Source organism: Grampus griseus (assembly GCF_964374135.1).
Source record: "Grampus griseus genome assembly, chromosome: 15".
In the NCBI taxonomy this organism is placed as follows: domain Eukaryota; kingdom Metazoa; phylum Chordata; class Mammalia; order Artiodactyla; family Delphinidae; genus Grampus; species Grampus griseus.
Window position 1 is genome coordinate 3,827,119 of NC_139009.1, and position 144,179 is coordinate 3,971,297.

Consider the following 144,179-nt stretch of genomic DNA (forward strand, 5'->3'; position numbering starts at 1 on the left):
ATATATAAACTGAATCACTTTGCTGTACACTTTAAACTAACACAACATTGTACATCAGCTATCCTTCAATTTAAAAATAAAAGAATGAGGCAGTTTGGGGAGGTGACAGAATGAAGTGAAGTTGGTACAAGACACAGTTTAACTGATGGTATAAGGATTGAGACATAAAGCTAGGTAAAGTTGTGCTGAATATTTTGTGTGCACTGCTCAATCTAAAACCCTTGCATGGCATCTGACTCAAAGTGGGCGCTCAGTAAGCATTTCTGAATGGACCAGCGAGTCATGGATAGAACTAAGTAATTCTAGGCTGTGGTTCTCATGGAGCATACACGGCCGAGACTTGGTGCCCACGGTGGTGATGGCACAAAAGCTTCAAAGAGGAGCATCAGGTTAAACTAATGGGTAAAAAAGATAATTATTTTTCTTTGTTCTCTTAAGCATAGTTGCTGCCCACTGCCATTTTCCAAAATAATACATATTAAGAGATTTAGAATAAAACCAGATCACCAAAGCAGAAGGCAGCTTGTCCCCTACATGCCTCCCTGTTCTCCACTAGGCTTTATCTAGCTGGTCACCAAGCCCTAGGTCTCTGCCTCTCTGACAGCTCTCCCAGCTCATCCACTGCTCTCTCCCGATGGGTATACATCCTCCAATCCTCTGTCCATGTTGCTGACAGAAATCCTCAATCTTAAATTCAAACATGAATGTGCCCCCCCTCTGCTTCAACCTCCTCAGAGTGGAGTAACTTTTTCTCTATGTGTTTTTCTCTAGAAATAGAAGAAAGGCAAATCGACACTGGGAATAAAGACATTTCCTTGACTCCCTTGCAGCTGGGTATGTTCAATTGAGCACATTTTTGCAACTAAGATAAAAGAAAAGCGCTGAAGACAGCTTCTGAAACACCCCCAACACCGCAGAGAATTTCTGTGGACCCCTGGCCCTTTTCTTCCTTATACCTTCCTCTTTCTTTCTGGCTGGTGGAGAGATCTCAGGATTTGGAGCCAGGAATTTAACTACCCTTATTGTTCTCCTATTTCAAGATTTTCTTCATGAGGCACAAAGACATAATGAGCCCAGACCAGGTACCACAAGAGGGTTGATGTGGCCACAATGCAATCTGTCTTGTGTGTGTTTGAGAGGGCTTGGGGAGTGTGGGGCCTGGAAACGGTGCAGCCAATACAAGCAAAGCTAGAGTCCTTTATTGAAGAGACAGTAGGAAGTTTGCATTTTTAATACATTGGTATTAGAAAATAATCTAAACATCTAAAAATCTAGATAACACCAATAATTGTGTTATTATAACGCATCATAAACAGACTGTGTTGGAAAAGACAAAGGCCACTTCTACATAATTAACAACTCGTAAACTAACGTCTCTTTTGCTATTAGATCAAATTCTTAGAGAGGGCACTTGGGACAATGGGGTATAAAGCAGTGTATTTTTCCTGATTCCTAACATGGCTTTTTGGACTGTGTCATGAAAAGAACCATGGGTTAAGATTCACAAAATCAAGATCTACTTGCAGTACATCCTAATTAGCTATAATTTGGGAGGAGTCACTGGACACTTCTGCACCTCTGTAAGTCTGGGAAAAGAATATGGTGGGAGCCTTCTTCCCCAGATTGCCACAGGAGACCGAAGGTTTCATGCACGAGTGAAATCTGAGCGTACCCATGCACTATAATGTTTGTTTTTATTATTTTAGAGACAAAAACAAACGGCTAAGATATTCAAAGATTTTCTAGTTAAATAAGAAAAAAATGTCATTTCGGATATCAGTTAAAAACCATTCAGAATGTACATATCAGTCCCAGGAAATATACTGAATGAGTTCCCTGCATGCATGCGTTGTTTGAAAGCTCTCTGTCTGATCACAAGTTACAGGGGTAATTCAGCAAATCTTTTCTGCTTTCTTCTAAGAAATCTAATAAAACCAGTTCTAGGAAAAGCCTATATGGTTAGAAGCTACCAGAGAAGAATATATATTCAGAATACTACCTCCAGGTCCAAATAAATAGATTTTCTTATTATCACTACAATCTGATCTTCAATGTATAAAATGTGGATAAAATAATAAAAGTAAGTGAAAAAGAAAAAAGTAGAGCTAAAACAAAATTTCTCAAATAAATAATCCAGATGGTCTGAAATACCTTAGTGAAGTTTTTTCGAATAGTAATGAAAAAAGGGTTTAGATGTTTACACAGTTCAGCCTCTTGCTCTGCTTCCCCAGGGGATGAAACCCCCTCTCCTCTGGGTTGTCCTTAGCCTCCTGCATATGTATTGACATGAAATTGCCTACAGAGGGGTCTCAGCTTGTGCGAAAATTTGCAAAGGACTAAGGTGAATAAGAATTGCTCAGTGCTAAACTAGATTTCCTCCCCGGTGAAGTTCACATTTAAATTGTGTTCTGACCAGCTGCGCGAGTAAAATGAAAGCTCAAACCAAAATAAAACAACACTCTTGGTTTCCATCTCTTCTACCATCTCTCATTCAGCAATATTCATTGAGTGCCTGCTGTGTACAAGGACTGATTTGGAAATGAACAGGACTGAGAGCTTCACTTCCCCTTTTTTTTTGTATCTGAAAGTCAAGAGGTATATTTCAATTAATATAAGATGTAAACAGTGAGGTTCCTTAAATGCATTGCCCCATTCATGAGAGAGATTAAGCTCAAATATATTTTTAGGGAGTGGATGGCAGGGAATCTGAAAAGGCAATGAAGAAAGGCAGCTGTTAAGTTGTATCAGGACTAAAATGTATGATTTGAACTTTGGAGGTTTGGGAATTAGTAAATAAAATGGCTTCAGTAAAGGCAGCAAAAAGAAGGGTGTGTGTATGTTGGGATATCAGTAAAGTGAGGTTACATGAGGAGTATATGGGACATATGTAAAGGGACATAGAAACAGTTGGAAACCTCAGCTGGACCAATGATTTTATCCATATTCTGTGGGTGATATAAAACCAAGGAATGTTTGTAAATAGAGAAGTGACATTAAAAGGACAAAAGAAGGGGTTGGACATGCATATTGATTGGGGACCTGCTGTTTCAGCCACTCTTATAGGCACTTAGTCTTACTGCAGATAACCGTGCAATAAATAACCCACCTCAGAGATGGTGAGTCACATTTTCAAAGTCATTTGGTTGACTCCTGTCATTGGCAGAGTTGGGATTGGAACTGATTTCTTTCTGGCACCAATGCTCTCTCCCTCTCTCTCTCTTCGTCTCTCTTCCTCTCTCTTTCTCTCTCTCTCTCTCTCTCATACCATGTCATGAATTATATATAATAATCTGATAATACTTTAAAATATGAACAGAAAATATGATCCTTAACATGCTTGCAAGAGAAGCATAACTTAAAAGCAGAAGTTCTGGCAGTAAGATTTTAATGTCTTATTCATATGAAATGATGACAAAATAATAACTGATATGTATTGAGCAGTGAATACAAGCCAGTGACTTACATGCATCCCTTCTTTAAGAGTTATGTAAAGGTTTCTACTGGTGGGGAAAAAGTTATGCCAAAAGAAGACGCAGTCTAGGCAGAGGCATGGTGACGTGAAGATAAGGCAGACGCAGTTTAGGAACTATTGCCCCACTGATATTGTGGAAGTGTAATTTGAGAGCAAAGCTTCCAGAGTGGCTGGGCTAATGGTGACGGCTTTTCACGGTGCTGAGCAGCCTTGTCTTAAACGGAGGCCCTGGTAATGCTCGGTCGAGCTGAACAGAAGCTTGCTGACGATCAGTAGTTATATTCGGTAACATATTTCAAGAAGGAAGTCTCAAGACTAATTAAAAAATTAATCAGCACTCTGACCAACACAAAGGGCCAAAGCACTGCTAAGCTCAGCTATAAGCCACTTTATGGTTTTATTCCTAGGGGACTAATTAATACTTTGTGAAGAAAGGAACAGAGAAATGACCATGTGTCTCTTTGGAATAGGTAGTAGATCAAGTTCTCTGTCTAGAGCAAAGCTCCTAAGTTGTGACATCCTTTTGTTGACTAAAATTATAGATATTTGTGCTGTGTAAAGGCATATGCCAGAGAGTCTAGAAATATTTCCCATTAATCAGGGTAAGTAATGACAGCTGCTGTGACAAACTGACCTTCAAATTTCAGTGACTTTACAAAACAACCTGCATATTGACGCATCCAGCTCACCAGGCAGCATCAGAGTCCAACAGAGTCAGTGCAGGGGTCCAAGTTTAGGGCGCCCTGCTGGTCACTTCTTGCTCTGTGCTATGGACACAGCCCTTACATGGTCCCAGCTGCCATTGCGGTCACTCTGCTATGTGCCCATTGCCTGTTCTGGGGTAGAAGATGATGAAGTCTGGCTAATGTCCTCTGGCCAAGGTGCTTTGTTGACCTGGCTGTTCAGTGCCTCTTCTGCTGGGGATCCATGTGAGACTCAGAACTCTCTAGGATTCTCACCAGCCTTACTGTCCATCACCAGTCTTCACCCCTTGTGATCTCCTGGTCTCCCATCCATACTCTGATCTTTAACAAAGGGACGGATTACTGTAACTTAGTTGTTTCTGAGACTGAGTGCTTTTATCTCAAAGTAATTTTAAAATATCATTTAATATTTTGGGGGTTTATAAATCATTGGATTTTCCAAACTGAAAGGCTTTTATTTCTGTACTTTCTTTATTCCCTTTCATTCCTGACTGTGAACTGGTTGTTTCTCTCGTAAGTTTATCTGTTTCTTGCTGCACTTTGCTAAATTCAGCCAATGGTCAAGAATGAAATCAAGATGTTGATTCCTTTCAAAAACTTTTTCTAGAGGCTTAAGGTCTAAAAAGTGAAGTTACAAAAGGGAGGAAGATATTTTCAATACACACAAAAAAATTAACATAGAGTCATACAAATATTCCTGCAAACCATAGAGAAAAACATAAAATTCAAGAGAACAATGGGAAGATATGAACAGGTATTCTACAGAAGAGGAAACACAAATAGCAAATAGACACAGAGAGAGATGACCAGAACTCTTATAGGTCAAAAATATACAATTTAACACCACCATGAACAATAATTTTGCATCTGTTCTACTGAAAAAAAATTAGAAAATAAAAATATTTGAACAAGAATATTTAAAACAAGACTCCATGACTGCAAAAATGGAAACAATACAGAAGTGTATCAAAAGAAAATAGATAAATAAACTATAACATATGTTACAGCACTCAAAACAAATGAATAGCAATGACATACAATGATATGATGAACCTTAGCGATATCATTTTAAGTGAGCAAAGTTCATCCTAAAAGATTATATGCAGCATAAAATAAAACATATTTTGTAAAGTTAAAACAACTAAGATAGACATATATAATAAAGCTCTATGTAAGACGGCACACAAAATGATGAGGGATGTGGATGCCTTGAGGGTTGCCTCCCATGTGTTACCAAGGTGATGGGATGGAGAAAACTAAATGGCAAAATGTAAGTTATATTCAAGGTCCTGGCTGTTCTCTTTAATGGTAGGTTCATGAGTACTTATCAAAAGATCCTAAATGGGTAATTTGCTAAATAAATGATTGTGAACCATATGTGGACTAATGTGTTTTTCATGAACCTAGAGGATTAATCCGTAATCCAGTTATGTGCACTTGACATTCAGAAACTGAGAGGAAGGAAGGAGGGAAGGGGAGGGGAAAGGAAGGAGAAAAGCAAGGGAGGAAGGAAGAAAGAAAGCAAGGGAGGAAGGGAGGTAGGAAGGAAGGACACTTTTTTGGTAAACCAAGCAGAAAAATTAAGCTTCCTAAAAGTGATGAAATTAGCCTTGTTTCATGCTTTTCAGCACCGGTAGTCAATGCCAGAAATCTGGCAGTAGAGGAATATCTACTAATTTCTTAGGGAAAAGAAAGTGTGAGCCAAGAATATTGCATGCCCAGTTATTTTTTTTTTTAACTGTAAAAAAGGAAACAGGAAGACATCTTTAAACAGAAGAAAAAAAAAAAAAGAAATGTAACCCCATATGTTCTTTTGGAAAAAAGGTTTACTTAATGAAATAACTAATACCTCAATTGATGTACAGAGAAGAAATGATAAAAAGAAACTGTGCTGTACTCAGTGCAGGAAAACAATAGAACTCTTTGTATGAAATTCTGAGGGGAAGAGCACATGACCCAGCACTTCTATTCCTGCCTAAGATGTCATTCAGGTACAAAGGCACCATGTGGATTAGAGAATCATTTGCTCTTAATGACAATGAAACCCAATCAAACAAGAAATCAACAAAGAAATTGTTGGAATGAAGATATTTTAGGGAAAAAAAAGAGTCAATTTGATTATGAATCGATTAAATGAAGAACTTTAGCTACACAACAATTTTGGGTATAGAATTGAATATATTTCTAATAAAATGCAAGTGAAAAATAATTTTAGGAACCAGGAAGTGAGGAAAGAGAAATGTAAGAGCACTATTTTCTTCATTTAGTGTATTGTACAGTAAACCAACATTGTGTAAAAATGAAACAAATATTTAAATTGAAGTGTAACTGTGGCAACAGCTGATTGTTTTACAGAATCACATTAGTACCTTTAGAATCTTTTTCAGGAATCAAATGTAGTTATATATTTTTAAGATTTTATTTTTAGAGAAGTTTTAGGTTTACAAGAAAATTGACAGGGAGGTACAGAGATTTCCCATATACCCCCTGTCGCAACACACACCTAGTCCCTCCAACCAAAGTCACTTATCAGAATGGTACATTTTTTACCAAGGATGAACCTCCATTAGCACACTATAATCACCCTAAAACCATAGTTTACATTAATGTTCACTCCTGATACTCTACGGGATTGGAGAAACATATAGCCATATAACCCATCATTATACTATCATACGAAGTATTTTTTATTGTCCTAAAACCTCTCTGTGCTCTGCCTATTCATCTTCCCCACTCTCACTCCTGGCAACTACTGATCCTTTTATTGTCTTCATGCTTTTGCCTTTTCCAGAATATCATATGGTTGGAACCTTACAGGTTGGCTTCTTTCACTCAGTTACATGCATCTAAGTTTCCTCTATGTCTTTTCATGGCTCGATAGCTCATTTCTTTTTAGCTCTGAATAATATTCTGTTGTCTGCATCTACTACAGTTTATCTATTTGTTCACCTACTGAGGAAATCTTGGTTGCTTTCAAGTTTTGGCAATTATGAATAAAGCTAATATAAACATCCTTGCACAGGTTTTTGTGTGGACGTAAATTTTCAGCTGCTTTGGGTAAATACCAAGAAGTTTGATTACTGGATTGTATTGTAAGAATATATTTAGTTCTGTAAAAAAAATATATACCAAACTGTCTATCAAAGTGTCTGTACCACTTTGCACTCCCACCAGCAATGAATGAGAGTTCCTGTTGCTCCACATCCTCACCAGCTTTTGGTGGTGTCAGTGTTCTGGATTCTGACCATTCTAATATGTGTGTAATGGTATCTAACGTTTTTGGTTTTGTTTTTGTTTTTAAATTTGCATTTCCCTAATGACATATAACATGGAGCATCTTTTCATATGCATATTTCCCATTTGTATATCTTCTTTGGTGAGGTGTCCATTAAGGTCTTTGGCCAAATTTGTAATCAAATAATTTGTTTTAATATTTTTGAATTTCAAGGGTTCTTTATATATTTTGGATAACATTCCTCTCTCAGATGTGTTTTTACAAATATTTTTTTCCCAGTCTGTGTCTTGTCTTCTAATTCTCTTGATATTGTCTTTCTCAGAGCACAGCATTTAATTTTAATGAAGTTCAGCTTATCAATTATTTCTTTTATGAGTTGTGCCTTTGGTATTACAGCTAAAAAGTCATTGCCATACCCAAGGTCATCTGGGTTTTCTCCTGTGTTATCTTCTAGTTTTACAGTGTTTTTAAAATTTATATTTAGGTCTATGATCATTTTGAGGTAATTTTTTTATGAAATTAAATTTTTTATCCTGTTAAAGTAAAACTAATTTTCAAAAATTTCATAAAATAACACAACGTGATCTCATTTTTATTAAATGGTTTGTCCCTATATTTTTGCTTATCCATCTCCCTGTCTGTTGATCTAACCTCATATATATATATAAATTTACATAAATGAGCAGCAGTTGTAAACTCACTGTCCAAATTTACCTACAGATATACACTGTTTGGTTCACACAGGGTTCTGCTGTCATTTTAACTCAAATCTCAATTCATTTAGCCAGGGTCTGCCATTTCTGTTTCTTTTCAGCCACCTCATCCCTACTTGCCTTTCACCTAGTTAATGCAGTATTTATTTCACCTTACTGGCCCTTGAAGTAATATGATTCTCTAACCACTGCATGGACAGTGTACAAAGAATGTTCTTATAATCTGAATAAAGAGATATGGTATATTTCTATGGTCTTTTATTCTTTTTACAGTTTTTATGTCTGTAGTGTTGGAAATTTGTATAATGTATTGGTACAATTTATCTTAAAACTATAAAGTCAATGTAAATATATTCAATGCATGCAATCAGTTAGAGACAAATGCTTATAATGCTTTTATTTTACATGGTGACTTACATGCAAAATGACTGATAATAGTGTGTAGATTGATGACAGTTTTGATGCCATGTTATCTTAAGCAGATTCTGTAACCAATATGTCAGATGTCAATATTTATAAGGTAAGCACAGTGACATGTGTACCTAATTATATCTTAAAAAACATTAGGAAAAAGGCAGTGATGTACATGAGGTGCTTTGAATAACTTGGAAGAAAAAAATGATATATAAACTCAAGACGGCATTTGAAAGGATGATAATTTGCTATGGGATTTTTTTCACCAATGGATCTCAGCCCCACTTAAATACACTGTCTGGAAATCATTCAATAAATTCCCAGAAATGTGTAGATCCATCTAGATCAGCATACTTGAGCAGATTCTACAAATCAAAGCAAACCTTTGTCATGAGACTTAATCTCAAAACGAAATGACTATTGTTAAGAATTCTCTAACCTTCCTTTAGCCATCACCTGCATGCTAACATTCAAGCTTGAGAGTGGTCTTTCACAGTTGATCTGCAGCACAGATTTTACCTTCTTTTTCTGCATCCCCAAGCTCCTCCTACCCAGCCTCCAGAAACTTTTGTTGGAGGCACAGAAAACTACTCTCTCCTGAGGGAACCATGAACCTCCACATCCTGATTCTGTGCATGCTATTCTCTCTGCTAGAATAAATTGACCTCTTCCCTGTTTTTCCTACACCTGTAATTTCATGCTCAGCCTTCAATGCCCGACTCTTGTGCCATCTCTGCCAAGAATCCTTTCTGTACACTCAGAGATGACTAAACACACACTTTTGTGTTTCAACAGTGGATTGTTCAGACCCCTCCTGGTGTTCATATCACTGTGAAACTACGGGCTGGGCTTAGGTATTCTCTCTGCTTCCTGTCAAATCTATTAACTCTTGATACCATTGACAGTGAACATGGATCTTATGCACATGCTGGGTTGAGAGGAATTGAATTACAGTGAAATAAAAGCCAAGTTTATAATTTCATGTAATAAACTTTAGGTAGGTGTTCCAAGAATTACAGTCCAAATTATCCTAGTAGTGAGGTGTCAGTACCCAGGCAAGCACATCTACTGGAGAGTTGGCTGAGGTTTGATTTCATCCTTCGATTCTATTTTTCAGATGGGATATTGCTTTATTGGGTCACTCCTGTGTAAGGAGTGATTTAGTTAAAATAATATATTTTAAGAGATCACCTAGCTCTATGTTTTACTTTGTATTTGCTTTATGTTTGAACTGCATTGTAAAAGCCTCAACGCCTCTAGAACATAAGCTTTGCATAACAGAAATTGTCTTTTGATCATTATAATGGTCTTACATTATATAAAAGCAAGTGCTAGCATTTTTCTTCTCTGGTGCTCTTTTGGAGCTGTTAATATTCTCAGTATCAAAAACATGTGTCCTGAGCCCTGTTGCCTGCATGCTAATATTTTTATTGTAAAACTGTAAAGTAGACAGGACAGGTATTGTCTGTTTTATAAGTAGGTAAAGTATAGGAAGAGTTAACTGATTTTTGAAAGCCTGACATATTTCTATGACACCATAAAAAAGACCTGTTGACTAGAATCAGGATTCTGTGATTCAGCATGTAGATTTACGCTAAACATGGAGTCTGATTTGGGGCTGTTAGAGGAGGCTCTTTGCATTCTTAACCCTCAACTACCTCATCAGCAAAATAAGAATATATATATATATATATATATATATATATATGTATATATATAAATACTGCTTTCTAATACTATCTTCTTATCACTCTGGTTCTTTGACTACAGAGAACTGCCCTGGGGCAGGAAGAGTCTTCAATAATTATTTCAGCATGGAGTACAGTACTGACTCCAGAGCTCCTTTCCTGGGTTGGGATTGTGTCACTTCTTAGTTCTGAGAACCAGGTAAGTTTTGTGTTAATTACTTTGCAAGAAAAGTCACTTCTGTGTCAAAATCACTCTGTCTCCATTCAACCAAAAAGCATAGAAATGCTTGTTGGAGATGCGATGTGAAATTCTGCTCATTGATGAAGTGAAAAATGGACAGCCTGAGTGGACAGAGGGTCGATGGGTAGTATTTCTAGGTAAGTAAAATTTTTGTGAATCTCTCCATAAAAGAATTTTTAAGGTCCATATGGGCCATGAAAACCTGGTATGCTATAAAATTATTTTTCTTGAATAATGACTGTACTGATGTGGTCTTATGAAAGATATGTTTGTGAGGTTAGAGGTGAGCTTCTGCTGGTCCAGATAGAATGTCCCATCCCCAGGTATCTGGGGCCCTGAGAGTCTGAGGATCAGGGCAAAGCAATATCTGAAAGTAAAATCTAGTATTAGAGCTCTGGGTAAGTGCCACACACACAAAGGGGACCGAGGAAAACTAAGGTCATCTTTTCAGAAGCACGAGTAAGGAGCTTAAGGAGCTGAGAAGATAAAGTGAGTCAGAAATAGGTGAGAGTTGAAGCAGGGTCTTACTTGCCTACAGCATCTCTTGCCCCGACCCTTCCTAGTTCCATCTCGTGGGCTACTCCAAGGGCTAGAAGCAGGGTAGCCACTGCTGAGGACAGTCCCAAGCCATGGATCTCACAGGTAGTCCATTCTGAACCTGCGTTGCTCAGAGAGTTTCACATTTGCCACTAATGCAATACAAAGGGAAAGTTGCAAACTAAACAGTATTATCAATAGTGACAGAAAGCTTTTAGCCTGACTCCCTTATGCAATGATGGATATTGTTTACCATATTTTACTTGTTGCTTTTAAACTTTCCTTGTCAGAATGAATCATGGTTAAGGGGAAGGGGACTAGATTATAGACAACATGATTTGTCTAATTGAGATTGCCCCTCATCAAGAGGCAGGAGCAAAAGTAAGCAGAAGGAACAGACAAGCTTGTCCGGGGATGAAAATCATTCTCTCTGCCAGAATCTGTCATGGGTGCACCTGGACCTATAAGAAAGAACGCAATCTGTCATGTGGACGATTTTCTTCCTGCACTAAGGGAGTGGTGTTTCAGTTTGACTCTTGCTATCTGGTGGCTCGATAATGAAGATTGATTTACTTATCTCTTAGCTACATAAATTAGTGTACAGGAAAAAAAATATCTTGCAGCTGCCCAGAACCTGTCTTTAAAGATGCCTTATTTAGTCTCCTGTTACGGGCAATGAAGTGTGTGGAAATGCATAGAAGGGTGATTGCCACGTGCCTGCTGTCCCCTCTCATCCTGACTCCCAAAGAATTCTAGTGCACTGGACATTCAGTAGACACATGTGAACTTTTCACAGTGATTTGTATGTTCATGTTATTTCTTCCTCGTTTTGGTTCTGGCTAGATCTGATTTGCTTAATATTCTTGGGAGGAACAAAATAATTCAAGAAACCTTAAGTAACAACAATCAACATTTTGATAAATACAGAACTTACTAATTATTAAGCTGAAATCAAGACTCATTCTTTAAAACAAAGCAATACAAAACATAGACATTTAGCTCTTCAAAATGAACAGAATTAATGATGTATCCATAAGAGGGTGAGAGGTTATTAAAGATAATTATTAAAAGTGTTAGTGGTAAATGTGAAATGGTCCAGGTGCTGGGACTTCTCTGTGAAACAGACTTAAAACTTCATAGACCATATTGCTGTGTTATTTACAGTATTCTGTTGCATGGCTCTGATATCAAAGTATATCCCAAAGACCCAAGAACCAGGAAACCTGGGTTCTAACGCATCATTAACAAAGGCTGTGTAACCACAGTCCTGACAGGTAATACTCCCAAAGTTCATCCAAATAATGTCCCTCATCAGTACCAAGAGGAAATGGACCAGAAGTCCTCCAAGACCATGACTGCCTGATTATCACTGCCCAGTCAGGCTCACATCTCTATGACTTGGGCTAGTTAACATCGTTAATCTTCACTTAACTCAACATTGACCTAAAAGTACACCCTTAAATCATAGGGTGTTGTGGAAAGTAAATTGAACAATAACACAGATAAAATATTTAGTGTTGTGCTTGGTTCATTGTGACTATTGATAATGTGAGCTATTATGACTGCTCTTTTTATTCATGAGTAATCATGATGTAAGATGGATTGTAAGTACATTTTACTGAGAAGCAAAAGAACACAAGAGGCAAAAAGATACTTTTCGAATCCAAGCTATGGGAAGGAATTAGGAAAGAACTGTGATTACATACAGAAATGAAGAATGACTAAGAAAATAGGAAGTGGGACGGCATTCATGTGGGTCAAAAAATGAGTAGAAAATGGAAGGAAGGGAATAAGTGCCATGTGCAGAAAACTGAGTCTGTTTAGTTGTCCTGTAGGGCATGAGAATGGCAGAAGGAGAACTGGCTGTAAGGGTAGAGTTGGGTCTAGATGTGGGTGTAAAGACAAGTCATGATCGCTGCTAATTCCATTATTTCTGGCTTGAGTGACAGGAAGGATGATGAGGTTCATTGGGTGAAATTCTTAATTTCTTGCTCCACACATTTCCAGGAAGAGGGATGCCCACCAAAGTGAACTTCCTGGCCTCTTTGCTACTCATTACTCATTCTTCCCTGTAGAGAAAAGTGAGTTAATCTGAACTGGTTGGTTGTGACAGGTTTGGATCCACTTTTCTTAATTGGATAACGTCACTCTATTAAAAAATTTATTGCTGTGGAGTTTGGACTCTTTTCTTCCATTTCCTTCTGAAATAGTGAGAAACAGTCTCCCTCCATATGTGTGTCTTCTCAGACCCAAGTCTTTCCACTGAGTTTGTTCAGCTGGCAATTCTGAGATCTGGATTTGACGCCATGGAGGGGTGTCAGGCAGGGAATGCTGGCAAGTCCATTTGGTCATATGTTAACCAAATCTTTCCACCTCTAGATTTTATCTGTAATAAATCCCCCAACTGTCTGATTCCTGGGTCTATCCTTCATTTGGTTCCAAACTAGGCTGTGCATTGCGGATGCTAAACCCTAATGATGCCATATAGAATCTGGGAAAGATTGAGGACAATGGGGGCAGTGTCACTTGTGTATCCTGAACTACCCAGTAGACTTCCAATTGATCAACTCCTTTTACTCTCACACCTATTACCCATGGAAAAACCTGAGACTCTGAGTTGAAGTCAGTCACAGACTTTGTAGGCAGTAGCACAAAATTTGAGTCTAGAGATTTCTGAGCTAAACGAAGCACATTCTTTTCTGCTATGTCTCACTGCTGATTTTCAATTAAACATATTAAGGTTAATATTTCTTTAGTTTTCTTCTAATTGTGTGTGTGTGTGTGTGTGTGTATCTCACATTCCTGGTTGGATTTAAACCTACTCAACATGACAAAAAGGAACAATAATACCTACTCCTTTCCTTGAAAAGCATATAGTTGTTCATATTGTTGAAACTTTACAAATATGTCGTCTGGATTATATTTACAGATTGTAAGTGATTACATATCTTTTAGGGATTTCATGAAATCATGCTTCAAGGGCCCCAGCATTAGAAAGTGTCAGAAATGAAAGTGAAGGCCAAACTAGAAATTCCAGAATTGAATTTGTGCCAGGAACGTGAAAGGTCTTACTTAGATCACTCAGCTTCTTTGCAACCTCAACTTCCTAAAAGCCACCCATCATGGGAAGATGTCTAGGAGATCAAAACTCTGTCAGATGCAGTAAATGTTGAGGAAAAAGAACCAGCATTAACGTTTAACAACAATGTTGATTCCTTAAGAGTCTAACTTGTTTTGAAAATTCCTTTTATTGCAAGTTAGAATTTTTCTTTCTTCAGATGATCTCCAAACCCATATTGGAGATAAGTATAATAAGTATGAATCATGAGTACCTTTATTAGTTACTGTGATGGATGGGTGAGATTTACTGACTAATTATATATTAAGTCAAACAGTTCTATTCCTCCTTGAGATCATCTTCCCAGGGTTTGCAGACTGTTTTTCTGTGTGTTTCCTAGACAAAGTCCAGTAGCCCAGCTCTACATTTTAAGTTTATGTTAAGCTTATACAATGTATTCTCTAGTTTGCTGTTCATGCACTAGCTTGAGCCCCATTCCATTTCTTGCTGGGATCTGTACAGGTGCATAAATTTTGCTATGTCAGTGCCCTCAAAATACAATTCCAGGTACCATCTCAGTAGCTCTAAATTCTATTTGTTCATCACACTGTCTGAATGTATATTAGCATATTTTGTTCCCTCCTTTTTATTAGCAAGTGTAAATGCTCCTATTACATGTGTTTACCACCACTGTTTATTACTATTATTTGGTTATCCTGAAAGCTTCCAATTTACTTCCTGTTTCTTACATTATTGTATATCACAGTATCACAGTAAGGAATGCAGGGTTCGTTATATATTTCATTGAATTCTCCCAGTAACCATGCTCAGGCTTGGAAACTTATCTTTGTGAGCAGGGCTACTGATCTGATGGTGCCTTTTCCCAGCAGACAGGCTCATCTTAAGTTTAGCTGACAAGAAACCATGGGTACACATCAGAGTGTCATACTCCCTGGTTGGGTTATATGCAACTACTATCACAAAAGCAGTAACAAAACAGTACTACCTTCCAACAAAGGGTGAATGCTAAAATGCAGAAAATAATTTTAAGTACAGAGAATGTACTTTGCTTCCAGCCCAGGTCACTTCTGTTCCAACATTTCTTTTTCCACTGAGGTGAAGCCATGCACCAGGGAAAGGCCATGTGAGGTGCTAACCAGAAGGCAGCTGCCTGCAAGCCAGGGAAAGAGTCCTCATCAGAACCTGAACCAGCAGAAGCCTTGATCTTGGACTTCTAGCCTGAAGAACGGTGAGAAAATAATTTTCTGTTGTTTAAGTCACCCAGTCTATGGTACTTTGTCTAGGCAGCCTTAGCAGGATAATACTATGGGAGTTCTTGTCCAAGTGGAGGTTCTACAGCATGTGATTGGCAAGGCAGGGAGTAAGGATCAAAGAGCAGGATGCTTACAACAGACAGTTTGTAGGTGGTATAGTTATTATTTGTAAAACTATAACATGGAATTAAGTGGATGAGTTGGGGCAGGAAGAAAATATTCTATTATAGTGAGGCATTTAAGGAACTAGGATATCAAAACGTGGAGACATCACTTGTGCAGACGATGAAGAGAATCAGGTTATGCCAGGATTGTGTAGGAAATGGCATACTTAATGGTCACTTTCCACTTTCCTTGTATGGAGAATGACCTGGAGATCAGGAAATAGTTATGAAAAAAAGTCAAGGGTTGGTGTACAGTATGCCCAAGTCTTTTTTTTTTTTTTTAACATTTTTTTTTAAATTGAAGTGTAGTTGGTTTACAATGCTGTGGCAATCTTTGCTGTATGACAAAGTGCCTCATTTATGCACATATATGTATTCTTTTTTACTATTCTTTTCCATTATGGCTTATCACAGGATTCATGAATATTTCTTTTTAAAAGCAAGAGAGTAACTCAGTACAATGTGAGAAAGGGAGATTTGCTTCTGATAAATGCTTGATGTTAGAAAACCAACACCAGGGCAAGACTTCACAGAAAGTGGGCTTCTTAAAGGACAGACAGGGATCAGTTGGCGTAAAGAAGTGAAGAAAGCTCTCCATGAATAGTGTAATGATGCAGGGGGATTTTCTGGTTTTCAGTTAGATGCTGTAGTTTCCAAAGACTTACTAGCAAGCAAAGGCAGTGTGGCTTGACCTAAGGCAGGGAACAACAGAAAAATAATGAAAGGATGGAAGGATGGTGTGATGGGGAATGAAAGCAGAGATGGCTGTCATTTAACCTCAATGGATTTAACCTCCAGTCATTTTAAGTATTTTTATATAATCAAGGTCTGTTAACTACTGTATCACATTTTGTACCAAAACCTCAGTGGTTTCATACAACTAAGGTCTAGTTTTCATTTCAGTACAGTCTAATGATGAGTATATTTTGGTGTTTGTCATCCACCTGTGACCTACCTGGTTATTTCAACACAAGCTTTAGCTGTGTTGAAGGAGGGGGAGCAGCAGGGCTAAAATTGGGGAGATGGTGAAGGAGATTGAAATGTGTTCTCAGTGCTCTCTCTGAAAACCAATATTTGGAAAAAAAAATAGAACAACTCATATGTATCATTAGAAGATCAAGATAATGAAAATAAGTCTTAGGACTGGGGAATGGCTTGAATCAGTGGACGACAGAGTGAGCTGAAGTTGGGAGGACGCTAGCCTTTTTCATTTGCATCATTAAGTTCATGATCAACCCCTATGCTGATACCATGATTTTTATGAAAAGGATGAGTATTAAGGGGCTATAAATTTATTCAATTGCTGGTGTCTTAAGTTTGATGTGTCTGTGTGATGTCCAAGTAGAGCTTTTTTGGGGGTAGCTGGAGATTTATTAAACAGGGAAATTATCTGTCCTAGAGTCAGTATTGAAGGCACTTTAACATATAGACTGTCATCAAAGTAATGGTGTGGATGTAATTATTCAGAAAAAATGAAAAAAAAAAAAAAAGAAAAGAAAAGACGAAACCTAGAACAGTAAGATACAAAATACATGGCTACTTTTCCAAAAAAGATATGCAGATGGCTAAGAGGTACCTGGAAAGACACTCAACATCACTCATCACTAGGGAGATGCAAATGAAAACTACAGTGAACTATCACCTCAGGCCTGTTCTAATGGTTTTCAAAAAGACAAGAAAAAAAGTGTGGTGACAAGGATGTAGAGAAAAAAAGAATTCTTATGCACTCTTGGTAGGAAGGTAAATTTGTACAACCACTATAGAAAGCAGTATGGAGATTACTCGAAAAATAAAAAATTAAACCACCATATGATTCATCAATACCACTCCTGGATATATATCCAAAGGAAATAAAGTCACTATATTGAAGAGATATCTACACTTCAATGTGCATTGCAGCATTATTTACAATAGCCAAGACATGGAAACAACCTAAGTGTCCATCAACAGATGAATGAATAAAGAAAATGTTTACACACACACACACACAAGGATATTATTCATTCACAAAAAGGAAAGAAATCCTGTCTTTGTGATAACATGGATAGACTTTGTGGACATTATGATAAATAAAATAAGTCAGACATAGAAAGACAAATACAATATATTTTCACATGCAGCCAAGAGGAGCCTAAGAAGACGTGTTGTTTAAATGTAATATAATAACCTGCTTAGGAATTTGGATCAGAGGAAAAAAAATAAGATATTAGTAACTAAGGAATCTGAGTAAGTATGGACTTTGGTTAATAATATTGGTTCAATATTGGTTCATTAATTGTAACAATAGTACCACACTAATGTAGGATGTTGATAACAGGAGAAACTGGGTGTGGGGTATATGAGAACTCTCTGAGTTATTTTTGCCATTTTTTGTGAATGTAAAATTATTTTAAAAAATAAGTTTTACTTTAAAATTATTATAAAAGAAAAGAACTGTTGAGTATAATTGAGATAGGAAATTTACACAGATGTTACCTTGGTCACTGATTAAAATGCTCTCCTCACCTAAAAAAAAATAAAGAACTTTTTCCCATGGAATATTCATAATAGTAATCAGCATCTTCCCTGAGAACTCCAGCAGATGTGTCTTACTGGGAAGCATCTGAGGCCTTCTGAAGCCTGCAGAAATTCTCATATATATTGATGGCAAAGAGAATTAAAATGAACAGAGTATAAAGTAACAGACATGTCAGGATGGATTTGACCAGACTCCAACTTCTGGAAGACATTCCAACTGACAGCCTGCTGTACTGTACAAGGTTTTCCACAATTTCTCCTTCTTCTGAAAAGTGATAGGACAGCAGCAAGCATAAACAAAAGCGATCTGACCTGCTACTGCATAGGAGTCCTCATTCCATTTCTTTACCACACTTGTGTCTTAGGTCGAAGAGCCTTCCTGACCTTCTTCCTCTCTCTCTCTCTCCTTAATGTTACTGAGCCCTGCACCACACAAAAGCAGGTAGCATGGGTCAGGTGATTGTTATCCACTGAGACCAAGAATACCAGAAACCACACAACTAGACTACAGAATTACAGATGCAAGTCTAAAGTTAGGTATCCCTAACGATCTCACTTTTCCTCTCCAGTGTAAGACTGCCCAGAATGGTCTGGCAAACACAAACCTCCACTGGTCTGACTAATACTTTCCAAGGATAACTCTTCATTTCCAGGAAAATCATTTAATAAAGATTAGTCTTAAAATCCTGAAAAGTCCCAATACGGTACGGACAGAACAAATTTTCAAAACAGTTTTGAAATTGAATTTCTGTTACTAAATTAACCTGAATATTGAACATTTGTGTGTTATCCAACTTCACACTCAAATTCACAGCATTTTCATATATCAATGCATGGGATCCTCACCACTGGGCCAAGAAGATATGACCAGGCTTTGCATGGTCCTCCCTACATCACGTCCTGGGTACCAGAGATCCTGGAATTTCTTGCCTGTCTGGCTCTGAGTCTCCATAGGCCCTGGATGTGTGCAGGATTCTCTTTTCTGGCTTCACAGACACATTGTGCTGTCATTTTGCAGGTCTGGGTCTGGGGAGTAGTTAAGGGGGAGGAGGTGTGCATGGCACAGACCTGAGCACTGATGCATCCTCACCAAGGTGCTGAACGGCTCAGCATAAGGGAGGGACCCAGGGCTGGGAAGAGAAGACCTGCAGCCTCTATTTGAACTCTCAGGGGAAGTCATATTTTCATCCAAGATCCAATTTTCAATTTGAGTAAAATATAAAGGAAAATCCCACATAGAGGTTGATGATTTGGATTTAGCTGATGATCGGGCACATGTTCCAGAAGGCCAAGGCCGTTGCTGAGGCCATTGATGAAGTCAGGTCCTGTGACATACAGAATGCATGTGGGCGGCTCTAGGAGTCCAGACTCTCTGGACGTCTCACATGGATCATGGTAACTGATGAAATGGGTGAGACATGACTGCAGGAGTCCAAACTCTACTCCCTGTTGGCATCCTGCTTTTTACAGTTGGTTTTGCTCTTGGTTGAAAAAAGCAATGTGGTATAAACAGATTAATATGAACTTTAAAGTCAAATGAGTTTATATCTGTACTCTGACACTTTATCAGCTGAGTGACTTTAAACAAGAAATGTATCCTCTAGGTGTCTCAACTCTCTCACTGTCTTATAGGAATATTACAGAGTCACACAAAGGTGGTAGATGTCAGAAAAGGAATACCAGCAATTTACATGGAAGCAACGTAAACGTCCATTGACAGATGAATGGATAAAGAAGATGTGGTATATGTATATATATATTCCACTGTGTAGACATATATATATATATATATGCACACAATGGAATACACACACACACACACACACACACACAATGGAATGTTACTCAGCCATAAAAAAGAATTAAATAATGCCATTTGCAGCAACATAGGTAAACCTAGAGATGATCATACTAAGTGATGTAAGTCAGACAGAGAAAGACAAATATATCACTTATATGTGGAATCTAAAAAAATGATACAACTGAACTTATTTACAAAATAGAAACAGACTCACAGACATAGAAAACAAAATTATGGTTACCAAAGGGGAAAGAGGGGAGGGATAAATTAGGAGTTTGTGATTAACATATACACACTACTATATATAAAACAATAAACAATAAGGACCAACTATATAACACAGGGAACTATATTCAATACATTATAATAACCTATAATGGAAAAGAATCCGAAAAAGAATAAATATATATGTATGTACAACTGAATCACTTTGTTGTACTCCTGAAACTAACACAACATTGTAAATCAACTATACTTCAACTAAAAAAAAATTCATCTATGAGAAAAAAAGAAATACATGCAATCTAGTCTGGGTTCTATCAAAAGCTTTGTGATTTTGGAAAGTTACTTAACCTCTGTGAGTCTCAGTTTCCATGGTTATGAAACAGAATGCTAATAGTAATATCACCCATCTCATAGCATCACTGTAAGAGTTAAATACGTGTGTTCAACAAAGGCCTCTCAAAATGATTAGCCTATGGCAGACATTCAATAAACATTATTGACCCAACCCTGACTCTCCATCATGGATCTTAGACTACATCTGTCTCTTTCTTTTTATACACTTAACACAGATCCAATCTTCCTTTTCTTTCTGGTTTTGCCCAATTTATGCCATCCCCCAAATAAAACATTTCCCCTTCCCTATGGTTTCTACTAAATTTTATTTGTACTGTTATGCATCTTTCCTTTTGGGTACTAAATTCTTTACATGATTGTAATGGGTTTACTTAATCTGAAATGAACAAATATATCAATTTAACAGCCAACAGTTAAACTGTATTTTTTATTATTTTAGTATTTTCTGTGAGCCGTATCACTTTTTCTTCAAAAAAAAAAAAAAAAGAAGAAAAGAATTGATGGCCTTTCCCCTGTACTTTTACTTAAAAAAATGTTCTTACTTCGTCATAATAGTTAAAGGAAAAAGCTTCTTAATATCACTGTGAATTATTTAACTGAAGAATTACCATCAGAGGCACAGTAGGAAAAATTGTCCATAAACCTCACAAAGACGTGAGTCCACCTACCATTCAACTCACGTGGTCATTGATTTTAATGAGGTCAGAGAGTGAACGGAGGGGGAGTAAGAACATTTCCACGATTCCCACCATCAGGGAAGGCAGGGGATTTTTACTCACGTCCCTAATCCATACCAGAGGCTCAGTCAATATCAGAGGACCCTTCATCCTCATTAACTGACTCAAAGAAAAGTCTCTCTGCTTCCAGTTTGCACAACAAAACAGTGAGGGCTACCAAGTGGAGTGGATTTTCCAATGCTTAACTTCTTGGATTAAGGACACTGAGAAGTGCAATTAAGAACAGCTGGCCTTGGAAGCTGCCCTCTCCCTTAAGAGCATTGCCCTGCAGATGACCGCCCTGATTGGTTGGGGTCTAGTTTATGGCTTTAGAATCGATGGATTACAGTAGGGCTGCTAGGCACTTAGGCTGTATACAGGGCAAGGGGGCAGTGGGGGGCAGGGAAGGGTCTCTGGGAAGCAGCGAGGAGAACTTGACTTTCATCCCTGCTCTAACATGAGGAGATATCCCCACTGTCACAAGCACGTCACATAGCCAGTGCATCTGTTTCTTTATTTGTAAAATTTAAGGTCACAACTCCTATCCTACTCATCCTACAGAATTGTTGTGAGAATAAATAAACAGGAAACAAACAAATGCTTTTCAAACTGTAAAGTGCTGTGCAGTAAGGGGAAGTAGGATGATTTACAGAGGACTGAGGGTGACAGAGATGATCCCAGGTCAGGAGCCCAACAACGCAGCAGGTTTCACCCTAGCCCCACCCTAATCCTTGTAACAGCATCCTCCATCTTGGCCTCAGGTCTGTGGGTACCTCCATCCAGGAGTATTCTCTCACCTACCGCATCTGCAGGAAGAAACCAGGCTCTGTGTAGGGAGGAGAAAACCTAACATCTGTAGGTTGTCCAAGGGGGGCTAGACAATCTCGCATAGTGATTTAATTCCCACAACTACTTTTGGCATTGCTCTTATCATCATCCCCATCATCATCATCATCATCATCAATTCATATTTAGGGCTGAAAATATAAAAAGCTACAAAAGGTCAAGTACCTTGACACCAGATGACCAATTCATGGAGGAGCCATGATTCAAAACTAGATTCACAACTAGATCCATCTAAATACAATTCATGCTCTTTTTGTTGTCCCACTATCAGTGGAGTGTGAGATCTGACAACAAATAAAGCCCTGAAATTATAAGAACTAAGTCAATTTTTTCATTAGCAGAATTAGCATCAATGCAATGTTACTCAGATAAGCTATGCTTCAGTTGACTAGATATTTTATGCAGTGGGATAGATAAAGCACCAGAACACTATTCAGAGAGGGTCCTATTTCTGGAGTACATCTTCCTAAGAAAGTTAGTTAACCTCTCTGGACCTCAGTCTCCTGATCTGTGAAAAAGACAAAAAAACAAAATCAAACAAACAAAAAACCAACCAACAAACAAAAAAAAACCTGTAAACATTCTTGGAGGCTTACCATGTAGCAGAAACATAGAACTCTTCTGGGCACTTTCTATATACAGCCTGTCTAATCCTCCCAAGGATGTCATATGTAACCATGTTACATAGACAACAGGAAGGTACAGAAGGTGCAATAATCTTTCCAGGGTCACAAATTAGTGTATGGTGATGATGTAGCTTTCAAATCAAATGATATATAAGGTCTCTGTAGCTCTAAAATTATACATATCTAATTTTTGTCCAGAAGAAAATTAAAAGTTAAAAAATTATAAGTTTATGATACACATCTAGAAATGTTTCCTTTCTTCCAGGGATTTCTAGAAAATTGGTGGAAGCATAAAGTATCATTTACTCATATATATAGCTTCAAATGACTTTTCTCAAGAATTCACATTTGAGCAAATGTGTGTGTATGGTGAAGATAGCATCCTGCTAGTAGAAAGATAAATTGAAAAAAAAGTTTACTAGGAATTGTTCACAATATAATGTTATGTGTAAAAAGCACAGCACAAAAGTTGTATGTTCAGCATGATCTAAATCATAATGAAATCTATATAAATATGAGTAGAGGAGGGGAAAAGAAAGGACTAGAGGTAATTATACCAAAGTGTTCACAGTAGTTTTTCTTCTGAAAACTGAGATTATAGAATTAAAAATTTTCTGTGTATATTTTTTAGCCTCCAAACTTTCTGTTGCATATTTTTACAATAAGAAAACAAGCTTATTTTCAAATAAGAGTAAAGTATGTCTACTAATGATATAATTATTTTAATATTTATTAGACTAGGAAGAGCTCAGGAACCTTAACAGCATTTTAAGTACTTGAACAGTGTTTTGTATTTGTGTCTTTAATAGACTGAAGGCTCAGCCCTGACAGTACCCACTGCAGGGGAAGCTACCAGCAGTGTCAGAAGTTCAGGGAACATGATTAATATCTGTGTCAATAAATGTGGCCATTAGGTGGCTTCCTTTATTTTATTACTTTCTGCTCCAATTCTGGCTTTTTTCCCACTGGGGATTACCCTGGATAAAAGACCTTGATTCTTGTTTTCCAAGTATTTGTGTGAACATTCTGTGAACTTGACCTGTCTGGCCACCCTGAGCTTGCCATGGGAACCCGGGCAGAAAGGCTCCGTGGGGATCTGCCTGGCTCAGGGCTGGGCTTGGGAAGGACAAGGACAGAGGGAAGGACAGACAGCCCAGGGCAGTGAATCAGGGAGGGAACCTCAGTCCCTGACCCGCTGACCCATTCCCAGGGGGAAGGAAGTTGTTGATGGGCGTTGCCTTGGCAAGGAATCTCTTTCAACATCTTTGTGTTTTTGACCCCATGCGTCACAAACACCACCCTGCTTGTTTTGAATAGTCATAGAAATGGCCAACAGCTTCATTTTCCACCATTTGTTACTTTTATATACACACACACACATATCCATCTCAACAACTTAGATGCTATTTCAAGAAAAACAGCCACAGTATCTTAAGATGTAGACACACGGCTCCTGTGTACACACGGCTCTGTGTCTGGAACATGACCAATTTAAATAAATAACATTTCTTTGAGGCTAGTGACAGAGAAAGAGGAAAAATGCAAACCCAAAGACATTCAGAGAATTCTTACCATAGCCTTATGGTTTCTTTGTAGTAGTAAAAATCCAAGGATAAAAAGAGGATAAAGCATTCTGTCTGGCTGAAGGATTCTGTCTCATTTTCAATATGTTTAATGGACCATTCAGGTAATAGCCTGAAAGATGTCACTGCAACTGAGCATGTGATGAGAGAAAGGGCCTTGGCCTTTCCCCGCCATTGCTGTTAGAGCCGAAATCTACCACTGCTGGGCATGATTACTGGCCTTCTCAACCATGGAGCGGCCTGATCCAGTGCGACTCAGAAGTCCCATTAAATACACATAGCATAAACCCTCTGCCCTCTGTAATAAGGGAATTCCTGAAAAAGAAGTAGTATTAGGAGTCCCTCTAATATGGAAAGTTATTAGTATAATGTATGCAGCAGGGAGAAAAAACATTAAATTTGAGTATGTCAAAAATAGCAAAGCAGGGCTTCCCTGGTGGCGCAGTGGTTGAGAGTCCGCCTGCCGATGCAGGGGACACGGGTTCGTGCCCCGGCCCGGGAAGATCCCACATGCCGCGGAGTGGCTGGGCCCGTGAGCCATGGCCACTGAGCCTGCGCATCCGGAGCCTGTGCTCCTTAACAGGAGAGGCCACAACAGTGAGAGGCCCGCGTACCAAAAAAAAAAAAAAAGCAAAGCATAAGTAGAACAAATTCTATATTCAGGATCTGGTAACATATTATCCAATTTGTGTGTGCGTGTGCGTGTGTGCATGTGTGTGCATGTGTATGTGTGTGTGTTAGTTAATTTTTATTGGCTGATTCATTTTGTTGTGCAGTGGAGGCTAACACAACCTTGTAAAGCAGCCATACTCTAGATTATCCAGTTTTGTATGAACACTGACCACATTCTTCTGCAGAAGTCCCTTTTGTGTTTGTGTTTCTGTGTTGCATTTGAAAATACTAAGACCTATGGATAATGTATGTCAGCTTCATATCTGTATTGATTTTTTATTCTTTCTGAATTGAATGTGAATATAAATAAAACCTTGACCTTCATATTAAGAGCTCTACCAAAAGCTTCCTTTGTTTGCCAAGGATATCACTAGTTTCCCTCATATGAAGCTCCAGCATGAGTGGAACATAAAAAAAACCCCACCACTTTCTGTTAGAAATTCAGAAAACCCTTTCCTTTTTCTTTCTTTAAATATAAACTCTATCTAACTTCTGTCAAAAGCAAAGAAAAGCCCAGTAGGTACCTGAGCTATGGCAATATTTCCCCAGCTGAAAAATGAATGTACATTCATAAGCATTATGCCCGGTGACAGGATGGGGAGGGGGAGGGGAAGGGGGAGTGGCTGGATGAAAAATCAGAACCTCATTCTGATCACATCAATAGCAAGACCAGAATCCTGACACTGACCTTTTGTATTTTATTATTGATTTGTGTTTTTTGCATAAGAGCATCAAATTGGATACAACTAGGTAATAAAATCAGCTTGATAGGCTGAAAGAAAGAGAGAGAGAGAGAAGAAAAAGGAGAGAAAGGGAAGAAGAGGCTGAAAAGTCAGGTTCTGAAAGCAGAGAACTGTGAAAATGGTTACGGGGGTATTTTATAGACTCTCACTAGTACAAACACACAAACTGTACACTCCGTTGACCAGGCTTAAAGAGAATTAGAGCTGGATGTTAAAACTATCTTCATTGTTTTAGGGGAAAAAAAACTTTCAGTTTTTAAGTTTTCAGGAAAGTCTATATTACATTCAAAATTTAAAACAAAGCCTGAGAAGTCCTATAATCTAGGGCTGATGAAAATGTTATCTGAAGCCAGGCAGCTCTGTTAAATCCTGGATTTGTACTTTTAGCTGAGCAAATATTTGTAAGACTCTTAATGGTGCCTCAGGTTTCTCATCAGAAAATGGACTAATAGTTCTGCTTAAATGACTCAGTACAGGGGATGCATTGAGAATAGTGTCTGACTCAAAGTTGGTACTCAGTAAATATTAGCTGTTACTACCTAGTTATCAAGAAAAATTCAGAAGTTCAGTGAAACCTCACTGGATCACTGAGAAAATGGAAGACATTATGGATAAGTGGGAATTCTAATTTATATCAGACTATGATTATATATATATATATATTTTTTTTAAATGTTCATGTACACTTCATAACCTAGATTGACAAATAGTGTTTTACCAAATGAAGCTAATTTAAGGAATATTTAAAAACAGTGGATTTACATCCATTGAAATTTCTAAAAATTCTTCAAAATGATTTTTCAAGTAATTATTTCTTAGCTTTCAATTCAGTGTTAAAGTTGCTTGAGATGCATTGAGAATAGTTTAAACAGCTAGTGTAAACATGGTCTCCAGTTCCAAATGACTGGATACTTCATAAATTCACATTTTTTCCAACTTAGTTTCTGGTTAAATGATGTGAAATTCTAGCTGAGGGCTATAGGCAGTAGGTAAGAGCTGATAGCTGGAAAAGGAGAGCAGTCTCAGGAGACAGGAAATTGTGCTCAGGTTCATACTAACGGCTTAAGAAGACAATCTGGAGTTTAGATATTTGATTTCCAAAGCAGATTTTTTCCTTCCCCTCCTTCTTTCCTGCCCTCTCTTTCTCCTTCTCTCCTTGTCTCTCTCCACTCTCTCTAAAATATAAATTAGCTGTATGTGCTTTGGAGTAACTAGGGAAAGGAGAAAAGGCTTCACGGTAGTGGAGGCGGTCTCTGACCTGGGCTTATAATATAGCACGATTATTTTCCTAATTTAAGAGAAATCCTATTATAAGGGGCACTGTTTTGGAGGGCCACTAAGGAATAAAACTTCACTCCAGCTAAATTCTAATGTATTATCAACTTTAAAACATTCCAAATTTGGAACTTTTAGAATATAAACATTGAATGCTGAAACAAAGAGAAAAATTTAAGAAGGATCTTAAAATTTTTGCCTTTGGACTTGCACTTTTGGCCAAGATGGAACACCAGGAATCAGAGTTACTCTCTCTTACAAAATAAACAACCTCAGTGTTTTCTCATCAGTAATATGGAAGAATTGGATAATTTTAGGTGAAGCATAAGGCTCACCTGTGGCTTAACACAGAATTCACTTTGAGTTGATACCAGATCTCAGGTTTAATCATTGCTCAGCATTTCCTGGTTCTTCAGTGGCAGACTCTGGATTCCAATTGCAGTGTTAAATATTTGATTTAAGTAGTCATGTTTTTTTTAATACAAATTTGTTTAAGTATAATTATACTTAAGGCATTCAAACTGATGGGTTTTGCTATTTGAATACACTGAAAATATCTCAAAAATATCTCAATCAAGATACTGAATACTTCCATCATACCCAAAATATTTATTTTGCCTCTTTGCAACCCAAATCTTCATCTAACCCCACCTTCAGGGAACCACTGTATCTATTCTCTGTCACTGTGGATTAGCTTGCATTTTCCTAGAATATCAAATAAGTGGTATCACTTTTTTCTGGCTTGGGTTAATTTCATGCAGCATAATGATTTTAAGATTTATCCTTGTTCATAGATGTATCATTAGTTCATTTTTTTCCTGAATAGTTTTATATATATATATATATATATATATATATATATATATATATATATAGTCTAAACAAAGCTGCTTTGCACATCTGTGTAGAGTCTTTGTGGAGACATATGTTCTCAATTATTTTGGGGAGTGGCTAGAATATACTAAGCATTATGTTTAACTCTTTAAGAAACTTTTAAACTCTTTTCTTAACTGGTTATAGAAGTTTTCAGGTCATATTTTTTGTTCTCAAGAGTTTAGTTTTCAGTATAACTGAAATATAATGCATGAATTCAATGTAAAGTAATTTCTATGCAGATAATCTATATTTCAATCCAGCTTATTTTAATAACTTCTTTTGACTCAGATGTCCTACAATATCACTATAATTTATGTAGATGTGTATTTTATTTGGTTCTTTTGGAGTATGGTGGGTTTCTTAACTCTGAGGATTGGTGTCTTTCATCATTCTTAAAATAATCAGCTATTCTCTCAATAATTATTTGCTTTCTTTTATTCTAGATATTATCTCTCTCTAGTACTCTGACTAGATCTAATTTAGGTTTTCCTATACTCATATTAATGTCATTTGATCTGATTTTTTTTTTTTTTTGCTTTGATTCCCAATTCAGCATTTTCCATAATTTCTTTTGATCTGTAATTTCTTTAAATCTATTTTCCCATTTACTAATTCTCTTTTCTGCTGGATCTAATTTATGTTTAAACTTTCCATTGCATATCTAATGCCCATTATTACATAGTATATTTTCAGATTCTATTTGATTTTTTTTTGAAATCTTTTGAGTAATTCCTGATAATTTCTTATTCTTTTATTAATTTTTCAAACATTATTTTACATTGTCAACCAAATTATATATACTTATTTTATATAATAATATGATTCTGTTATCTATTTTTGTAGCCCTAATTGTGTTATTTTCTTTACTTCTGTTCCTCTCTTTGTGCATATATTTAGAGATTCTTGATTAAGAGTTCATGTTGTGTGAAATTTTATCTGTGAGAAGTCTTTGAACTGTCTTGTGTGTGTTTCCTGGGAGAGGGCTTTTGTTTGCTTTGTAAGGTGACTAGGGGCTCCACATCTCACTTTTTTTTTTTACATTTCCTATTAGTGTCCATCAAAAACTATAGCAGTAGGTCATCTGAGAAGGTCAGAAATCTCTGGGGCAAATGTCAGATCCAGGACTGGCTAACTATCCAGATTAAAGTTTTCTTGGCATTTCTGCATCCCCCTCCCAATTACTTGACTTTCCAGCCAACATGACCATGTGTAAAATATAAATATAAATTATTTTCTGGCAGCGCTTCTATGACCATATAATCAATTATGTTGCTAAGAGAAGAAAATCCTTATTTATTATGTCAAAAATATTGAATATCAGTTTATGGGTCACTCTAGACTACAGTAAGGTATGAATATGAGCATTCTAGTGTTTTGGGCCTCTTGGTAACACCTTCTAGACAAGGTAAGAGAGATCATCTGGCCACTGGAAACTAAAGTAAGGGAATACATACTTATGCACATATACTATGGCTTATCCTAAGTTATTTCTCTTCAGTAGAGCCATTTAAGAGAAAGAGTATGAAAGAGATTACAGGTAGTCATATTGTAAACAGGTTGTTAAATATGAATGAATGTTCATGTCCCCTAAATTCATTGGTTGAAGCCCTAACCCCCACTGTGTGATGGTATTTGGATGTGTAGCCTTGGGAGGTACTTGGGGTTAGATAAAGTCATGGAAGAGAGGCCCTCAGGAGGGGATTATTGGCCTTATAAGAAGAGGAAGAGACACCAGAACTTCCTCTCTGTCCTCCATGTGAGGACACAGAGAGAAGGTGGCCATCAGAAGGGCAGGAGGAAGGTCCTCAGACTAGAACCCAATCATGCTAGCACTTCCAATTGCAGTCTGTTAAGACAGTGTAACATAAATGGGACATATCTGGGACATCTTTAATTATAGGGCCATAATCATGTAGAGGTAGTGATCAACTGGAATGTAAAATTGGCACACAATTAGGCCATAAATATTGTGGCCACTGACTGTCCAACTGTAAGTATTTTATTTCACTTTTACTAAGTCACTGCAGTTATCATTTATTTTATCAGGTTGCTGGGGAGCTTATATTCAGTTCAAACTTACTAGTATTCCTATAGCATTTCAGAACTGTTTGCTCTTAGATGATTATTGTCTCATTTTCACAGAGCAGAAAGATAAGTGTCGTTGAAAATAAACATGTAAAAAAAAAAATAAGTCATGGATTTGTAGTCAGACTTACCTAGTTTTGAAACCCTATTTTAATCACCAGGTGAGTGATCTAGAAAAATATTTTTTACCTTCTATAACTTTGTTCAATTTTATAATGAGCATAATAATATTGATATTTTCAGTTAATGTTAGTGTAAATGCCAAACACAGCACCAAACACAATCTGAGATACTGACAAGAATGAGATACTGACAAGAATTAGCTCCTATGTTAGTTAATCTTTGCTGCAATAATTTATGATAACAAACAAGCACTAAACCTAGTGGGTTGACACAGTACACATTTGTTTAGCTTAGGAGTCTTTGGATCAGAGATGTAGTCTGGGCTAAGCTGGGAGGTTTCCCTGGTCTTGGCTAGGCTCAACCATGTGTCTGGAAGTCAGCTGAGTGTTGGCTAAACTAGGATAGCTTTGGCCAGGAGATTCTGTTCCAGAAGTCTCTCATCTCCAGCTGGTAAACCCAAGCTTGTTCCACAAGAACAAACTCGTAGAAAGGCAAAGACCTAAAGGCCCAAATGTCAAGCTGGCACAGTCACTTCCACTGTGTTCTCTTGGCCAAAGGCTCATCACACAACCACCAAGAATCAAGGGGTTGGAAAAGAGGCCCACCTCTTTAGAGAGAAGAACCACAAAGCCCAGAGTAAGGAAAAAGGGAAGGCTGACAGATTGAGGCCATCAGTGCAATGGATCTACCTCCCTTCCCCTTTCTCTGGGCTTCCTGTGACTTAGACTTGAAAATACCTTTCCCCTTAATTATTCAGATATATCAGCCATTTTGATTTGTCCATTGAATCAGCTTTCTACAAATATGCATGTACTGTAGGAAAATAGTTTATTTTAAAATAACATTCTTAGAATTAAAGCTTTCCAATGATCTGTATATGGTAGAGAGCAGAGAAGAAAATGCAAGCACCAGAATTTACAAAGCCTCTAAATTGTATATTCTTATTTATTTATTTATTACTTAAGACATTCCAGGTATTTTCTTCAGTCTTTGATATTCTACTGACTTCTTCTGATGCTCCTTTATCAGCAAGATGTGTCATGACTCCCAGGCATAGTGTAATGATGGTGACTACAAATGCCTATCCAATCAAGCTGGGTTTTGTCTGTCATTGTCTCTCTGCTTCTCCCTCTTTAGGCCCTTCCCTGGTCTAATGGAAGCTCCCACACCCCAGACTGAAGCAGGGTCTTTATAAGCCTCACTTCAAAGTAATCTTCTTTAAAAATATATGATATTATTTTCTTGCCTTCTTTAGCTCATAAACATTCCCCAGACCTAAGTTCACAAGTCCCAATTCGACTTTCATCTCCTCCCCATTGGTATGACCTCTGCATTTTTTTCCCACTCACCCAACCCTGCTCTCTACCCAGACAGACTATCTTCAGTTAGAACTTAGTGTATGTGAGGGTTTGTACTGCACAGATCATGGTATTTTCCTCTTTCCTTTGTCTACACCCTCACCTACTTTTACTCGCCCACAAGTTTATATATATTCATTCCTGGACTCAATCTTTTTCCTTCTTTCCTATTTGCCATCAACTTACTTCATCTCTAGGACATTTGCCTTGAAGAACAGTAGAAAACAGAGTGAAGGTGTTTTGGGTGACCTTGAATGACAGATTCTGGTCTCATAGTCTTTCTATTCCTAGAGACGTTTGTTTATTCTTAGATAGTAGGGCCATAGCGAATCTTCAATCAACAAAGAAATAAAATCCATTCTTATTCCTGCTCCATTGAAGAAAGTGATTTACTAGCTCTTTCTTTTCCTCCTTAACTGCCATAATGATATTGTCATATTCTTTACTAACCTAACATCCTGGCCATGTTTTATGGACACATGATTGATCATTTGCCTCTATTTTTTTTTTTTTTTACACTGGAGGAGCACCTAAATTAGTTAAGGACGGTCTGGTATAGCTTTACTGAGATATAATTAATATACCATACAATTTACCCATTTAAAGTGTACAATTTGTTTTTAGTATATTAACAGATATGTGCAACCATCACCAGTCAATTTTAAGACATCTTCATCACCTCAAAACTAAACCCTATATCTTTTTTTTAATCACTTCCCTATCCTCCCATCCACTCAACTCAGCTTGAAGAAAAACACTCATCTAGTTATTCTCTCCATAGATTTCAAAGGGAGTTAGGATCGAAGACCATTTACAAGGGAAAAATACTGTATAAAATATCTTGGAAATTCCCTAGAATTTTCCCATAAATATAGTACAAATAGCCATATTTATATGCCAAGTTGGAGAACAGCATAGCATTTCTCAATAAATCCAACATAGCCAGATTTGTCTCCGAGATTGGAAAAGACAGCTGTTTCTTCAAATCACCATTAAAGGAACTAGTTGGCTTGTGTTTAAGGATCATGGTCTTAAAAATAAATGATGTGATATGGTAGAAACTCAACTTGGAAAGATACTTATTTGCTGAGGGGCACATAGACATTGAGATTAACTGGGAAGAAGAGATTCAGGTCTCCTGCTGCATGCTCCCTTCAAGGTATCATATGCTCCTCTCTCTCTCTCTCCCCCTTTCTCTCCTCTTCTCTGTTTCTTCCTCTTTTCTTCTCCCCCCTCACCCAACAGGAGAAAAACAGCTTAGCTTAATTGCATATACAATATGGTTCCATAAAAATGGATTCCTCTAAGAACAGTCTTGAATCCAAGCCAAGCAAACCAGACCCTTTCTCACGACCTTTCTAAATTGAAGAAAGTGGGATGAGAGAAGCAGCTTCTCACTGGCAACAAAGCTTTCAGATGTGAGGTTTGTGATCTGTGAACATTCATCTTCCCAACCAGGTGATAAAGCTATTCCACAGAACAAGCGTAACTTGGAAAGAGAAATAGAGATGAGAGATGGGGAAAAGGATCCTGGTGACATTGGAGCTCTAATGTCATTTAGCCCTGAGCCTACTCCGTGCATTACTCTTCCCTCTGTTGGGTTATGTGAGCCAATATAGTCCTTCTGTTTTCCTGGATCTCAAGTTGGGTTTCTGAACCTTGTAACTCACCCCAAAGTCTTTACTAATAAAACTGTGATTTATATATTGTTAATACCTCCTTGTTAAGCAGATGGAAAACATTGTCAAGGTATAATGAGATTTTTCTCAAGGTCTGGGATTCAATGTCACAATTCAAGGTCACATCTTAAAGACAAATCCAACATTAGTTCAATTGCAATGGATTGTTTCATGCTAAAAACATTTCTTAATATTCTATAGAGTGGGCTAAATATATATGTTATGTTTGGGGTTTTAATCCAGAGAGAAAGGTACTATGGGCATAAAAATGAATATGACCTAATTTTTGCCCTCAAAGAGCTTAGAGTTAAGTAGGAATAATATACATGCAAACATAATTTATAAAGCAACATGAATGAAATATTTCACATAACAAAAAATACATCTGCTACTAGCAGATAATATTTTTTTTCAAAATTTATTTCCTTTACCTTGTACTGAAAAACAAGGTTTTTTTTTTGTCTTCTAGATATGTAATTATATTATAATTTCAAATATAATTTTACAAACTACATCTCTTTCCCCCTACTCTGTCTCTTACCAGGATTCCTGTGTTCTCCAAGGTCAATGTATTTCTTGTGCCTTGGCTAGCTGAGGAATCTCTTCTGGTTAATACCCACATTTGATAGACCAGTGTTTAACTTCTGCTTTTCCCATTTACTAGCACAATGTCCTTGGACAAGATAGTTCCTCTTGGAATCTTATTTTTTTTTTAAAAAATAAGAAAACAGGGATACTGAGATAATATTACTCAGCACATGGAATTGTTGAGGACTAACTGTGATACTGTATGGGCATCCCAAATCTTCTAAAGTTTCAGAGTTCTAGAGCATCCCAAATCTTCTAGAGTTTCAGAGTTACTCTCATAGTTAATAATTGAAACATAGTGGCCTGAGAGCCTAATCCATGAATCACAAAAATCAAGTAATTTATTTAGCATTGTCTTATTTCTTCACCTTCTGTATGTGCTCTGTTATTTGACTTTTCTTCCCTCAGTAGGCCCTCGGGTACGTTTGTAGACACGAAGTGCACTGCTAGTAGGCTTCCCTCTCCCATCTTTGTGTGGGAGAAGCATAGCAATTCATCCTTCCCCAGAGGGTGACAGTGTACTCAGGTCCACCAACCCGATACTGCTTCCAACCCCTGCCCCTGCCTACATCTGCCACAGACACACAACAAAGAGAAAAGATGCTCTGTTGGCTTGAAATAACAGTTTTCTTCCTCTGCTCCATTCTCTCTGTGGTAAACCACCTATAATAGTCTCCTAGAGAAGAACTTCCACATTATCTCCTGGGGTTGGGGGGTGAAAAGACAAAGCACTTTTACTTGGGAGTTTCAGAAAATTTGTCAGCCTGTGTTCAAGAAGCAGTGATTCACGCAAGGTATTATTGTCAACTGTGATCCTTGGGTCATTGACTTCCATTCTTCCCATTAAGACAGAAACCTTCCTTACAGTAGAATACACATTATTTTTTTTACTGTAATTCTTTTTTTTTCCCTGACAAATGAATTAGATAGCCATACAAAAATGTAGTGGAAGTCTGACCTTAGTTATACTTCAGTTAAAGTGTTTGTGTTTCCAAGTAAGCCTGGAATGTTTTAATTGCCAAAAATATTGCAAACCCCCACATGCAGCTAGGAAAATGCATATTCTACTGTGTCAAGGAACTGTGGGAACATCAGCTGACATATGTTCTATCAAGGAAATGCAAAAGGGAGAAGAAATCAAAATTAATATAATTTTTAATTTACAAACTTGTAAAAGAAGACCTCATAAACAAAAAAGGATATAATTCTGAAACCACAGGTTTCCCATGACCTATGGCTGAGGGAAAATCAGAAAGAGGAAATGTGAAAGGTATGACATACAGAGAATGGGCCTTATATAGGGCTGGGTATTACTAATACCAGAAAGTGTCTTTTCCTTAGAGAGGGAACTGGTTATATCTATAAATTGTAGAAACAAGTCTAGTGCAATCTAATTTAAGCTACATACGCTGTTTAATTATGAAAACTGAATAGAAAGAGATATTTTCTTGAAAGTTCCTCCTACAGCAGCATTCTATCTCCTAACTTTCCTTTCTTCTTTCCACATGTGTACCTACTATGAGGGTCTCTTCCCTGAAAAAAATTCACAGTCCAGGGAAGGGTGGCAGACTGAAAAATTAAGTATCTATGTGGTATAAATATTACCGAAAATTACCCTGGATTATTGAAAATCCACTTGGTGTGAGGGTGGAGATGAGAAAAATCCTCTTAAAGAGGTAATGATATTTGAGCTAGTATCAAAAGTGTGTAAGAGTTAGGTAGACTAGAGCTCATAGAAGTTGTCCAAAAAGAGAGAGGGTGTTTGTAAAGTGTCAATAGGTGAGAAAGCATGTACTGGGGATCCTGTGTTTATCAATGCTGCTGAAAAGAAAGTGTCATGGGGAGATGGTGAGAACTGAGACAGCAGAAGGAGGCAAGGCTGCATCATGAAGACTTGTCAGTTCTATGCATCTCATTTAAAGTTCTGCAGTTAACAGCAGGAGGAGCCAAGTCTTGGCAATTCATGGAAAAATCAAATTGTTTGGAAGGATAGGTGTGGGGTAAACTAAGAACTGAATGAAAAAGTGAATAGCAGAGAAGTTTGTGATTCCAGGAATCCAGATGGAAGGAATTGATAGAAAATAACCATTTTCTATTCAAGGTCTGGCTGAGAAGTTCTTACTGGCTAGTTGGTTCTCATGCCCTGTTCTGAACCCAGCACAGTGTATATTGGGGAAAGATTGATCTACACTGTGGAAAAGATCATCAATGACCCCTCTGTGCTCTCACTGTCAGGGCCCCGGCTTTGACCTCGGGTCAGGGAACTAAGATCCCACAAGCTGCATGGTGCAGCCTTAAAAAAAAAAAATTCAACTATGAGGTCCTCAGTGTCCAATGTGGGGTGCTGCTTTCAGAAGATCCACAAGTTAGCACATTGGGGCTCCAGAGGAAGACTTTGGAATGGCTATTTCCATTTCTCTATTTTCAAATAAAGAAGACAGTATGCTTTACAGATAATGACGGTGTGAATTGATTTGGTATCCTTACTCCATTCCATGTCAGATGACCATACATCATGCGCTACAGGGGAGTACCTGGACAGAGGTGTGAGGATACCTGCTGTGGGCTATAGGCATTAGAGTAGCCCTTGCACTTAGCTGTTCAACATCAGCACATTTGGATTCACTGACTTCTGTTTATTTGTTTATGGATTTACAGATGATATTGTCCAATTTCATCTGAACTTTCTTACAAAAAGGACAATTATTGTAGAAAATCACTGGAGAGAAATAGTAGATTTAGGATTACAGTAATGATGCAAGCACAAGTGAATGGCAAGAAAATGGCAGAGCTGTGACCTTTGCTTTCACTGGGAACCCTTCATAAGCCCTGTTACAAAGGATACCAATGACTGCCAGCTACATGTTGCCAGTAGATACCCTCGTGAAAGCAAATATACTCTCTTCCTTCAAACTAAGATGACATTTTAATGATGAATGCAGGAGTAGCTGGCTTTTTTAAAAAGAGTTCACTGCTATTTGCTAAGAACATTATATAAACAGGTGTTCAGAAATATTTCCATCATTATGTGATTCCATTGCCAAAAAAAAAAGTAATTCACCTGTTTAAACAAGAAAAAAACCTCATTCATGCATTTTTAAAAACCTTGGAAATGTAAGTTTTACTTTTTATAAAAAATTAAAGAGTTTCAGTGGGATTTTAACCCATCTGTTAATAATATTTAAAAAAATGCAATACCTTCCAATTAGTTAGGAGAACAACTGATTGACATTATAAAGTCATAAAAATTGCGGGACAAATTTTAACTTCATTGGAATATGGGCTTTAACGTTAAGTATCATAATTTAATAAGCGCAAAAATGGATCTTCCTGCATATCACTGTGAAGTCTTTTTCAGCCATGATTGTCATTAAAAAGCAGTGGAATAAATTGATCTTAGATCCACACACTCAAATTGTTGGCACACTAAGTGTTGAACCAAGTTTTCAAATTTAATAGACCATATTTAATTACATTTCTCACATGAAGGGGTTGTACTATTAAGTAATTAATTTTGATTGCTATTTATTTTATTTTTACCTCAACTTTTTAATTCCTATTTAGCATATTTTTAGTATATATGTGGCTATCAGTAAATTAGTACTAAAAATAAAAGTACCTATATTATTTATCAGTGCTCAAAACTATTTTGTAGGAAGGGATGTGGCAAAAAACAACGTCTGAAGACCCTTACCTAGAACATGGTTTACCAGGTGTTTGTCAGCAAGTAACTGTCAAAGCTCCAATACTGCATGACTGTTTTAAGTATTGTCTGTGGCTGCTTTTTTTTTTGTTTTTTAATTTTTATTGCAGTATAGTTGATTTACAATGTTGTGTTAGTTTCAGGTGTGCAGCAAAGTGAGACAGTTTTATATATATATATACATATATATATATATATATATATATACATACACACACACACACACTCTTTTTTAGATTCTCTTCCCATACAGGCTATTACAGAGTATTGAGTACTCTGTGCTATATAGTAGGTCCTTGTTAGTTAACTACTTTATATATATTAGTATATAGCATATATATTATATAGCATATTAGTGTGTATATGCTTTCAAAGGCATACTTGCCTAGTTGGGACAAAGACCTTATGTCTTGAGAAGTTGAAATTATTCACTATTTGGACCTTTATGTAATGTTTCCTATCCACAGATTTAAACAGTTGATAATAAACATAGTCAATGTATTTGTTTTCCTGATGTACCTGTATAAGGGTCTTGGGGGAAAATAGTTTTATTTCTAGAGTAACAGTTCAGGAGTATGCCCCCATGTTTTCAAGGGACAGAAACATATATTTAAGAAACAAAAGGCAGTTCTGTGTTTTCTCTCCTCGAATTTCCTTTCCCCATATAATTTTCAGCCCAATATAATATCCCTGTACGAGACTGCATATGGCTGTCCTTTATTACACAGGGCTAACATTTCTGGTGTTTACTTGAGCAGAGCTTATGCAATGAACTATTTTTTGAAAAGATTAATTTCACCAAGTATGCAAATCTCCTTCAACTACTACAAAACCCAAGCATCTCCAGGGAACTGACCACTGGTGTTGAGCTGATCCACTCTGTTATTTAAACAGCAACACTGCTGCCCAGAAGTAAAGAAGGTCCATGAGAAACGGGTATCTTAACGGACAACCTGACAGAATGAAGAACAACAAGAAGGTTCATGGACATTTGGAAACATCGAATTACTGAGTGATTATATTTATTTGGAGATTTTTAGGTGGACAGATGTGGATTTCCTGGTGGAACCTGTACAAAGATCAAGAAAAATAGATTAAGAAACATTCTTGCTAATCCAGTTCAGATTGTGTGGGTAAACTTCTGACTTCTGTACATTTCATGTCCACTCTTTAATCATCACATAAGTTCTGTCCTCTTCAGGTCAGTTAGTTCGTTATTTCCTCACACTTGGCTCAGGTGAGTGACCACAATCAAGGGTCTCCTACTGACTGGTGCTAAAACCCAGTCATCTAGACTCTGTCCATCCATCCCTGCATCCATGGGTCTGATGTTCACACATCTCAAGCCTATTCCCAAGGAAGAAATAATCACTCACCACAGAGCCATCGTTACAAATGTACATCTTTTCTTTTACTGTGACCCTACCAAATACCTCGATATATAAAGATCCAATAATAATGTCACTGTTTTGTTTTCTATTAATTAGCTTACGTTTCATAAACAATTGTCTTTCTCAATAAGGTCAGAAGACTCTACTTTAGGTTCAAATTGAAAGTATGAAAAGAAAAGAGAAAACCAGTATTTCTGAGTCTATTTTCTGCACCTGTTGTTACACTCTTTTCATGAATGTGCATTTGACATTCATAAGCTCATTTAGCCTTTACACTGCATTGTGAAGAAAGAAGGCAGGGCTTTCTCCACTTTACTCAAGACCAGAGCAAGACACAGAGAGGGAAAGTGTTTACCTGAAATCACCAACTAAAAATGACAAAGGTGGGATTCAAACCCAACCTGTGTATTTCCAAAACCATCCTCTTAACTAGCTTCCTTTCTACGTTCTAACATGTGTTTCAACACATTAAGATTTCGGTTTTTAGTTTCATCCAATTACCAGTTAATCTGAAGATTTATCTTTCCCCAATATTTCAGCAAGGGTTTTTCCAGAAACTACCATCTTATTTGTTCCTCATGTCTTTCTCCCTTCCACTCCCCTCCCTTCTTTTTCTAAAAAGAAATTTTAAAAAGAATATAGATATACATAGATATACATATATATGTATGTATAACCAAATCACTTTGCTGTATATCAAATCAACTATACTTCAATTGTAAAAAAAAAAAAAAAAGACAGGATACTGTGGTTGGAAGCATAAAAAATAAAAATGCAATTAACATTATACAAAAAGGAAATCTCAGTTCATTTGTTAATTCAGGTATTTTTGGTGTGTCTACTCTGTACCTCTGGATTCATCCACTCCCTATACCTTGTGGATATGAACTCTTACACCTCCATGGGCTTCACTAACTCCCACTCCCAGCTGTTGTTACATCATCCCCTTGGGATCTCCTAGTGAGAAGGGGGTTTAACTCTACCAGAGCTATAAACACAACAGTTAGCCCTCTTGCTGAGTCTGTTTGGAACCAAGTGCTCATGTCTGGATTTTGGTTTTCTGGCCCACATCCTGATAGCTGCCCTGTCCTCCCAAGACTCTTCATGCCTGTGGTCTGTGCAGTGGACTGCAGGGTCCTCTACCTCCTTGCAACCCCCTCCCTCGTGCTCAGAGTTGGCCTCTCCCACTGTAGCTTGGGTCTTCCCACCTGCCTTTTCTCTTAGCTGTCCGATAGTCTGGTTCATCTTCCTGCAGGATGGCCAGGATGCTGAACAAGTATTGGAACTGTATCATAATCTTTGCATGATGTTCTTCACTTTAACAGTAGATTTTGTTACATTAGCTATAGTTGAGTTTAACGCACACCCATCAACTCACAAGTAACTCTGCCCCACTATAGGGACCATTCATGTCTAATGCTAAGTGCCAGCTTCTAAGGTAAAGTGGTTTTGCTCAATCGACCTCCATGTACCTGGCTTTTTCCAAGACTCAGCACTGTAGGAACACATACAATAATGAGACAAAGTTCTTCACCCCTTGGCCTTTTGAATTTGAGAAGTTTTATGGATTGAATTGTGTCCCTCCTAAAATTCGTATGTTGAAGTCTTAGCCCCCCATGCGTCACAAGGTGACCTTATTTGGAAATAAGATCATTATAGATATTACTAGTTAAGATAATGTCATCAGGGTGGGCCTAGTCCAATATGACTGTGTCCTTACAAAAAAGGTGAATTTGGACACAGACACACACACACACACACAGAATGCCATGTGAACATGGAGGCAGAGATTGAGGTGATGCTTCTGAAAGCCAAGGAACACCAAAGATTGCCAGTAATTCACCAGAAGCTAGGAGAGAGGCTCGGAGTAGAGTCTCCCTCACAGCCACAGAAGGAGCCAATTGTGATGGCACTTTGATCTTGGACTCTGAGGCTCCAGAACTTTGAGACAATCAATTGCAGTTGTTCTAAGACACCCAGTTTGTGGTACTTTATCACAGCAGCACTAGCCAACCAACATAGCAGGTGAGATGTTCACCCATGTTACAGGTGTAAGACCAGGGAACATTGTGGGCAAATGCAAGCAGTGGTCGAGCATAAAAAATGCATCTAGATTGAATATGAGTCATCCGCTTAACAGTCACTTGCTCTTCAGGAAATCATGTATCTTTTCTGAACTTCAGCTTTTCCAGCAGAAACAAAGTTGGTATTAAGTACTTTTCTCATGGGTTGTTGTGAAAGGAGTGCACACAACATACAGGTAAGTATTCATTATTCACTAAATTAAAGTTTTTAAATATCAAGTAAAGTAATGACAAAATTAAATGCGGTCAGAGAAAGCGGGAATTTCTGTATGATAGAAAGTGCACTTCTGAAAATATTGCGTGATTATGATTTGTATTTAAAAAGAGATTTCTAATGGTGTGGAGTTTTAATTTGTTTTGAAAGGAGAACGTTAATAAAGTAACACATCCTTGTGTAGCTCTTCTGTTTTTCTAAATTATCACTTATTTTTGGTATGAGTGTCACAATTACTTTATTTTAAATATCTGCTCTTCAACTACATTAATCCCAACTATCTTTCCATTGAGTCTTCTGTGATTTGGAGGAGATAAGTAAGAAGTAATATCTGAGATAAGTGTATGCAAAAAATAAGTTTAACACCAATTTATCTGAATAATCTAGCCCAGATCTATCATTTGATACTTTAAACTAAGTTTTATTCCCTGGGTTTACCAGAACCTTCAGCAAAAGAGTTATGGGTTATTGGCAAATCTTACCTTTATTCTGCATCTCTGTCTCATTCACAATCCATCAGAAGCCAGCCCCTCTGCATACTGTCCCCACCCTTCTCTCCAGCCTCAAGACCACATGTATTCTCCACAGTCTTCTAATCAACTTGCATTGACTGAAAAAGCAGATGGGTTAACTAATGCCTTTGTCTTTAGCTGTATTTTTTTCCCTCGGTCTGGAATCTGTCCCTCTGTGTCTTATCGGTCTGGTAAATTCTTACTTATACTTCAAAGCCAACATCTATTGTTACATCCCTTATGAAAATTTTCTTCTTTCATCCATTCTCTCTTATTTGTTCTTCCTCAGAGTTACATTCTCATAATGTGCTCATTTTCCATCCTGAATATGGACCAACTGGGAAGTGCTATGTCTTGTCAGACTGCAAGCAACTGGAGGTTTGGGGCCGGAGGTCACCCATGCATCTCCAGGTTCTAGAGCAATATCTGATGCTCTGGAAGATGCTAAAACTTATCTTCAGGACAAAGGAAAGAAAAGCAGAAAACCTATTAACCAGAATGTTTGAAAATCTACTAATACCTTGCAAGAAGAATTGACAGTTTTATTGGTGTTCTGTGGACCAAGCGCTGCTCCAATTACTTTATGAGGATGAACACCTTGAGCTCACAGTCACCAGATGCAGTAGGCGATATTTCTAGCATCCTCAACTTGCAGACAGGGAAGCTGAGACACAAAGAGGTTAAAGAGTTTGCTCAAGGTCACCCATCCAGGAAGTGGGAGGGGCAGGATTTAATCCAAAGGCTCTGTTTCTAGCCTTGGTGAGCTTAACCACTGAGCCATGGAGCCTCTCAAAGGTGAGGGGTCTGAGTCGAGAAACAGGGCATACGCTGATGACAAGCGAAGCTAACGAGGTTCCCCTGCCTCACCTCCCCTCTCTGCGTGCCCCAGTCCTGCTACCAGCAGCCCCAGCACCCCTCCTCTGAGAAGTCCGCTGTGGTTTCATCTGTCAGAATGAGTTAGTATCCTTTTCTCCACGAGCACAGGACCTGACTGTCCATGTCTACTTCAGCTTTTACCTGGTATCACAGTGCTTTGTTTATATGGACAATTTCTTCGGCATACTGTTCAATTTCCTGATGACAGAACTTACTTGCTGTAAGTTTGATTAGTATAAACTATAGCTAGCAGTTCGTCTTGCCCCTGGTGCCTGTTTGACAAATATTCGTTGAAAAGATGGGTGAATGATCCCACTGTAATAAGAAGGCATTTAAAATACTTTAGGGTAAAAACAATTGCAGTGATTCAGAGTGTTTAGCAAATAAATGCAGTGGAAAGCCATTATAACATGGAATAATAAAACACAGGTTAGCTTACTAAAGGGCAAATTATGTTCCCAAAAGGTAACCACATAAAACAAATCCACAAGGCAATGGAGTAAGTCTAATACCTCTTCCAAATACCAGAATCAGAAAGGTCAGCCTGCACATTTGCAATGAATCCAATCCGTTATGCTGTCAAACAGGCTATAAGGCAAAAAGAAATTTACTATTCACTTTGAAATTTCCCCCATAAATAAAGCATATGACTCTAGTCTTATTGTTGGGATGTGTGATTTACTTGTGTGTGTATGTAGGTTTTTAAAAATGAGGAAACTACATATGGGTACGTGTGTATACACATACTATATGTACATATGAGTTATGTATGTACTGTAGAAGGAGACTTAAACGAGAGTGCCAGTGTGATGGTCTAACTCTAAAACTATAAATTTCTAAGTCTGACTTTCTATCCCTCTTTTCAAGGAGGTTGCCGTGGGAGCTGACCCTTCCTCCGTGCACACGGAGTCAGATGAACCATTTATTTCTGCAGATGCTCAGAGCAGCACTGCTTCACAAATCGGCCCATGTTTAACTTCTTTCCTTCTTCAGAGAATGTGAAAAAACAGTGATTGTGTCCATTTTTGTTAATTACTTCCTTTTCTCACATAATATCATACATGACCAACATCATGTCCCAAATGGTAAGAGAAGGTGTGATTCTCTAAGAGACATACTGATTCTCCTTATTAAACTGTGATTCCGCAATGTTTTCCTCTGGTTATAGCATTGGTGCCTCCTTTCAAATGCCATCATCACACACTCTGGGGTGATCTGCCAGTAAAGTATGGATTTTAAAAGCCTCAAGATTTTAAAAAGTTTTTCAGGCAACTTTGAGTGCAGGCAGAAAACTCATTTTTAGACTTCAGTCAGAGGACATCGGCACTCTGAAAGTCAGAAACCTTCTTTTATGCCAGGGTTTCTTCCTGTGATTAAAAACATGACAACCTAGATAGGTCGATTTGTGTCATATTGTAGAGCACAGGGAGCTATATTAGGTATCCTGTGATAAACCATAATGGAAAAGAGTCTGAAAAAGAATGTATATATGTATAACTGAATCACTTTGCTGTGCAGAAGAAATTAACACAGCATCGTAAATCAACTCGACTTCAATAAACCTTTAAAAAAGAGGACAAAAAAAACCATGACGACCTAGTAGAAGTTAACAATGACTGACTCCCCCAGGGCAAGACCTCAGGCTCTGGCTCTTTTGCCCATAAAAAAACACATGGTAAACACTTAAAAATGGCATGGAGAGGTTAAAGTTATGTTATTTACCTGAAATTTGGAAAACATGGTTTCGAATGAAAAATAACAAATATAAACCCAAAATGAAATGCTTGAAAGGTTATTTCTTCATTAAAAAACCTTTGGTTGGCTGCTGTGCTCACTCTTCACTCAGGGCCAGACATCTCCAGTGATTTCACGTTTGCAAACAAAGATGCAGTCTGTGGAACATCCTGAGTGACATCCACAGACCTGGGAGCATCTCCTTCCAGCATCACGTGTCTTTCCCCTGGGGCCCCCAGAAGTCTTGTCTTCTATGGGACACCCTGCTCCTTTCTCATCACACCCTTGTTTCCTGTCTGGGGAAATCCCATCGGCACTGAATTTCATCAGCCACTGACCCTGAGGTGTGAAAGTAAGTCGCCTTGGCACTTGTCTTGTGAAGGTATTATTCTAGCGACACGTTTTTCTTTTACTGGAGCCAAGCCAGGCCTGGAGGAGAGACTGCAGATTAGAGGAGAGAAGCTATCACACGAACGGCTGAGTGTATCTGGTAGCTGAGACGCAGAGGAAGATCCACAGCCAGAATAGTCAGCTGTTTACTGGCTTCGGGAGACGGCTGTGTGAAGACGGTCCTGCGTGGCTCTCCATATCTTGTGAAGTAGCCTGAGTTGGTCTGCCAGGACAGGAGCAGGCAGGACAGCCTGGAGCTTGAGGGGCTGAGGGGCCAGGTCACATTGGAACCTCAACCATGCACAAGCAGAGAGAGAAAGAGAGATGACAGCTCGGAAGAGGGGCTCTAAGGGGAACCACACAACCTGCTGAGCTCAGCGATGGCACATTCGTAGAGGAGCCAGAGGCTCTGGCCAGGAATTTGAAAGCAAAACAGAAAATAAGTCAACTGGCAACCAGAGCAAGAGGTTTTGCTTTCCTCCTCATGATGACTTCAGACATAGTGACCTTTCTTCCAAACCATCTATCTTGTGGAAAATTGGATGCCGATAACTGAATTGATACAGGCTCTTTGAATAAGGAGGTCATCCATCTCTCCAGTCTGGGGGCTCTGCCAACTGCAGACACACGTGCGTGGTGAAACGTAGCATGACATTTTCTCCCTGGCATACTTTCTCATTTTTTAAATATTTTGCTTCATCCATTCATTCAACAAATACCTAATTGATACCTATTGCTAATGTATTGGTAAGGGGCTCAGGATTTCCTCTTTTGGTGCTGAACTCTTTTGTCTATGCCATTTTTTAAGAATGTAATCCCTTAGTCTCAGATATTAACATACACTTTCAAAACCTGAGAATTAAATTAAAATGCAGATTCTGGGTTTCAGAATGGTCCAACATGACCTCTGAGACTATGTATTTCTAATAAGCTTCTAGGAGATGTCTAAGTTATTCACTTCTGTACCTCACTTAAGTAGCAAAGTTGAAAAGTTGATAGCTGGTGCTTCTCATACTTGGGCCAAGTAACAATTACTCAGAGAGATTTTTTTTAAATGCTGGGGCCCCCACAGAGCCCAGCTCCACACATTCTGTTTCAGTTGGTAAGAAAAGAGACTAGGTATTTGTATTTTTTAAAAAGTCTCCCAGGTGATTCACATGGGACCCAAGTTTAAAAAGCCCTGCTCAGGACTGTCCCCCTAAATTTGTCAACTCCAGTAGTGTTCAGATTAAAAAAGGGCTGATGTGCCTGCTTACATGAAGCCATTTGACCCCAGACAGAGAAGAGGCAGTTACAACGTAGGAACAGGGACTTTTAGTGGCCTAACTTTAAAGAACTCCTAAGTTATCTATTCCTGCAGGATGCCAGCCTCTGAACTCTCGGCCAGTGGAGCTAAAAGCCACGGTCATAGACGGTTTAGCCCCGAGGAAAGAGCCCTCTTACTGTTTCTCCTGGATATCTTGAGGTTATAGTATGCTCTCTTGTCCACTCAATTCCTGTTGGTCTGTTAAGATCTGACAACAGAACTGCTGTTTCTCTGGATGTGAAAAACCCAGATTCTCCGAAATAATGCCTCCCCTCTCTCGCTCTGCTAAAATCTGCACTAAATCTTCTCAGAAAGGGGAAGAATTTACTACTGTTTCCCTCTTTGAACTAGAGTTCTTCCATTTTCTTCTCATACTAAGTCAGATGAGGACCAAAAAGATGTATTAAAAACAGTGATTTTGGGCTTCCCTGGTGGTGCAGTGGTTGAGAGTCCGCCTGCCGATGCAGGGAACACGGGTTCGTGCCCCGGTCCGGGAAGATCCCACATGCCATGGAGCGGCTGGGCCCGTGAGCCATGGCCACTGAGCCTGCGCGTCTGGAGCCTGTGCTCTGCAATGGGAGAGGCCACAACAGTGAGAGATCTGCGTACCACACACACATACAAAAAATAAGAGTCTAAATAAAGAGACTAAAGAGTCAAGATTTAATTAAAACAAAGTAATACTTTAAAAAAAAAAACACGGTGCTTTTGTTTTATTCATACCTGGTGAGTATATTCATATCTCTGAGTTAAAAACCCATACGTTTAGAGAAATGGGCACACATAATTGTTTCTACATTTTGAGCTAGAATACCAGTCTTCAAGGACCCAAGGACACTAGAAATAGGACAAGAGAGACAAGCACTCTGCCTCATGGAACTCATGGTCTAATATTTATTTGTGAGTCAAAAAGCACAAAATGTCAATTCATTCATTTATTCAATAAGTATTTACTAAGTTTTCCTGAGGGCAAGAACTACAGTTTCCACAGGTTTTATATCAGCAAATGAGGCTTTGCATAAAATAGGCATAGACATGCCGTTGTAGTTCATCCAATATTTGTTGTTATTTCTTGAAAAGGTGTATGTGGATGTTAACATTGCCCCAGAGTCCTAACTTCTATGATAACTGTCTATGATAAGACTTTTCAGATCTTTCTCCAGTGACTTCATGGAGTAAGGCTGCCTTTGCGTCCACACATTCCTAAGTGTTCCCCACGATGTCCGGCACAGAGCAGGGTCTACAGTAGGTGCTCTCAAAGGTTATGAATTAATTTCACATCTTAAAGACACAAGCACAACACAGACAGGCCCCCTAAATACCATCATACTGACCAGCCCGCCAGTATAATGGATCCCAGTAGGAAAAACAAATTAAGCATCTCAAGGCTTCGGTTTTCCTCCTCCCTCTTTTCTTTGGATTTCTCTCTCTCTCTCTCTCTCTCTCTGTTATCCTTTCTCATCCCATGTCCAATGTCTCTCTTTTTCCCCTTCTATTTCCCTCTGGGCTATTGATCTCCATTTCAAACTCTTTGATCTAATCTTGAATAGAAAGGCTTTTAACCTCATAGGTCACCTTAAGAGAAAATTCTGACATTGTTATGTAAATATGTTTTATTTTTTCTGTCATCTTATACTATTTTAAGCATTTGCTTTAGCAAGTGGTTATAGTATATATTAGCATCTCAGGAGTCTAGGCTTGTCTTTACTTGTCTCCTCCATAAAATACAGAGAGTCTGCTTGCCTGCATAAAAAACCTCAAGAACAAGAGGAAGAAAAGGAAGCTAACATTGATAGAAAGCTCACTTCTCACTTCTATACCCTGTTGGGCAGATTCACTGAAGAATTACAGATCTGAGGGGTAGAGGAGATTTTTCACCTGGCAGCATTGTGCTGATTGTCATTCTACTTTTTAGTGCATCGTTTCTCTCTGTGGAAAGAGAGATTCTCCATTGTTCCATTAGAGAGATTGAAAGTCAAACTTACCACTCTTAAAGACATGCTGAGCATTCAAGAGATGAGATAAAACTAAACCCACATACATATTGTAAAACTAACACAAAAGTAAACATGGAACTCTCATTTTATTATTACTATTGTGATTAAAAGATGGATGGTAGCAGAATTCTTGAAATAGGAGTTATATAATATAAAATAATTATTTCACATTGTTCTATTAAGAGCAATAATTAAAAACTAAGCATGGAAGAAAAAAATGATGGGAAGAGTAATTATTCTCTTGACAATACACTAATAGAATGTAACTTTTACAGCTTTCAGTTGGTTTTCCTTTAACAAAGCAAAATCTGTGATATACTTTTGAGAAAATCTATATCTTTCTAGAATGTTTTGATTTTTCCCAAGCTTTGGTTTTTCCCCAAGGTTTACCACACTTAATTCAATATATGTTTTTTTAGACAATTGTGCTTAGTATTCTAATGCTAAATTCATAGTTATGAAAGTTCTCTTTTCATGCTTACAAATCATTAATGTACATAATATTTAATTCAACTATATGATTATGATAGTACTGAAAACAATTACAACAAACAAATATGATTTTTGATCAGCATACACTTCAGATGGACAGTGCATATATGTGAGTCCAGTAGAAACAGTCTACTGGCCACCAATGCTTAATTGGTTATGGGTGTAGTACAATGTGTTTATGTTGGGAATGGTGAACAGTGGTTTGGGAAGAGAAAGCAATGCTTAATTGATATGTCAAAAGTGAAAGGAGAACTATTTAAACTCAACAATAAGAAAACAACTTGATTTAAAAATGGGCTATAAACTCTAACAGACACCTCACCAAAGAAAATATACACAAGGCAAATAAATGTATGAAATGATACTACACATCATGCATCATCAGAAAAATGTGAATGAAAACAAGTTACCATTACACACCTATTAGAATGACCAAAATCTTGAATACTGACAATACCAAATACTTGCAAAGATGGGGAGTCATAAAGCCATGGAAAGACATACAGGAACTTTAAATTCATCTTACTAAGTGAATGAAGCCAATCAGGCTACGAACTGTATGATTCCAAGTTTATAATATTCTTAAAAATATTCTGAAAAAGGCCAAGCTATGGAGACAATAAAAAGATAAGTCACTGCCAGGGGTCAGAGGGATGGATATGAATAGGACTTTAACGGCAATTAAAATATTCTGTATGACACTATATTGGTGAATACATGCCACTACACATTTTTCCAAACCCTAAGAATATATAACATCAAGAGTAAACCCCCATATAGACTTTGAGAGAATATGATGTGCTGATGTATGTTCATCAGTTGTAACAAATGTACCATCTGGTAGGGGAGAGCTGTGTGTGTGGCAGGGTGAGAGCAGTTTTAATGAACCTAAAACTGCTCTAGTAGGAAAAAAAAAAAAAAGTGTCCAAAATATTGCTGTGCATACAAAGAAACCTGAAAGAAAATATCCAAAATCCAAAGAGTGGTAGGATTATGCAGAAAAAAAAAGTGAGATAGGTATATTCAAATTTACGATGGTTTTTCTGTGAATTTCATTTTCTTTTTCCTTAGTATTCTCTTAGCTCACTTCCATTTAACTGATGTAAGATGAACCACTGATCACCATTCCCAATACAAACAAGCTAGCTGATGTGTCTGCCAATACAAGAGGGTATAAATTATTTTATTAATAAGGTTGATTTAATACAAATATACCACCATCTGCAGCATAAGGTAGTATCTGTTATTTTTGTTTCAAATATTTATGGAACATTTTTCTAATTGTCCTACATTAGCCAAATTCTATAAATTTCAGAAATTAGAAAGTGCACTGGTCACATTCCTGAACTGTGATGCAATAAAATACATATAAATGCAAACACAATTTTTTAAATGACTGCAAAATCGTGGATGAACCTAAATATTATCATACTAAGTGAAGTTAAGTTACAGAGAAAGACAAATATATGATATTACTTATATGTGGAATCTAAAAATTAGTAAAAATGAACTAATTTAGAAACAGAAACAGACTCACAGACATAGAAAACAAACCTATGGTCACCAAAGAGGAAATGGGGGAAGGGATAAATTAGGAGTATGGAATTAACAGATGCACACTACCATATTTTAATAACTTTATTTTGTTTTTCTTTCATTTTTTTTCTCCCTTTTCTTCTGAGTCGTGTGTCTGACAGGGTCTTTGTGCTCCAGCCGAGTGTCAGACCTGAGCCTCTGAGGTGGGAGAGCGGAGGTCAGGACATTAGACCACCAAAGACCTCCCAGCCCCATGTAATATCAAATAGTGAGAGCTCTCCCAGAGATCTCCATTTCAATGCTAAGACGCAGCTCCACTCAACAACAAGCAAGCTCCAGTGCAGGACACCCCAGGTCAAACAACTAGCAAGAGAGGAACACAACCACACCCATTAGCAGAGAGGCTGCCTAAAATCATAATAACATCACAGAGACCCCAAAACACACCACCAGATGTGGTCCTGCCCACCAGAAAGACAAGATCCAGCCTCATCCACCAGAAGACAGGCACCAGTCCCCTCCACCAGGAAGCCTACACAAACCACTGAACCAACCTTACCCACTGGGGACAGACACCAAAAGCAACAGAAACTGTGAACCTGCAGCCTGAGAAAAGGAGACCCCAAACACAGTAAGTTAAGTAAAATGAGAAGACAGAGAAATACATAGCAGATGAAGGGGAAAGGTAAAAACCAACCAGAACAAAAAAATGAAGAGGAAATAGGCATTCTACCTGAAAAAGAATTCAGAGTAATGATAGTAAAGTTGATCCAAAATCTTGGAAATAGAATGGAGAAAATACAAGAAACGTTTAACAAGGACCTAGAAGAACTAAAGAGCAAATAAACAATGATTAACAGCACAGTAAATGAAATTAAAAATTCTCTACAAGGAATCAATAGCAGAATAACTGAGGCAGAAGAACGGATAAGTGACCTAGAAGACAAAATAGTGGAAATAACTACCACAGAGCAGAATAAAGAAAGAAGAATGAAAAGAATTGAGGACAGTCTCAGAGACTTCTGGGACAACATTAAACACAACAACATCTGAATTATAGGAGTCTCAGAAGAAGAAGAGTAAAGAAAGGGACTGAGAAAATATTTGAAGAGATTATAGTTGAAAACTTCCCTAATATGGGAAAGGAAATAGTCAATCAAGTCCAGGAAATGCAGAGAGTCCCATACAGGATAAATCCAAGGAGAAACAAAAAGACACATATTGATCAAACTATCAAAAATTAAATACAAAGAAAAAATATTAAAAGCAGCAAGGGAAAAGCAACAAATAACATACAAGGGAATCCCTATGATGTTAACAGCTGATCTTTCAGCAGGAACTCTACAAGCCCGAAGGGAGAGGCAGGACATATTTAAAGTGATGAAAGGGAAAAACGAACAACCAAGATTACTCTACCCAGCAAGGATCTTATTCAGATTCGACAGAGAAATTAAAATCTTTACAGACAAGAAGAAGCTAAGAGAATTCAGCACCACCAAACCAGCTTTACAACAAATGCTAAAGGAACTTTTCTCTAGGCAGGAAGCACAAAAGAAGGAAAAGATCTACAATAGCAAATGCAAAGCAATTAAGAAAATGGTAATAGGAACATACATATCAAAAATACCATAAATGTAAATGGATTAAATGCTCTGACCAAAAGACATAGACTGGCTGAATGGATAAAAAAACAAGACCTGTATATATGCTGTCTACAAGAGACCCACTTCAGACCTAGAGATACAGACTGAAAGTGAGGGAATGGAAAAAGATATTCCATGCAAATGGAAATCAAAAGAAAGCTGGAGTAGCAATACTCATATCAGACAAACTAGACTTTAAAATAAAGACTAATACAAGCGACAAATAGGACACTATATAATGATCAAGGGATTAATCCAAGAAGAATACATAACAATTGTAAATATTTATGCACACAACATAGGAGCATAAATAAGGCAATATACAAGGCAAATACTAACAGCCATAAAAGGGGAAATCAACAGTAACACAATAATACTGGGGGACTTTAACACCCCAGTTTCACCAATGGACAGATCATCCAAAATGAAAATAAATAAGGAAACACAAGCTTTAAATGATACATTAAACAAGAAGAACTTAATTGATATTTATAGGACATTCCATCCAAAAACAACAGAATACTTTTTCTTCTCAAGTGCTCATGGAACATTCTCTAAGATAGATCATATCTTGGGTAACAAATCAAGCCTTGGCAAATTTAAGAAAATTGAAATCATATCAAGTAAATTTTCCGACCACGACACTATGAGAATAGATATCAATTACAGGAAAAATACTGTAAAAAATACAAACACTTGGAGTCTAAACAATACACTACTAAATAACCAAGAGATCACTGAAGAAATCAAAGAGGAAATTAAAAAAAAATACCTAGAAACAAATGACAATGAAAACACAATGGCCCAAAACCTATGAGATGCAACAAAAGCAGTTCTAACAGGGAAGTTCACAGCAATCCTACCTTAAGAAACAAGAAAAATCTCAAATAAACATACTAAACTTACACCTAAAGCAATTAGAGAAAGAACAACAACAACAACAGAAAAAAACCAAAGTTAGCAGTAGGAAAGAAATCATAAAAATCAGATCAGATATAAATGAAAAAGAAATGAAGGACACAATGGAAAAGATCAATAAAACTAAAAGCTGGTTCTTTGAGAAGATAAACAAAATCAATAAAGCATTAACCAGACTCATCAATGAAAAAATGAAGAAGATTTAAATCAACAGAATTAGAAATGAAAAGGAACAGTAACAACTTACACTGCAGAAATACAAAGTATCATGAGAGATTACTAAAAGCAACTATATGTCAATAAAATGGACAACCTGGAAGAAATGGACAAATTCTTAGAAAAGCACAACCTTCCAAGAATGAATCAGGAAGAAATAGAAAATATAAGCAGACCAATCAGAGCAATCAGAAGCACTGAAATTGAGAATGTAATTAAAAATCTTCCAACAAACAAAAGAACAAGACCAGATAACTTCACAGGTGAATTCAATCAAACATTTAGAGAAGAGCAAATACCTATCCTTCTCTAACTCTTCCAAAATATAGCAGAGGGAGACACACCCCCAAACTCATTCTATGAGGCTGCCATCACCCTGATACCAAAATCAGACAAAGATGTCATAAAAAAAAGAATACTACAGACCAATATCAAGGGTGCACATAGATGCAAAAATCCTCAAAAAATACTAGCAAACAGAATCCAGCAGCACATTAAAAGGATCATACACCATTATCAAGAGGGGTTTATCTCAGGAATGCAAGGATTCTTCAATATATGCAGTTCAATCAATGTGATAAACCGTATTAACAAACTGAAGGATAAAATCCATATGATCATCTCAATAGATGCAGAGAAAGCTTTCGACAAAATTCAACACCCATTTATGATAAAAAAAATCCAGAAAGTAGGCATAGAGAGAACTTACCTCAACATAATAAAGGCCATATATGACAAACCCACAGCCAACATTGTTCTCAATGGTGAAAAACTGAAACCATTTCCTCTGAGATTAGGAACAAGAAAAAGTTGCCCACTCTCACAACTTTTATTCAACATAGTTTTAGCCACAGCAATCAGAGACAAAAAAGAAATAAAAGGAATCCAAATTAGAAAAGAAGTAAAACTGTCACTGTTTGTAGATGACATGATACTATACATAGAGAATCCTAACAATGCTACCAGAAAGCTACTAATCAGTGAATTTATTAAAGTATTGGGATACAAAATTAATGCACAGAAATAAATCTCTTGCATTCCTATACACTAATGATGAAAAATCTGAAAGAGAAATTAAGGAAACACTCCCATTTACCATTGCAACAAAAATGATAAAATAGGTAGGAATAAACTCACCTAAGGAGACAAAATACTTGTATGCAGAAAACTATAAGACACTGATGAAAGAGATTAAAGTTGATACAAAAGATGGAGAGATACACCATGTTCTTGGATTGGAAGAATCAACATTGTGAAAATGACTATACTACCTAAAGCAATCTACAGATTCAGTGCAATCCTTATCAAACTACTACCGGCATTTTTCACAGAATTAGAAAAAAAAATTCACAATTTGTATGGAAACACAAAAGACCCCAAATAGCCAAAGCAATCTTGAGAAAGAGAAACAGAGCTGGAGGAATCAGGCTCCTTGACTTCAGACTATACTACAAAGCTACATTAATCAAAACAGTATGGTACTGGCACAAAAACAGAAATATACATCCATGGAACAGGATAGAAAGCCCAGAGATAAACCCATGCACATATGTTGACTTTATTTTTGATAAAGGAGGCAAGAATATACAATGGAGAAAAGACAGCCTCTTCAATAAGTGATGCTGGGAAAATTGGACAGCTACATGTAAAAGAATGAAATTAGAACACTCCCTAACACCATACACAAAAATAAACTCAAAATTGATTAAAGACCTAAATGTAAGGCCAGACAGTATAAAACTCTTAGAGGAAAACATAAGTAGAACACTCTATGACATAAATCACAGCAAGATCCTTTTTGACCTACCTCCTAGCGAAACGGAAATAAAAACAAAAATAAACAAATAGGATCTAATGGAACTTAAAAGCTTTTGCACAGAAAAGGAAACCATAAGCAAGACGAAAAGACAACCCTCCAAATGGGAGAAAATATTTGCAAATGAAGCAACTGACAAAAGATTAATCTCCAAAATACAAGCAGCTCATAAAGCTCATGGGCAGAAGACTAAATAGACATTTCTCCAAAGAAGATATACAGATTGCCAACAAACACATGAAAGTATGCTCAACATCAGTAATTATTAGAGAAATGCAAATCAAAACTACAATGAGGTATCACCTCATAACTGTCAGAATGGCCATCATCAAAAAATCTACAAGCAATAAATTTTGGAGAGGGTGTTGAGAAAAGGGAACCCTCTTGTACTCTTGGTGGGAATGTAAACTGATACAGCCACTGTGGAGAACAGTATGGAGGTTCCTTAAGAAACTTAAAATAGAACTACCATATGACCCAGCAATCCCACTACTGAGCATGCACCCTGAGAAAACCATAATTCAAAAAGAGTCATGTACCACAATGTTCATTGCAGCACTATTTGCTATAACCAGGACATGGAAGAAACCTAGGTGTCCATTGACAGATGAATGGGTAAAGAAGATGTGGCACGCATATACAATGGAGTATTACTCAGCCATAAAATGAAACAAAATTGAATTACTTGTAGTGAGGTGGATGGACCTAGGGTCTGTCATACAGAGTGAAGTAAGTCAGAAAGAGAAAAACAAATACCATATGTTAACACATATATATTCAATCTGAGAAAAAAAAAATGGCTCTGAAGAACCTAGGGGCAGGAGAGGAACAAAGATGCAGATGTAGAGAATGGACTTGAGGACACGGGGTGGGGAAAGGGTAAGCTGGGAAGAAGTGAGAGAGTGGCATGGACATATATACGCTACCAAATGTAAAATAGATAGCTAGTGGGAAGCAGCCACATAGCACAGGGAGATCAGCTCGGTGCTTTGTGTTCACCTAGAGCAGTGGGATAGGGAGGGTGGAAGGGAGATGCAAGAGGGAGGGGATATGGGGATATATGTATACATATAGCTGATTCACTTTGTTATACAGCAGAAACTAACACAACAATATAAAGCAATTATACTCCAATATAGATGTTAAAAAAATATGCAAACAAGAATTGAGCTGGGAGATGGGCCCACTTGAATTCTAGTCTCTACACGGGCAATATTTCACTGTAGCCTTGATTCACTTCTCATTGTGTAAAACGATTTCTAAAGTCTGTTATGGCAAAGGTAGACACGATTAGGGTTGCCTTTAACCTATGTACATACAAAAGTGTGTCAATTATTTTTCAGGTCCATTAAGTGAGGAATATCTGGTTTTGAGAATGGTTATTCCTCACAGTAAAAGCACAGAGCCTGGCATACCACACTTTTGATAAGAGAAGTTGGATAACAATTTGGTTGAACTGAAAGGCTGCAGGGAGCTGCTCTCTCCATGTTTGGCCTGAAAGCAGTTAGCAAACTGGAAGGAGGCTGACTTCATCTCATTTCCTTTCTTCTGCCACCTAACCTTCTCTAAGCAGACAATTTAAAATACCATAAAACACTCTTGCAAACTCCATCTCACCATGTCAAACTTGTTTCCAGAATCCAAGGTGACTTCTGGAGGTTCCCACATCTGCACCTTCTCCTGCAGACCCAGAGCCATTCCTTCAAACAACCTCCTCAAATGATTCTAGGTGTGCAACGAGGACAGAGTGGATACATGATTCTTATGACATCTCAGAGTCCAGGATGAAAGCTAACATGCAGCAAATATGAATTCGCCCTACACTTCCAGGTATATGCAAATGCACTTCATTATTCTTTAACTTATGGTAGGTTCTATTTTGAACCCCTGGTCAGAGGTGGAGGCAGACACAGAGTGCAGCCCTGCCGGGAGCTCACAGTCTATATGCAAGCCCTGCGGGGTCCTTGGGGGAGACCTCCCAGCCCCGTGTCTTCTCTCCTTGAAGGCATCTGCTGAGATGTCCAGCCTCCAGGGCTCCTCACATCCCACCGGAAGCTGCACTGAGATGTCCCAAATTCCAGTCCGCCCGCCATGTCAAATCCAAGGCTCCCTTCACTCTGTGGTAAGCTGGAGGCTCAGAATTCACTCTGCTGCTTTCAAGTCACTCTAGGGCATGCGGATCTTTTCAAGGATCTCCTATTGCCTCTGCCTACCTCAAATGTCTGGGGAGGGTGTCTGGCATGAATATTTTATAAAAGTTCCTCCCCACCATAACTGCCCTGGTGAATCTAATGGCAAACAGGGTTAAGAGCCACTGCCCAGGACTTGAGTGTACCCACTGCCTCTGTGGGTGATGACATCCCAAGGACACAAGTTCCTTCTCATCTACAAAACTTCTGAGTTCAGCTGAAGCCCATTCTCCTTCTCACTGTCTGAGAGTCAATCTACCCTCTGCTAAATCTCTATCTCCAAATGCCCACCTTCACACAGCCAGGTGTGGCCAAGTTCTCTGGTACATTTATATAACCTCACTGACTCTCAGTTTCTTCATCTATGACCTGGGGACAAGAATCAGAACCCAGAATGTTTATATAGGTGTGAAATAAAAAGAAGAAAGTTTCTGTCTCATAACTGACTATTGATAAATGGTAAATATTTGTCAAGCACCTCCGGTGTGCTAAGCGTTGTTCTAGGCATTGGAGATAAAGGAAAGCAAAGTCTTTGTTCTCACAAAGTTTACCTTTTAATTATGGAAGGTAGACAAGTGAATACATATGTAAAATATGTAAGTCTTAGGGAATAATTTGTGCTAGGAAGAGAAGCTCAGCTTGGCACATCCACGTCATAGGGGCAGGCAAACAATTCATTTGGCTCTACTTTGGGCTCCATGAATCACAGTAGTAACTCATGGACACTCTTCTCATCAAAATCCTCCAAAATGATTCGTATCTCAGAATTTAGTCCAAAATCCTTACTGGCAACACAATGCTCTTTTCAACTCACCAGAGGCTCTTTCTGTCATTCTCCAAGTGGACATACTCTCTGTCTCTAAATCCATGTAGTAGTTTATCCACACCTCGTCAGTGTCACTTTCATTGTGTGCCTTTGTAATATTATAAAAGACTCCTATAGTTTCTCTCCTTCTATAGAACTAGATAACTTTGAGATTTTTCTGTTTCATAAGAGAATATTACGTTTTTGACATTATTTTGTTTTATTTGGCATCCTAGAAACTGCGTTAACACATGATTTTTTAAATAACAGGTGCTCAATTAAAGCATGTTCAGCATAAAAGAAACATTAACAAAAGCCAGATATAAATACGCATTTCAAAGATGTGTTTGTTGTTACCTGGAATTTTTGCATCACAGGAGCGTTTTTGTAACATTTTTCAGCTTTAGCAATTGCTCTTCAAGCCTTTGGAACTGATGACATGTAGAGAAGCTGAATTATGCTGCTTGGCTTCTCTAACAGAAAAAAATATTAAGAGAACTGCTGGGATTTGCCGCACTTGAGCTATTATGATTCCAGCTAAGGTAATGAGAGAAGAGGATGTGGCAGGAGCAGAAATGTGTTTTGATATTTATTTAATTTCAGCCTAGCATATTTACACCAATTAGAGCTGTGCTTTGCAGACAGATGTTCAAATCAGCTGGGAACACAGGAGGCAAATAAAAGATTCCTAGAATTCCCTGTGGTTTTAGCTGGAGTGACAGAGTCCTTGGCATGGACAGGTTTTATGTGCAGGTATGGAAGCCCCCTTTGCCATCGCTCTTGAATTTCAGGATGGAATCTGAGCTACTTGTCCTAGCACTCTTTGGATTCCAGATTTCTCACTGTTGTTTTCATTTTGTTTAGTCTCATTCCAAAGCTGGCCCTGCTCCCTATCTCTACCCTGAACCCAGTCTGTATTACTGCTCAGCCCAAGATTCTCCTCTCCTTTGACCCACTGGATGCCCTGTCCTCGTGAAAATGGACACCAGCGTCAATGTGATATGGAGTCCAGGCCATGTGGAAATCTTGGTTCTCTTACTTTCGAAGTTGGGAACTTAGTGTAATTATTTTATAATTTTCCTAACCTCAGTTAACTCATCTGTATAATGGGAATAGTTGATCTTATTATAGGCGTGTGTGCAGATTGAATGAAACAATGTACATAAAGTGTCTAGCACAGAATAAGTGATCAAGTGTGTGACTCCTGGTTCTTAGCCATAACCATCCCAGTTAACACACCGCAGCTGGAAACTACTAGTAATCCAATGTCTGCTGGAAACTACTAGTAATCCAGTGTCTGTTCCATTGCCCTCAGTAACCTTTTGCTTTCTGTTAAGACACTAGGGCATACACAGATGTTGCTGTGTGCTCTAATCTTTCTGCATATTTATCATCTATCTATCTATGTTATCATTTAATTTATTTAAGGAAATATCAGGACTTCCCTGGCGGTCCAGTGGTTAGGACGTCACATTTCCACTGCAGGGGGCACAGGTTTGATCCCTGGTCAGGAAACTAAGATCCCGCATGCCGCGTGGCAGGGTCAAGTACACACACACACACACACACACACACCCCACACACAAGCACACAAATAAAGCCACTTCTTTCCTGGCTCAATATATATTCTCTTTCCATAAACTGTGTACCTCTCCCACCAGGTTTAAAGCCCCTGTGGTTTAGTGATGAATGGTCACCTACATGACAGATTTCTTGCTGAGGCCACCTGGATGGTCATGAAACTCCACCTCCAGACTAAAGCAAGGGTCCCCATTCCTGGCTGACACCAGCAGGGGTGCCCATTATGGTTCATAACTGGAGCCAGAGGCAAAGCTGAGCCTCAGTTCCGGGTGTGAGGAGTCCAGCTGTTGTTTCCAGTCCACATGAGGTGGTCTTTTGTGAGTTGTCACATCTTCTGTATTCCTTTGTTTTTGGATTTCATCGTTTGTTTTTTCTTTCCTTTTAACGCTTCTTTGTTTGAAGCATTTTCTTTGGCTATTTTTTTCAGATCTGTTTCCTATCTAAGAAGTTGATGTTTCATTGTCTTTGGAGGATCTTCTTCTCTAGGAAGTTGAATAAACACCAGCGTAAGGACCACAGGAAAAATCTCATTAAGCCAACAAAATCGTCACAGTTAAGACACGGCCCAGCTTCAGGCTCCAAGGCCAGGCCTCCACAAAATGTTATTTCATTATATTTACAACTAGCACATTACTTATTTACACAACTGATTTTTCTCTCTGCTTTCTGATTCCAGTTACCTCCTTTTTAGCATCATATATTGTACGTTTATTCTTAATGTCTAGTAAAATATAAACTTTTATTGATTCGGTCAAAGGAGAAAGAAAATAAATATCTGTTGGCTACTTAATGTATTTCAGGCAATGAGATTAATGCTGTATTTATCTCTATAAAGTCTTCTAGTAGAAGTATTATGCTCATTTTTATACTAAGGAAACCAAATTTTAGAAAGTCTAAACAATTTCTCCAGAATCCAGTAGAAACACTGAGATTCAAACTCAATTTTCATTTCTTTTTTAATTTAATTTTAATTTTTTTTACTGAAGTATAGCTTTTTTTTTGGTCTTTTTTTTTTTTTGTTTTTTTTTTTTTTGCGGTATGCAGGCCTCTCACTGTTGTGATCTCTCCCGTTGTGGAACACAGGCTCCAGACACGCAGGCTCAGTGGCCATGGCTCACGGGCCTAGCTGTTCTGCGTCATGTGGGATCTTCCCAGACTGAGGCATGAACCCGTGTCCCCTGCATCGGCAGGCGGACTCTCAACCACTGTGCCACCAGGGAAGCCCTGAAGTATAGTTGATTTACAGTGTTATGTTAGTTTCAGCAAAGTGCTTCAGTTTACATGTATAAGGCTCAACTTTCTTGATTAAAATACATGTTCTTGATTCATCACTTCTTGTATTTTTAACGTTTTTATTATATTTGGAACTTTTTATGATAGTGTAATTAGATTCCAATTTCAAGATTTAATTCCTTTAACATATTTGTTTTTTATGGAAAGAGTAGTAGAAATTAAGGTACATTTTTAAAAAAGAAAACATTCTTAAATAATGATGTGCAAATTTTTCCAAGGCAAATTTTTTGTAATAATCATGAGATTCTAAAGATGATGCTAAATATGTTTTTGTGTCAGATAGATATAAGTTTAATTCTTGGCTATATTATACTATCTTTGAGGCCTTGGGCAAATTATTTAATTTTTTAAGCCCTCAAATTCCTCATTTGCATATGGGGTAATAATAGATATAGTCTTGCCTGGGCTTTCCTGGAAAGCAGAACTGAGACAAGGTTGATCTAGATGGTTAATTCTGAGGAGTGATTTCAGGGAAAAGGAATGAAGCAGTGAGAAGAGTGAAAGCATTTCTTGGTGGTTCCTGCCCCCATTGCTCAATGGTCTATGTGCTGTTAACTCCCTCACATTTCCCGGCTGTGCATGCATGGGTACGGGCATCTCAGGAGCTCAGGGAGCTAGGAAAGCAAGAGGCAGTGCAGCTGAGACTAAGGGTTGTCATGTCACACCTGCGCAAAAGTGGTTACTGCAGCATCAGCTAGGTGAAAAGTGGAGCTGAGAGACCTGGATGGGTCACCAACGATATACTAGTTCTACTCCTTTGCTCCTGCCTTCCATTAAGTCCAGTCTGACAGAGAGCCTTCAAAGTGGTGGACAACTTGAGAGGGTTAATATAACAAGACACAGTCTGTGTTCTTGTTCCTACAATTGACCTGTCATCTCTGATAAGGATGAATCACTTCCTCTGTAGGATGAATGAAGTCTGATGAAATTAACCTCCCACCAAGTGTTTTCCTGGTCTTCATGAAGTGTCATGTTGAGGCTTCAGAGTTGGTCACTGCAGTGGGCAGTTTGGGCTTTCAGCACTGACAATAGTTAGATTAGCCTTGGTGAGAAGAAGTTTGTGTTACTGGGTCAACACAAAGCTTCCATCTTTGCCACCATGACCACTCCATTTACAGACCCTTTGGAGAAGCACTAGGTGGGCCAAGGTAAGAAACAATGTGTTGTAAATACTGCTTGTGACTTCTCTGTAGACACTCTGCAGACACTATTAATGTAATAATTACTACACTTTTAATATCAAAATGTAAAGCACAAATAGTTTGCACACATTGTACACATTCCCATAGATCCACCCACCTCCTTCAGTTTCCTTGTCTTCCTTTGCTCAACCATCCAAGCCATTCTTGCTTGGTCAGGAGTCCATTTGGACCACATGATTTTCTTCTCCTATATGACAAAGCAATATACTGTTCAGAGTGCTGCCTATAAAGATTTCCTTTTACTACCGCTTTCAAGTCCAACACGAATGGGGTTATTTTGTGGCAGCAGTCCATTTTCAGATGATTCATTTGTAAACTGGACCCAATTTTTCTTTATCAGCAAGTAGGTTAAGGAAGAGGCATCTGTTCAGAAAGGTGACTGGAGAGGTGTAATAGAAGTAGTTAGGCATCCTGTCCATGTAATTATCTCATGTCCTCTAGATTTGCTCAGACCCAATCCCGTATGTGCCACTTCCATTGTATGATGAATTAACATTCTGCTGGCCTAGCAGATCCAATAATAACCTTCTCATGTAGAACAGCTGTGGTCAAGTTAGCATGAGTCATCAGTATAGTATAATATAGCCCACCATCTGGACAGTTTTCCCCTGGATCGTCTCTTAACTGGTTGTTTCTTATGATTTAGGTCTCAGTCTAAATACCATCTACTTGGAGAGGCATTCTCCACCTGCTTTAGAAGTAGACAGTCTTCACCATTCATCTTTTGGTCCCTCTCTTGCATTACCCTGATTTACTCTTCTCATCTTCACTCTCTGAAATAATTAAGTTTACTTGTTTGTCTCCTGTCTATCTTTTGCACCTAAATTTACGCTTTATAACATCATGGGCCTTACTTCTTTTGTTTATATCATACATGCTGCATCTAGAGCTGTGTCTCAGCAGTTGGTAGATGCTCAAAATATTTTAATTCATAAATATATATTTTTAAACATCTAATATTTTACGACACTGTGCTTCTTAGTGTGACGTGTGTGCGTGTGTGTGTAACCGTGCCCCATTTTGGTGATCCTCAGCAAAGCTGCAGAAGAGACCATCCACCACCAGGAATCAGATCCTCACCACTGTTGTTGAATCTCCTTAAAGATGAGGTTTGGTTCTGCAAAGGTCTGATTTTTAATTGAGGCATTGATCAGAAAAACATCATCCTGGGTGTTTTGATTCATAAGTTGACTCAAAATAATATAAGCATAGCATATTAATTGTAGAAAAATCCATTTCATTCTTATCAACAAAGAATTGAACACATATCTTTTTAAAAAGATACTGTTGTCAAAAAATGAGGATTATCCAAGGTCAGCAAATATTAATTGGATTAATGTAAATTTATAATTTCACTATAAAATGATTTTAAAATGAATCTATTACAGCTATACATACTAATATAGATGACTCAAAATATTCACATTGAGAGAAGAATGTATGTTGATGAAGATCACATACAGTCTGATTTTATTTCTAAAATTTGATCAGGGATTGTTTCATTTATATGCATTCACAGTAGGGATCTACACATACAATGTGGAAATACTAAAGAAATCATAAAATACAGATTCTTAGTTACTTCTGATAAGAAGGAAGATACAATTGGAAAGGGGTGTACTGGAGGCTTCAGAGGTAAATGTAATATTTTAAATACAATAAATTTAAGGTTTGGATACAGATAATTGGCTTTATTATTATTTTAAAGCCATTTATCAACATGCACATATATAAGCAAATGGTATATATGTGTATATATGTTTATATACAGTTACTCTTTTACGTATGATACATTCATGGTAAAATTAAAATTACTAATGAAGATGCCAATGAATTCCATTCATAGGTCAATGTCGACTTTACCCCCAAGGCCAAGATTTATTCTCCGCAGTGACAGAGTATAGCCAGCACTGGATGCTCTTGGCATCTTCAGTTTTGCATTTGGGAGGGAAGTGCAAGTGTACCTGGGCAATCTCCCCAGAAAGACTAGAACTTATACAGATGCGAAAGAGTTGAGTTTTGTACAGAAACTGCATAACATCATGGGCCTTACTTCAAATGAAAACTGTTCTCAACCAGTTTTCAACCATCAAATTAAAACTGTCCTCAACCAGTTTTCCATAAGTCGTAATCTATTCTTATAGATATTTTCATATTCAACCAGATTCAACTGCATGCCAAGACAACACTCAGCTTGTATGGGTGTAATTTCCTACACATACTCAAAATAAAAAAACCAACAAGTGAAAAATACATCCCTACATACATATATGATGTCTTTAATGTTTGGGCCCCAGCTAAGCTCTCTCATTCTAGAAATGGGAGAGGTGGTGACCATGGATGAAACAGAGGTGTATGTTATAAATGCCATGGTGGTTTGACAGAGGCCATGGCAGGGCTGTGAAGAGTCTTAACAAACAGGTGTGAACAAAGCTCTATGGGGATCTTTAAGGACCCACTTGACTCTAGTAGAGGACTGGGGTAGGGGAATTGAACGTTGCCCCTGATGATTTGGCAGGAAAGGCGAGAAGATGTGAGACAGAGAAAACCACCTCAGTACAGACTCTAAAGTGCCGCCTGATTTGGCTGGGAAACAGCAGTGGTAGCACATTTCTCCATGTCCTGCAAGGAGAGGTGCCCTTTCCACTCTAGTTTCCTCCTGACCCTCAGAACCATCTGGCTTTCTGACGTAATGCTGAGTGGAGAGGAAAACCTGGTTGCCAGGTCCAGCATGCAGGAATGGATTTGGCCTCCTCTTTCCTCAATAAATGGCATGCCAGGCAGTCATCTAATTTCCTTCTTTTAACATTCCATTTATACAACATCTTTCAAAGCAATTACAAATAAATCTCTGCTAAAAAGAGGTTTCCTCTTCTTTTAACATCAATCCGACCCAAACCAAGAATGATTTTTAGAGACCTCGCTGTTGTTTATGAGATTGTTGGAGAAAGGCCTAAAACAACGCGGTGCTTGGCTGTGTCCAAACCAAGAGTTCTCCATCACCCTTCTCCAGCCGTTACCAGGGCTGTGGTCATTCCTTTCAGTGTCAGAAATGCACACTCAGCATGATGTCTAGAAATTACAATGTAGCCTCTCCCCCCTTATTCATTCCAGAAGCATTAGTATTAATTTTTATTGATTTTCAAAAATACATAGCAAAGCAAAAAGCCATTTCAAAGAACTTTAACTGTGGGAAAGCTTTTACTAGGTCATAACCTCGTTAATTTATGTTCAATTCTAATTCTTCCTTACTTAACACAGCCTTACGCTGGTGACCCAAGATTTTTGGCCTGTCTTTATGGTCTGCTTGTGAGTTACTCCCCATGAGTAAGCCGACGCACTAGGAAGGAAGGCACTGGTTAACCCTTCAGTCTACTGAAGACTTAAGCCATTGTCTCATACAAGACCTTACAAAGTGAAGGGCGTGAGTGCCAACAAGTCTCCATTCCCTTGTATCCCAGTGTCAGTGTCCCAGAGCTGTCCACATGAATGTCAATGTTCAGAAGAAAATCACTGAGCCTCCATCCAGCCAATGGACCACAGCAGTGAACACCTGATTTTTAGATAGGGTGCAGCTTATTGTTTCTTTCCCAACTTAAATTCTCTCTGTGTTTTTTTTTTGCTTTCTAATCTAAAAGGACTACTTAGACATCCAATTTGCAAATATTTATGGGGTATATTTCTCATTAAAAAGTTTATAGGGCTTCCCTGGTGGCACAGTGGTTGAGAGTCCGCCTGCCGATGTAGGGGACACGGGCTCATGCCCCGGTCCGGGAGGATCCCACATGTCGCCGAGCGGCTGGGCCTGTGAGCCATGGCTGCTGAGCCTGCGCGTCTGGAGCCTGTGCTCCGCAACAGGAGAGGCCACAACAGTGAGAGGCCCGCGTACCGCAAAAAAAAAAAAAAAAAAAAAAAAGTTTATAAATAAACGCTAGAGAGGGTGTAGAGAAAAAGGAACCCTCTTACACCATTGGAGGGAATATAAATTGGTGCAGCTACTGTGTAGAACACTATGGAGGTTCCTTAAAAAACTAAACACTGAACTACCATATGATCCTTCAATCCCACTCCTACACATATACCTGGAGAAAACTCTAATTCAAAAATATACATGCACCCCAGTGTTCATTGCAGCACTATTTAAAATAGCCACAACATGGAAGCAACCTAAATGCCCATCAATAGAGGAATGGATAAAGTTGTGGTGTATATATACAATAGAATATTACAGTCATAAAAAGAATAAAATAATGCCATTTGAAGCAACATGGATGGAACTAGAGATTATCATGTTAGCTGATGTAAGTCAGACAGAGAAAGACATATATCAAATGATATCAGTTATATGTAGAACCTAAAAAATGATACAAGTAAACTTATTTACAAAATAGAAACAGACTCACAGGCACACAAAACAAACATGGTTACCAAAGAGGATAGCAGGGGCGAGGGGAGAGATCAATTAGGAATTTGGGATTAGCCTATACACTCTACTATATATAAAATAGATAAACAAGGACCTGCTGTATAGCACATGGAACTATATTCAATATCTGTAATAACCTATAATGGAAAAGATACTGAAAAAGAATATATATATACACACACACATACATATAACTGAATCACTTTGCTGTACACCTGAATCTAACACAACACTGTAAATTTACTATTCTTCAATTAAAAAAAATGGTTACAAAAACATCTTAAAGGACTCCTTAGACTTCCAAATTACAAACAGTCATGGGGTACCTACTCAGGGCTCAGGACCAAGGATGTCAGACAGCTTACATGTTGCTTGCCCTTGGGTAGCTCACAACACTCTTGGGGCCGGTAAGTAAATGATGTGACTCATTGTAAAAAGGATGTGATGAAGTATTAGGGAGCTTAGGAGAGGGACCTGGAAGACTTCCTGAAAGAGGAGACACAAGCTGAGTCTTGAGTTATAAGTAAAAGTTTGGCCAGTTAAAGAGGGTGGGATAGAGCATCCAGTCAAAGTGAACACTTTGTCCAAAGCAGCTACAAGATATATTTGGTTGGTGAAAGAGGTAGTGTGTGTGTGTGTGTGTGTGTGTGTGTGTGTATGTGTGTGTCTGTGGAGAGGGGTGGGGAGGAAGCTAAAGACGTGGGTAAGAGCTAGTTGGTGAGGGACCAAACCAAGGAGGTACGGAGGGACCCTAAGCGGGAGAGTGGCCAGTCTGACAAAGCTCCTTTTATTCCACTTCTTAGCACACATTTTCTTCTGAGGCTCAAGGCTTGATCTGCATTTGTAAGACTGCATTTCAATTCAGGCATAGAGACTTTCTAAGGCCAACAGATACATTAACCCCCTAATCAATGAATTTGCTCCTTTCTCTGTGATTATTTTTTCTGCCTTATCTCCACTCAGGTACAGAAGAAAAGTCAGTGCTATAACACCAACATTTAAAAGCATACAACAGAACTTCTAAAAGTATTAAAGTATTTATTTAGGAGATATTTAAGTCTGCCAGCTAAGTAACAACATTTATGTGGAAATTCCAAGTGTGTCCTAAGACACTGGAAAGAGTTTCAAGAAATCAGTCTTGAATAAAGGACATATCTCTGCTTCTTTACCAGTATTCTGTTCTTTCGAAGTCCAAAAGAAGAAGGCACCCTAATGAAATAACTAACATTAACATATTAAGTTCCAAATGCAAAATTGCAAAGGCACAAATAAAAATTGAATAAGATGTTAATATTTGGCTTTTTTGTTTGTTTTCTTTGTTTTATGAGACAACAGTCTGACAGTCTTGTCTCTTCCAGAAATTTTCTTTCCGCTACCTGCTTAATTGTAAGTGTGATTTGCAACATACACATACATACTCAAGAGAATTTTAGAGAGAGAAGAGACATACATTAAAACTTATCTCTCTAAGGAATGAGGGATGTAATACATAGCATGGTAACTATAGTTGACAATACTGTACTGTATTCTTGAAAGTTGCTAAGGTAGTAGATTTTAAACTTTCTTACCACAGACACACACAGACACACACACACAATGGTAACTATGTGAGTTGACAGATGTGTTAATTATCCTTACTGTGGTAATCATTCCATGATATACATTTATATTAAATACTCATGTTGAACACCTTAAACTTAAATAATGCTATATGCCAATTCCTTCTCAGTAAAGGTGGGGGAAATGTATCTACTCCAATTCTTCTCTTTATGCTGACAAAGAAATTGAGATCCAGGGAGAAAAGAGATTATTTCAGGTTCACCAGTAAATGAGAGAAAGATCAAGGTAAGAGTGAAGTTTCTTATTCCACGATGGTGCCCTTGTGTCTTCATCCACCTTCACATGCCCTCCCTCCTCTATCTCCCCTATCCCTCCCCCTTTCCTCCCCTCCCTCCCTCCTTCCATCCTTCCAACCGTTCTTTCTTGTCCAGAGCTAACAATTTATCATGAACCTTTCTCTGGACATACTTTACTTTGTGAGACGCTCCTCTCACATCCTCACATACATTTTTATGCGGCTCAATCTACCTTTACTTACATTCTAAGAAATTCTCCGAAAGGGAAATCTAACATTTCCTTATCAGGTTTGTCTGGATATTTTAGCAAAGTTTCCAGCTGTTTTGTGAGGCATTAAGATAGAAATTTGCCAAGTGTGATGCTTTAATCATCATATCATTAAGCAAAATAAACATAATATGACTTTATAACGTCCGTACCTCGGGATCTTTGGAAGGAAAACAAGCCCAGCCATCCGCTTCTTCTATTTTCTTCTCTAAAAAGTCCATCTCAGCCCTCCCCCTGTAAATGTCCATCACTCCCCCCTCCTAACCTGCTCCAGCAAGCCCCACTTCCCCGGGGCAAGGGACGCTCTGGGGAGCACCTTGAGATGCTGATTTGAGGCGAGACTTTTGGAAAAGCTTTCCATTTGCCTCTCATTTGGACTTAGGCCATGGGATTAACCTCAAAGTGCTTCCCTCAGGCAGATTCAAAATAAGCTTTAGACTATGTGAAGTCGGTCTTTGAACTTTTGAGAAGAGGCCTCTGAATTCCGGAGGGTTGGCAGGCAGACAAGCAGGGTGGACGGCTTACAGCTCCTGGGCCTTTCAGCCGGTTAGATAAAAATCAGGTCGGCCAAGGTCCTGAATATGTTTTTTCAGGAAGGGAATAAAAAAATGCTTTTGCCAAAAGTCTCCTTTTGTGACCAGTGTGATTTTAATTACATTTTTTTGGGGGGTGGCATTGTCAAAAGCCCTGAACCAGAAAATGCATTTAATTAGAAACAAAAACAAACAAACAATTCCTCAAAAAAATGAGTTTAATGCTATGGAGAAAGTTAACAGCATGAGACACAAAAGTTTCTAAAATTATTTCACGGAAAATATTTTCTTTCTTTTAGGAAAAAAATGATGGTAAAGAAGTCATTAAGCATTAAAAGAGATTTTGTTAGGTTAAATGGACAACAAAAATGTAAAAAGGGAAGATCAAGACAAAGTTAGAAGAAATGTTTTGACTGATTCTATTCTTAGTTTTCTGGTCACTGTGTTAATCAGTGTTTGTAAAGTGTGGTTAAATTTATTTTGAATACACGGGGACACATCATCTATCAGCAAATGTGTCTCTATATAGTCACAAATGGTACATGTAACTGTGTGCATTTACTTGAGGTCATTATAATGCATAGTGTAGACAGTTCATAGCAGTTTAGTTATGTATAGATAGCACACATCTTTATATATTTGGACATCACTTTCTATGGTATGGTGGCTGTCCATACCGTGTTACAATGTTAAAGCCACATCACTCCTATCACTTATATGTGGAATCTAAAATATGATTCCAAGTAGGTAGGGGGATGAGGGAGGGTTGGATTGGGAGTTTGGAACTTAGCAGATACCAACCATTATATATTGAATGGATAAACAACAAGGTCCTACTGTATAGCACAGGAAACTACATTCAATATCCTGCGATAAACCATAATGGAAAAGAACATGAAAGAGAAATACATATATGTAAAACTGAGTCACTTTGCTGTACACCAGAAACTAACACAACATTGTAGATGAGCTATACGTCAATACAATAAGTAAATAAATAAGTAAAATGCATCTCTCCTTAGTGCCTATCCGATGAAGTCCAGCCTCCCAACCGGGCACACTGCCCTTGGAGGATGGCTCATTTCCAACACCCCATCTACCCCTGGCCCAGAAGCTCACTATGCTTAGGCAACACCAATTTCAATTCTGCTAGACTTGCTTTGTATCTCTGAGATGCTCCACATGTGGGCTCCTCTGCTTGGACTGGTTTTCTCCACTCTTGCCCTCCACGGGGTCCCCTTTACCCAGCCTCTGGAGTAAGGCTCTCCTGTGCTCACTCTTGCAGGTCCTCCCACAGGCCTCTCACCATTTAGGATTTTGTAATTGTTGATTTTTTTTTCCAACTCAGTAACATGGACTAGCCCAATTTTTTAGTGCAACAGCTGTGCTCTTTCCTTCTGTATCCCTAACTACAGGACTGCATCCGACATGAACTCAGTGTGCAGTAAGAATTTATTGATGGATCATTAAAAAAAGGAAAAAAAAAAAGGAAGGAAGGAAGGAAGGAAAGAAAGCAGGGAGGGAGGGAGGAAGGAAGGAGAATAAAAGGAATTGAGGAAGAAAGGAAAAAAGAGGTTTAATTATTTTGGAGCTTTTGCCATTATAGCTTTTAGCAGCAATAAGTGAAAAGACTTGGGAGAAGAACCAGGAGGTTGATTTCAAACAGAGAAGTAGATTGAGGGCACCAAAGGAGAACCTGTAAGACCTCTGCAGGCGCCATGAGCAAATGCAGATGTGATGCCAAAAGCAGAATACCAGTCCTCTATCTCTTTTATTCCTTTTCTTTTCTTTTTTTTAAAGACCAGTTGTTTTGATCAGATCTTTAGGAATCTGATTATTTAGTACTTCTACATTTTACCAGATTTTTAGTAGGCTAACTTCCCTTGTAGGAGGCCTCTTTTAAGAAATATATGTTGTTAAAAATAAAGGGGGGAAATTTAAGTTTAAAACATTTTGAGAGGTTAAAAATTACATTAGAACAAACGAGACCCCTTCATGGAGTAAGTAACCAAATCTGAGAAGTATGTGCTATCTCCATGGAGAAAATTTGAGCTTAAGTGAAACCAGAGGAGGCGGGTCATTCTGTGCTGACCCCAAATGCCTTGTACTCAGGTCTGACTCCAATTCAGAATCCGTCGGCAGCGCTGGAGCTCTGCACAGAAGGGCTTTGTGGCCATCTGGGGGTGTTTATTTCAAGTTAATTTTTCATCTAAGTTAGAGGAAACTTGCAAAACCCAATGAGATAAACTGCAGAAAGGAAGCAAAGCTCCAATAGGAAGGTGTGCCTGGAGAGACTGCTCATTTGTAAAACTCTGACTACTGGAGAAAATAAAGAATTCTTCAGAAGAAATGGCTGGAGAAGCTTCTCTCACAGTAGAAACAGGAGGTGGTGCAAACTTGGATTAAAGAGTCCGACACCTCGGATACCAATTTTTAATTGTGAGCATTCAATTCTTAACACCATATGCAATAGCAATATCATCTTATGAGAAAATCTGTCTTTAGATGATTAAACAAATTGGTCTGTAAGCTCACTTCAAGTCTCTCAACTGGTTTTGAGGATGCGAGAATATTCTTTCTTAAAACTACAAGGTTGTTTATTTGTATCAATATAAATGTCTTAACAATTTAGATTTTCTTAAAAGGGTATTCTGAAGATGACTAGCTCCTAAGATATTAGTAACTATTGTGTACATTTGGGAAATTTGAGCTAAACAAATTTCAGTGAGTCAAAGCCTTCTTAAAGCCTCACGTTTGAGGATGCAAGGTCAGTTTTCCAAAGATAAGGACTCTGTTCCCAATCTGTCCTTCTGCTTCTCAACCTTGATTATAAAAGCATTCTTAGTAGAAGCAAACTTTGAGAAATACTGATTTAATATCATAGAATATGAAAGCTGAATCAGACTTCTGAGGGAAATCTTACTGCTTATTTGAATTTTGTGAGATCTGAAAGAGAGAAAATCCTGGTATCATTTTCAAAGTAGTTATTTGGAAGATCTAGGATAGGACACAGAAATCTGAAGTTTTAAAACATTCTCTGGCAATTCAGAACAAGATGGCATTGCCTGGAAACCACAAATTAAGCCATTACCTTTTATTTTACATAAAAGGAAAATGAATTCTAACTATGAAACTCAATTACTGGCCCTTCATATCTAATGAATTTCAACTCTATTACAGCCTGCTTCAAAAAGTCTACCCTGGCTTCCATTTTCTTGTGATTCACATCCCCTCAGACCTGAGAGATGTCTGATTGACAAGGCACTGTAAGAAAGTCTGATCTAGTAAACACACAAAGTGCTTATTTTGAAAGCCATACAGACTGGGTTCTGGTCTCAGTCCTGTCTTTAATTAGTAAGTTGATTCAGAAAAATTCTTTTTCATCTTCCAAATGAAAAGTTTGAAGGTAGCTCCTAAGAGCAATTCTGTTCTGATTAAGTAGAAAGGTGCTACAGGACATTATTGTTATATCATAAATTTCAGTTCAACTACATATGTATTCCTGACAAATGCTGCCCAAGCTACATACTTGAGGGCAAAGTGGACTGGCTAAGTAGTTCCTAAAGCCAGCAGGGAAAAAAGCCTTCCAGACGTCTGACCACACTCCAGGAGTGATCCCACCAGAAAGTGACTCATGCATACCATTTGCTTCAATTCACTGGTCTGAGTGATCACAGGAGATCAAAAGTCAGACTCATAACAGGAAGTGCTTCTAAAATTATAGCCGCCTCCCTGAACCTGACCTTCCTGCTATCTGTTCTTTGTGATGGGGCATAATTGAGCCAGCTCTGGTTACAGGGACAGAGGGTTGGGAGAGCCAAACGGTCAAAATGAGGTGCCTCTGTCTCAGCATCAATCACAGAAGAGGGTTTCTTTGTGCTTTGAGTGACAGGGGCCAGGTTCAGTTCCCAGGTTTATAACTGTGGATCATTTTCAGCTTCAGTGCTTAGTGAGGACACAAGTTTTCTCCAGATGGCTTTTCTGTAAAAAGGTGAGTGCCTTACCATTCATCTGGTCCTTCTCCTTGAGATTTTTAAACTTTCTCTGGAGAAAAACTCTAAAGAATTCTGGTGAGCTTACCTTTGGGTCTGCGGCAACCTCAGGTGCTGAGCAGGGCAATAAGCGTGCAGGGTGGAGGGGCTGAGGAAGCTGTTTTCCAATCTTCAGATACTCCCAACAGTGCAGTGTCTTTGTAGCTGAAAAGGCCTCACAGATAACGGTGTGCCTGATTTTTATTAAGTTTAAATAGATTTCAAAAAATAAATATGTGATGGATTGGAAAAGAACTCTATCTTAAAACTTTATATATAAAAATATATGTATCATAAATATATGCATTATAGACATAATTTTAAATGTATATATAATCTATATATACATCTATCTATCTATCTATCTATCTATAATAATCTATCTATATATAATAAATATACATTTATAGCACAGGGAGATCAGCTTGGTGTTTTGTGTCCACCTAGAGGGGTGGGATAGGGAGGGTGGGAGAGAGGGAGTTGCAAGAGGGAGGAGATATGGGGATATATGTATATGTATAGCTGATTAACTTTTTTATAAAGCAGAAACTAACACACCATTGTAAAGCAGTTATACTCCAATAAAGATGTTAAAAAAAATTAACACATCTAAATTTAAAATAAATAAATATGCATTTAAAGCAAAACAAATGATCAGAAGAAGATATAAACTGGTAAAACTTTTTTTTTAAGTGTGAGGTCATTGACCAATCTCACCTTCTGCCGTTTCCTTCTAGAACTTTAGGCCCCAGCTGTGCACCAGAGACACGGGGGTCTGTGGAGAAACCATGTGCACAGCTCACCTCCTTTTCTGTTCCCTGGAAAAGTGTCTCCTCCTCTGTCTTCTCGGGCTGCTGGACTTCCATTCTCCTCTACATCTTAGTTGAATCTTTGCTCTAGTCCTCCCAGGAAGAGTTATTTCCTTTTTCCCAGAGCAGACACCATGCAGTATTCAGTTTATTCACAACTCTTGTCTAGATTGAGCTCCTCGAAGGTTAGGGCCACGTGTTTTCACGTGCTTCCCCAACTCCAAATACAGGCCTGAGCTAAACTAAATAGACTATGTGATATGACGATGAACAGGGGCAGTGGAGAGTATAAAAGTGGAAGGTTACTGTACTGCAAACCCCCTTGGCAAAGTCCAGGTATGACCATGACAGTGGGTAGCTGAGCTGAGTATGGGAAGAATGATCATTGGAGAGGAAGTTGTAAAATTCTAGAGGACTGAATGGATCATTTATGCTAATATTCAAGTGGAAAGATACCAGGAGAAGTGATGGAGAGTAAAACAGAGCTAATGGCTCATCAAGAATAAGTGGGCATTTGGTTGATGACAGCAACAAGAGAGCATGAAGGTTGGTGGTTTGTGTTCAAAGAAGATTTGGTCTTTTAAAAGGAGAATTAAAAGAAATATTTTATTTTAAAATATTAGATTTTTTAGGACAAGATCCACCGATATTTGCTAGTGTGGAAAACAGTGACAGCAACAACCCTTGTCCCATCCTACTTGCTTTTGTGTCTTGAAAAGAGGTTGATAGAGGATGCTAAGGTTTTTCTCCACTTCAAAGAGTTCTCCAGGTGAGTCCAAATGCTAAGAGTCTTTCCAGGAGCCAAAGTCTCTCAAATCTTCCATCGTTATGCTCTCCTTGTAAGCGCATAGGACATTATATAGTCATGTATTTACGTCTTCAACAATTATTCAGTACTGTGTCTCTTGCAGTGGAAAAAAAAAAGAAGATTTTCGTCCATCTGACTTTCAAGAAGAATGTATATAGGTGTGAAAAATGCCATAAGTGAGGGCATTTAACAGTACGCTAAGAGTATAAAACAAAGCGAATCACTAGCTGTACTTGGAACTCTTTAAGAGGACTCAAATGTCATTTGTGTTTATCTTGAGGGGAAAAACATACACTTTCAAGGTGGAGAAGAGAAGGAAGGGCATTCAAGGCAAAGAGAACAGCATATATGAATGTAGGAAGATGTGAGTGAGAATATTATGACAGTTGACGACACACGTTTTGTGCGACTGGGGCCAGGCTTGCTTATGTGTGGGGTGTGGGTAGGGTTAAGTTGAGGCAGAGGAGGAATTTATTAACGTAGCTGTACTGACTGAATTCTTGCCCTGGGAACATTGTGTGTCTAATCAAGTTGCTTCCACTCACACTCTCCAGTTCCTTGGAACTTTGCTGTCTGTGTGTGAGCAGTGGCAATCAACTAAAACTTACGTGGTGACATTACAACTCATGTTCTCAGATGCTATACGTGGATAATGGGGTAAATATTCACGTATCTTGTCTGTTTCATAAATGATGGAGGCACGTGTGTTTCTTCTATAGGTAAAACCAGACAGAGGCACGCTAACAGGAATAATAATAACGTCCCCTCCTTCACCCCTGACTCCTGGATCCGCTCTGATTGAAGAGCCAAGAATGGTATTCCCAAATCCCTACAATTGTTTTGGAATTGGCTGTTACGTCCTCAATCGAGCTCTATGCTGAGGCCATTGTCAAATTTGTTCTAAGTTCTGTATTATGGCAATGTTACCAAAGATAACAACATCAACAGTATTTCAGTTCTTGTAAAGCACTTCACACACATCACCATATTCAGTTTGAGAGAGGATGTATAAATGTCATTAACTCCAATTTAAGAATGGACTCAGGCTCAGAGAGGTCACACGGCTACAAAATGTGGCTCCAAATTTTTATCTTAGTAATCTTGAGTTCCTATTTAAATCAAGACTTAAAACAAAACCTCACAAAAACATTTAACAGTGCATTTTGCGTATAGTCAGACTGTAAGAGTTTCACTCAGAAAAGATAGTCCTTTCTCTGGAAAGCTATGATTTTTTTTTTCAAAAGTAATAATGATCAACTCATTAACAGTAGTTGCCTTAAAGCATTTTGATAAGATTCATATACAGATTACTATTATTTAATGGATATTTATTTGAAATAGCTAGTCACTTGTGTATTCAGACTGAAATAACCCCTCTGCTCAATCTTCCTTAAATGTATATTATATTATTTTCAATTGAATTCAAGCTGTAAAGTAACAGAAAGGTAATTCCATGGATTCACAAAGCAAAGTCGAATGTTAAAAGCCAAATCTTTTATGTAATGATATAAGATACAGTGACTCTAAAGTTTAGAACCTCAACCAAACTGGGTTTCCAAAGCTGTAAGGTAAGCACTTGGTTGTGCTATGAAAAAATTAAAATACGTAAAAATACAGCATCTCATATATCCATAAGAAGCTGGTCATGCTTGCTTCCCAGATTTTTTATAATGGAATTTCTTCATCAAGCAGAACCATTTGGTCCCTAGAATGCAAATGTGGCAGGATTCCAGTTCCTGGACTAACTGTCCCCTTGGGTTAAAAGAGCTAAGCTGAGCGAGAACTTAATGAGTGTCTACTATAATCCCAGCCATGAGAACGTTTTCCAGAGCTAAAATAATACATGGCATGCTTTCAAGGATCAGGGCTAGTGAGGGGGCTGAAGTCATCCGAGGCTCCAATGTAGTGGACACAGGCTGTGATGGAGGGAGAATGAGCCAATGTGGGATGAAGAAGGAGGCATTTACTAGGATCCAGGGCACAGGGAAGACAAGCAGCCAGGTCCTCACTGCGGACTGAACAGTGTGAACCAGAGTGGTCGAAGGGGAAAGGTGAGCAGGGCCTGGCTGCCGACCAGATGGAGAGGAGTCTGGAAAGTTGGCAGGCCTGCGTTGGCGTCCCTCCACGTCTGATAATTAGGCTGCTGTCTCCACCTGAGTCCTTGTATTTGCGACCAACTCAGTGCTCAACCTGTCCCCTCTCAGTTCAGCTGTTCCTTCCCCTGGAGACACCTGCCCCAGACCTCCACCCATGTGGCTCCCCCAGAAGCTGACTTGGCCTGTGGGCATTGGCAAGCAATCCTCAACCATGTTCCGTCTGTCTTGCCCACCTTCCCTATTAACCCTGGTTGATTTTCTACACAACATCCATTTTCCATTTGTTTTCTATTAACAGGCCCCTAAAGAAGTTTTTAGGTGCCTATAACCATCTTTAAAGGAAAAAAAAATGGCCCTTCACTTGAATCAATGCAATAAATCCCCACTCGTCGAAACCAATCATAATAATTCCGTTCTTCCTGCCAGTACTTGGTTTATGTCGTGGGTTGTGTGGTATAGTTCTGACCAGAGGGATGTAAGGGCAGGTCAACTGAAAAACTGAAAAACCTTAATTAAAACAAAACAAGAGAAAACAGACACACAGGAAGCAGTGGTCCCTTGTGTTGCTGGATGTGGACGAGCGTGAATATGTGGTCCAGCATCACAGCCTGTATCCTGAAGCCAGAAGGTGGGCTCACCTGAGAAGAGGTGAGCAGAGAGGTAGATGCCCAAGACACAGATAAGCATTTTATCCTGGAGCCACCTTACTTCAGGTGAGATAATAAAAATCTTCCTTTTCTTCAGTAGCAGGTGAGTCGAGGTATTAGCTCCTCACATCCGAGAGCATCTGGAGTCTTTCAGCCTCCAGCTGCAAACTTGTGTACAGGATTCCAAATAGCCAGACACATTTCCTCCAGCCTTGGTGTTCTGCCTCCCAGGACTGTAGGAATACATATTTAAAAAAAAAAACAACAAACAATTCAATTTATGGCGGTGTTTTGTTACCACATCTTAGAAAAACAATTGGGGGGATCATCTCCGGATTTGAAGGTATACCTGGAGTGATCTTAAGTAAAATGCGAACACTGTGACATTTACTAAATTTACTTGGGAAAACCCTGGGGTGGAGGAGGGAAGACACAGGAGAGATGCACACTCCCTCAGAGGGACCAAAGGTGAAATAACTTGAGATGTCTTTCAGATGGCTAAGATGCTAGGGCAAAAAAACACAAACATGGGTTCAAACATAAGCTATAAAACAAAAATCAAGTGGACTGATGCGCAAGTATAGAGGACTTTCAGTCAAGCAGGATTTTACAGGAAAACTCTAAAAATACTCCAGGGTTACTTGTAGCAAGATATTATTGACTTAAGAGTGGTTTAAAGGTAATACCAAGGAATGGTATTACTTAGTATTACTGCCAGTGTACTAAGTAACTATAGAACATTATAAGTACCCAGCAACCAAGACTAGCTATTCCTAGGCAATTGCCCAGAATAGCTTTGAAATTAGTGCTCAATTTCATATTTGCCAAAAGCTTATTTGAGAATAACACTCTTTAGGGGGAATCACAAGAAAGATGCATTGGATCCCTTAATTTACACACTCTCTTCATTCATCCAATTGTTTTTGCAACAGACATTTATTTTGTGTGCCATATGTTAGGCACCATTCTAGAATTTTGGGACCTAGCAGTAAAAAGATAGGCTACATTTCTATGTTTAAGAAATATATATTCTCATTGGAAAAGCAACATTAAATAGGTAAAAGAATATAGTGATTTCAAATATTAATCAATGTTATGAAGAAAACTAAAAGTAATGGAGGTAGAGTGGGAAAATGACAAAGGGGGTATTATCTGGGAAGGGTTTTGAACGGATGGTCTTTATGCTGAGATCTGAATCTTTGGAAGGAAGCCTAAGAGTAAATATCTGAAAAAAAGAACAATCTGAGTTCGAGTTTCGCATCCCACGGGTTCAACCAACTGCAGATGCAGAACCTGTGCATGAGGAGGGCTCATTGTACCAGGCCATTTTATATAAGGGACTTGCACATCTGTGAATTTTGGTATGGGGGGCGGGGCTGAAACCAATCCCCCACGGATATCAAGGGGCAACTGTATCGCAAACAGAGGCACAGCAAGTGCAAAGGCAGCAAAGAAGAATGGCTTAGAGCCAAGTGTTTTCTCAGTGCGACCAAAGCTTGGGACAGAGAGGACAATACCAAGAAAAGATGTTAGCAAGGTGGGCAGGGATGGATCTTGCAGGGTCTGGAAGTCTCTGTGCTGAGAGTTGGGAGTCACATTCTTTCTGCTGTGAGTAAATAGCTGTGCTGGGGCAAGAGATTAGCAGTGAGACAGGTAAACGGCTACTGCTGGAGACCAGGAGGAGACCAAGTGTCCCATAAGATAGCATTTTGGAGTCACTTTCTTAGAATTGTATCAAGTAAGACTTTGTTGTGAATCCACTGGTTTTCACTGAGATTCTTAAATAAACACCTCTATGAACATCATTAATGTATTAATGTATTTATTTCAAACAGACAAAGATAAGACTTCTGCGTGGTGTGCATTATTGAACATATTGTTTGGTGCTCTCCTCAGAAGAACTTGGAAAAAAGCAACTGAAACAACTGATATTTCGTTGCCTCCTAATTTCTGAATAAATGCACTTTATTGAGTATCTCCTTTAATATTTTTCAATTTCTTCTCAACTTGAATCCTTTTTATTGACTTAAAAACATGTTGAGGTAGTATATGCATAGAGAAAGTTTCACATAATAGAGGTATACAACTGGTGAACATTCACAACCTGCGCACCTGTGTAATCAGTACTCAGACCAAGAAACAGAATATTTCCAAAACCCTGAAAGCCTCCTTTGTACTTGTTCCAACTGACCCAAGTTTATCTTAATGTGAATTATACATCTAATAATATTTCCTTTCATATGTTGCTGGGTAGAAAATCCAGAACCATATTTTGGGTCCATTATTAGCAAATGTCAGAACCTCACAGCAGGTTTTTATGTAGTAATCTCCCACTCATGGTTTTATTTATATCTTCCTCACAACCTTTATTGTTCACCTGGTATTTGGTCTTCAATTTCTCTCAAAATCATTGAATATAACTTTGTAAGCCACAGAAAACTTTTCAGGAACACAGAGATAAAACCTGTAAATATTGTGTCAGCCAATTAGTGAGGTTTATTTCAATTAATCTGAGTTCTAGTCCAGGAGCTAGAATGCAGTTAAGAGTGAAGCAAGAAGACAAAATTCACTCTGGTTATACAAATACTTAGGCATAAGTAAAACACGCGGGCCAGAACACTTGCCTAAAATCCCACCCTGATGACCTCTGACAGGTGCTATGGACCCCTGTGTCATTTCACACAGGAGATATCACACCCACCTACCCTATACCTTTCCTGCTCCAGTGTCCAGAGGCTTGGTTATTATGGGAGATCCAAGGCATACCCTCTGCTTTTCAGAGCCCAGGAAGAGAGATGTGAGAGGAAGCCTAACATCTGTGGCCACCTGGTTAGTAGGGTCCTTGGCTAAGAGAGTGATCAGGGTGAAGCGCCACCTGCAGGCACTTAAAGCCCTAGGTTCTCTTCTCTGTCCCTACAATATAATCTCTACCTGGTTCTTCCTGTAAATCTGATTGTACCATTAAAAAAATGCAGTGATCCTGAGTTTAAAAATGTATTTAATTACTTAATCTATTAGGCATTTCAAATTATTTATTGATTTTTAAAATAAAATTTTACTTTAGAACAGCTATAGATTTTTGAAAAAAATATGCAAAGGTAGTACAGAGTTCCCAGGCCTCTCACACACAGTTTCCCCTATTATTGACAGCTCACTTTAGTATGGAACATTTGTTACAGTCAGTGAACCCATCTTGATCTATTATAATTAATGAAGGCTCTGTATTATTCAGATTCCTTTAGTTTTTATCAAATGTCCTTTTTCTATTCCAAGATACCACCTTATAGCTTCATGTCGTGACACTTCTAGATCCTCTGTGACATTTTCTCAGACCCCTTGTTTTTATGACCTTGCCAGTTTTGAAGACCATTGGTCAGATATCTTGTAGATGCCCCTCGATTTGGATTATCTGATGTTTTTCTCAGCCTTGGAGAAGACCTCAGAGGTAAGGTGCCATTCTCATCTTCCCACATAAAGGACAGACTATGGATATGACTTGTCCTTGTTGGCGCTGACTGTGACCACCTGCCTGAGGTGTCTGTCAGGTTTCTCTGCTGTAAAGTTACTCTCCCCCTGCCACCCCCTGTTTTCTACACAATAATATTTGGAAGCAAATCACTCTGAAGCCCACATTTAAGTTGTGTTGAATTATTCTTCATCTTCCCGAGAGCAGAGTATCTAAATTATTGGGGAATTTTCTGTATGGACTATTTGTTCTCTTCCATGTATTTATTTAGTCATTTATTCACACCAGTGAATGGACTCGTAGGTATTTTATGATTTGGGTTACAGTTCAATACTACTTTGATTTTTTGCTCAATTTTTTCCAGCTTTGGCCATCAGAAGTTTTTTCAGTTGAATCCTGTGTCCCATCATTATGTGTATGTGTGTGTGTGTTTTCACTATTATATCTTCTGGTGCTCCAAGATGCTCCAGGATCATCTTGCAAAATTTCTGCTCTTGTCTTAAAATAAGGAAACTCTCCAAGGAGTTTGGGTCCACTATACTGGAGAATGGTATTAGAAACCAAGAAATGAGGATTAAGTGTGCTCATTACTACAGGGGTGTCATTATTTCTAGTCCCTCTTGGCTGACAGAATAAGAAGAGATATGTGTGTGTATATGTGTGTATGCTAACCTGTGTGTATACATGCATCTATAAATATGTCTGTATGTAACCTTCTGTGTCTATATTAAGCTAATTATGTTTTTTAATGTTTTTAACTCTAATCCATCAGCAGATGAATCCTTCTAGCCTTCTTTCCTTGCTTATCTATAACTTCCTACTCAAACAGTGATTAACTGGACTCTGATAATTTGCTGTTTACTTAATTTATTTAATTGTTCAACTCCAGTATACATATATAGTGGTAATAGAATTGTTAACATGTACCATCATGAGAAACAACTTTATCAAGTAGATTACAAACCTTATATTAGTTTCTTTCATTTTTAGTCTTAAAAACTCCACTCATTTCCAAAATGATGTTTATTAATTTTTAAAAAGAATAATTACACCATAAAATATTTTATTCATACAAGTATCAAATATAGGCATATATAAATATCTCTTTTGTTTTTTAAACAATTTTTAAGTAAACCTTTGTGACTGGTTCACTTACCAATCTAAATAGTCAAGCAACACCATCACTCATGGTTAATCGTCATGAGTAGTATTGTATAATATGACAGTAGAAAATGAAAGTCACAGAGTTAAGCCGAGCTAATAGAAGATGCATGGACATTGGAGTCAGCTTTATTATTTTCTAGGAATATGACTTTGGGTGCATTGCTTAATCTATCTGAGCCACAATTTCCTCATCTATAAAAGAGGGTTTGAGAAGATTAAATAAATACCCATGTAACATCCTTAGCATAGAAACTAATTTGAAGTAGACATTCAATAAATGTTATTTTTAACTTCGTTTTTAATTATTTCTTTTGCTGTCTCTAGTTCTTTAATTGAGATCAACTTATTCCATGACAAAGTGCTCAACCAATGATTTTCGGGTTGTAGTGACATCCTTCTCTGAATAACCTTGGATCAGGTTCTTTCATTAGAACCCTCCCAAAGTGCTAGCAACTTATTTTCCACAAAAGAAAGTTTTGATTTTCATCTGGCACAGGAATCCAACCTGAAATCCTCAGAGCACACATGAGGGAGATTGCCTACAGAGAGCTCATGCTTTAAATCAGTGTACTGCAAACTAACACCCCATTTAGCAAAAGGAGCAGAAAAGCTGCTCGACCTGCAGAGCCAGTGGCTGCCTGCATAGAAACTGCCTAGCTGGAGCCGTCCCAGGTAAATACCTTGAGTTAAACAGACATCACAAATATCAACTCCCTATATTTCCGCCAATAGAGTTTCTTATCAAAGTCATCCACCACTCAAAGACTTAATTTATTTTTCTAACTTAGTAAAACAATGGCTCTTTTATACAGTATCTGAATAATGTAAACCTAATAAAGGCAAGGGAAATCCTATCATCAAATGTGACAGAGAACACGGGCTTTAAGTGTTTGAGTAGAAATGATCTCTTTCACATCAGAGGACGGTAGATAGAAAGATGAATGTCAGTACTGCACCTGGAATAGAGTTTAGTAATCCTAGCCTCTAGCATGGAGGGAATAGCATGAAAAAAAAAAAAAGATTTCTCAGTCATTGCTGTACTAGAATTCCTAACAACCTTAGGAGATTGTTCACTCAATAGACACTATGGGTGCAAGAGCTCCATTCTTGTCTGAGCACCCAAACAGGAGACCCAAGCCCGATTTTCTTGATATATGGAAGCCAACTTTCCAACAATGTCTGGTATTGTCTTTTTAACATGTGATATCCCTCTCTTGGGTATGAACAGGCCAAACGTGATACATGTTTTATGTCTAATGGGACCAGGCTTCCGATGACACTTATAGCCCTATGAATATCAGGCCCGCAGGATGTGATTTTATAAAAGATACACACATCAGAAGAAGTGAGTGCAGCCAGTGCTCGGGTCATTTTTGGGGAAGGCAGCTTGGACCTGTAGAAAGTTCTCGCATGTGCAATCTCCCTCCCTGGTTCTCTCTCATGGCTGGTTGTCACTGCCCCACAGCTCGGTCTTGAACCCTGAATTCTGCACAGTCCTCAGGTTGTGATCACCTACTCAACATTCATCTTACTGCTCTGACTTGCTTTCCTTACATGCTCTGTCCTCTGGCATTATTCTAGCAACTCTCTATAGGCCATCAAGTTCCTTCTCTTTATGGGATCCAGAGGTGTTTGAGTTTTGTCTTCTTTTGTGGGTGGTATGTCCTTCCCCAGACTCATGCTGCTTGTTCTGGTCTGATTTACAGCCTTTTTTCAGTGACCTGTAATCTTGCAAGGCTTAAACAGGACCAGTGTAAATTTTATAACTTCACTGATTAGAAATGTTAACAGTATCCTATTAAACTACTAAAACATTGCAAAGAGGTAAATCTTACCATTCTTATTCTGTGGCTGTAAAAAGGGTTTGGGGCCATCAGACAGTTGAATGACTTGCCCAAGGGCACAGAGCTAAGAAGTGACAGGATCCAACCAGGTCTCTCAACCACAAGTTCCTCCCCATTTCAACAAAACTCTGCATTTTCACCAAAAGCCACTCTAAAAGTGGAAAAAATCCCCTATTCTAAGATGTTATGAATTCTTTACTGATCTGTTTTTTTGTTTTTAACCTGAAGGTTAACCTATAACCACCTGGTTATGGATAATTGCATTTTATTCTTTTAAAATAAATAAACGTAATTGACTGATGATAACAGATACCTAAAGACCTTATAAGAAATGTCTACATAAGTTGTCTCAGTTTCTGTTGGGAATATTAATTTTTCATTTAATATAGTATAAATAAGAGCTGCCATTTAAGAAGCATCCACTGTATGCATGCCCTGTGTTGGCATTTTACAGATTTTGTCTCAAACTTAGAACAACTTGACGTCGTAGGGACTGTGATCTCCTGGAGAGGAAACTGAAGGTCAGAGGAGGTAGAGACTATTTTCAAAGTCATGCAGTGGCAGAGCCAAAAACTGAACTAAAATCTGACTCTCTCCCAAATTCATGTTCCTAAGATACCATCCAGTCTTATTAGCACTCAGCATGAATGACGTAATTTTAATAATTTAAAAGCATCTCCCGTGGACTTCAAAACAGAGAAAACTCAACAGTGGTCATCTTAATCAGTTAATGGTAGGTAAGCTGATTCTCTAAGAAGTCAGAGGCATTACATTTAGTTTTGAACATTTTTTTGGAACAGCCCACAGGTAAAACCAAAACAAAACAACAGAAAAACCCTCCTCTATCTGTATCTTCATCTTGAAGTCTCACTCTTCTTTGACGTGTCCTCCTTAATTAACTTGCTACTGAAGCTTTTCTTATACCTTCTGAGACCCACATCAGAAAACCCCTCACTGCAGTAATGCATTGCACTCACGCGTCATCAGCTGGGCGACAGCTCAGTGCTGCTGCCACCGTAAATAAAGCTATTAATTTTGTTACTGTCAGGAGTTCACATGGAGGCATGCCTACTTACAGGAAATACTTCCAGCATTAAAGCCATCATTTCTAATAGACTTCCGAAACCAAGCTCCCTCTCCTCTTAGGAAGGAGGATCTTTAAGGCACAGAATCTCTGAAAAGAATTCAGAATGTGGAGATGCAAATGACTAGGATGACAGGTCCTGCCCAAATTTGCAGTAGAGGTGACCAGCTTGTTTTATAGGAGGAGCTTTCAAGGAAGTGCACCAAAGGTCGTCAAGCCTGAGGGATGGCCAAGGTGAAGCCATGAGCCCTTTCCGGTCCCAGCACCTCAGAGGGTCATGTGGCACACAGAGCATCAGCACTCCAGAGGCCAGGTTCTGCTGAGGGGCTCATTGCTCTCTCAGCCTGAAGTAGTTCAAATCTCAGGCCAATGCTATTTCCATTCCCAATTCTCTAAAAGGTTTTTTTTGCTACCCCGTTGATTCTCCTAGCGCTTCCTACACATCGCCCCTGGATCACTCAGCACATTTCGGTGAGATGAATGGATTGCATGTCTCCAGCCCTCACCAGACAGAAAGACAGGAATGTGTTGTCTATACTTTTGCCTTCCTGGAGCTCAGCACAGTGCCTGACACCATGTACAAGATCAGTAAATGGTATTGAATAAATTATTTTTCTCCACTGAGAAATAAATCAATAGGAAAGGTATTAAGTACCTGTAGAACTACAGCCAGACCCACCAAACATTAAACTGTGAAGCAGAAATACTGATTGGTAAGATTCTGTAAGAGGACAAAATTACAGGGCTGCCACTAAAGGTCTAATCATCTAATGTGTGCAGCCGTTGATCAAGGCTATCAAGACAGAGCAGGATGCTTACTGGGGTCACTTTCTCCACTTGCAATAAAGCTTCACATTCTGGACTCATGTGTATCCATTTCTATTCTATATACTCAGTAAGCTACTATTAATAATCATTGAAAGTGAACTTATGATGATGAAAAGCAGATTGTATTCAGCACATCTTTTTCTGCCGAGTGCAAAAGCTTCATTAAAATAAAACATATGAGCAGTTTACACGAGCATATGAGCAAGTTCTACTTGCTCCCAGATGTTTGTAATGATGCAGCACCTGTGGCTCCACCCACCTGGGTCCCAAATCAAGTGATTCCCCTCACCCATTACATCAATCCTCCCTGAGAGGGGGTCCTAGATTCCCAGGGAGAGACAGGGAAATTCATATTTATTTAAGCATCCTGTGTGATAGGTAATGTGCTAATACTATAAATATAGTTTATATTTAAAACACTGTATAGTACTTCAAATATAGTTTCTGATTTACAGTCACAAGAATTTTGCTATATAGTTATGATCTCTGTTTCATATGAAGCAAATGTCAAAACCAATAAACAGCTCATCCATGCTATTATGTTTTCAAGGATTTTAACAAAAGTCTGACTGACTTCAAAATCCATGTGGTAGAAAGTACCACAGCAACTGCCTTCCAAATTGTGTAATGGGGAGGATTTTGTTCCAGAGGGAAGTAATGACTTGTTCAGTGTTGTTTATTTTTACCCATTGGTGAGTATGGGTCAAACATCTACCATGTGCCAGCCACTATTCTAGGTGCTGAGAATCCCACAGTAAAAATAATAGATAATGTTCTTGCATTCAGAGTGCAAAGAGCTGAGTAGCAGTCTTAATTGTCTTCGCTCCTATCCACCGCATATAATAATTACACAGTTATATGCATTACTACATCCCCAGATGCTTTGGAATCATTCAGCTAAAAAAACCCGCAATCCTGCCCCCTGCACATACACAAGCTCCTGTGCAGCCAATCTTGGAGTAACCTGTCAGTCATGTTCTTTCTCTGATGAAAACCTCCAGTGTTGATTATAAGAAGTTTGCTATATTAACAAGCATCCATCCTTTGGAAATATCATGACCATATAGAAATAGATAACATAAAAAACAATTCAATTTTTTCAATAAAATGGTTTCTAAATTTAATTTTCAAAATGGTAAACATGGTACTCTCTAAAAATGGTAACAAAAGCAAAGACAAGAGAGAGTGACACAGATTCCATCTAATGAAGCTAAGAGATGTGTAAATCCACATGGACACACTTATTAAGGATCCCCGTGGCCCCTGATTTCAGGTCAAGAAGGCCACAAAAAGATTGTGGTACCCAGGCTGGAAGCCAGCTCTTCCCTGGTACCTACTTTGGCACCAAGGAGAGTCAAGGAAGGGGGAGCTCAACCAAGGACCACGCAGATGCCGTGATGCACAGTGAGTCAGAGACTGGGTGGTCAAGAACCCCCTGAGCTTCAATTTCTGTCTGATGTGAAAAGCTAGAAGCTAATGAACTTGTTCATACAATCAAGTCTGTGTCATAGGTACACACAAATACCAGCTTTCACCTGGTTAAAAGACTTTTGCCGCATGTTAGATTTTGTTTAAAAAATGCACATCATTTTATTTCAACTTTAAAATACCTATATATAATTTTTAAATATTGTCTTCTTTTCCCAATCAAACATAAATAAATATAAATCTTATTTAGTGTACTTGTAGCCAGGGAAGTTTAAGTAAACTGGCTCTCCAGGGGAGCAGAAGAAACTTCGATTTGTAGCCTTCTCCGATTTCTGCATTGTAAATACTCCCACCAAGGCCAATTTCAAGTTACCAACAGATGAATACCCGGCTCACAAAACTCCTAAATATTTGGCTGTGTTTGACTTTGGCCCTCATGAGCAGGTGGGAGCCGACAGCAGCAGTCTACAATACCCCTTTATTGACCTAATAACAAACTTTTGTGAGGTGCCCTGAAATAATGCAGATTATCTTTTCTTTTTATACTCAAAATAACTCCCTAAGGTAGTGAATCAGGATGTTGTCCTCTATTTTACAGTTGAGGAATAAACATTTTCAGAAAACCTGAAGAAGACTGCAAAAAAATAAAGATAACATGAAACATAAAAAGAATTCAATAAACGTCTGGTGATTTGAATTGTTGGTGGCCGGCATGGAGAAAACACATAACACATAGGACTTGGGTGTCTGATACCTACAGATGCTCCTCAGAGAGAAGCAGTACCTGTCTGTTTCTTCCCAGAGCCTGGGCTTACCTTCCTGATGGCGCATGGAGCAGAAGACCCCACTGCATCGGAGGTACCGAAGCTTCACTCTCACCTGGAGGCTTCAAGCTCAAGTCCAAGAACAGGGGGCTCAGTTCCAGCTAGCCGTGCCTGCCTCTCAGGATGCGCATAACCCGCCTCCAAGAGCTACGTACTGGTGATGCCTCCCCTCGCCTTAGACCATCCTTTTTATAGTTCAAGAACTTGTTCTTCAACCTGCTGCAAAGTTAGACTTTCGTGAAGTCACCCTCAGTTGTTCTTTCTCTAGGCTAAAAAATCCATTACCCGAAAGTCTCCCTGGAGTCCTATTTCCCCACCCCTTCATCATTTTGTGATTCCTATTTGAGTTCTGTTTGAGAGAAATGAGAATGAGCTTCTGGGGGAGAGTCTCGCCCCTGACCCTGAACTGGAAAGCAAAGGAAACTTTGAGTACTGAGAAAAGGATGGTCACACGGCCATTTCTTGCAGGAAAATCTCCCTCCTGTGCCTCCCTCTGGATTCCTCAGCAACCCTGAAGCCTCAGCACATAAGGGCTGCTCTGCTCTCAGAGACCCTGCCTCTCTGCCCCAAGAGAGACTTGGATATCAGAACAGAAGATCTGAAAATGATCACAGACACATCATTTTAGGCACAAGACAGGGAGCCAATGGATTTCCATATCTTAATCTCAAAGAGTCAACTGAAGAAAGAAATCAGAAGCATGATGTCCTAACACATTCATAGTCTAGCCCCAAGTGGACTCTGCAACAAAAATGAACCATAGGTCTCCCTGATGTGAGAAGAAAGAATATTCATGTTATTCTCTACATTTAATGTCTTTGCAGTAGAACATGTTAGCAGGACCCTTTCAGCCTTGCTCCCTACTATCCACATCTCCTAGAATAGGGACCAGCGTGTGATTTTCCTTCCAAGTGTATTTGTCTTTGTTGGAGGAACATCCATCACCTAATCTCCACCTCCACCCCCCTGCACGGCTTCATAAAGGTAGATATTACTGATGAGAAAATTTAGTGAAAACACTAAATTTCATAGAGTGTTTATGATAAAGATCATAAACGTGCAAGTGACAGAAACCCTCTAGAATTACTTTAATTACAGAAGATGTATTATAGGAGTGCATGGTATCTGAACCTTAAGGGTGTTCAGTGTATCCCAACTTCACATAGGATTAGACCTGGAGCAGAAGCATCTTTGCTCTTTCTCTCTGGGGCCCCAGGGAGCTGAAAGCTGTTCAAGCTCTTCAGTGCAGCAGGCATAGGAATGAGGTAGAGAAGAACTATGTTTCAGTCACATTTCTGCCAATAGCTGTGTGAGCTCAGGAAAGTCACCTAACCTCTCTGAACATTATTTCCCTGTTTATAATGTGGGATATTTGATCTCTGTTCTTCCTACCACAGACCAAATAAGCTAATGTTGTGAAATATTTTTTGTAAAAAAACTTTAAAATAGTATACAACAGAAGATCAACTAATTATAGTCAAGAATTATCCCTCTTTTTAGGCTGGAAAATGCAAATCAGATAAATAATTGCCATCCATCTAAAGAATTTCATTAGATTTTCACATCAAGAGCTGCATTAAGATAATGTGGAGTGGGCTTCCCTGGTGGCGCAGTGGTTGAGAGTCCGCCTGCCGATGCAGAGGACACGGGTTCGTGCCCCGGTCGGGGAGGATCCCACATGCCACAGAGCGGCTGGGCCCGTGAGCCATGGCCGCTGAGCCTGCACGTCCGGAGCCTGTGCTCTGCAACGGGAGAGGCCACAACAGTGAGAGGTCCGTGTACCAAAAAAAAAAAAAAAAAAAAAAAAAAAAAAAAAAAAAATAACCTGGAGTGAAATGAAACTATTTAAGGATATAAAATTTCAAGAAAACATATAAAATAAAATAAGTCTTTTCAAAATTAAAGACCCCATAGGGTTTTATGTTTTTTTTAAAATCAGAAAGAAATGAAAAGACATTTAATACCTTTACTAAATTACTTGGATTCAGTTCAAATAAGCGAGAGCAGGCTGAGGTGTCCCTGACAGGCAAATTGCTAACCTGTGGCATGCTTCTCCCTCCGACAAAAACAGAGAAGCTTTGAAAGAATGCATGTTGTCAGATGGGGTTATGTTTACTGGACATGATTCTAAATTTTAGAAATTAAAAGGCTTTAAATTTTGATCTTCACATGTCAAAAGGAGGTTAAACTATTTTGGAGCAAAACAACATGTTTTAGATATAGCCTGGGGGCCATGTATGAACATGAATTCTTGAGTATTTTGAGTTTCATACCTAATGAAAAATGAAAATGAAAAAAACAGAGAGTAATGGCTTTTCACTTTATGGGTGTTTCTTTCAATACATCTCTTCTTCGACCTGGAATTAAAAAAAAAAAAGATTGATATATAAACACTGCTGTGTATCATATTAGTTTTATTGCCTGCAATGTATCTGAAAAACAGGAAAACTATAAATTAATACAAGTTCTCTCTTACTTTGGCATTGATCTATTCATTCATTCAGTTTTTCATTCACTGAACAAACATCACTTTAACAAGCTTGTTGTGTGAAGTAGTAGGGAATGTTCTAAAATTAGGGTAGATTATGAAGAAAGAATTCATGATATCTCTCTTTCAGTCTTTATAGTCTAGTAAGGTAAATAAAGGTAGGTCAATAGATTTGAAAAATTTATTAATGATTGACTGATAAAGATATAAATCACTAAATTTCAAGTAGAATGTAAAAAGAGATCAGAAAAAAATTGAAAATAAAATATAAAGCATAGAGCTTGGAAGTTTGGCTCATGGGGATTAGTGTTTCAAATGGTGCGTTTTTTTTTTAGAGAAGTTAACTTCTTGACTAAGTAAAAATGTATTTGTAATTGTTCGCTTAGTTCAGTTATGAAGCAGTACCGAAAGGTCTCCTTTTCTGCTGAAACATAAGACTGTGTGAATTACTTAAAATGGGAAGAAGGAGAAACTATTGGAAATGACTTTTGGGCACACCATCTATAAACAAAAGCTCATTTTTCCTTTCTTTGCAATTTGTTGGAATATCTGCAAAGTATAAACATGTTTTTTGTACCTGAATCACACATTTTGAAAGAAGACTTAATGAGCAAGTTCCATGTATTCATTCACTACTTAGACAAATATTAAATACCAACTTTGTAAGAGAAGCCCCTGAGCTGGAGGAACTTATGGCTGGTGAAAAACGCTGACATACATACATGCATCTAATAACAAAAGCACTTCAATCTACATGATCTCATTTGTTCTGCAACAGCCTTGTGATTATTAAAATCCCATTTTGTACTTTAGAAAAATGAGATTTGGAGCAGTTAGGCAATTGTTAAAGATCGCTCAGCTTGACACTGAGAGACCCCAAAATTAAATGGAGTTCTTCCCGTTAGATACACAAGTTTTATTACATTAAAAGATAACCAGATATAGTTTCTAGACTACATAGATTTTATTTGGAGATGGAATAAAAGATGAACCATCAAAGCATCCCTTGAAGATGTTTGCCCTTCTTGAAGTATCCTCTGCCTTGGTGACCAGGACTCATTAGTTTCTCCTTCTCTGGCCCTTAGTGTCCGCATTCTCATGACGTGGATGTTCCACATGGCCAGGGCCTGAGACTTTTCTTTCCATTCTGTACCCCAGGCAATCTCACCCCTGTCCACGCCTATAATCAGTGTCTGTACAGAGTTATCTCACAAACTACATCTCTTGGTCAGGCCTCTCCACTGAGATGCTCAGCATCTATTCTTAGGATTTCAAAAGCAGCTCCAGAAAAGTGACCCCTTGATCTTTCCTTCTGAGATTTGTTCTGTTCTGCTTTTCCTTCTCTGGGTGAAAGACAGCACCAATCGCTCAGTCGTAGAAGCCAGGAACCCTTCAGATCACTCTTAACCCCGGGGTCCCCCTCCTAGACCTCCCAGTGAAAACTCCTGATACAAAACCCCTTACCTACTATGGGCCAGAGGACAATTCTTGGACATTTAATTTGCCTCATCTTATTTAATCTTCATGTTGTAGAATCCCCACATTTTTCTCAATATAAAGAGAATGTATCATTTATATGTAGTTTATTTTCTATTTAGTAATAACAATAATAATAATAATATATTTCTTGGTGCCTGGCTCTAATTTCTTGACCTTCCTCACAGCCTGCTTAGGAGGGACGTCTACCAAAAGTGAGTATTAGTCCAATTCATTAAACTTAGTATGACCATCACTGGTTTGCACTGCAGGTGGCCTGTCTGGCCTTTTGGCTTTTAAGGATTCACTGCTGGAGCACGTGTACCTGGCATTTTTCCTCCAGTTTTGACATCTCAAGCTATTTAGCCTCTTCATCTTGACCCCAGGCTCTGATGCTTTGCAAGTGCCCTGGGAGGCCTGTGTCCCCTGACCTGGGAGTACAGGAAGGTCCATCACACGCGGACCACAAAAAGCAGGAAGAACGGCCTCCGCCTCACATCTCCAGATGCTGCTGCAGGTGCTGGGCCATTCACCATGCAGGTGGTGAGTGGCCATATGAAGAGTTTTCCTAGACTCTTTTGAGCTGTCCCTCAGCACACCTGGCATTACTCCATGGTCCCTCCCATTCTCAAGTTCCTCTGTGCCCATCTGCACGTTGCTCAGGCCGCCTTCCCCCATCGTGCCGGGCTATAGGAGAAACACGGAGTCTTCTCTCTTCCCCTGCATCCTTTCTCCACCCATCAAACCACACTGGAAGAAGTGGTACCTGGGACTGTGAATTCTCCCTGACAACTGCTTGTCCTCCACTAAACCTCGTGGCCAAGAGATAGAAATATCAGAGGCAGAAATAAGGGAATGTGCCACACTATGTATAAACTTCTACCATCTGGCTTTTTCACATTTGATTCTTGACATAGTAAAGAAAACATTTTTAAAGGATCTCTTACTCTCTCTTTCTCTTCTTTTTAGAGCTTGCTTCAAGCTCTAAAAACACTATTTTTGTCAGTCGATGCTGAGAAGTATCTCATACTAGCTGGTGGCTGCCCTTTCTTGAAACTGAAACCCACAAATGCAGTGGGTTAGATAAAACCTCTGCATAAGAAAACATATCTGAAATAAACATTAGCCTAATGCAGTCACAATACTTCAAGACAAATTTTGTCATGCTGGTTCGCACATGAAGTTCAGAGAGAAAAACAGACATTGTCAAAGTCCAACAGCTAATAGACCTAACTCCTTTAAAGAAGTTTGCCTGCAAATCTCTGTGGCCTTGGGAGTGACCACCACCTCCTGGGCACACATGTCACAGCTGTGTATAGACAGGGTGGCTGAATTGTGGGAATAACCTTGTGACCCTTTATTCACCTTTCCCAATATCTTCTCCTTCTCCCAAGACAGTGTGTGGCAGCAGGATTGATGTTGAGTGTAAATTTTGGTCAGGGATGGAGACTGTTCAGAGAACTCGCAGTGACAGGAGGTAGGTCACAGGAGGTTCACTGAACAGAGCTTCCTAGAAAATCTGTTCAACTTGACCCAAGCATCACCTGGGAGAGTCACTGGGGGATGGAGAATGGCACAGGTCTGCATGCTCCCTGCATCCCCAGGGTCTAGTTCGACGACAGAATTCAAGCTCTCCTACTCAGATACGGGTCTACTGGTGGATGTGCTGAAAATCCTCTCATCAGTACAGTGGGTGACAATGAGATGTAACAAATAACTCAGACCTATAAGGCTGTCCACCGGGAGATAAACTGTAAATCAACACATAATGGATCAAGCAGGGCCATGCAAAGTCACCTAGAGATAAAGGTCAAAACTTATTTGCAACAAGACTGAAGTATTTGCTTATATAAAGGAGATCTACGGCATCTATGGTTACTATGAAAGGAGCTGGGTCTAATAAGAAGCTTAGAAAATACGGTCAAATTCAGCAGCCATGGCTCACGGGCCCAGCCGCTCCGCGGCATGTGGAATCTTCCCGGACTGGGGCACGAACCCGTGTCCCCTGCATCAGCAGGTGGACTCTCTACCACTGCACCACCAGGGAAGCCCCTGGCTGACTTCTTATAATTGGTCCCTGAACCTGGAGCTCTAGTCTCTGAGACAAAATGACTCTATCCTGCAGAGACACATGATATAATATCAGGTTCTTAGGGACTGAGCTACAAAACGTTTGGACTGTTCATCTAAGCCCCTTGGTCCTAATTATTATCTGTCTTCCCTTGTCAGTGGACCTACCCAAAGAGGACCAGCTGAGACAGCTGATGCAAATATTCTGATTTCTAGAATAATTATGTTTTAGGGATGGCAGTAATCAGATTAAGTAAGCCATAGAGTGTTGAGTGCTTATGTGTGCAAAGAGGAATGCTGGGTTCTGTGAAGTTTGGGGTGTAGCCAGACTGGTGCAATGCAAACACCATGGAAAGAAGAAAGTTGGGTTGTTTTGGAGAGAACACTGCTATGGTCATTTCTCAGAGTCGTGAGGCTGTTTCTGCCGGTTCCTTCTCTCAGTCTAAGGGCCCTGGTCTTCACCCCTTTGCTGCCACTTGCCAGTTTTCCTTAAGTTTTGGATCCTTCCCTGAAGGACACTTCAGACCTAGTGGAACCCCTTAACTGTCCCACTCTCTTTGGGAGTGGTTGAGATTGGCCAGGTCTGGATTCCAAACTTCTCTCCAGTGCAGAGCCCCAGGCACAACTGGTTAAAAAAATAATCTAAAAAAAGAAGGGTGATAATTAATAAATATGATTTCCCAAGAGTCAGAAAACAGTCTCCATCTCCTCTGAAGCATGAACACAGTGAAGCCCAGCCCACGCACAATTAGATGCCAAAGTTATTGTCAGATTCTTTGAAGAAAATAGCAGGGCATTTTTTGAGATTTGTGGGGAGGATATGATAGACTTACAAGGACTGAATATGTTCAGGGCGGAAAATAAGGTTTTCAACAGACTCTTTGCTACCTTAGAATTAGACAGCCATGTTAATGGTTGTCCCACTGCTTAGACTTGTCATACATTTATTATGAGATCTTTTCATTTCAAATCTCTCTACATATGATTATTATTTTGTCAAAAGAACTATTGATTATTTTAAATAATGCAGTATCATTACCCTGTGAAAAAATCTCAATACAAAAGGAGCTTTCTGAAAAGCAGCCTAAATACCTTATCTCTGCCATTAATCCAAGGAAGCATGATTTTGATTTTCAGTTCTTTGAAATTCCTCCCTACTGTTGCCTGTCATCAAGAGGCCCATCTTTTTCTGACCCCATGGTACTAGAGAACTATGCCACCCAGGCATATTCTTTCTGAGGAGGGGAGAGCATGAGCTTGTGCATTTTCTGGGGATTTATCTGATGTCCAAGAAAATAGAAGGTAACCCTTACACCCTGTCCTTGTCTTCTGCCAATGTGTCACAAGAGTCTCTGATTTTGCTTTCACACAAATAAGAAACAAGCACATTTCAAGAATTAGTTTAGCCTAAAGAGTGATGAAGTAAAATACAAATTAAGAGCAAAAGAAAAGCATGCCGAATTTTATACCTGTTACTGTGTTGAGTCATTTTAGAATAACGTGCCCAGGGCTTAGCTATTGTGCTGGAATGGACACACCTGTCCACGGCCATGGCCTTGACATTGGGCACAATTAGGGAAGTAGCAAGGTAACAAAAACAAAACACACACATTGGAAGATGCTCACAGAGTGATTATAAACAATATATTTTTAAAATCTTTATTGAAATATAGTTGATTTATAATGTGTTAGTTTCAGGTGTACAGCAAAGTGACTCAGTTATACACATATATATAAATATATATACATATTTTATATTCTCTTCCATTAGAGGTTATTACAAGATATTGAATACAGTCCCCTGTGCTATACAGTAGGTCCTTGCTGGTTATCTACTTTATATATAGTAATATGTATATTTTAATCCTGAACTCCTAATTTTTCCCCTCTCCTTTTCCCTTTGGTAACTGTACTTTTTTCTTCTATATCTGTGAGTCTGTTTCTTTGTATATTAGTTCATATGTATAATTTTTTTACATCCCACATATAATTGATATCATATGATACTTGTCTTTCTATGTCTGGTTTACTTCACTTAGTATGATAATTTCTAGGTCCATCCATCCATGTTGCTGCAAATGGCACTATTTCATTCTTTTCTGGCTGAGTAGTATTCCATTGTGTATATGTACCACATCTTCTTTATTCAATCATCTGTTGATGGACACTTAAGTTGCTTTCAACAATACTTTCTAATGGAAATTGCTTTGAGGCGCAAACACAAGAGAGCAACTAAATATATCCCATCCAATAACATTTTGGTGAGAAAAAAAGCATCATTATAAATTATACACACATTCATTGTAAGTAAGAATGGATGAGAGAAAAGGGAAGACCATCAGTGAAAAACACCTATTATTGATAATTTATGTCCATTGACATGATTTATTATAATTTTATAGATTAAAAAAAAAAGTGCTTAAGAAGCTAGCAGTAGGTTCCATAATTAGAGGTTGAGTGGAGATTTCATGCCAGGCTAGAGTGTCTCTAGAACCAGGTTCATCTGCTATTCTTCAGAGCTCTTTTTCAATTTTTCAGCAGATATTACATTATGTTGGTACATATGTGGTTGATATTTTTAAAAAGTCCCTTATATATTACTTTTCTATTACAGGAAAAGCAAGAAAGCAAAAGAGAGAGAAAGTGTGAGTGAATGGCAGTTGAAAAAAATGTTTGTCCCCTTGTGTGGTAATAACTTCGTTAGGATCGTCAATGATCTCTCCAGGAAGGACAGCTTGTCCATAAGGAAAGTGCTTATGAACATGGGGCTACGGACAGAACAGAGTGAAAACGTCCATGTGTTCATACGCTGCTTCTTTTTTCTGACAGTATCATGACTGTTATCTCAGTTTATTTTTAAAACAGGAGACATTTTTCAAAGCTGGAGGGGATTATAAGGAGATTGTCCAAAGACTTCTAGTTTATTGATAGGAAAAAACAGAGAAAAGTTGGAAAGTGACTACTCAAGTCCGGTAACCAATGCCAGAGTTCAAGTTGCTTCGCCCCAGCCTGTGCCTGTCTTACTGGAGCACACAGCCTGCCTTTCTCAGGCCTGTGCACAGTTCACTGCTTCTAGGAAGGTCTGACTCGCTCTTCTGCATTTCTATTTGAGCCCATCTCCCAAGAGGGGGTCACAGTGAAAGAAGGTCTGTCCCCGGCCAGCTGGTCTACCCTCCCTCTGCTGTTGTTCAGCAAGCTAACAGCTGAGGGGCCATCTCCCTGAGGGAAGGAAGGCTGCAATCTCATCTCCCCTTTCTCCTGAGGCCACAGGCAGAAGGGGAGGCGGGAACATGGCTTATTAGTAGCAGCTGCCCCATATATCAGGCTCTTATTTCCCAGAACTCACTGAGTGCTGCCTAGCGATATTTATATCTCCTGGACACACTGAAATACTTAAGCAATGGGCTTTAGCCATACAAATTATCTGCACATTGAAAGTGTCTTTGTTTCCAGTAGTTACAGAACTGAATTACTACATTTCTTTAAAATGCCATGTTAGCTATTTTGAGGATAGTCCCTAGAAATGTATTATGGATGCAAAGTTAAAGAGGTAAGAAACACATTATGAATCCAGAATCTTAACTGTACCGTCTTAAGAATCTTAACTGTACCATCATCACCACATGTTTCCTCCCATCCACTCCCAGTGGCTCTCCATGACCAAAGAACACAATAAAAGAAAATCTGTCTGATGGTAGGTCCTCTACAAATATTCTTTGAGTGTACCTTCTAAATAAAGGAGAAGCAGTGATATTTGATTATATATCAAATTGTATATTCCAGACACTTTGTACATTTAATTCTATTAAAACAACATTTTTCATACAAAAAAGAAAAATATATCATTCAATGCCTGCTTATATTGCTTATTTTCCAGGCGCTCTACAAATTTACTTGCATTCTCTCATCTTTTCACTTGCTCTACCTTCTGCTTGAAATGCTGATCCACAGTGTATTGCTCAGGCTCATGCGTTCATGCTGTTTAGGTCTCTGCTCCAACACTGTCCCAGGATTCACACCTGGAAGACCTTTCACAGCCAGTCTAATGAACATCTCCATCCTGCACCCACTGCCCCTGCCTCTGGATTACTCCTTGTTCCCTTGCTCTGCATGTCTTTTCTTCACAGCCTTCATTACTATTTGGCACACACACACACACACACACACACACACACACACACGTATATATTCTTCCTTGTTTTTCCCCCATTAAAATGTGAGTTCTATCAGGACAGGCATTAATTGTATTTATTTGTGTTTTCTTTACCTCTGTATCTCTAGCTCTTATAATAAATGCTGGCACAGAGCTGAAACATTGTATAAGGAGAAATCATAATCTTGTATCTACTTTACAGAGGAGGACACTTAGGCTCAGTGACACTAATCAGGTTGCCCCGTATGATTTCTTCAAGACCCAGGGATCAGGCCCTTTGACTCCTCACAACCTTGACAGTCGAGCTACTCTTTAAAACATTCACATTCTAATCCCTACTCAGTTTATACTTCCATGGAACATGGTCTCTTTTCTCATTACATGAATATTTATTAGATAATATGATGTGATAAGTACTGCTGTACTCCACGAGGACACAAAATTAGAAAGGGTCTCTGCCCTCAAAAATGTTTAATTGAACAGCAGAACACACATATACAGAAAGAAGTAACTGAAGTACAATGAGGAAACAAGATCCAGTCCAACTAGAAAACAGCATTGCCAACAAAGGGAGGCGTGAAAGAGCAGAAGAAGTTTGGAGATTTTTAAGCAATGATGTTAGACAAAGCATGTAATTCTAGCATATAGAAAACTCCCAAATATAACCGTATTGTTAAGTAGCTCTTTATGGTAAAATATAGAACAATGTGTAGGAAGTTAGTAAATTAAGGCTGAACACACCGACAAGGACTAGATCCTAAAATGACCTTCTATAGTCATTAAATTACAAGTTAATTCTGAGAGATTCAGGCAACATATACTGAAAACATATAAATACGAAAAATAATATCAGGTTTTACAATTGACGAGAATATTTTCTTATGAAAAGTGGTTCTTGTAAAGCAAGAACATGGTTATAAATTGATATATGGAGGGGAATTCCCTGGTGGTCCAGTGGTTAGGACTACACGCTTCCACTGTAGGGGGCATGGGTTCAATCCCTGGTCAGGGAACTAAGATCCCACAGGCCACGTGGTGCAGCCAAAAACAAACAAACAAACAAATACATAAATAAATTGACATGTGGAAACAGTATTATATAATTAGCTGTGCAAGGCACTCAGGGTATCTGATGAAAAAACAAGTTTCCTCTTCTTTCAGAGCTCGTAAGTTACCAGGGAGACAGTCCAACAAAATGTGAAAATAACCTCATTGGGGAGATATAAAAGGTGTCATAGTAAAACAAAAGAAGAAGCACTTAAATCTTTCTGGGTGACTTTCTGGGAAAGCTTCATAGGTGAGTGTGGAAAACACAATCATGGCCCCCAGTATGTCAACATCCTAATAACTGGAACCTGAGAAAGGGAATTAAGATTGATCATTAGCTGAACTAAAACTAGATTGTCCTGGATTACTCAGGTGGGCCCAACATACTGAGAAGTGTCCTTAGAAGTGGAAGGGTCAGGGTCAAAGAAAGAGATGTGAAGGCCAGGGCAAGGTCAGAGAGGTGCAATGTGAGAAGGATACAACCTACTGATGGTGACCTTGAAAGGGAGGAAGGGACCAGGAACCAAGGAGGTCCGCAGTCTCTGGAAGCAGAGACACAAGGACACACATTCTCCCCTGGAGCCTCCAGAAAGAACCTGGTGCTGCTGACACACTGATTTTAGCCCAGTGAAGCCCATTTTGGAGTTCTGACCTCTAGAACTGCAAGGTAATACATTTTTATGGTTTATGCCACTAGGTTATCATAAATGGTTACAGCACCAACGGGAAACTAATACAATGAGGTTGAGCCAATTCTTGAAAGAATGGCAAGAATTCTGGGTTAGGGATTTTCTTAACTGTTTAGTCAAATTCGAAGAATAAATTTGAGATATAGGGTTTTAGATTTGCCAAATCCCTAATTTTCATCATGCTGAACAAATTCTAAAAGATCCCTTTGCCAATATAGCAAAATGTGTAGAAAAAAACCCACTACTTTCAGGTTTAATTTTAAAATAATATCAAACAAATAAAATTTGCAAGAAGATGCAGATTCATGAATTTTTAATATTTTGATTGATGGTTTGCGTCACTCGTTTCTTTTTCTCTCAAATTGTTAGAGACTAGGTTGAATACATCATGCACCTTCACCACGAATTTAACTTTTGCCTGTGTTCAGTATTGCAATCTCCACTTTCTTCTTGCCTCATTTTGGTATATTTTTGTCCAAAATTTTATTATAAGCCTTTAAATTCACTACATTTTATGTGTCTTTTGCAAATATGCAACAATGCAGTAGAGTGTTGCTTTGTGTTTTTGTTTTTTTAGGCTTCCAAGAAGTGAATGGTATTTATTGCAAAACTTTAAAATAATAAAATTATTATGATTAAATTGAACATTGAAGCATTTTCAGAATTTTTTGATTTAATGTTTAAATATGTTTCTTCTATTAGGTGAGTTAAGTTTATTCACTTTTATTAATATGACTGGTAAGTTTGCTCTCTACTTTGTCACATTATTTTATAAAAACTGTGTATACTATGGTATATTTATTGTACTTCTCTAGTTTGTGTGTTTCCTTTGGTATTTAAAAAATATTTTTGTATTTCTGTCTTAGTAGTTATCTTTGCACTCATAAATTTGAAAGTACCTTTAATCACCTTTTTTCTTATATAACAATTTTCTCACTTGGTCCATATTAAACGCTGTCCTTTGACTTGTCAAGTATTCACCATCAGTGCTATTCTACATTTGCTACATTCCATTTCCTCCTATCTTTTTAGTTGCATCATTTCTATTTTGTTGAGATATACAACTTTTATGTGCTATTCTTCTAGCTATGGCTTCATAAGGTTACTATTAGCTCTAAAATTATCTGTGTATGTTGTCATCATGAACAATTTTACTGATTTTTCCAAATTGTTGATTGGTTTAATGAAGCTCTTCCTTCAGTAGATTCTTAAGAAAGCTCATGTGTTTACAATTTCCTTGAGTTGTTGTTTTATCAGAACTCTTTACCTATAACCTTGATACTTCAAGTACAGCTTGGTTGGTATTTTATGTTTTAAGTTTCTCAAAATTATGCTCCATTATTACCTTTCTATATTGCCTTTGAGAATTCTCATACCTGTCTAACTTCTTAACCTTGTAAATTATTTTTTTCCCTTTGGACTGGGGTTCTGAGAGTTGAAACGATGGAGAGAGGCTTCACGAGAAAACACACCTGTCAGTACCTTGATCTTGGATTTCCAGTCTCCAAAACTATGAGAAAAATAAAAATCCACCCAGTCTATGTATTTTGTTATGGCAGTCCTAGCAAACTAATATGGGGGTGGTAAACTGGGGAGTGCATCTGTGCATTTCTACATCACAGCATGATCTGGTGACCTGTAAACAAAAGGAAAATTTACCTACCTCCCTCATCATTCACCGACCCGTAACCACTATCGATGGTGGAGCTGCTGCAGGACAACCACAGTGACCCCTCTCCATTTACAAAGTGGAAAAATGGGAAACATAGCAGCCATGGTCTCTAGAAATTCATCACCCTCCTGGGGAGGCATTGTGAAGAAACCCTCATTCTAGCAGTAGGGGAAATTTCTCAGTAGGTCCTCAATCTACTTTCTTGCAGTGAGTTCCTAGTCCATTTTTCTCTGTGCTCATATATGCACCTTCTAGGAGGTTATCTTCCACGGCCATATCCAAGGTGAACAGAGAGGCATATGGCCTTATGTCTGCACAGCCTTCACAGGCGTCTTCATGCTGGTGGCATTTGGGAGGGTCAAAGAGTGATCTTACAGTCAATAAATGATCTTTAAGCTAGGATAATGGTTTGTTTGGGAACACAGTTTTCTCAGAAATGGTGGACTTCTGGTCTACCTGGCTCTAGCTAGTCCCATGTGTCAGTATTCAGACTCACAGTTCATGATAGGATTCCCGAACCTGCTTTAGCTTTTCCTCTTTTTCCCTGAGTCCCTTTCTTCTACACTGATGACAGCTGCCTTGAGACTCATGGAAAAATCATCTTGGACAGGAAGACAATTTTCTTAACCTAACCTCTTCTTATTTATTGAGTCTCTCTGCTGAACTAAGATTTTTAAGTTTTGGAATTTTTTTTTTACTTTTATTATGCAAGACCATTTTGAATTGTTGCCCTTCCTTTATAGAGTTCAGAAATTCTTGTCTTTCCTAATCCTTCAAAGCTCCATATTTTGACTGTCTAGTTGTTTCTGTTTCTTCTCTAAATAGCTGATTCTTGTCCAAAGTCTCCTGTATTACAATATTTTGCTAATCTCAGCAAATAGAAGCTAATTCACAGTAACATTCTTCTCTTTCCCAGACACTCTCCTTGGAGAAGCATGAATTTGTGCTTTTCTACCACAGACACTTAAAGCCAAGACTGAAGAATCACTGTACTCAGGGCTCCTCTGCAAATGTAGACTTTTCTGTGGTTCATGCTTCAACTCATTCCAGTATCAAGGCCAGACAAGGGGAAGAATCACTAGGTGTGCCTGTCCTTCCAGAAGGGAAATGTGGCTCATATGGAGTCACATGATGGCAGAGTCCTTGTCTCTAGTGACCTCTGTGAGAGGGAATTATCAAGAGGAGTCAGGACCCTGAAGGCAGGATAAGCCCTCCAGTTCAGATGGCTATAGCATGCAAATCTCGGGCCTCACTTAATCGGCTAATCTCATTTTAATTTAAAGCACAGCAAGTTCTCTACCTTGGTGCTTGTCTCATGGAAGCAAAGGAAACACTAAGGAAGGTTTGGGAGGAGAGGTGAAGAGGTTAAGTTGGGAGACCACCAGATGAGCTTCCTGCCAGGGGCTCTTCCAGCTCATGATCCCAAAATCAGTTTGGTCCTGAATGGAGCAGAGCAGCAAAACTGGTCCTAGAATGACCCAACCTCTAGTGCAAGGACAGCTTGCTGAGCTATTTTGGAGTGAAAGGGAAAACCAGCACCTTCTTCCAGTGATATCTAAGCTAGAAATTCTTGAAGAGGCAGTTCAGGCTAGGGAGCAAATACATTGTGTTTCTGTTGTACTCCTTGAACCAAGAAGTGTTACCCTGAGTCAGGACTTATTGGGACAAATTCCAGCTCATGGAGGCCTGCTGGTGCAGGTGCAGTCACAGAGCTCATGTCCATCCCATTCAAGCGTGTTTCTTCCTCTCAAAGTCTTTTGTAGCCTGGGTAGTGGGCCAGAGACTCTTCAGAACAGTTTACACTTGCTTCCGCTGGTCACCCCAGGGTAAAAGCAGCTTGGGACCAACTTTTAAGTTAATTTATCAGCTTCATGATTCCCTGACTACCTGCACACTATGAACTCTAACCCAAAGCTCAGTGCTTTGAAAGCTGGAATTTTGATTTCTCAGGAAATTGATTTTGCTTTTTGTTTCATTGTTCCCCAGTGCCTGGGATATGACAAACTTTCTTGTCATCGCACTGTACTCATGAGTGGATTTTTTTTTTCCTAGTCCATCTCTTCCCTGGGAATAAAGTCATTCAGAAGTTCTGGAGTTCTGCGCGTCTCTGCACCACAGAGGCCAAGGATTTCAACCAACTGACTCACGGCCACACCCTTAGGCTACTCACTCCGTAGCCCTACCTTGCCTGCCGATCATTCTGTTCCCTTAGGGTTTTGGTTTTCTGCACCTCATGCATGTCTGACACATGGAAAATTGTCTTTCTTACAAGCTAAGAGTGCCGTTTAAAGAATGTCCCTTCCATCTGAGATTTCAAGGAATTTATAGTAGGAGGCTGTTCAGACTCTACTGACTTGATTTATTGGCCATATTGTCTTCTCTGAGCTCAGTTTCCTTCTTGCAAAATGGTGATGATCATATCTACTTTGCATATTTTTAAAAATAAAAATTAAGATATGTGTGTGTATTTTGATGCTAAACATTATTGGAGAAAATATACATTTGTGTATAGGTGTGCACACTTAAATATACATATATATTTAAAATATGTACATGATATATATATATATAGAGAGAGAGAGAGAGAGAGAGAGAGAGAGAGACAGAGAGAGAGAGAGAGACAGAGAGAGAGAGAGAGACAAAAGTATTTTTTCAGTGATACTGTTGAATAGCTAGTAACAGGGAACAGAATATTCAAGAACAGGGAACAAAGAGTATGCCCAAAGGGTGTGGGGCATTCAAGCTTCTCATTTCAGGGCTGCCCTGTCCTCTTTCTTCACCAAGTGTTGGGCTGGGGGCCACCCGACAAGCAGAGCAAGCACAACATGAACCTTCCACAGACGCAGGCTTCCCGGGGAGACTTCCTCCAGGTCTATCAACAGGGAAGAGAAAATCACTCCAAAAACCTTCAGTGTTGAATTTAGAAAGCTTCATCCCTCCTGGAAAGGCTTTCAAACACAGACAACGGACTTGGTTTTGAGTAACAGTCTGCTGTTTCACTCTCTGAAGGCTCCGCCTAACTCAATTTTGTGGAGCATCGACTCTGATTGCTCCCATACTCAGGTGCCTGGAAGCCAGTGTTTCATGAAAGGATGCCCCTGTCAGGAGCGGGCATATCATCTGGCCCTGAGCCGTCAAAGAACAGATTGTGGAATTACCATTAGAATACAGGAGTTTGGAGCTGCAGGCAGCAAGTGCAGAGCCGGCAAGCATATGTCCCCAGCATGATATTTTAGCTTCATATGAAGCCGTAAAGTGGAAATAAGCCAGCGGTACCTCAGCAACTGCTAACTGCTCTGTCTACCCATGTTGCCACATTGTGCCATATGTCCGGGAGATTCTCAGGAAAGGGGGCATTGCTTTCCTTCAGCCAACTGACAACATTTCCCAAAAGGGTACAGAATAATGGTGTGAGACTGGTCACAAAGGCCACACCTACTTTTATTTTCCAGCTTGCCTCATGGAGCTTTTGCAACTCTGGTAGAACATTGGAAGGTCTCTCAGCGTTGATTAATTATGGTGAAGATGCAAAAGCTTTCATAAAGTGAAACACATGATCTTAGGGCTCTGAATGTCTAACTCTAGACAGCTAATATTTGTTTCAAGTGTTGAATAGTACTTCAAAACGGAAAAAAAAAAATGGGTCTTTATATTATTCTTAGAGTGTTATCAATTTTCAAAAATATATTGAAATGATTCACTTTTACTAGGCTGATTAGTTTCCCAAATGTGAACCCTGAAGCATGGTGAAAGAGAAAAATGCCTCCTACAACTGACCCATACTGGGAGTCATATTGTACAGCAGGAAGAACACAGACTTGAGAACATATGGACATGGGTTCAGACCTCAATTCTTCCAGATGTGACCTTCAGCAATACCTCAAACTCCTGGAGCCTCTGTTTCCTCAAGTGGGAATGGCAGATTATATGCACAGGGGTATTGTGAACATTATCCATGGGAGCCTGTGGGAAGTGCCCATCACGATGGACCAGTTATGTCCTGATCAGCTCTTTTTGAGGTCATAATATGTAATCCCCACTGTAAAGAATAAGGTAGATATGATTACTTCAATTTGTAAGTGAATGATGGACTGGATTTAAAAGAGATCAATGAAATTTCCCAATATCATAGTGGAAAAGCTAGGATTTAAATGCAGAACTCTAAAACTCCAAATCCCCCGCTAATTCCAGTACACCATGATGCCTTAAGAAAATAATATTGTTGTCTGTATGCCATTCTCACATGAACTAACTTTCTGGGTATTGAAAACACCATTAATTCTTAATTCCATGCATTTTGAACCTATATTTATTAATGACAATATGGAAAATGCATAAGTAGAGCATGTGATTTCTATAATTTTACCAATTACTTATTAGTCTCAAATCATTATGACTAAAGGTGTCTATAAATTAGACAAATGAGTGTGATATTCATATGGATTTTCTTGGAATTGTAAGATATTAGGAATGAATGGCTAGATGAAATGTTAGTGTTGATTTGGACCAACTCCTTTCTTTAGCAGAAGTAGACTATATACTAACCTACTGATCTTTCTGTGCATAAAAACATCTTTCAATAGGCACAAACTTAGCAATGAAAACATCTTGTGAAATAATCTCATATCAAATCATATGATTACTGTCTTTCAGAATTATCTAAATATCTTTCATGAAAAAATGTATTATGCACCTTTCTGAATCTGTTTTCTATCTGTTAGAATACAGGTAAAACTGCCTACTGTAGGGGGGTTCTTTTTCATTTACCAAGTATCCGGGTGCTCCCTCACCCCCTTTCCCATAAGGTACTTAGTCCACAAGTCTAGATCTAGTTAATGAGCTGTGATTGGAAGCAAAGCGTGGTAGGAACTAATGATCATAATAACAACAACAATAAAAACAATGGTTTCCTAACCCTAATCCTAACCCTAAACCTAAGTCTAACCCTAATTTCATAACTAGGCTATGATTTTTCTTGCATCTGATTGGTTTGAAGAGATTTTTGCCACTGCATTCTGTTTAGATCTCTTACCTTACAGTATGTCTTCATCCTCCCTTATGCTTTTTGGAAAAAAAAAAATTACCTAAAAGCATCTTTGATTTTGTATTTAAGTCACAATGTGACTTCAAGCTAACTCCCCAGAATCATGGGCTTCCTTAGCTCTCAACCCCATTAACTAATATTCACCCTTACTCTTTCACCTGTTATATACGTCAGCCAGATTGAATTCCTCACATTTTCTGAATGACGGTGCATTTTTCACAATGTTGTACCTCTGCAGATTCTGCTCCCTTCACTGACGTGTCCTTGAAGTAGTTCTCACAGTCACTAGGTCTGACATACACTGACTCTGAAGGCTTTGGGGGTTTGGGGCTAGTTCTGCTAAATGATGGTAACCATAGGACCCCTTCCGAGACCAAGGCCAGAGGTACATCTGCCCAGAGTATGTACACTAAGTTACAGCAAAAGAAAACACTATTGAAGCAGTTCAAGAGGGGACCCAATTGAATTACACAAACAGTTATGTGCCGTGAATATCTATTCAATAATCTTGCCTCTGTGCAGATGAGATAAAAGAATAAAGCAGGAATTGTTGGGAAGGGAGAAAAATAAGCTTACACCACAAACCCTGGGAGAAATTTTTCAGGCAGAGAAGCATAAATGCATGAAATGGCCTCTCAACAAGGCATAGGAGAGAAATAAAAGTCAAATGAGTTGGCGCTGGGCCAGGATGGGCAAGAAGCATATCAGGGAAGAAGCGGAGCCCTGGTGCTTCCCTCCTTTCTCTCGCCTCCACGCGGCACATGGGGGCTGGTGGGGAGCTGTGTCTGCATTTCCTTCAAGCTACGCATTTATTTTGAGACTAAGGAAGGCGATACTTCTTCATTCTGTCCTTGCCTTTCACATTCAGCTCTTCCACTCATAGCCCTTTGGATGGATGTTATGGGGTAGCGTAAAAGTACAGAATCTTCCAGCCAGGCCAGCCTCCTTTCCGATCTTTCCCTGCACCTTCTAGCTTGTGATCATCAAAGAATTACATTGTCTTTCAATTCTCTGCAGCTTGGGGGTTGGAATCCTTAGCACGAAATACTGCCTATTTATGTTTTCAATGATTCACTCATTCAAATACTTGAATCAAATACTTGATTTTCCGATAAGCTCCAGGGTAGTGGGAAGGATTGAGACAGTGGGCAAAATAGTCAAGACCCTTCTCAGATGGATCTTGTCATCTAAGGGAATGATACATAAAATCATGTACAAGAAAACCCTGCCACAGTGCCTGGAATATACTAAGTGCTTAGGAAATGGTACCTGGACTCCTGTCCTCTTTCTCTCTTATCTTTCCTACACACAACTTAGTGCCTCTGTCCTCTATGTGCCCCAGGGAATCTCACAACAAAGGTTTCTAATTTCTTTCCCAGCTTAGGGTAAGGAGACAAGATTTGGATGAGTAGCCAAATGGAGAATTTCTCTTGGGAAACTTCAAGGACTCGATGCAGCTGCTGAGAAAAGGCCTCTTTTTACATGATCCTGATGAAGTCAAATGCACTACATCAGCCGTGATTCAGAGCCTGACTGCACATCGTGACAGGACAAAGGAAAAGCAAGAATTCTGGAAAAAACAAACGGAAAATAAACCCCGACAAAATTCCAACCAACAAACAAAAAATAAACTAAACCAAAACCCCTCTCTTCCATTAACAAAGAAACTTAGGGATATTGAGGCCCTTCCATATAACGATTTCTGATCCCTACCAGAAAAATGTTACCAGTATCGTCCCCACTTCACAAGATGCGGCTCAAAGGATGAGGATGAATCCAAGGGTATCGTTCTGGGTATCATTCAGGAGGGTTTTTAATTTCCCATCAATAGAAGTTGACTGAGGCTTATTTAAGCAGAATACAAGTTTATTAAAAGAATCTCAGTAGGTCACAGGATGGCCAGGTGGCTGAAAGCAGCAGTCTGAGGGCTGTGCAGTTGAGAAGCATACCCGACACCGCATCCTTGACCAGATGTGCAGAGGGAGGGGTGCCCAGCACTGCTCCACAGTTTGCACCTCTGGGGCACATGTATCAGGACAGGAGTCTTAAGGCAATCACCACCTGAACATCACTGCTGCTTATCTTGCTTGGAACCCACCTGCAGTTATGGCTGATGTGGACGCTTGTGACCATTGGAGTCCAGTGACAACTTGTGTCAAGGGCTCAGAGCAGGCTAGACAGGGAGAGACCTGTGAAATACTTCTTCTTTAATAAGAGGTGACTCTGAATCCCTATGAGACCCATGCCAAAAGGAATCCCCTGAACATAAGGAAGAGGACCCAATGCTGGACACCAAGCACAGCAAATATCCATTAAACCAAGTTCGCACAGAAAATGGGCAGAGCTTGGACTGCAAATGTGGTTCCAATGTCTGAACTGTTCCTTTTTCCACCAGACCACACTATGCAATAAGCAATGGGTGCTGGGATATGATCTGCTGTATTTCTCAGTATTGTCGTCTCATAAAACAAAAACCTAATACCTTTACTTAGTCTTTTTTCATTTACAAAGAAATTCCTTTCCATATGATTGTCAACAACAACCTTGGAAGTTAAGAGGGCAAGTAAATGTACCTTTTATTTTCAGATAAGAAAAAGTCTGATGATGCACCTGGTACTTGCAAATATTAAAGCACTTGCCATCCTAAATTTTAAACTTCCTCACACATGCCTGATCACTCTACTGGTTTGGGAACTTTGTTCAGTTTGGTATCACCAGTCCCTTGTATAGACAGGGATATTTGTTTGATTTGGTTTTGCTTTGCTTACCAATACATCTCTAGTGCCAAGAAGAGTGCCTGGCATAGAGGGAGCACTCAAAAAAATTTTTTTTAAATAATGATATGAATAAATTAACTGATAGACACTGGTTGTTACTCTTAGGAACACATGGATTTAGAGCTCACACCTGCATATTTTTAGTCCAAATATATGTTCATGTATGATATTGGTCATCATAATTGCTGTTCATGAGCAGACAAAGAGTAAACAACCACCCTCTCTTCATACTCTGCCACACCACAGGCCTCACCTCCTTAGCCTATAATCAGAAGCCCTATCCTGACTATGGGATCCCCTTTAACTTCCAACTAACCTCCCTCTCCAGGCCCTCCACAAATGAATGCCCCAGCATACCTCTGGAATCTTCTTGCCACAGCATCGAAGTCTTCTGTATTCCTCCATCCACTGGGCTATTTCCAGTCTTCACCTTAGAGTATCTCTTTGCAGTATTTGTTACCATTACAACATTCTTTCTTCTTGATTTTCTTCATTCCCTTAGTTACTATGACTCTGTTCTTTATTCTTTTTTGCTTTGTAGTTTTAACTATTTATTCTCTTTTTGGGCTCCTCTTTTTGGGTCCTGTGTCAAATCTCTCCTTTGAGTGTTGGCTTTCCTCAAGGTCCAGACTATTTTTCTGGACTTCTTTTCCTAATAGTATCTGATAATACCTAGTAGTCACCGTGTGCCAGCCATCTTTCTGAGCACTTTACACATCTAATGCATTTAATACATTCTAAGAGGTAAGCATTGTCAGTATCTCTATTTTTCAGGGGAAGAAACTGAAACACAGATAATTATCTTGCCCAGTGTCATGGAACTAGTAACTGGAGGTACAAGGAGAAGGGTCTAAGTCAGTGTTTTTAAGCTCTAGTTTTGGATTTCCCTTCTTTCTCAAGTGAGTGGGTGGGGCTGCCAAGAACTGGCTTAAACTTGTGAGTTGGGGAGGCCCTGGAGCCCAAACTAAATATCATTGCATTACCCTGGGTTCTCCATAGAGAAAGAACCAGTCGGAGATATATATGTATAATATAGAATTGGCTCACATGCCTATGGAGGCTGAGAAGTCCAAATCCAACAGATTTGCTGTCTGCAAAATGGGGACCCAAGACAGGCAATGATGAAAATTCCAGTCCAAGTGCAGGAAAACCTATGTCCCAGCTGGAAAACAGGCAGAGGGAGGAAATTCTCCCTGACCTCATCTTTTGTTCTATTCAGTAGCCTCCAGCAAATTGGAAGAGGCCCACCACACAATGGAGAGGGCAATGTTTTGTTTAGTCTACAAATTCAAGTGTTAATCTCATTGAGAAACAACTTCACAGACACACCCAAAATAATATTTAACCAAATATCTGGGCACCACATTGCTCAGTCAAGCTGACACATAAAATTAACTGTCACAGTCGTTCTTCCTAAGAAGAGACCAGTGAAAACAGGCTTGATGCCCTCAGTGATAGGCATTTACAGATAACACAAAATGGGACACAGAGAAACTGGTTAAAAAAAAAAAAGATGCGCTGAATGTGGATGTGAAAACTGGAGCTCAGAGACAACTCATCAATAGTGACGCACATGGAAGACTTCCTTTATGCTTATTGTATATATAGCTGGTATTTTTTTTTTTTACTACATTGCATTATGATAAATTAGATAAATAGTTGCCCCTGCCACTATTCTATAAACTCTGTGAGGGTCAGTAATATGCTCATAAAATCTGAAATCCCAAATTCTAACAGTACTGGGAACGCTGGCAAGGGTGAATCTATCTAATCGGGCTACAGGTTATTGAATTTCTCTGGGCACCATATATTCTAGGGAAACAAAATTATATTTTAAATTTACTAAGAAACACAGCACCCACATAACGCTACCAAGGGGCAAAACACAAACAAATAATTGTAATGTACACATCACAGAATGGAGACCAGGATTCTACCTGGGGACCTTACAGCATGAGCTGGGGAGCATCAGAATAAATACTTGTACCCAAACATCTCTCACTGGCCTGTTGGTGTCCACTCTCTGGGTCATGAGAAAGCACCTTTGATGCCTGGGGACACTCTAGTGATGGGCCCTTTGTACAGATGATCCCCTTTCCCAGAGCATGGCCTGTGGGATGAAGGAAGAGTACTAATGACTTAGAGACCAATCAGAGCTCTAAGGAATGTGTGAGCTCAAGATGCACTATGACCTCACTTCACAGACAGGGGAACCGATTCTCTGTAAAGTTACATCACATTTACAAGTTCAGGCTCTGAAGGCTGGGCCTTCTGGCTTAACGTCAACTCCCCTCCCACTAAATATCTGACCATGGAGAAGGCAATGGAAGGGACAATGGAGAAATCTTTGCTATCTTAGTGTCTACTCTTTTTGAAGAGACAATATGGAAAAGAATAGCTGGGGTCCTGACAGCATCCACTGTAACATCTGAGGGCTCCAGAGTATGAATACAAGGATATGGGTTGGAAACAAATAGATGCAGTTTAGTTACAAATTCTGTGACCTCAGATGAGTCATTTAACTTCCCTGAGTCTTAGTTTCTTCATCTATTAAATAAAGTTAGGAAATCATATTACAGGATAGTTAGAAATATATATATAGGATGAGCTACAACCATCTGTATTTGGTTTTCTATAAATGCGGGCCATTATCATTTTACAACAAATATGACATTTAGTCACTCAAGGAGAAACACCTAACTCACCTCCGTATGCTGACCCTTATCCATTTCCTTGCTATGCTGGAGAAGAGTTTGGGTTATAAAACTCTGCACTGAGATTATGATTTCTCCTTGAGGTTGATTTAAATACTCTGATTATTTCCCAGAAACACAAATCAGCATGCTCTCTCCAGGAAATCTTGGTAACTCCTTGAAATTCAGCCCCAAATTTTCCAAGAAATGAGAGGTTTATTTGAATAATTTGTTTTGCTGTATAGACTATATCACATACTAGGGACAACATGTCACAATTTCATGAACATTTGAGATCTGTTGTAACAAGGTAGGAAGGATTTCAGAACATCTGTGCCAAAAGTGAAAGGCAAATAAAATGATGGCTGCATATAGTTTCTAAACTTCCAAAGATCATGCTTCATGGTTACAAATGGATGGTTACACATTCTTTACCTGCAGTCTGATCAAAAATGGTAAGAAGAACCATAAGGAATAAATTCCGTGCTAGTTGTTAGCTTCTGCTAAAGGACAATGAGTTCTTCAAGCACAGAAACAACTTCATTCATTGTTTCACCTCTACAGAATGCTTGGCCCACATGGTAGGCAACAAGTTTAAGCAAATAAAGCTTTACTTTGACGGATTCTCTTCATTCTCAATTTTTCAGCAAAAACCCAAATTATATGGTATTACTAAAAATACCCCCTACCTGTTCTGTTTTATTTTTGAAGTTTTAATGTGTTTGAGGTTGCATAAATACTGAACAGGTATATTGGCCTTAGGAATAATAATCACCCTATTTCCCACTTTCTCATTTACTTAATGATTAAAGTCATTTCATTTTCCCATGTGTATTAGTCAGGGTTGTCCAGAGAAACAGAATCATTAGGGTATATATATAGATATGGATATAGATATAGATATAGAGGATGTCGATACAATAAGGTATTGACTCATGCATTTACGGGGGCTAAGAAGGCCCATGATCTGCCCCCTGCAATTGGATACCCAAGGAAGCTGATGCTGTAGTTCAGGGACCTGAGAGCAGGAGGGCTGATGGTATAGATTTAAGTTCACATCTGAAGGCCTGAGACACAGGACTACAAGGCAGGAGAACGTGTCTCTCAGCTGAGCAGTCAGGCAGAGAAAGAACTCAAACTTCCTCAGCCCTTTTTGTTCTTTTCAGAGCCTCAAGGGATTGGATGACATCTACCCGCACAGGGGAGTGTGACAACTTTACCCAGTTCACCAATTCAGGTGCTCATCTCTCCTGGAAACATCCTCACAGACACACTCAGAAATAATGCTTAAACAGGTATCTGGGCACACCACGATCCAGTCAAGTTGACACATAAAAATAAATGTCACACCATGCGTAGAAGAGATTTAGAATAAAAGTGTTTCATGCTCGCTCACACTAACATGTAGATGACTGATGTAAGCTCTTAACTTGATACAAAGGCGAAATAAGAGAGAAATGAAAGGTATAGGAAAGCAAAAGAACCATGTGTAATATAAAGAAAAACACACACAAGAAGAGCTGAGGGCTGCCGAGACAAACATAAATCACTTAATGTTTTTCTTTGAGACAATCTTGGGCATGTTGTTTCAGAAAAGACAAAAATCCTAAAGGAAAAGCAAGATGTGACAGCTGACATAATTTTCCCTCCAATACACCCTTAACAGTTATTTTTTCTACAACCGCTTTGAACTTTTCATCCTCATTTACCAAAAAAAAAAAAAAAAAAAAATTACTTGTTTAAATTTCAAGTCTTCAAATATATAATTTACTCTGTGATAATATAATAATAAGAATATGGCACAGACATGATAAAGTGAAAAAAATAAAATGTAAAAGTAGAAAAACTTTTAAAGGAATATCAATACTATCCAATAGAACATTCTATTATGATGGGAATATCCTTGGCTACATTGTCCAATACAGCATCCTCCAGACACATAAAACTATTGTTCACTTGAAAAATGGATAGTTAAATAGAAGAACTGAATTTTTAATTTTAATTAATATACAATTAAATTTAAATAGCCATATGTAGGGAACCCTCTTGCGCTGTTGGTGGGAATGTAAACTGATAGAGCCACTATGGAGAACAATATGGAAGTTCCTTAGGTTCCTGAAAAAAACTAAAAATAGAATTACCATGTGACCCAGCAATCCCACTACTGGGCATATACCCAGAGAAAACCATAATTCAAAAAGACACATGCACTCCAGTGTTCATTGCAGCACTATTTACAATAGCCAGGACAGAGAAGCAACCTAAATGCCCATCGACAGATGAATGGATAAAGAAGATGTGGTACATATATACAACGGAATATTGCTCGGCCATAAAAAGGAACAAAATTGGGTCATTTGTAGAGACGTGGATGGATCTAGAGACTGTCATACAGAGTGAAGTAAGTCAGAAAGAGAAAAACAAATATCGTATATTAACACATATCTGTGGAATCTAGAAAAATGTTACAGATGAACCCATTGCAAGGCAGAAATAGACACAGATGTAGAGAGCAAACGTATGGACACCAAGGGGGTAAAGCGGGGAGGTGGGGGTGGGGGACTGGTGGTGGTGGGATGAATTGGGAGATTGAGATTGATGTGTATACACTAATATGTATAAAATAGATAACTAATAAGAACCTGCTGTATAAAAAAAATAAAATAAAATTCAAAATAAATAAATAAATAGCCATATGTGGCTTGTTGCTACTGTATCTAGGGGTTACATGATTTGAGAGAAAACAGAAATTTTAGAAGACAAGGTATGCACAGTGATAGCCTCTGAAGCAGGAAGATGTTAATGAAACAACTTTTTGAAATTAAAAACAAAAAAAAGACTAAGTGTTTTTTTATTGAGAAGACACATTGTATCTTCAAGAACCTTGAAACAAACTAAGCTGAAATGTAAGCTAGTAAAGTTACTAGAAACCAAAATTAAGGTTCCTTCAAGTATTCTGGAAAAATAGCAAATCACTTATAAAAGAAAGCTCACATCAAACTGTTTTCTCTGCTACAACTCTAAATACTAAAAGGTAGTGAAGAAATAAGAAAAAAAAATAATAATTTAAGGAAATAATATGTTATCCGAGAAATTTTTCTCAGTTATATTCTCATTCAATTAAAAGGTGACAAAATACCTTACACATAAGAACTCAGAGTTATTGCTCCTACCACTAGAGAAAAACTTCAACTAATAAAGAGTTAATTAGGAAAAAATAAACTAGCTCTGACTGTTAAATATGTAACTATAGGAATAAGAATAAAACAAATTGTAGAAATTATGGTTATATAACAGAGAGAATATTTTACATTCCTTGACAATGTTAAAGCTGAGAAAAAATTCATCGAATTTTTAAAGACAGTATGAAATAATATTGTGACAGAATTAAAACCATTTGTATCAGCTGCAGCAATAAATATATAAGTATTAAGAAGCTAAGCTAACATTAAAATCAAACACGCAAAAAACAACAACTTCAAATTGGATCACTAAGCAAAACTCAACTGTAGTCTGTATTTGTTAAACACTACTAAAGCAATTAATTATGCACATTTGAAAATATAGAAATTATATAAGGAAAAATCCAAATAAAAAATAAATATTTTTATGTTAATAGCACATGACTTTAAATAAAAAATCATATATAAATCATATGATATGAGTAAATATTTTCTTTATTAAAGTTATAGCACTAACAAATTTAGCATTAATATTCATTCTGTAAAATACAGATGATTAAAAAGGGAAATAGAAGCACAATAGAAAATGGAGACTTTCATTCATTTCTTTTTTTTTTTTTTTTTTGTGGTACGTGGGCCTCTCACTGCTGTGACCTCTCCCGTTGCGGAGCACAGGCTCCGGACGTGCAGGCTCAGCGGCCATGGCTCACGGGTCCAGCTGCTCTGCGGCACGTGGGATCTTCCCCGACCAGGGCACGAACCCGTGTCCACTGCATCAGCAGGTGGACTCTCAACCACTACACCACCAGGGAAGCCCGATTTCTTTTTTGTCAAACAAAAAAAGATAAAAAATATGGAAGGTCTAAATAAAACATAAATCTAACAGATATATCAAAATCTATAGTATAAAAGGGAAGAGATATTTATATCAAGTAACATAGAACATTCACAAAAATTGACACTAGTACATCACACACACACAGACTCACTCATACTTTTCAAAGAGTTGAAATATATTTTAGCCTTGAATACTCTAATTACCATGTGATAAGGCCAGTAATTGATTACAGAGCCAAAACTCAACAATGTGCTTAACTCTTGATATGGGAAAATAATTCTAAGCTGGAAAGAAAATCCATCTGAATTTGTAAAATATCTGGAATATAACAATATTAAACACCATGTATTTCAATATCTCTGGGCCACAGATAAAGCAATGTCCAGTTGAATATATGTAATCTTAAGGCAAACATCCACAAAAATTATAGGAAAAATAAATCAATTAATTACATTTCCAATTCAAGAAGAAAGATATTAATATTCCTCCCCTCTCATAAAATAAGGGATGCAACAGAAAGAGATTATAAAAACACATGAAAAGATGTTCAACATCACTAATTATCAGAGAAATGCAAATCAAAACTACAATGAGGTTTCACCTCACAACGGTCAGAATGTCCATCATTAAAAATTCTACAAACAATAAATGCTGGAGACGGTGTAGAGAAAAGGGAACCCTCCTACTGTTGGTGGGAATGTAAATTGGTGCAACCACTATGGAGAACAGTGTGGAGATTCCTTAAAAAAATAAAAATAGAGCTACCATATGATCCAGCAATCCCATTCCTGGGCATATAACAGAGAAAGTCATAATCCAAAAAGATGCATGCACCTCAATGTTCACTGCAGCACTATTTACGATAGCCAGGACATGGAAGCAACCTAAATGCCCATCAACAGAGGAATGAATAAAGAAGACGTGGTATATTACTCAGCCATACAAAAGAATGAAACAATGCCTTTTGCAACAACATGGATGACCTAGAAACTATCATACTAAGTGAAGTAAGTCAGACCGAGAAAGACAAATACCATATGATATCACTCATATGTGGAATCTAATTTTAAACAAAGGAACTTATTTACAAAACAGAAACAGATTTACAGATGTTGAAAAACTTATGGTTGTCAAAGGGGAAACTTGGGGGGTGTGGTGGGAGATTTGGGAGCTGATTAGGTTTATCTGAGGTCTTGAGAAGTAGCCCTCTTGATGGGATTAGTGCCTTTACAAGATGAGGAAGACACCAGAGCTCGCTCCCATCATGTGGAGATACAGCAATAAGGCTGCTGTCTCTGAACCAGGAAGGTTCCTCATCAGAAATCAAGTTGGCCACCGTCTCTATCTTGGACTTCCAACCTCTAGAACTGTAAGAAATATCTGTTGTTTAAAACGCCAGTCTAAGGTATTTTATTACAGTAGCCAAGTAAACAAAGACATAGTCCTCTCAGATATCAAAACATGCCATAAAATTATGTTAAGTTATACATTATTTTAGTGGCACTTGAGTTGGAAACATCAACATAAAAGAGTAGAAATTTCAGAAATAAATCCAAACAAATAAAGGGATTTAGTATATGACAAAGATGTCATATCAAATTATTGGGGAAAGATAAATACTTTAAAATATTCTATTCTTTTAACGATATATTATTTAAGAAAGAACATAAACTGTTTTAAATCAGTAAGATAGTAATCTAGGAAAAAATAAAATTAACTGGATTTCTACTCCATAACTTACAACAGAATAAACTACAAAATGATCTAAGATTTAAACACAAAAATTCAAACTATACATCTACTTAAAATAAACCATTGCAGAATTCTTTCATAATACTTAGTACAATGAGACCTTATACATGTGAAACAAAACCCAGAAGTTATAAAAGACTGATAGTTGCATAAAACTTAAACTTTCTAAATGGAAAACTATAAGCAAAATTTTAAAATACAGGAAAATAATGAAAAGAATAGTACAATAAAAGATTAATGTCCCTAATACGTACAGAACTTCTAAGAAAAATGCCAACAAATCAATAGAAATATGGCAAAAAAAAAATTACCAGATAGCTCAAAAGAAAGGAAAAAACAAATTGATTTAAACATATAAAGGGACATTTCAATTATCATAATAAAAGAAATCCAATTAAAATGACTCAAATGTCAAGTTCATCTCCTAGATTGGCAAAGAACATAAATTGAATGCAGTGCATTTCCTAGGGTGCGGGGAAATGCTGCAATCTCACAGTTGCTCAGTGGGAAGGCAGTTGGCCTAACCTTTATAGAGAGTGATTTGATGATTTCTATAATATTAAAATATAATTTATCTGAGCAGTTCCTCTTTTGGAAATTTATTCCTCTGCATGTATATAAAATGACACATGTGAGAGGTTATTTGCTACATCATTTTTCTAATAGCAAAATATTGTAAATAAGTTAAATACCAACAATATGTACTTGTAAAATAGATTATGGTAAATCTACAAAATGGAAAAATATGAAGCCATCAAAAAGGACCAAAGAAACTATTTCTGTTTTCATTTAAATGAACTCCAAGGTCTATTACTAAGTGAACTAAGCATAGCCCCAAATAATATGTCTAATATTCTATTGTTTGTATAAAACTGGGCAAAATATATGTGTTTGTTTGTCCATATATACATATCATAGCTCAAGGGACACACAGGACTTGGTGAAGTAGATGGTTTGCAGGAAGGGGCACTGGGTGACTGCAAAGGGATAGGGAGCAGAGACAGAAAATCTTAATTACTGACAATTTTGTATTTTTGGAATTTTAAACCATGTAAACCTGTAATGCATTTTATAAATAAATACATAGGTTAATTAACATTACAAGGTTGAAAAGGATTCATTGGACATATATGCTTGTAAAGCTAAGTTTTCACCCCTAAAATAAGTCAACCCTTCCATCTATGTAGCCAATAACAATAGCAAAGAAATAACAATTTTCAAGTATAAATTTGAGTCTGTTGCAGAAATCCAGTGCAACAGAAAACATGAACAATTATAAAGCAGAAAAGCCTGGGTTTAGTTTCAGTCCCACTACTGATTACCATACTATTTGATCTTTCACAAATGGTTTAGTCTTCCTTCAGGATAGTCCAGTGGTTATATCCATGGGTTCTGAGTTCAGAGTTCTGAGTTCAAATCCAGGGCTGCCACTTACCAGCTGTTTACCAAGCCATTTCCTCATCAGGAAGTTGGACTGGATGTGATAAGAATAGTACCTGGTACATGGTTCTGTTATGATAAATAGGGGAGCTAACCACATCATCCTGTCCTCATCACAGAGTCAGGAATAAAGTTTCTCTTAATTTGCCCTCTCTCCCCTCAGCTTCACATGATGAGTCGGGGTAGGATCTCACCTGTCTCATCAGGTGTCCTCCAACCTGAACCCTCTCCAGGCTCCAAAAACAGTCCCCTGTTCTTCAGAGACACTCACACAATTGTGGACCTAAAATGAAATTAAACATTATTGGATAAAAAAAAAAAGAAAGAAAAACATTATTGGATAAAAAACTGTTACAAAGCAGATTACAGCAAGGGAGATCTCCAGAAAGCTACAGGCAAATTCTTGATCTGCCAAACAGGAGGCTTCCACAAGACACCTGCCTTCCCACCTCTTTCTATGGAGATGTGTGCTTGTGTTGAATGGCCCTGCCAAATGGCAGAATTCACTCCTCTTGATGAAAATGACATTCTCTATTAGCGACTGTACCGCACACATAGGTGGAGGGCAGGCAGGATTCAGAGTGGCCTAAATGCACACTACAAGGAAACTAAAATTGGAGCAATTTGCTGTAATTTAGAAAGAAGAATGAGTGAATGAATGCATGCTCTGTGGAAAATTATATTTTATTTGAAGGTAAGATTGCACATCTCTAATCAAGGCTTAAAATCTGAATTAGGATAAATTGTGCCGTAATTATTTTCTTAGAAGAGAACAAAGAAGATTTTAAAGCACCTAATATCCCCCCTTTGAAGCTTTCAAAATGAAGATGCTCACTGTGTGGCAAATGCATGGCTTTATTTGCTTCTGTCCCGTAAAGACCTCAAGTTCATTTAGCCAGATTCTGAGCCTTTGACATAAAAAGCACTGTCGAGCATTTAGTTTTCCCGGCACATTTTGTTGCATTTGTTTTTGGTCCTCCTGACTTTCAAGCCTTTAATTAAGAAAAAAATTAGCTTACTGGTGATAATGACTTGCTTGAATCTAAGAGTTCTTCATTATTGTGTATGTTTGAGGCTCACATGTACTCGTGTGTGTGTGTGTGTGTGTGTGTGTGAGAGAGAGAGAGAGAGAGAGAGAGAGAGAGAGAGTTGGGGCGGAGGTGGAGGTGGGCACAGAAAAACTAAACATAGTGCAGTTTTCTTGTTTTCTGCTTTGATTTTCAAGATTTTCTTTTGACCATTTTGATCTTTATTCTCAGGAAAATAATTGATTTTTATACCTGTGGATAACTATTCAAATTTCTTCCTCCACTTTAGTAGAAAATATTACTCTCTCCCTGCCCTTTATTCAAAATCTTTCCAAAATTTTATATCCAACCTCGTCAATGTATTGTGCTGTTGCACTCGAGGACTGCAGTCCCACTTCTATAAAACATATGGTATCAAAGCAATGCCATCCTGTCTTACAGCTCCTCCCACCAGGCAGGAGCTTAGGTTTTTTGGACTCTCTTGTCTTAAAAGAGTCAGAGGCTGGCATTCACCTCTTACTTTAAAAAAAAACATCAAAGAAAAACTTAATGATCTGTAGCATCCTGTTACAGCAAACAGCCTTCTCTTCTAGTAGAGAGTTCTATCTAATTCTCCCTCATGACCCAATTTCACTCTCTTCTTTTATCCTATCCTTAGGAAGCAGAAGAACAGTTAGTGTCCATCTCCTTCACACCTGAGCATCACTGAGCACAGAGTGATGGAAGGAGCATGGGCTCCATGAGGTCAGTGTTCAAATCCTGACACCAGTCCATACAAGCTGAGTGGAGTTCAGCATAACCCCCTGACTCAGTTACTACACAGTAGTGGTAATTAGGGCTGACGTTTGCATGAAGCCATGTGCGATGCAACCTTGCTAACTGCGCATCGGCTCCTGGGATCCTCACAGCCCACTGGGGCATGATTCTGACCCGCACGTCACAGATGGAGATGCCAGGAACCTTGGGAACTTGCTCACAATCTCACTGCTGCCAAGCGGTGGAGTCCAGGTGTTTACATATTACACTGCCCTGAGACCATCATTATAAAATGCTATATTACCACACATAGCAGGAAAAACAAGATCAAACACAAAGTACCAAGAACATTTATGATGGAGAAAAGTTTGAACCTGTAAAGTTCCCTTTGCCATCCTGTTCTCCAGACTGGGTTAGTACACTGGGCTGGATCCTTAGCCCTTTCACGCTCAGCTCCATGTGGCTGTGTGTACTTCCCAGAGCAGACTGTGCTCTTATGACTCTTTCCCTCTGCACTGCTGCCCTTCCTCCAGGAATGCTTTTCCCACCTTGGGAACTCTTATTTAGCTCAATATTTAATTTATCCTATTTTCCTTGGGACAACCTTCTTAACTAGTTCACCTAACAATCATCTTTTCTCCTTTTTTATTTTATTTTAATTTAATTTAATTTTATTTGTGTGTTGCTCTCTTCACTGTGCCCACAGGCCATGAGGCATACATATTTACATTCCTCTATCTCCTACTAGACTCTTAACTTCCCAAGTAGCAGGGGTCGTGGCTTAATCTGTGATTCTCTAGAAGCTAAAATGTAAACTATAAGAAGGTGTTCAGTGAATGTCTGTGGAATGAATGAATAAATATCACACACACACACATGCACCAGGATACGTTTAGGGATTTATGGTGAATACTTAATTAATCAAAACTGGGCTACTGAAATTTCTGGCTGAAAAAGGGCAAATTTCAGGCTTCCCTTGGTTTCACTTTTTTCTCATAGATTCTCATTTTTCTTTTTACCATAGCTTTACTTTCTTACTGGTTACTATTTTATTCATCATAAGGCAAATTACTACCTTAATGGAGATATACTATTTATTGATATTAATATTAAAAAATAATAGTAAACATCTTAAAGGTTATTAACCAAGTGATAACTTGGTTATTACTCCAGTTTCAATATAAACATAAAATAAAAATTGTAAAATATTCCGAAATGATAAATCTAACTTTATTTTTTCAACTTCCCTTTCCCCAAGTTACAGATGCTGAACCGACACTGGATGGAGCCAGTCAGGTGATCCTCAGGGAGTAGCCCCACAAACAAGAAACATCACCTGGCCTCTTCCTTTGTTAATAACACTATTTGCAATGAGTGTCTTTCAGGAATGAATTGGGGCCAGATCAGGTGGCCCGTCTCTGCTTTAATACATATTCCAAATCCAAATTTATTCCATGCCTTTTTGTAAGAGTCAGAGTTTAAACTATTACACCAAGTTTATGAGATAATCAAATTTTGATTGTGAAGAATAATATATGTAGGTGAACATATAAACATAACACATGCACAAACAGGTGTGTGTGTGTGCTTCAGCTTCCCAAGAGTTACCCTTTCTTAAATAAAGTTAGTGCTTTAAAACAACAAATTTGAAAAAAAAATTACAAAAATAAAATAAAACAACAACAAATGTGATTTCTCTTACAATATAAAATTTTACTTATATGATATTTTCATCTATCTGAGAGCTTCATAGGAAACGGACTCATCTCTGTGCCACCAATGGTAGCAGAGAGCTTAGAAATAATGGTCCCAAAGTAAATACTTTTTGAGTTAAAATACTTTAATTTATTTTACTATATAATTACATTTACTTATTTAAATTCAGATACAATAAAGTACTAACTCCAAGAACCAGACATAAACACTGCTAATATTTTGCTATACTTCTTTTCCATCATTTTCTTCTGCCATCTCATTACTCATCACCAGCAAACAATTTTGATTTCTAACTTCTTAAAATGTAATACTTTATGCTTATTCACACCTCTGTATTAGTAAAAATTTCATGTAATAGATTTTAATGTTCCAAATAAATAGATCATGATTTATGGAACCATTTCAAATATTTTACCATGATAAATAAGCCTGTGATGAAGCTATGTTTGTGGTATCTAATTAAGAGTATAAAAAATATGAGCTCAAAGGATGGAGCATCAGTAGTCAGGTTTTGGTTTTTTTTGTTTGTTTGTTTTTTGTGGTACGCGGGCCTCTCACTGCTGTGGCCTCTCCCGTTGCGGAGCACAGGCTCCAGACACGCAGGCTCAGCGGCCATGGCTCACGGGCCCAGCCGCTCCGCGGCATGTGGGATCCTCCCGGACCGGGACACGAACCTGTGTCCCCTGCATCAGCAGGTGGACTCTCAACAACTGAGCCACCAGGGAAGCTCTGGTGGTCAGGTTTGAATGGTGGTTTATTTCGGGGGTGACAAGATTCATGGTGTGATGAGGACTGAGCACAAATAAAGTGGACTCACTGGAGAAGAGGAGCTTGAAGGGACTGGAATGTTGACAGGGTCGTCCCTGTGGCTTAGGAAGCCACCCAGAAATATGGCAGAAAGGGGATGGAGAGTCATACCACTGGAGGTGCTGTGGTCTCCAGCAAGCAAGGGAGAGATGGAGAGAACAGGGAACAGACACAAAAGCACGGAGCACAGGCTTCAAAAAGAGATGGTTTTTGAAGAAGAAAGGAAAAGTTATTGCAAAGTGTAATGGAAGCAAGCAGGAGTTTTATGTCACTTCTAGGCATTAAGGAACATGGGATGCGAGAGAAAAATTAGCCTCCGCTTTAGAGAAAACTGCAGGAAAAGCCATAAAAGACTAAACACATACCAGGAGCTCAGTGCAGGAATCCTTTCTCATAGGTCCCCAGAGCCAATTCCAGTTCTATCATATCCGTTACTCAGCACTTATGCCATGAATCTGTCTTCATGTCAACATGCCTCATTCATTAGAGCCCTTGGTTCATTAATTTTTCACTGTTGCCTCTTAAAGGTGAAACCACTCCCTAGCTGAGAGTTATGGCTTCCTAAACATTCACCATCTTTCCTGTAGGGCATTTTTTTTCAAAGCTTTAGACTCATGAGTTGATCCTATCTTTTTTTACACAACAATTTCTCCTGACTTTTCCAGACAAGATGATATAAGAGCATACACAGATCGCATGCTCAAAAGTGGCTTCCATAAAAATACACTTGGTAATTGCAGCTGCACTTTATGAGGCTATGATGAAAAAGACATAAAATGTAGCTGTGAAAAACTATGTTCACAAACCTGAGAAAATTTGACTGTGAATAGCTACTCTGTTAATTACAGTGACAGATTATGACATAAACTACAACACTGGAATTGGAAACATCCTTGGATATTAAAAAAGAAATACACACACAGACACACACAGAGACACACATACAAACACACACATACCACTTGGTGAGAAATATCCCGAGGATGAAGAATCCTTAGACCATCATTAATTTGATTCTATTTGTTTTTCACTGTCAATTGAAACATTTGTCTGTTTGTAATAATCTTTCCTATCTTGTTTTTAAAAATGAGATTTAATTTTGGCCACCCCAAACTTCACATCCACCCAGAATCTCAGAATGTGACCTCATTTGAAAGTAGGGTCCTTGTGGAGGTAATTAGTTAGGGTGGACCTTAAATGACTGAGAAGGCCATGTAGAGACACAGACACACAGAGGGGAGAAGCCATGTGATGTCAGAAAGTGGAGTGATAAGTCTACAAACCAAGGAGTTAAAAACAAAGCACCAAGGAGTTAAAAACAAAGCACCAAGGGTTGCCCACAACCACTGGAAGTTAGGAAGAGCCAAGGAATGATTTTTTTTCCTAGAGTCTTTGGTGAAGGCAAGTCCTTCCTGATACCATGACTTCAGACTGCCAGCTTCCAGAACTGTGAGGGAATACATTTCCGTTCTTCTAAGCCACACAGTTTGTGATGATTTGTTATGGCAGCCCTAGTAACTACAATACAAATAATTTAATGCTTATGAATTACAAAAAATTATAATTCCCTAGTACAGGGTAAGTATGTTTGATTTTCATGTATTTTGTTTTTAACTCCAAGAAGCCAAGCTAAATCAAAATTTTCATGTGACAATGCCTCAGTTTATAGACCTAAGAATCATTAGGAATTGCATTTAACACTGGAGAAGCCTCCAGTTTTCCATTTAAACTATCCTTCACAAGGAAAGCAGAGCCAGTCTTCTCAAACATAAACCGTAGTTGCTTCCCTTTTCAGATTATGGCCGTTTGCTCTGTCTCAAAACGAGAGTCATACTTTTGGCATTAAAATAAGTCAAGTCAGTGGCCCTGATCTGTCAATTCAGCCTCGTTTGTCACCATGATGCTCGGCTGTAAGTGCACACATAGATACGTTCACACTCTCTCACACACACACCTGTAGGCTGCGGCCCTTAGAATCACATACACTCCGGGAATAGGCTGTTTGTGCACGCGCTCCACACCTCCCTCCAGAGACCACGCAGCCTGGGCCTGCCCTCCTTTCCACAGGGCCACTCTCCTGTGTCCTCAGGATTCAGGTCAACAGTCACTTTTGTAGGAAGCTGTCCCCAACCCATGTGCCCCCTCCCCACTCCCTGTTGGGAGGTCTCTGTGTAAATAAACTCACATCAAAGACACGTCAGAATACCTGCTCAGAGCAGAGGCTGTGATGATTAAAAGCCAGTTTCATCATTGACTAGCTTAAAACAACAACAACAACAACAAAACTCTCCAATCAGTTTTTCTATCGGCAAGTGGGAAGTACAGTAACTCAACAATACTGGGATTACAAGTATTCATTCAAAAAATTCATTAATCCAGATACATTAAGTGAATGTTCACTATACTGTTTATATTATATTAATTATAATGCAGAGGCAATGAGTTGGGAGCACGGTTGATACTTTTCAGGACCTGCGGGAAGTCACTGTGAAGTAGAACAAATTGACAGAAGAGGATGGTGCAAGGGAATGGGACTCGTGCATCAGTGGCACAAGTAATGGGGACTTGCAGGCATTTCGGTTTTACTCTGAACGCAAATTTACAGGGAGTGAAGCCAGGGCAGAGAAGAGAGAGACCAATTAAGAATTAAATCCAGAACCGAGATGGACTCAAGCATGGGTGGTGGACACAGGGAGATGGTGAGAAGGTTGGAGGTAGACAAGTATTTGCTGATAGATTGGATGTAGGTGTACAGACATAAATGAGCCCAATACTTTTAGTCGGAGCAACTGTAAGGCAGTGTTGACACTTACTGAGATGTGGATGAATATGGGAGAAACGATATTTTTGTTTTGTTTTTGTTTGGGGAATGGGAGGGGGGGATATTGCTGCGGCTGTTGGTTAGTGCAAAGCGAATTGAGATGCTCAAAACTAAACTCTGAAATTTCTACTATATACTAGACATCAAGTAGAATGCTAAGAAGGCAGTCAGATGTATGAGTCTGGACTTCAGGGGCTACAGATATAAACACATGTTTCGTCAACTTATAGATAATATTTTAAGAGACAAATTGAGACCTCCTTGACATTCAGTGCAGATAAAAAGGAGGTCAGAACATGAGCCTTGCCATATTCCAACATTTCGAGGCTAGAGGCATGAGACACACCACAAAACAAAGGGGGAAGGAACAGTCAGGAAGTTAAAAGAAAAATGAAAATATACAATTGTATGGGTCAATTACTTTTTTGAATTTTCCAGATTGAAAAAAATCTGGAAAAAAAAATTAAAATAAAAGAAAACAAGGTTAAGGTAGTCTTAGACAAAGGGAAAAATAATTTTAAGGAAGATGTACTCAAACCATGTCAAAATACATTTAAGATGAGGACTGAGAATTGATTCTTTGGTTTAGTGCCGATGTCATTGGGAGTCTTGAAGAGGGAAGACTGTTTTGATGGAATAATTGAGATGAAGCCCTAATTTGAATAGGTCCAAGCAAAGAAGAGAAGAGGGCAGAAGATTATACATAGACAACTCCATCTTGGAATGTTTCTGAAAAGGGGAAAGAGTGCAGAAGAGGCTGCTTTTGTTGTTCTGTTTTATTTAGGTGTGAGCTGTAAATGCATGTCTGTAGGCTTTGGAAAGAGAAGTTGATGATACAGGAAAGAGAGGGGAGAGTTGCTGAAATGACCATATTGAGGAGAAGAGAGAAATGGGATGAAACATGCAGAGCCAAGAGCTGGACTTAGGAGCACAGACACACACAGCACCGGGCGAGAAGGAAAGCGTATGAACGTTGATGCAGTGGGAATGTTGTGCTGGGATGAGGGGAGCATGTGGGATTTCGATCCTGCTGACTTGTACTTTCTCACTGTTAAAGGAAATAAAGTCATCAGCTGAACATGACAATGACGACAAAGTTTTAAAGGTTTGTGAAGGGACAGGCTGGAACTAGACATTTAGGAGAGTGGAAAAGAGGGTGGGTCAGGGAAATGCAGTAACAGTCAGTGGTGGCCCTAGGAGTTCACTTAAACTAGGGGCAGCTAAAGTGAGATCAGTCTCCTCTTTTGTCCTTCTCTCCATCACTCAGCTATACAGTGCAAGCTGGGGGTACTTGTGGGGGGGACTAAGCCACGGTTTGAGTTTTGCTAGGAAAATTAGAATGAAAGAAGAGGTGTGCAAGGAAGAGGTTTTAATGGTGGACTCTAGAATCTAAGCTGGGTAACCAACAAATAAAAAGCAGAAGAAGGTGAGAGAGTGTGAAAACAGGGCAACATGGCAGGCTCAATGGTTGGTCAGGTCCAGGTATGTTGAAAAATTGTTTGATTGTGGGTCATTGGGAAGAAGATAGTGGTTTGAGAGTAAAATGCTTTATTAAATACAACAGGTAGATACTGAACATTTTAGGTAGATTGAGCTATTTGGGGTATTTTAAACTTCAGTCTATGTGCCTCTACATAAAAATTCTCATTTTCTCAATGTCATTTCCACAACAGTCACAGAATGAGAGAAGACAAGATAGCATTGCTACTACAAGCTGATAACAGAAATAATCAAACGCCTATCCTCTGTGAGGTATCACTCAACAGCTGCTCATTTCTAGGGAATGTTATTGTTTTTGTCAATGTTTTGTGTTCAATCACAGAATCAAATAATGTATAAAATGGCATTAAACACATTTGAGAATGAAACTACCTTTCATGAAGTACTCAAATATAGTAAACACTCTGGAGGATTTTACAGACAATTTGTAAAGGTCTTTTGGCTTGAAAAAAATTTGTATCTCAGCTGTGCTTAGCTGGCAAGTTTACCGCTTAGGAGAAATATGTATTGTGCATTGTTAGCTCATTAATGTTTTGTGATATTCCACATTATGAGGTTATTAATTTTAAATCAGTTAATGAATAGAATCCCAACTGGAAACACTACAGAGGATATTGTTTCACTTTTCAGTCTCCAAATCCTAAATATTAAAAATCAGAAGAGACCTTTAAAGGTCAATTCTGAAAAAAATTGGTTTATAAACTTTTTCCTATTCTACTTCCATGCCTTCTTTGAAGCTCTTAAAAGATGTTTAAAATAAGGTCTAAAAAAACTGTGGAGATATATGCAATGGGAAAAGATAAATCCTCTCACCCCCTTGGAAGAGGGCTAGGAAGATGTCCTGGACCAAAGCCATGACAAGTCTCCTGTAGCTTATCTTTTGAAAAGATATCATGAAAATTCATTCAGAGCCTTTATAACCCTGCTCTATTGTCTTCTAGCATTTTCCCTTTCCTAATTTCTGGAGACATGACTAAAACTGATCTGGTTCTATAACATTTTTTTTTCCTTTAGCAATGTATATAGTTTTATTTTTGTGTTCAGGGAAAGCAAATGTCTCAAGGACATAACTTGATTAAGTCAGTTTTCATATATTTTATTGTGCATATGATGGACCCTCCAATCAAGAAGCACTTTTCATTCTAGTAAACTGTCTTTTATTATTTCTTTGATTATTTCAGTGATGGCTTCCTCTCCTATATTTACTTTCTTCTCTCTTTCAAGAATTCTGTCGGGCTTCCCTGGTGGCGCAGTGGTTGAGAGTCTGCCTGCCGATGCAGGGGACACGGGTTCGTGCCCTGGTCCGGGAATATCCCACATGCCACGGAGCGGCTGGGCCCGTGAGCCATGGCCACTGAGCCTGCACATCCAGAGCTTGTGTTCCACAACAGGAGAGGCTACAACAGTGAGAGGCCTGTGTACTGCAAAAAAAAAAAAAAGAATTCTGTCATTTGGATGTTAAACTTCCTGGCTTTGACCTCTCAATTTTTTATCCTTTTTCTCTTGTTTTTCATCATTTTGTCTTTCTCATTCTGAGAGAGTTCTTTAACTTTATAATTTAACCTTTCTTTTGAGATTTTTACATTTTTTACATTTTTGCAAGAATAAGAAGCATTAACAATGCATTGAAGTCTGGATTTATTTATTTACAAGACAAATATGTTATTTGTTTGTGCCCATTGGTGAGAGGTTACTTTCATTCAAAGACCATTACCCATATGATTTTATATATATATATATATATATATATATATATATATATATATATATATATTCAATAAAAATATTCAAAACCAGAAAAAATAAGAATAAAAATTTGGGTTTTCTATGTTCAAATTCTTATTAAAGTTTCTAATAAGGTTAAATTTTACTATCCCTTTGTTTCTAACTTCTATGAATTATTTGTAAAATGACTTACGATATTGTTTCTAAAGCCCGTTGGAGCAGAGGATTCTTCTTCCAAGTGTATTGAGTGATAAGCACCTGCTAGGTTAAAGATGTGAGTTGCAAAAACTAACATGCAATTTTTAAAATATTTTTGTTTATCAGAAGTCACAGAGTAGAATGTGAGGTATGAATAAGGTTGACAGTCCATGAGGCCCCATCAGATCTGTGTATTTGAAATAGTTGGTGCACAGATCTCCATACTGGGAACTGGTCATTTTGTTTTGAACTCTGTTATTAATTTGCTTTTTGAGTAGGAAATCACTTAATCTCTCTAGGCCCTTTTTCTTTTTAACCTATAAATCGAGGATTTATACTAGAATCTGTGACTACCCACAGGCGGCTGGCAGGCAGAGTTTTTTCTAAGCTGCAAAGTTTTTATTTGGGCAACAAATACATAAAAAAGAGAAAAAAAAAAACTCTCCCATTTACCACAGTCCACTCTATTATTTACATCTGATCAACTTTATTTATTTACATTATCCACATGGCCTCTTAAGGCTGCTCAATTTTATTTTTCAGTCTCTCCTACTGCTAATATTTTATGCCTCAGTATATAATTTGTCTTCTACCTTTAAAGAGTTTATAATTTGGTTTGAACCATAACCCATTGGCTCTTGAAAATAAATAATTAAAAGTACAGGTGAATAATTGGAAGAAATAAATGATGGTTAGGAACACAAAACAACAGAATTATTAATAATTTCTCATCAGTGTAATTCCAGTCAAACCAATTAAAAAAATATGTACAGTCCCCATTCTCAAGGACTCACCCAGGAAGAAAAACATAAATAAATCATTTTTTTTAAGTTTACCTATGGAATAAATAAAATTTTACATAAGAAAAGACACATGAAGCTCATATCTCCTTACATGAAAAAATAACTAAGTATTGATATAATATTAAGATAAAGCTGCTGTAAATGCAGTAAGATTAAAACATTAAATAAAAATAAAACCTAATCTCCAGTGAGTCAAACACCTTTCATAAGGAATCTCAGGTGAATTTTCTTATTGATAGACATGTCTCATTCCACCAATTAGAAATATTCTTGAAAAACCTGAATGTAAATTGGCTTTTCATAATTTGTTTGTGTTTTCCTCTACCTCCCATCATAGAATAGACCATGGGTTACCAATATGGCACTGAACATTAATAAAGAAATATGACACAGGCCCTATTCTTAATTTCCAAATGTCTAGACCCCATATGGACTAATGTGGGAGATAAAAAGAATGCTCTAATTTTCTCTTGTGCTCACCATTCTGATTTGGATCTAGCTTGCTGATTCTAAGAAAGGCCAGTTGGAGTAAACAAAGGTCAGGGCCTGAGAAACACAATTCCAAAGTCTAAGGGAGTCATAGGAGGGCAGAATAAGAGGAATGAACACCTCTGTTTACAAATACCAAGGTGAAGGAAGAATAGAGGATAAAATTTAAAATATTAGTGCTTCCCTGGTGCCGCAGTGGTTGAGAGTCCGCCTGCTAATGCAGGGGACACGGGTTCGTGCCCCGGTCCGGGAAGATCCCACATGCCACGGAGAGGCTGGGCCCGTGAGCCATGGCCGCTGAGCCTGCGCGTCCGGAACCTGTGCTCCACAGCGGGAGAGGTCGCGGTGGTGAGAGGCCCGCATACCGCAAAAAAAAAAAAAAAAAAAAAAAAAAAAAATTATAAAAACTGTATAGAAGGAAAACATTGAATTATTCATTAATGCCCCCAAAATAGACCCCCCAAATTTCTTTGATTTGTAAAAGCTGAAGGAAATCCCCAGATTCTTAACTGCACCCCCACAAATCTCCCCAATATTCTAAAGTCAGCCTTGCTGTCCAGTCTGACCCTTCTGACCGCTTCCGCAAAGTGTTCCCATTTACCCTTCTTGTCCATGACTTACAACACCTAAAACAAACCCCCTTGTTTCCTATGTTCCCTCAGCCCTTCATCCATACCACCTACACAGTGCTACATGTCAAGAGCTTCATCTTCTTACTTAAAACTCTGTGTCTTATTGGATAAACTCCTGGAAGGAAGGGACTCCTATTCTCCCCTAACCTCTTCATCCACAGCACATAACCTGAAAAGCAGTCTCATTTTCACAAATATCAATAAAGTACTTGACTGTTTTCCTTTCAAATATTGTCAAAATGACAACTATAAACTGCCATCATATGGTTTAAATAAATTCAGGATGACTGACTCAAAATGGCTTCGCAGAACCGGCAGATGGTTGATGTTAGCTAGTGGTTCTAAGACTGAGGTTCACTTTATGATCTTACTTGGTATAGTAAACTCTGTTACTGTTGACCAATATCTGGTTTCTCCACGCTTTTGAACCTAGCTGTAGCCATGTGACTTGTGCTTGAAAATTGTGGATTAATGATTTTTTCATGTCAGCAGTTTTAAGAGTTAGGTTTTCTCAGCTTTAAAACTATCCTTCTATATCCTATTGTGGTACAGGGGCTGGAACTCTGCAAACTATTTCACTTCTCCAGTGTGCTTTGCTTTGGGTGATGCCATTGTGGAACATCAGAGAGACCAGAGGGCATGAGACAGGACAAGAGATTTGCTTCTCTCTCTTTGCTTATCCTTCCTGTAAACACAGTCTACACAAAAGTTCCTTACCCACAAAGCAGCAACTGTTCCAACAGCAGTTGGTTCCAGTCTCCAGAATTTTCACACACTGCGGAAACTACTGGATAGCACCCACTCGCAAAAGTCTGTATCTCAGCTCCGTCGGGCACTGCCCCGAGGGTCTAGGTTCTGATGACCTCCAGCCCTGACTGCCAGAGTTGCTTCCTGCAGTTTCTCTCATTGTTACTATCTCACTGATTTCAACCTGACGCTGATGGAAAAAGAGCCAGCACCTTGGCCCTAAGCTCTTTCTAATATCATCAACCACTTTCAAAATAGGTGCTGACCCATCCTTCAGGTCCCAGAGAAGGATGACAACATCCCAATGAGATGACATTGGAAGGTGACTTCTGGGCACCAAATGGTAAGGGGGGAGGGGTAAGAGCAAGCAATGAGAGCAACTGCTGCATCATTTTACACAAGATGATTATCTCCATTTCATTTTAGCTCATTTTTCTGGTTTCAGGTCTTAGCAGCACCTATGTCATCCTCTGGTACTCTTATAAATCTGTATAATAGGTACAATTGATCTGTTTATCAATTTACCTAGTAAGTGGTTATTTATGAGAATCATTAGCTCACTTCCCAACATGGAATATAATTTCCTCGTCATAATTTTCCCTAAGTGTAAATAATGTACTGCATAAAGAATCAAAAGCTATATTTTTGAGTGATAGTGACATTTTTAACCATATTTTGAGTCCCTTAATAAAATATTATTTATATCGAATAGGTATGTTTTCAAGATAAAGCATAGATTTGGGGGTTGGACAGGAAGACAGGTTACATTCATTCCGCGCTCTTCTGTTTTCCTTTGATATGAACATTTGATTGTTCTTTACATACACAACTCCAGTCACCATCAGAGCAATGAGCCACTCAGCACCACTGTCTACTCTCCAGCCTAGAAACCCACAGAATAACCACATGAGATCCCTTTGAAGTCAGCTTGAAGACCGCATGAGAGGAGGGTATCAAAGCATGAGTAATGTGCGACCTCTTGTCTTGCATGCAATTCTAGACGAGTGAGTACTTTATTTGTTAAACGATCATATTCAGGCCATTTCTACATTAGCACAGTGGATACTACATTAGTCATTCATGCAGCCTCTCTATCAAAATATAGAGTAACACAGGGAAGACAGGTTTGGCCACTGTTTCTTAATGAGCCCACGATGGCAGTCAGCCAAAGGGGGAGTTGGCATAACTGAAACAGCCATGGAGGGAGTGTGTGTGTGTGTGTGTGTGTGTGCGCGTACGTGCACGTGTGCGCACGGGTGGAGGGGGAGGTTCAGAAAGGAAAGATTTCCGAATGGCCAATGGCCAATGTTTGCCTGAGAAGGATTCCACCCTATTCATGAAACTTCCCCAAGCATCTCTCTCAAGAAACATGTATCCCAAGGAGCAGGGCCGCTAGGAAATGGTTTCTCCCAGGTGGGCAGTACCAGATGCTGGCAGCAAGGCCCAGAGTTGATTCTACCTTGAAATGTTGAAACTTCAAAGGCAGAATGAAATGTTCCATTAAAAGTCAGTTGAAAGAAGAATAAGTTTAGAGGGTAGAAGGGAAAAAAAACAATCCCTAAAACAATGGTGTCATTTTTTTTTTAATTAAAATCCAAGCCTGTTCCATTTCATTTATCTTCCAGATTGATAAGGGAAATGTGCTCTAGGAATAATCACCACAAAGTCACTAAGCTAAGCTTCCTACCACCACCCACCATTGAGAAAAAGAGCATGTCTATGGCAACTATGTGAAAACAGTCAGGCTTAGAGTACACAGCTGTGGTTCTCCTCCTAGAAAGACTGCCTCACACTCCCAGATTCAACAGTGAGTCCAATGCATGCATTTCATGGGACCTTTTTCTTTTTTCCCAGCATTGAATGACGAAGAAGAAAACATGTAGAATAAATAGCCATACACTCACCATCTACGTTCTACAGTCAATCTTTTACTATATTTCCTTTATCTTAAGCCTAACTTCTATCTCTTCCCTAAACATCTCATAATCCAGTTCATTTATTTATTTATGTATTCATTCATTCATTTATTTATTTGGCTGCATTTTAAAGTAAGTTTGGATGAGAACATTTGCTAGTTCAGGCGGCCAGTTGTTTTAATTGTACTTAATGTAATGAAAGCAAAATGAACAAATGGCCATGGTATCTGTAATGAGCGGCGTTCGTATGTGTTTCCATAGTTTTATGTCTTGTTCACATGAGGATTGTTTTCCTATGGAGAACTGAAAACAACAAAACATTTTTCTGTATCATATTCTTAAAATGCTGTATATTTTAGTGTAGGAGGTATATCCAACAATTTCTATGGCATATTAGCAATTGGGTGGGATCTGAATTGGATGTTTGTTCCTTGGTCTGTCACCTCTGACATGATTTTCGTGTTCTAGGTACTGCATAGCTCAATCCAGTAATATATGTGTAGAATTCTTATGATTAGATTTGATAATAACAGATGTGTGCTGAGTAGTAAGACTAGCTAATATTTTTGTAGAACATATGCTTCATATTTGGTGTTAGAAATTTTTCATGGATTATCTCATTTAATCCACAAACAGCTCTACTGCCATTATAGCATCGAGATTTAAAGAGGTTACATAAACCTACCCAAGGGTCTACAATAAGTACGTGTTCAGCAGAGCAGGGATTCACACTTACGTTCATCGCTACAATGCAAGCTCTTAACTACCACACAACACATTATTACTTTATCATGAACTTCATGTCCTCTTTGCTTGCATAGCAAACTTTTGAAAATATCTGTAGGGTTCTTAAAGTGATGTTAATATACAGACAATGCATTAATTATATACAAATAGAAAATATAGATAAGCATAAAGAGATATGAACATTTTTTAATATCTTGGTCTACTTCCTTAGGCTCTTTTTTAGCTTGAAAGCATTTTGAAAATAAAATCTACTCTGACAATATTATTTATTGAGACTATGTGATAATAGTAAAGTAGTTAATTAATCATATTTTTGAACACATGATGGTTAATTTTATATGTCAACTTGACTGGGCTAAAAGATGCCAGAGAGCTGGAAAAAAATATGATTTCTGGATTTGTCTGTGAAGGTGTTTCAGAAAGAGAATAGCATTTGAATCCGTAGACTAAGTAAAGAATGTCACCCTCACAGTACAGATGGGCATCAGCCGATCTGTAATGACCTGAGTAAAATTAAAAGGCACAGGAAGGGCAAATTTGTTCTTTGCTTGAGTCCAGACATTCATCGTCTCCTGCCCTGAGATATCAGCGATCCTGGTTCTTGAGCCTTCTGACTAGGACTTGCCTCTGTTTCTCCAGCTTGCAGACAGCAGATGGTGGGACTTCTTGACGTATTCTTCTATTAAATCTGTCTCTCTCTCTCTCCTATTGGTTCTGTTTTTCTGGGGAACCTTGACTAATACACACATGATGTAGCAGAGTCTAATCTAAGTGTTTTACACTCAAGAGTGTTGACATATTTAATCCTCATGGGAATCCTCTGAAGCAGGTGATAGTATTTCCCCATCGTACAGATGAGGACTCCAAAGAAGGGAAATATTAGGTAACTTATCCAGCATCACTCAAAGAGTATTGTGTGGAGCCAGGATCTTCTCAAACTCTAGAGCTGTTAATTCCAATATGATACAGGATTATAATAAAGTAATCTGGAGTACACAAACTTTGTATTTCTATAATTTAGTTAATTGTTCTTTATTTTTGGCTAGGTTGGCTGTTTCCAGTTTTCAGTATTACAAACATTTGTATACACACATCTCTGTTTTCTTGCCTGACGATTTTCTTTGGTAAATTTATAAGAAGTTGAGTTGGTTGAGTAAATGAATATCTTTCTGGTTGTCCATATCTGATCCCATACTGACCTTCAGAGAAGCCAGTAGGATTTACCTTCCCACAAGCAAGGTTAAAGAGTGTCCATGTTCTGTTAAGCTTCTCTAACATTGGTTATCATAATTTATTTTTGTCAAATTTGCAAGTGACACATGAGCCTTAATTTGTATTATATTTTAATGTACATTTTCTTGGGAACTAATAAACTTTTGTCACAATTTGATGGGTACTTTAGAGCTTGTGTTATTTGTACTCCATCACATCGTCTGTGCTTTTTCTTGGTATTCACATTACTTGGTATTGATTCGTGAAATCTCATTATTTTAAGATTATTGCCAGTTGTGTATGGTGGTGATGGTGGAGGGGCAGGTTGTGTATTCTTTGCCCTTTAACCTTTGAATGATACATTGTGAGAAGCTGATTACCTATAAGCGAAATGTAAACATCTAAGGATCATAAGCTGTGGGTCAGGTTCTAGCTTTGATGCTTTCTGTGTAACTTTGGAGAAGTCACAGCAACGCCCGCCCTGGGTTTCCTCACCAGGAGAAAGGAGTAGCTGATTTCTGCCATCCAGACAGTGCCTTTCAGCTGTGATTGCAGCACACAGAGATTTGAGGCTTTGTGTGGAAGAGTGACAGCCCTTCAGAGCTGGGCATTTCACACTCACCAAATGCTTCCCAAGCCACATCTCCCTCCTTTGTCTGATTCCTTCCCTGGATTATAATTTCTAAGGGGAAGAAATCATGTCTTGATCACTCCTATCACATTTCCCACTCCCCGCTTTAAGCTCTTAACAGGTAGATCTGAATAAGAACCTGAACCCGTTTCCTTGAATAATACTCAGGTAGCTTCTCCTGCTTAAATAAATGCTCAAAAGAAAACACTTTAAGAAATTGTTTTAACAAATGGATTGATTTTCTCCCTCCCACTTTCTTCATTATTATTAAATTTTGATTTCTGCAATCTGCATCTTTTTTCTCTGGGGTGTTTTAATTAGATAGTAGAATTTAAAAATAGGGTCTCCCATATATTAAGAAAGTTACAGTGGTGTTTATGTGGGACAGATGGTAGACTTCTGATTTGAGAGGATTTTTTTTTTTATTCTGTCATCTGAACTTTGCTTTGGTAATGCTGCAAATTAGCAGCTATTCATTCTTTAATGAACAAGGGTTCATGTAAATTCCAGCTATGAATAGGCAATCAGGATTTCTTTGGGTATAATGGGTTATTTACCAGGCTTCCATTTCAATTTTGAACACTTTGCTTCTTTAAACAGCATCCTATATAATTTTGCAGCCATCTAATTACTTATGTATATATTTACCATATAGATACTGCCTTTGTACCTATATATGCTCCAAATTGTTTCATTAAAATAATCGCAAAATCTCACTCTACCTGAAGTGGATATACAATGATGAGTTCAATGAAGATCAGTTCTGCAAAGCCTTGATGGAATTGCAGGAGATCCTGGGAGCAGATATTTGGAATGGTTTTTAAAGGAAGCCTGGTGCCATGGCTGCAATGAAAAATGGTGGAGCTCAGACACTTGCCCTTTTAGACATTTCATTTTTTTTCCATTTTCCAAAAGCTTTACTTCGAGAACCATCTTCAGCTGCGGAAAAGATGATCTATTGTATCTCTGGGTTTTTTCTTGTCCATTTTCTGATATGTTTTAGACCCCCAGATTCTGAGGCTTATGAAGACCCAACACTACTGGCCTAGGTTTTGATTCAGAGTCTGCATGGTAGACAGGAGGCCTGAACAATTTAGGATTAAGAACGAGTGTAATGATTTTCTCGCCTCTACCCTTCTCTCTCTCCATCTGACCTTCTTTCCTCTGAAGTCAGCAAGGAGGAAACATGACAAAGTCTGCGTATGTTCCCCCAGTGATTATGCCCACTGGTACCTCGGGGATGACCCACTGGTTACCCTCTCACTACACTTGCCTAGTAAGCACTCAGCAAGTCACATCACCTGTCTGGATGTTACCTGTCTCCTCTTGAGAATAAATGGGGTTTCAGAAAAGCTTATTTGTCTTTTAGGGACATTAAAGATCTAACCTTTAATGACATCTCTCCTCAGTCTAACCTGAAATAATCTACTTCCAGCACAATCACTCCATTTATGCATTTTCAACGTGTTTATAAATATTATATACAGTTTGATAGATACGATTTGGAAACCATTCATCATTCTCAAAGCTGAAATTTGCATCTTGTGTCATAACTGTGACTCAGCATGTTCACCTGTGAAACTGCACAGAGTCCATGAGAGCCCAGCTGAGTGCCAGCTCCTCCTGTGACGTCCCCAGCTGCCAACGGGACACTCAGGACACCAGAAAATGCACAGTGAAAGCTCTCATACAAAAGCCATGGTCCTGAAATTCTCCCAAGGCAAAGGTCACTGACTTTGCACCCTCTGGCCTCATAATGTAATTTCCAGGGTGACACAAAGCATCCAAAAGCCTTCTATTTTTAACAGGATTGACAGCATGGCAGCAACCTTAGCTCCTTTACATAAATCTATATATTTGCTGTAAAATATTACAAAATGACCGGCCGGCTTAACCACTGCTTATGCCAATCCACTCTCCGCTCCCTCCACTCAAGGCTCTCTTTGGATCTGCAAAATTATCAGAGATTTCCGTGGCCACTGAGAAGAATGGGCTCAATGCCCTCCTTCCTCCCTGACGGCAGCCCCATCACAACCCTGCTGCTGCCCCTCCTCACAGGGCACGGCGGGGTCAAAACAGGAAGGTCTAACGTTGGCTCATTTCGCACATTCCAGGTGAGTGGAGAAGGCTTCCTTTTTTTACATCACCCTGATTTTGTTCTCCTATTGGTGTTTTGAGGCATGGGCACCCAGATGACTCAGCCATCGCTGTATCTGTCAAGGAACATCCAGGGCATCTCTGAGTGCTGCACAATGACCCAGCCTCCTCCACCTACCCACCTTCCCCTCCCAGCGGTGCTCGCAGAAGGGCCCTGATCTTCAGCTGTACTGGAAAAGCAACAGGCTGCTCAACCCTCTGGGGCAGAGGCTGTGTAACCTGCGTCCCACTGCTGCTTGTGTTCCTGAAGTGCAAATCTAAACACATCGTCTTCTTACTGGAAAGGTAAGAGCCTTCCTACCAGACCCTGGAAAGACCCCTGGACTCTGAGGCTCATTACTCAAAGCCTTAGGAGAGATCCAGGTCTGTGCCACCAGGCCGCACTGCCCTCCCTGCTGGCATCCAGGCCCTGGCAGCGCTGCCCTGCTGCCCCTTGCACGATGGATGGCGCGTCTCCTCTGCTCTGCATCACCCTTCCCTGGGCTAATGTTTTCTTCTTTCTGGAAGCATCGAAACCTTACTTTTCCCCCAAGTGCTGTCTAGGTCTCCTCTGTGCTCAGTCAGTGCCCAGCTAGCCCCTGCAGTGGCCTGCAGATGGGAATTAGCTGGCACTGACCAGATGACCCCACTGGACTGATAGCAGCCTTGTGATGAGCCCTGAGCTTTTGGTGCATTTCTTACAAGTCACGGGTATGCATCAATGCTAGTTTTCCATGATCCATTTACGGGGTGGGGCTAGAAGCTTTTTAAGGGGTCCCTGGCACCTCCAGTCCTTGCAGCAACACAGATCCTCCAGCCTATGCCCACCAGTGCATTGAAGCCACCCAGAGCTGGGCCCGATGCCCGATCCAGGCTCAGTTCCTCAGCCTCTCTGATGTCATGTCTCACCACTCAGGGCCCCTGCTGACCTGACAGCCCAGCCAGGGAGAAAGGAAGGGGGGGGGCGGTGACCTGAGGCCGACTCCCCCTAGAAGCCAGCCAGGGGGCCTAGAGGTCTCTGAGGCTCCAGGGGGCCCTCCCCACTAGCTTGGATTAGTCAACTAGGTAAATATTACTGCTAGGCCTGTCTGGGAAGAAATAACACACAACATGTTTTGCAAATGGAAAAGCTGGTCCCGCCAGTGACGGAGGATCCAGGTGGGTCCCTGCCCTGCACTCCATCAGGGTAGGTCATTAAGATGCTAAAGACACTGCAGCCAATCAGCTCCCATGGCGACAGCTCTGCAGCCTTCATGAATAATCCATGTAGCACCTGGAGGCATGAAATTTTCATAGGCAGCCTCAGTCTGGAGCTGTGAGTGGTGGGGAAGCGAGAGTCCCAGGCATGCCTGGTCTGGGAGGGGCCCATGACAATGAGGAGGAGGCCCTCACACAGGCCCTGGGCAGCACAGGCCACATCCCGGAGGCCAACATGGACTTCTGACACTCAGCAGAGGGCCAGGAGCTACTACGACTGGAGCACTTCAGTCTCTGTGTTATAAGTAAGAAGCAAAAAATGGAATTCATTTTCTAAGAACAGATCTGAGTCTGGTTCCCTAACAGGGAGAGAGGCCCCTCCCCTGCCGCCCCTAAGCACCGGTGGCCCCTCACTCACAGCCACCAGGATTCTGAACCTGCTCCTCTTAGGTGTTAGAAGAGCTTGGGCAGCAACACCAAAACCCACTCCCTGACTGAGCTGCTTCTTTGCCCTTTCCTTGTTTAACTTCTCTGAACCTCTCTTTTGCCTTTTATAAAGTAGATAGCAGCTACCTACCCACTAAGATGTGAGAATTAAATGGAATCTAATAAAATTACTGAAATGGCACATTTTTTAAACATTAGATCTCCTTTATCTCCCCCATTTGTGACTCACAAAGTCGGCCCTGCTCACCAGTGAAGCTCACCTCTGTCCTCCAAGAGGAAATTCTTTTCTTAAACAGAATTTTACTCCAGACCCAGACTGTTTATTGAGCAATCAGGTGTGAAAGGCTTTTAGGTGATTCAAAAGTAGGAGGTGGTTGTTTCCAAGAGAGTTAACATACAAGCCTCTCATAAGTTGGAGTCTATTTATCACATTAATGAGTATTGTTATTTAAGTGCTTTGAGCTTTTATCTTCAGATGTTGATTTAAATCACTGCTAGTCTCTCTAATTTACTCCATTATTCCAATAATCCTCCTTTGCTTTAAAGATTCGTTTGTTTTCTTCTTTGTTCCATTTGACTTGTATTTTGATATTTCGTGACTCACATCCTTTGTTCACCTACTTCAGATTTTATAAACACAAGTCATTCAGTAGACAGGAGGCGTCAACTCATTTCCAAAGGAACTTTGGTTCTTCATAGGAGATCTCCCTTGACCCTTTTCTCTTTTAATGACTAGGGTGCTATTTCAGAAATATTAAACTGAGGCACAAAATTATTTACAACATGTTAGTTTCATAAGAAATACTACCGTTTAAAATACCAAGTACAGGAATTGTACCAAGTACAATTATTAACAGGAAAACTGCCTGCATGTGGGTAGGGGCCTGGGGTAGCAGTGGGCACCCAAATGGAGGCATTCTGGCTTGAAGAGACCCAAGGCTGCATTCTTGGTTCATTGCTACCTACAGCGCTTTCCCTCTTTCTTCAGGAACTCCTTCCCAGATTTAGGAAGATAACGATTGTCTTGTAAGAGCTCACTAGGCTGCTTCTCCCACCCCTGCAGGTAGGACTGTCCTTGGCTTTGCACCTTGCTAGGTCAGCCTCCTGGATAGCCCCCCAACTTCAGCAGGCCTAACTGCTTCAGGGCCCTCAGTGAGCAGTTTATTCAAGGCAGGGTTTCCTGCCCTGTCCTTCCCCAACCTCCCCTGAAGTCAGCACATGTGGCCAGGAGCTGATCTGGTTTCAGGCAGCATGCTCACCTGTGTTCTCTAGGGTCCACTGCGGCTGTCAGGGTCTTGACAATCTGAGGTGACACAGTTGGGTCTCTAGAGCATGGGGAAATCTGCTGATGGCCGTGATGCTCTGTGCTGTATCCTTTCAGGAGCTACAGGGCCAGGTGGACCAACATTGACAGGGAACCTTAGATCAGGCCTGTGTCCCCATGGACTTTTATGGGAGATGGGGCTGTGGGTAGTCATAGTCACATTCTTAATTATGAAGAATCTATGGGCTTAATTCAAGTAAAAGCAAACTACCCACAGAGTTTCTACAGTCCAGGAAGAAAGATAATGTATTTTTTTTAGGTAAAAAAATAAGTTTTTTTTTTTAATTGAAAACATATTTGGTATCCAAATGAGTTGTAAACTTACATGCAAAAACCTGGACGTGAAGGTTTATAGCAGCTTCATTTATAATGCTCAAAACTTGGAAGCAACCAAGATGTCCTTTAATAGATTAACAAATAAATAAACAATGGTCCATCCAGGCAATGGAATATTATTCAGCAATAAAAAATAAGTGAGCTATTAAGTCGAAACAAGATGTAGATAAACGTAGAAGTGTATTGTCAAGGGAGAGAAGCCAGTCTGAAAAAGGCTGGCTGACATTCTGGAAAAGGCAAAACTATGGAGACAGTAAAAACGTCAGTGGTTTCCAGGAGTTTAGACATGGGGGAGGAGAAGAGAGGAATGAAGAAAGGGAACACAGGGGATTTTTAGAGAAATGAAACACTTTTATATGATACTGTAATGGTGGATACATGACATTATGTATTTGGCAAAACCTATAAATTGCACAACACAAAGAATGAACCCTAATGTAAACTATGAACTTCAGTTAATAATAATTGGTTTATCAGTTGTAAAAAATGTATCATACCAATGGAAGATGATAGTTGGGGAAACTATGTAAGTGTGGTTGGTGGGGGAGTGAAGAGAGAGTATATGGGAACACCCTGCCTAATTTTTCTATAAAACTAAAGCTACTCTAAGAAATAAGGTCTATTAATTTAAATTAAAAATACATATTTGGACACCTTGAGTCAACTTCAGTGCAAACCAGAGAACAAATTATTAGAAACACATAAAACATCCATAAGGAGTTAGAAATCTTCAACTCTTTACTTGGTTTTAGCATAGACAACTTTCAAATGGACAAAAACAAGATAAATATCAACATTTTGAACAAGCTGAGTTGATGACTGACTTTACAAGACAGTTTCAGTCTTTATAAGATGCATCAGAACACATTGAATTTCAAGTAGCTGCCATAGAAATATTCCTCAAAATCCATCAGACCAACGAAGGACAATGTCAGCCAGCACTAAAAGAAGCTTTAGAGGATGATTTCTGTGCTCTGGAAAGTCTGAATCTGGTTTCACAAGAAGCTGAAGGGTTGGAAAGAGGAGTGAATGTTGTTACCATACTGAAAAATAATGAATCTAAAGAGAGACTGAGTCCTTGGATGGATACCTGCAAAAGAAAGTGCGAGTTTGGGCTGCTGTTCTTGGAAAAGACAACATGCATAGTGGGAACTTGGAAGTAGCTATAATCAATGGTCCTGAAAATGGAGACATCCTAGAAGATGAATCAAAGTAATTTCAAAGAAATTGATTGATGCAGCTGAATTAAAAATCTATTTTAAAACTTTTGAAGAAGAAAGAAACCAAATGTATACTAAGTTAACTGAAGAAGATGAAATAACCAATGCACTTAAAGATCCCATGAAAAGTCTCCAAATTGAGAAAGCTTCATTGTAGTTAAAAAACCCAGAAAAGTAGAGGCAACCACTCCACTGGAAACTTTAAATCTTCACAGAAGTGCATCAAGAAGAAAAAATGAATTTTCACCAAATATCCAATTTAGGAAGAATTTATGCTGTAAAGATAAAGGAGTTTTCCAGAGCAGATGGAATAGCAGTGTATGCAAAGATCTGGATATCCACAAAATATATGCCAAAATTCACTCAGAAATACTTGAAAACATCAGTGGCTATTGTCAAAGGCAGCTTACGTCCCAGGAAAGAAAAATTTATGATAATAGATTGGGAGTTCTACTGACTGAGAGACATCTGGTATCTTACGGTAGCTAAAGAAATGCATCAAACAAGGTAATATTGAAGGAGAATTAAAAAGTTTTAAGTAGTATCCATATACTTGATATTATAAATCAGGTGTTTGGCAGAAACCTGAGAGACCACCCAGGAATCCTCAGGTTGACCAGATTCCAGAGAAGGAGAAGCCTCACTCTCTGTGATAGGTCCAGACCCAGTGTCCTGCTCCCAGTGTGGACCTGCTCCCAGTGTGGACGAGACACCCCCCGCCAACAACTTCCATCAGGTCAACCCCATCCTGATGCATCAACTCCTCCACAAGATCAAAAGAGAGCTTGTTCTGGTGCTCCTGGTGATGGATGGGGGTTGCGTCCTTCTTTCAGTTAAGACTGCCCACCTGAACAGGGTGCTGTTGCCCCAGGCTCTGGTCCCCCACCTTATCC